This window comes from Oncorhynchus keta, chromosome 22 (genome assembly GCF_023373465.1).
Source record: "Oncorhynchus keta strain PuntledgeMale-10-30-2019 chromosome 22, Oket_V2, whole genome shotgun sequence".
Taxonomy (NCBI): domain Eukaryota; kingdom Metazoa; phylum Chordata; class Actinopteri; order Salmoniformes; family Salmonidae; genus Oncorhynchus; species Oncorhynchus keta.
The window spans coordinates 18,178,879-18,323,057 of NC_068442.1; the positions used below are offsets into that span (position 1 = coordinate 18,178,879).

General features: G+C 44.0%; 2 protein-coding genes across 4 annotated transcripts; one reads left to right on the forward strand and one right to left on the reverse strand.

Annotated features, from left to right (window-relative positions):
* Positions 1-19,016: 19,016 nt before the first annotated feature.
* On the reverse strand, positions 19,017-80,172 carry pamr1b (peptidase domain containing associated with muscle regeneration 1b). Of its 3 annotated transcripts, XM_035798411.2 has the most exons (14): positions 79,912-80,171; positions 57,250-57,426; positions 53,598-53,723; positions 50,000-50,114; positions 29,451-29,668; positions 28,749-28,856; positions 25,660-25,830; positions 24,710-24,901; positions 23,477-24,460; positions 23,112-23,288; positions 22,829-22,895; positions 21,922-22,154; positions 21,243-21,619; positions 19,017-20,418 (listed from the first exon to the last, which is right to left on the reverse strand). In XM_035798411.2, exons 1-14 carry the CDS (start codon positions 80,045-80,047, stop codon positions 19,849-19,851), a joined length of 3,651 nt encoding a protein of 1,216 aa, XP_035654304.1. In that variant the 5' UTR covers positions 80,048-80,171; the 3' UTR covers positions 19,017-19,848. The 3 variants fall into 3 exon arrangements, with proteins under 3 accessions (XP_035654304.1, XP_035654305.1, XP_052330799.1); XM_035798412.2 differs by lacking the exon at positions 57,250-57,426 and having other exon boundaries at positions 79,912-80,172; XM_052474839.1 differs by lacking the exons at positions 50,000-50,114; positions 53,598-53,723; positions 57,250-57,426; positions 79,912-80,171 and adding an exon at positions 31,041-32,473.
* A 48,348-nt stretch (positions 80,173-128,520) lies between these two features.
* LOC118401140 (four-jointed box protein 1-like) lies at positions 128,521-131,293 on the forward strand. Its single transcript, XM_035798413.2, has one exon. It carries the CDS (start codon positions 128,981-128,983, stop codon positions 130,262-130,264), a length of 1,284 nt encoding a protein of 427 aa, XP_035654306.1. The 5' UTR covers positions 128,521-128,980; the 3' UTR covers positions 130,265-131,293.
* The last annotated feature ends 12,886 nt before the right edge of the window (positions 131,294-144,179 follow it).

The window sequence follows — 144,179 nt, forward strand, 5'->3', positions numbered from 1 at the left end:
TTGGGTGAACCACATGAGATGTGTAACCTTGCCTGAAACCTGATGACTCGTGTTAGCTTACCTTGTTACTGCCTGAAAGCTTTAGCTCAGTGGATTCACTGTGTCACACTTGTCATTATCATAGCCATATAGTATAGCTAGTAACCGAAAGGTTGCAAGATTGAATCCCTGAGCTGACAAGGTAAAAATCTGCCGTTCTGCCTCTGAACAAGGCAGTTAACCCACTGATCCTAGGCCGTCTTTGAAAATAAGAATTTGTTTTCGTAACTGACAAAATAAATAAATAAATAGTATGACAGTTTGGTGGTTCCTCACACAGACATACAGTACTGATTCCTGACAGGTGGATTTCATTGGTACTTTACCATGTGGATTCAATTACAGTAGTAGCACGACAACATCCACATGGTCTATTGCGACATTGTTCTGGCACATCCTCCGTCTCTGACCCATGACCATAGAGGAAAACATAAGTGCAGGAACCACAGCATATTTACCAGACACACACAATGTGGCCTCATGTAGATTATGTGATAACTCATAGGTCCTACAAGGACTCTGGGGAGACAGTGATGTTTGGTGGTAATAAATATGGACAGAAAGAAGGAAAGGGTTGATGACAGTGGGATAGGCACAGACATGTTGAGTGCAGAAGAAACTTTATCAAAGTCGTTTTAGCTATGTGGAGTATGATGAAGGAAACATGATCAATTGTTGTGAGAGTGCTAGGGGCCCAATGGGGTGTTTGATCGCCCCTAGGTTATAGGTTGGCAGGTAGCCTAGAAGTTAGAGCGTTGGGCCAGTAACCGAAAGGTCGTAGCTGGCAGAAAATAGTAAAAATAAAGAAAAACCCTTGAATAACTAGGTGTGTCCAAACGTTTGACTGGTACTGTATGTTTGGTGCCATTCCATTCGCGCCGTTCCAGCATTATTACAAGCCATCCTCCCCCCAGCAGTCTCCTGTGGCCTACTGATTATTTCTCACTATCTATGTGTGAGCTACTCATTGACAGCCTGCCAGCTACGGAGCATGCAGTTTTCTGCTAAGGTGCATCCTTTGGTAGGCTGTAGTCTGCACTACAGCAAAGGGTAATCAGACCCGTGCTTATCATGGTTCTTAAAGACAAAAGACAATTTTCTTTTGCAGGTGCCTTTTCATTTTAAACACCAGTGGTACAACTAGTGCATTCTGACTGCAAGGAACAGTAACAGCAGCGCGCAGGAGCAAAGCAAAACCATTCATCTTGATGCAATCTGTTAATTATTATATCATCAATAAAATGGACAAATGGACAAGGCTGAAATTGCTGCAAAAGATGCTTCAACAAAGTACTGAGTAAAGGGTCTGAATACTTATGTAAATGTGATATCAGTTTTAAAAAACTGTTTTTGTTTTGTCATTATGGGGCATTGTGTGTAGATTGATGAAAAAAACGATTTAATCATGTCACGTTCGTTATAAGGATCGGACCAAGGTGCAGCGTGGTATGCGTACATTCTTATTTATTTAATGAATGAACACTGAACAAAATAACAAAACGAACCATGAAGCTATACATAGACAAGATCCCACAAACACCAAAGGGAAATGGCTACCTAAATATGATCCCCAATTAGAGACAACAATAAACAGCAGCCTCTGATTGGCAACCTTATCAGGCCACCATAGACATACAAATCACCTAGACCAACAAAAACCTAACCAGGTCAGGGCTTGACAGTACCCCCAAAAGTGCGGACTTCCGTCCACAAACCTGAACCTATAAGGGAGGGTACGGGTGGGCATCTACCCTCAGTGGCGGCTCCGGTTCTGGATGCAGCCCCCCCTCTTTACGCTGATCCCTCCGCCTTTGTAGAACTGGACCATCGCCGGAGGCTCTGGACTGGGAACCGTCACTGGAGACCCCAGAATGGGGACCGTCGCTGGAGACCCCAGAATGGGGACCGTCGCTGGAGACCCCGGACTGGGGACCGTCGCTGGAGGTTCCGGCCTGGGAACCGTCACTGGAGACCCCAGAATGGGGACCGTCGCTGGAGACCCCAGAATGGGGACCGTCGCTGGAGACCCCGGACTGGGGACCGTCGCTGGAGGTTCCGGCCTGTGGACCGTCGTTGGAGGTTCCGGACTGGGAACTGTCGCCGGAAGCTCTGGATTGTGGAGGCGCACTGGATGCCTTATGCGTGGGACCGGTACCGGTGGTACCGGGCTGATGACACGCACCTCAGGGCGAGTGCGAGGAGCAGGAACAGGACGTACTGGCCTGCGGAGGCGCACTAGAGGCCTGATGCGTAGGACCGGTACTGGTGGTGCCGAGCTGATGAAACGCACCTCAGGGCGAGTGCGGAGAGGAGGCACAGGATGTACTGGACTGTGGAGACGCACTGGAGGTCTGATGCGTGGGACCGGTACAGGTGGTACCGGGCTGATGACACGCACCTCAGGGCGAGTGCAGAGAGGAGGCACAGGATGTACTGGACTGTGGAGACGCACTGGAGGTCTGGAGCGTAGAGCTGGCACAACCCGTCCTGGCTGGATGTTTATTTTCGCCCTGCAAATGCGGGGCGCTGGCTCAGGACGCACTGGGCTGTGCAGACGCACCGGAGACACAGTGCATAGAACCGGCGTAGGATATCCTGGTCCAAGGAGGTGTACTGGAGACCAGGAGCCCTGAGCCGGCACCATCCTTCCTGGCTGGATGCCCATTCTAGCCCGGCCAATGCATGGAGCTGGAATAGAGCGCACTGGGCTATGAATGCACACTGGAGACACCTTGCGCATCACTGCATAACCTCTCAATGCTAGCACTTCTCTCCGGAATCTTGCGTTGAGCTCCTCACTCGACTCCCTGACTGGCTCTGGTTCAGCCCTCGGCTCCGCCGACCACTCCGTGTGCCGCTCCCCAAAACTTTTTTGGGGCTGAATCTCGTGCTTGTCTCGTTGGTACAACTCCTCGTAATATCGCTGTTCTGCTTTCGCTGCCTCTATCTCCTCCTTAGGACGGCGATACTCCCCAGCCTGCGTCCAGGGTCCTGCTCCATCCAGAATCTCCTCCCAGGTCCATTCCTCCTGAACAAGCTGCTTGGTCCTTTGTTGGTGGGATCTTCTGTCACATTCGTTATAAGGATCGGACCAAGGCGCAGCGTTGTATGTGTACATTCTTATTTATTTAAAGAATGAACACTGAACAAACAAAATAACAAAACGAAACGTGAAGCTATACAAATAAGTGCTGACAGGCAACTACACATAGACAAGATCCCACAAACACCAAAGGGAAATGGCTAACTAAATATGATCCCCAATCAGAGACAACGATAAACAGCTGCATCTGATTGGGAACCATATCAGGCCACCAGAAACATACAAATCACACAGACCTACAAAAACCCTAGACATTCAAAAAACCCTAGACAATACAAAAACGAGCGTACTCACCCTAGTCACACCCTGACTTAACCAAAATATAAAGAAAACAGAGATATCTCAGGTCAGGGCGTGACAAATCAATGTTAGAATAAGGCTGTAACATAACCAAATGTGTGAAAAGTTGAGGGGTCTGAATACTTTCTAAAATTACTGTATTTGCAGTAAAATCACTGTATTTGCAACTGAATTCAAACTGCACTTGCACAGCTCAACTTACTTTGTTGCAGGTGCAATGTATCCCTGTTCTTTATTAAGCTTTATGTACTGGCCTCAAGGCTGTTGTCAGAGCTTTTGTTGGGTATTTTTAATTTGCGCCCTTATGTAGACATTGCTCCACCCACAATCAAGGAAAAATGAACGTGTTATCAACTATAACAATGTGCATTTCATAAATATTTGAATAAAGTGTGTATATAAAACTTATCAAACACGTTTGTAAAACCACAATGAGGACTTCACCCTATCAAATCATTTGGTATAGAGTAGGCTGAAATGATTAATGACAAGACATTAGTTCATGTCCACATTTAGAACAGTACATGCATGGGCTTCATCATTAAGACCTTTTGGGAATAATGCCTGGAGGGTGAAAATCCCAAAATAATCTCTTTTGCTCAGTGTACTATTTATATCACCTCCCCTGTCTGATATCTTAACTTTCTCTATGCCACAAAATCTAAAGGTAGAAATGCCATGTTTTAGGTCATTAAAATCTACTGCGACATGACAATCCCTGTCATTTCTCCTAATTTAACTTTTATGTTCACTATTTCTCTGTTTGAGAGAACGAGAGTTTTTTCCTTTATAACACAGCCCACATGAACATTTAATCATGTCGATAACATGGTTGGACGTAATACTGCCATTTATTTGGAACCGTTTTCCTGTATGTGGGTGGCAGAAATATTCACACTTCATATTGTTGCACTATGCCTCTGCATTTATAGCTACTGTTTGGAAGAGGGCATTTTATTTTGTGGCTGGCGGTTAGCTTGGGCCAACGACGCGTAAATTGCGACCTCTCCTATATACTGTGAATTGTGGGTTCTTAAATTTAGCTGGCAAAGCTGCATCAGATGATAAAACACGCCAGTGATTCTTGACAGGATCTCCCTCCCACTTTGCTCGAGTTCAAAATATATGTGGTGTTGAACATTACTGAGTATTCATTAGCTCTAGTGGGTATCTTTTGTATGAGTTCATCTCGTGTTTTCCCTAGTGCCATATTAAGAGCTTCATCCAGCATTTTGTACGGTAGCCTCTTATTAGAAACCTATTGCGCATCTCCACTGTTTTTCTAGATAGACCTCTGTCGAGTGGCATAAATGGCGCAGCCTGAAAAACTGGCTCCTTTGAAGTCATCTTTTTAATGGCTCTGGGTGAAAGCTGTCCCCCTGTAATATAGTATTTCTCTCCGTTTCTTTTCGGTATAGAGTTTGGGTTCCATTTGATTTCTCAATCCACATAGCGAGGTAGTGAACACGCTTAGTGTCACATTAAGTAGTGAATTTGAGACTAGGGTCAATGTCATTGAGTAATGTAATAAAGTCTGACAGTTCTTCTACCATTCTTCCCCATATGGAAACAATGTGGTCAATATCGATACCACTTCAGGATTTTATTCAAGAATGGATTTCCATTTTCATTGTTAACCAAACGTTCTTCAAATAGACCCACATAAAGGTTAGCATAGCGCGGAGCGAATGTGGAGCCCATCAATGTTCCATTAGTTTGGAGGTAGTATTCATCATCAAACCTGAAATAGTTCAAAGGGAAAACATATTCAGCCAGCTCGAAAATAAAGTTTGTTGGTGGATATTCATTGGCATTTCCGTCTCTAAGCTAGTTGAGCTACGGCTGATACATATTTTGTCCCAAGCCATTGTGTGCAAGTGCTTTATGGGTGAGGTAGGTGGACTGTTCCTTGTGCTGCTTTTACTAATGTATAATAATTGTTGAATATCCTATATGTTTAATGTACTGTATGTCTAAGGGGAGGGGTGTTAAAGGCTACACAGCTGTATACACTGAGTATACCAAACATTGGGGACATCTTTCTGATATTGAGTTGGATCTTGCCAATTCACCCTCTGAATGGCACACACACACAATCCATGTCTCAATTGCCTGAATGCTTAAAACTCCTTTAGCCTGTCTCCTCCCCTTCATCTACACTGATTGAAGTGGATTTAACAAGTGACATCAATAAGGCATCATAGCTTTCACCTGCATTCACCTGGTCAGTCTATGTCATAGAAAGAGCTCTTTATGTATTGTATACTCAGTGTAACCTTAGCCTTAATGGGCTTTGGCGTGTGGCCTCCGAAGGGCAATCACGGTAGTGGTTAGGGAAGGAAGATATAGATATTGTGTTGTGGGTGTAGCACAAGACTGAACCATAAGCCTCATATTTGAATGGGTGATTTAAAACCAATAACAACATCAGGAGTACAGAGTGTATTACTGTTAACCAGTAGAAGGGTAGGCTCTAGGCTACCTCTGGTTTGTTGCTGTGTTTATATTCAAGGTCTCTCTCTGTCTGTCTGTCTGTCTGTCTGTCTGTCTGTCTGTCTGTCTGCCTGCCTGCCTGCCTGCCTGCCTGCCTGTCTGTCTGTCTGTCTGTGTGCAGCAGTTACCTGCTCCAGAATTCCTTACATGGTTTCTGCTGTGGTGGAAGCCAAATAAACTAAGGTATCTATTCAATCTGTAAAGCTGAAGCGTTACAGATTCAGCGATTGAAATATGAAGGTAATTTCCCATTGAGCCGACAAACGCAGCATTTACCGTGAATGCAGCCTCTGCTGAAGTGGGAACATTGCCTTTAAATTTCTATCACGATTTAAAGCTGACCTTCTGGGATTTGACTTGAATAGAGCCCTAAGTTACATTGTTGCCTCTGCCTGGGAACCTCCATCAGAGGCCTGCATATGGATGATGGTGAAATCACATCCTGGGCTTAAAACGCACAACAAAACGTGTGTGTGCAGTAATATGTGAATATACAGTACTTGTGCTTGTGTGTGCAAACATATTTGTCTGTGCATGTACAGTATTTGACTGAATAATATACTGCGTACAGTATGTGTTCTGTTTGGTACCTAAAGTCCCTCATTGCCAAGCAGAGGGTGAAGGTGAAGATGGAGAGGGGAGGGAGGTGTAGCAGGCAGGGGGAGTAGATCCGGAGCTAGGGTGGTGGTGGTTGAGTGTGTGTGTGTGTGTGAGAAGAGATTAAATGTAAATGCATGGTCTCCATGGACACAGCGAAACTCTGAGAACATCACAAGACTACTGCCACAGCTCTCCTGTGTTGACAGGAAAGAGAGCCATCTCTTTGTTGTGTAATTCCCTGTCCCTGGAGAGCCAATGACTGTGTTGCATGTTTGTATGTGTTGTATAGGTGCAAATTGGAACCAAATAAGGTTCTTGATAGCAATGCCGTAGGGGAACCATTTTAGGGTCTCTGAGGAACCATAAATGGGATGGTTCTGACAAAAATCCCAAACTAGATATTTTTCGGCCCTCCAGGACCGGAATTGAATAGCCATGCTGTAGGGTTTTAAGCCTTATTTGCATATTTCCCAGTGCATTTTGAGCTAGACTTAGAGTTACCAGTACCATCCATGACTGTGTTCACTGGTGACTGTCATGCCCTGATCCGTTTCACCTGTCCTTGTGCTTGTCTCAACCCCCTCCAGATGTCACCCATCTTCCCCATTATCACCTGTGTACTTATACCTGTGTTTTCTGTTTGTCTGTTGCCAGTTAGTCTTGTTTCTCAAGTTTACCAGCGTTCGTCCTGTCTGCTTCTGTCTTTTCCCTGCCTCTCTTTTTGTCATCCTCCTGCTTCTTTACCCTTGCCTGCCCTGACCTTGTACTTGCCCGCCTGACCACTCTGCCTGACCCTGAGCCTGCCTGCTGTCCTGTACCATTGTCCCACCTCTGGATTATTGACCTCTGCCTGACCCCGAGCCTGCCTGCCATCCTGTACCATTGTCCCACCTCTGGATTATTGACCTCTGCCTGACCCTGAGCCTGCCTGCCATCCTGTACCATTGTCCCACCTCTGGATTATTGACCTCTGCCTGACCCTGAGCCTGCCTGCCATCCGGTACCTTTGCTCCACCTCTGGATTATTGAACTCTGCCTCTAACTGACCCTGAGCCTGCCTTCCTTGACCTGTCGTTTGCCTGCCCCTGGCGTTACAATAAACATTGTTACTTCACACAGTCCAGACTTGGGTCTTACCTTGATTCCTGATAGTGACAGAGACATGCTTGTTGCATAAGTACATTCATATTCTGTCCTGTGGTCTTCACCAAATGAGGTCCTAAGTGAATATATTATAATTCAAATGGTATTATTTTAGTCAATACATATTTCATGCAGGCTTTTTTGCTGGCCTAGTTTACCCTAACACAGTGCCCTGAAACAAATGGTTTCCAGGCCATATCAGGCTTGCAATTCACATTATTGGAATTTGTCCTATTGGAATCCAGCCAGAGTGGAGATATCCAACTTTTGGAATTTTTATTCACCTGCAACTTGCATTCAGAAAGACTGCCAGGTTTGGGAAAACTAACAAATGAGACTACATTTGCGATACATCTACAGTTGCCATAACTCGGGGCGGCATCGTAGCCTAGTGGTTAGAGCATTGGACTAGTAACCGGAAGGTTGCAAGTTCAAACCCCCGAGCTGACAAGGTACAAATCTGTCATTCTGCCCCTGAACAGGCAGTTAACCCACTGTTCCCAGGCCGTCATTGAAAATAAGAATGTGTTCTTAACTGACTTGCCTGGTTAAATAAAGGTAAAAATAAAAAAAATAAAAAACTCCAAGTAACAGATAGGAATAGTTTAGAAAAATGCATGCTATTTATAATTGAATAGCATGAGATTAATAAAGCAATCAATGCAAAAACATACAGTTGAAGTCGGAAGTTTACATACACTTAGGTTGGAGTCATTAAAACTCATTTTTCAGGCACTCCACAAATGTCTTGTTAACAAACTATAGTTTTGGCAAGTTGGTTAGGACATCTACTTTGTGCATAACAGAGGTGTACTTGTAGATGTATTTCAAGGCCTACCTTCAAACTCAGTGCCTCTTTGCTTGACATCATGGGAAAATCAAAAGAAATCAGCCAAGACCTCAGAAAAACAATTGTAGACCTCCACAAGTCCGGTTAATCCTTGGGAACAATTTCCAAACGCCTGAAGGTACCACGTTCATCTGTACAAACAATAGTGGGAGCACGTACTTTGGTGCAAAAGTGAAAATCAATCCCAGAACAACAGCAAAGGACTTTGTGAAGATGCTGGAGGAAACCGGTACAAAGGTATCTATATCCACAGTAAAATGAGTCCTATATCAACATAACCTGAAAGGCCGCTCAGCAAGGAAGAAGCCACTGCTCCAAAACTGCACATGGGGACAAAGATTGTACATTTTGGAGAAATTTCCTCTGGTCTGATGAAACAAAAATAGGACTGTTTGGACATAATGACCATCGTTATGTTTGGAGGAAAAATGGGGAGGCTTGCAAGCCGAAGAACACCATCCCAACCCACGAAGCACGGGGTGGCAGCATCATGTTGTGGAGGTGCTTTGCTGTAGGAGGGACTGGTGCACCTTACAAAATAGATGGCATCATGAGGAAGGACAATTATATGGATATATTGAAGCAACATCTCAAGACATCAGTCAGGAAGTTGAAGCTTCCAAATAGACAATGACCTCAAACATACTTCCAAAGTTGTTGCAAAAGGTTGATTCTGCTACGACACAACAAAGTCAAGGAATTGGAGTGGCCATCACAAATCGCTGTCCTCAATCCTATAGAACATTTTTGGGCAGACCTGAAAAAGCATGTGTGAACAAGGAAGCCTAGAAAGCTGACTCAGTTACACCAGCTCTGTCAGGAGGAATGGGCCAAAATTCACCCAACGTATTGTGGGAAGGTTGTGGAAGGCTCCTGAAACGTTTGACCCAAGTTAAACAATTTAAAGGCAATGCTACCAAATACTAATTGACAGTATGTAAACTTCTGACCCGCTGGGAATGTGATGAAAGAAATCAAAACTGAAATAAATAATTTGCTCTACTATTATTCAACTGTTCTGCCTGCGACTATGGAATCCTGACCTGTTCACCAGACGTGCTACCTGTCCCAGACAAATTATTTGACCATGCTGGTCATTTATGAACATTTAAACATCTTGGCCATGTTCTGTTATAATCTCCACCCGGCATAGCCAGAAGAGGACTGGCCACCCCTCATATCCTGGTTCCTCTCTAGGTTTCTTCCTAGGTTTTGGGCTTTCTAGGGAGTTTTTCCTAGCCAACGTGCTTCAACACCTGCATAGCTTGCTCTTTGGGGTTTTAGGCTGGGTCTCTGTACAGAACTTTGCGATATCAGCTGATGTACGAAGGGCTATATAAATACATTTGATTTTTGATTTTTTTATTCTGACATTTCACATTCTTAAAATAAAGTGGTGATCCTAAAATAAAGTGTTGATCCTAAAATTCCCTGACCTAAGATGGAATTTTTGCTAGGATTAAATTTCAGGAATTGTGAAAAACTGAGTTTGAATGTATTTGGCTAAGGTGTTTGTAAACTTCTGACTTCAACTGTAGATATTAAAAATGACAATTCTACCTGCATCATGCTGGGAAATATGATAGTGATGGGTGTGGTTTTGGTTCAACTCTGGTCATTAACACGAACATTGGGGTTCTTTAACGCCACTGAATGTTAATTGTTAACTGAAAAATCAACGATTTGCTGTGTGCTTTGAAATGGACACATCTGCAGGAATCTTCCATACTTTTATTAAAGAACCTTTTAGAATTTTGAAGAACCTTAAGAGCTGAGGAAGAACCATTTAAGAACCTTTTCAGTGTAGCATAAGAGGCTGGTGAGAGGACCTACAGTATAAGAAGACAGGCTCATTGTAATGGCTGGAATGGAATCAATGGAATGGTACTAAACACATGAATACAATGTGTTTGACTCTGTTCTATTGATACCATTCCAGGCATTACAATGAGCCCATAGTCATATGGCTCACATGCTCTGCTGTGTAGAGCCATCAGAGCTGAGCTCTAAAGAACATGCAATGCTTGCGGGATCCATACTACAGCTGGGTTTGACTGGGAAACTGGACTGTGAACGGACATTTAGTGTATGTCAGGTGTCAAGCGCCTTGCCCCTCCGCCTCTTACTTGCAAACACACTATAGAGCCTTCATCGCATCCCTTTTGTTAGTATTGTCAAGTGCTTTCCACTGGTCTTAGGGTCATTCTCTAGTTCCCAGCAGATGAGTCAGGTTATGTTGAAGTGTTGGCCCACTCTACTGATGATGGCCAGTGAGCTAACTGGGGCCTGAGAACGAGTCTGCTTCCAGCCTGGGTAGAATAGATCTCTCCTCAGGGGAATTTGAGGCCTAAATGAGGCCCTTGTCCATTTCAGTAAACAGCCGGAGAAAAGAGACAAAAAAGCTTTCATAAATCTTGTTCCTGTGTACAAGAGAAAGTAAATTGTCTCTAGGTTGCCGTCCATCCGAAGGTTTTATTGAACTTCGATCTCCCTCCAAGTATTCTTTGTACAGGCTGTTCCTGCCAGGGCAGTGAGGGTCCAATGGAAGGTTATGGCCAGAATGTCATTGTTGCCAACATCAGGTTTTCTACAATATGATGCAGAGGAGGCAGGTGGGAAGAGCTATAGGAGGACAGGGTCATTGTAATGGCTGGAATGGAATCAATGGAATGGAGTCAAACATGTGGTTTCGATGTTTGATGTGTTTGAGAACTTTCCATTTATTCTATTCCAGCCATTACAATGAGCCCTTCCTCCTATAGCTTCTCCCATCAGCCTTCTCTGATGTGCCATCTCTCAGCATGCATATGCAATATTGTAGGTGTTGTCGATAGCACCTCCAAAGAGGCTTCCTATCATTTTCCTGTGCAATCAACGATCTCACTGACATTTCCATTTCACATTGTCATGAGGCCACAATTGTTTTTTTTAACTCAAACAGTATATGCTACCGGTCAAATGTTTTAGAACACCTACTCATTCAAGGGTTTTTCTTTATTTTTAATACTTTCTACATTGTAGAATAATAGTGAAGACATCAAAACTATGAAATAACATAAATGGAATCATTTAGTAACCAAATAAGTGTTTAACAAATCAAAATGTATTTTATATTTGAGATTCTTGAAATAGCCAACCGAGGCTATTGACGTCATTTCCGGTCACAACTTGCAGGCTTGTTTTCGAATTGCTGTGCGTTTTGTTGCCAACCTATTTTGCTACCTGACAACTTTACGGGTTTCACTTTTTAATTACCGTTCATATATTTATTTTTCCTCAACTTTTTCACTCCGGACGCTTTATCTGGACACGATTCGTCAGGACCTCCAACAGCCGAAGCTAAGTAGTAACATTAACATGATGCCTTCTAATTGCAGCCGCTGTGCTCGCCTTACGGCGAGGATAGCTGTACTGCAAGCCCAGCTTCAGACGCAATCGTTAGGCAAGGGTAATTTCAGTGTAGGAAAGGATGAAACAGCGTCTGTGCCACCAGTAAGTGCAGATAGTAGTATAAATCCCCTGGCACAGTCCCCCGCAGCCGGACAACTTTCTCACGGTTTCTGGAAGGAAATGCTGTAGGAACGCTCAACCGGTGTCGCTCATTCAGCAGACAGAAACTTTCAACCGGTTTTCCCCATTAAGCAGCGGGTCGGTGTCAGAGGCCGAGTCTTCTCTGGTCTCTACTCCTCCCGTTACGGGGTCTGAGACGCCGAAGCTTCCCACCATTAGCTCTGACAAATTGAAAACTCTAGTCATTGGCGACTCCATTACCCGCAGTATTAGACTTAAAGCGAATCATCCAGCGATCATACATTGTTTACCCGGGGCAGGGCTACCGACGTTAAGGCTAATCTGAAGATGGTGCTGGCTAAAGCTAAAACTGGCGAGTGTAGAGAGTATAGAGATATTGTTATCCACGTCGGCACCAACGATGTTAGGATGAAACAGTCAGAGATCACCAAGCGCAACATAGCTTCTGCGTGCATATCAGCTAGAAAGATGTGTCGGCATCGAGTAATTGTCTCTGGCCCCCTCCCAGTTAGGGGAGTGATGAGCTCTACAGCAGAGTCTCACAACTCAATCGCTGGTTGAAAACTGTTTTCTGCCCCTCCCAAAAGATAGAATTTGTAGATAATTGGCCCTCTTTCTGGGACTCACCCACAAACAGGACCAAGCCTGACCTGCTGAGGAGTGACGGACTCCATCCTAGCTGGAGGGGTGCTCTCATCTTATCTGCCAACATAGACAGGGCTCTAACTCCTCTAGCTCCACAATGAAATAGGGTGCAGGCCAGGCAGCAGGCTATTAGCCAGCCTGCCAGCATAGTGGAGTCTGCCACTAGCATAGTCAGTGTAGTCAGCTCAGCTATCACCATTGAGACCGTGTCTGTGCCTCGACCTAGGTTGGGCAAAACTAAACATGGCGGTGTTCACCTTAGCAATCTCACTAGGATAAAGACCACCTCCATTCCTGTCATTACTGAAAGAGCTCATGATACCTCACATCTCAAAATAGGGCTACTTAATGTTAGATCCCTTACTTCAAAGGCAATTATAGTCAATGAACTAATCACTGATCATAATCTTGATGTGATTGGCCTGACTGAAACATGGCTTAAGCCTGATGAATTTACTGTGTTAAATGAGGCCTCACCTCCTGGCTACACTAGTGACCATATCCCCGTGCATCCCGCAAAGGCGGAGGTGTTGCTAACATTTACGATAGCAAATTTCAATTTACAAAAAAAAAAATAGCGTTTTCGTCTTTTGAGCTTCTAGTCATGAAATCTATGCAGCCTACTCAATCACTTTTTATAGCTACTGTTTACAGGCCTCCTGGGCCATATACAGCGTTTCTCACTGAGTTCCCTGAATTCCTATCAGACCTTGTAGTCATTGCAGATAATATTCTAATCTTTGGTGACTTTAATATTCACATGGAAAAGTCCACAGACCCACTCCAAAAGGCTTTTGGAGCCATCATCGACTCAGTGGGTTTTGTCCAACATGTCTCTGGACCCACTCACTGTCACAGTCATACGCTGGACCTAGTTTTGTCCCATGGAATAAATGTTGTGGATCTTAATGTTTTCCTCATAATCCTGGACTATCGGACCACCATTTTATTACGTTTGCAATTGCAACAAATAATCTGCTCAGACCCCAACCAAGGAACATCAAAAGTCGTGCTATAAATTCACAGACAACACAAAGATTCCTTGATGCCCTTCCAGACTCCCTCTGCCTACCCAAGGACGCCAGAGGACAAAATCCGTTAACCACCTAACTGAGGATCTCAATTTAACCTTGCGCAATACCCTAGATGCAGTTGCACCCCTAAAAACTAAAAAAATGTCTCATAAGAAACTAGCTCCCTGGTACACAGAAAATACCCGAGCTCTGAAGCAAGCTTCAGAAAATTGGAACGGAAATGGCGCCACACCAAACTGGAAGTCTTCCGACTAGCTTGGAAGGACGGTACCGTGCAGTACCGAAGAGCCCTTACTGCTGCTCGATCGTCCTATTTTTCTAACTTAATTGAGGAAAATAAGAACAATCCGAAATTCCTTTTTGATACTGTGGCAAAGCTAACTAAAAAGCAGCATTCCCCAAGAGAGGATGACTTTCACTTTAGCAGTGATAAATTCATGAACTTCTTTGAGGAAAAGATTATGATTATTAGAAAGCAAATTACGGACTCCTCTTTAAACCTGCGTATTCCTCCAAACCTCAGTTGTCCTGAGTCTGCACAACTCTGCCAGGACCTAGGATCAAGAGAGACGCTCAAGTGTTTTAGTACTATATCTCTTGACACAATGATGAAAATAATCATGGCCTCTAAACCTTCAAGCTGTATACTGGACCCTATTCCAACTAAACTACTGAAAGAGCTGCTTCCTGTGCTTGGCCCTCCTATGTTGAACATAATAAACGGCTCTCTATCCACTGGATGTGTACCAAACTCACTAAAAGTGGCAGTAATAAAGCCTCTCTTGAAAAAGCCAAACCTTGACCCAGAAAATATAAAAAACTATCGGCCTATATCGAATCTTCCATTCCTCTCAAAGATTTTAGAGAAGGCTGTTGCGCAACAACTCACTGCCTTCCTGAAGACAAACAATGTATACGAAATGCTTCAGTCTGGTTTTAGACCCCATCATAGCACTGAGACGGCACTTGTGAAGGTGGTAAATGACATTTTAATGGCATCGGACCGAGCTCTGCATCTGTCCTCGTGCTCCTAGACCTTAGTGCTGCTTTTGATACCATCGATCACCACATTCTTTTGGAGAGATTGGAAACCCAAATTGGTCTACACGGACAAGTTCTGGCCTGGTTTAGATCTTATCTGTCGGAAAGATATCAGTTTGTCTCTGTGAATGGTTTGTCCTCTGACAAATCAACTGTACATTTCGGTGTTCCTCAAGGTTCTGTTTTAGGACCACTATTGTTTTCACTATATATTTTACCTCTTGGGGATGTTATTCGAAAACATAATGTAAACTTTCACTGCTATGCAGATGACACACAGCTGTACATTTCAATGAAACATGGTGAAGCCCCAAAATTGCCCTCGCTAGAAGCATGTGTTTCAGACATAAGGAAGTGGATGGCTGCAAACTTTCTACTATTAAACTCGGACAAAACAGAGATGCTTGTTCTAGGTCCCAAGAAACAAAGAGATCTTCTGTTGAATCTGACAATTAATCTTAATGGTTGTACAGTCGTCTCAAATAAAACTGTGAAGGACCTCGGCGTTACTCTGGACCCTGATCTCTCTTTTGAAGAACATATCAAGACCATTTCGAGGACAGCTTTTTTCCATCTACGTAACATTGCAAAAATCAGAAACTTTCTGTCCAAAAATGATGCAGAAAAATTAATCCATGCTTTTGTCACTTCTAGGTTAGACTACTGCAATGCTCTATTTTCCGGCTACCCGGATAAAGCACTAAATAAACTTCAGTTAGTGCTAAATACGGCTGCTAGAATCCTGACTAGAACCAAAAAATGTGATCATATTACTCCAGTGCTAGCCTCTCTACACTGGCTTCCTGTCAAAGCAAGGGCTGATTTCAAGGTTTTACTGCTAACCTACAAAGCATTACATGGGCTTGCTCCTACCTACCTCTCTGATTTGGTCCTGCCGTACATACCTACACGTACGCTACGGTCACAAGACGCAGGCCTCCTAATTGTCCCTAGAATTTCTAAGCAAACAGCTGGAGGCAGGGCTTTCTCCTATAGAGCTCCATTTTTATGGAACGGTCTGCCTACCCATGTCAGAGACGCAAACTCGGTCTCAACCTTTAAGTCTTTACTGAAGACTCATCTCTTCAGTGGGTCATATGATTGAGTGTAGTCTGGCCCAGGAGTGGGAAGGTGAACGGAAGGCTCTGGAGCAACGAACCGCCCTTGCTGTCTCTGCCTGGCCGGTTCCCCTCTTTCCACTGGGATTCTCTGCCTCTGACCCTGTTACGGGGCTGAGTCACTGGCTTGCTGGGGCTCTCTCGTGCCGTCCCTGGGGGGGGTGCGTCACCTGGGTGGGTTGATTCACTGTTGTGGTCGGCCTGTCTGGGTTGCCCCCCTTGGGTTGTACCGTGGCGGAGATCTTTGTGGGCTATACTCGGCCTTGTCTCAGGATGGTAAGTTGGTGGTTGAAGATATCCCTCTAGTGGTGTGGGGGATGTGCTTTGGCAAAGTGGGTGGGGTTATATCCTTCCTGTTTGGCCCTGTCCGGGGTGTCCTCGGATGGGGCCACAGTGTCTCCTGACCCCTCCTGTCTCAGCCTCCAGTATTTATGCTGCAGTAGTTTATGTGTCGGGGGGCTAGGGTCAGTTTGTTATATCTGGAGTACTTCTCCTGTCCTATTCGGTGTCCTGTGTGAATCTAAGTGTGCGTTCTCTAATTCTCTCCTTCTCTCTTTCTTTCTCTCTCTCGGAGGACCTGAGCCCTAGGACCATGTCCCAGGACTACCTGACATGAGGACTCCTTGCTGTCCCCAGTCCACCTGGCCATGCTCCTGCTCCAGTTTCAACTGACCTGAGCCCTAGGACCGTGCCCCAGGACTACCTGACATGAAGGCTCCTTGCTGTCCCCAGTCCACCTGACTGTGCTGCTGCTCCAGTTTCAACTGTTCTGCCTTATTATTATTCGACCATGCTGGTCATTTATGAACATTTGAACATCTTGGTCATGTTCTGTTATAATCTCTACCCGGCACAGCCAGAAGAGGACTGGCCACCCCACATAGCCCGGTTCCTCTCTAGGTTTCTTCCTAGGTTTTGGCCTTTCTAGGGAGTTTTTCCTAGCCACCGTGCTTTTACACCTGCATTGTTTGCTGTTTGGGGTTTTAGGCTGGGTTTCTGTACAGCACTTTGAGATATCAGCTGATGTACGAAGGGCTATATAAATAAATTTGATTTGATTTGATTTGCCTTGACAACAGCTTTGCAAACTCTTGGCATTCTCTCAACCAGCTTCACCTGGAATGCTTTTCCAACAGTCTTGAAGGAGTTCCCACATATGCTGAGCACTTGCTGGATGCTTTTCACTCTGTGGTCAGTCTCATCCCATACCATCTCAATTTGGTTGAGGTCGGGGGATTATGGAGGTCAGGTCATCTGATGCAGCACATAGCCCTTACACAGCCTGGACGTGTGTTGGGTCATTGTCCTGTAGAAAAACAAAAACAAGTCCCACTTGCAAACCAGATGGGATTGCTTATCTTTGCAGAATGCTGTGGAAGCTGGTTAAGTGTCAGCAGCAAAGCACCCCCACACCCTAGCACCTCCTCCTCCATGATTTACGGTGGAGAAAACACATGCAGAGATCATCTGTTCACCCCCCTGTTCATCTCACAAAGACACGGCGGTTGGAACCAAAAATCTCAAATCTGAACTCCAGACCTTAGGACAGATTTCCACCGGTCTAATGTCCATTGCTCATGTTTCTTGGCCCAAGCAAGTCTCTTCTTCTTATTAGTGCCCTTTAGTAGTGATTTCTTTGCAGCAATTTGAACATGAAGGCCCGATTCACACAGTCTCCTCTGAACAGTTGATGGTGAGATGTGTCTGTTACTTGAACTCTGTGAAGCATTTATTTGGCCTGGTAATTTCTGAGCCTGGTAATTATAATGAACTTATCCTCTGCAGCAGAGGTAACTCTGAGGTCTTCCTTTTCTGTTGCCGTCCTCATGACAGCCAGTTTCATCATAGCGCTTGATGGTTTTTGCGACGGCACTTGAAGAAACTTTCCAAGTTCTTGAAATGTTCCTTAATGACTGACCTGCATGTCTTAACGTAACGATGGACTGTCGTTTCTCTCTGCTTATTTGAGCTGCTCTTGGACTGCTCACACACACACACACCTTGTCACAACACAACTGACTCAAACACATTAAGAAGGAAATAAATTCCAGAAACTAACGTTTAAGAAGGCACACCTGACTCATGCCTATCAACCAACCACAGACACAGCAGCTCTCCCAAGTACATCTTCAGACTGTGTGTGTGTGTGTGTGTGTGTGTGTGTGTGTGTGTGTGTGTGTGTGTGTGTGTGTGTGTGTGTGTGTGTGTGTGTGTGTGTGTGTGTGTGTGTGTGTGTGTGTGTGTGTGTGTGTGTGTGTGTGTGTGTGTGTGCAAGAGAGTGAGACAGAGAGTGTGTGAGAGAAAGGGCAGGGTCGGGTAAGGTATATGTAATACAGAGAACAATGGACACACACATTATTTCCCCTTGGTGTGTGCTTTGATCTATGCGTGTATCTTTCCAGACAAGCTTGATCCCTCCGCCCACCTAGGAGGCTGTGGACTCGGTCTGATGTGGCTATGGCTGGTCCTCCTATAGACGACTCGACTGAGGAGTCACTCACTCAACATCTCATGGTTCATCAGTTATAACAGTGCGACAGCTCCTTTGTTTTCAGGAGGAGGAAAGCTCTCCACATGTGAATACTAAATGACACTCAATTCCTAGAGTGTACTAATTTTGACCAGATCACAATGGGCTCTGCTCAAAAGTAGTGCACTATGTAGGGAATAAGGTGACATTTTGGATGTAAGTTGGAACATATATTTTCTGGTTTCTATAGTGATATGTGTGGTTAGTCGTGATTGGGTAAATGTCCGGTTTAATGATCCAGGAGATTTCTATATCTATGTGTTTATTGTGTCCCATTATATGAAAATATATATTACAAAATCAATCATGAACGTAGTCATGATAGATGAGCATACAACATGTGTGCAGGACTTGTGAGCTTATTCTGTAGTTGTTTTCGTACATCTATTGTAAGTACACGGGTAATAGAGGAAGTGAAGTGAGCATAACTTTGGTGTGTGTGGATCCTCAGTTACTCTGGCCGTGAGCATCCCTCCATAGAAATTGATGTTTTGATGCATCCACCCTGTGGCTAAATGTTTCTCCGTCAATTACTTCCCTCATTTTCTCTTTAGATACTAGCAGAGGGGTCAACACTTAAGAGATTAACTTCATTATACATACTTTATTAGCTGGGTAGTCATGTAAGAGGGAGCTGTTCTAAACAATATCAGGTTGCTGCTGTTCGATTGAAGCCTTTCATTGTGGATATTTGACCTGGATTAATTCATAGGCTTTCGCTGGAGAATTGGCCCTGGCTGAACGGCTGGCTGATTTGCATAGCAAGCGCCAGGTTCTCTCTTTCATCTCTATTTATTACAATCATATGGGTCTCCTTGAATTAATACTGGATTAAAGCTCACAGAACCACTCTCCGTGATCAACGCCAATCAGACCACTGTGTCTTCACACACACCCACATATCGTTAATTAAAAACATGGCTTTGCCGTCCTTCTATACAATATGTACATCACTTGAGCCATGTGCAGAGCCATAATAATAATAATACATTACATTATATATATATATATATACATATCAAAGAATACAATGAAAACCAGGTTTTCCCAGAGGCCAGAGGGAACTGGTTTTCAAGTCGTTTTCAAGTCTGTAGCACCAAGTTGAAGGTAAAGCCTGAACACTGAAGTACTGTGAAGAGTGGAGGGTCTACCTGATCAGGCTGTGTTTGGGCACCCTAACATCAGTGCACCGCCCTGTGCAGTCCAGTATTGCTCTGCTCTTTACTGATCACACTCCCTGCCTGTGTTTGACAAGAAGGTGGACGGTGGGAGAAGAAAGGAGGGAAAGGCAGAATGGAGAAGACATTGGCAAATAAAAGGAACGGGGAATAATGATGAAGAGAGAGATTGGCAAAAAAAGCAGGTGTAGTTGGTTGGAGGGAGGAAAAGAGAGATACAGGGTGGGTCACATCCTGGTGATCTCACTTCATATGGCTCTCTATCCAGTCTTTGAAGTTAGCCACATGTGTGTACACAGTAAACAGGTCTGGGTCACACTCTCCCTGGTCATACCCGAAACTCACCAACCCCAGCAGCCGCCACTCCCCTTTGGACATGTCCCGCCCCCCTGGAGAGGCAAGAGAGGGGTCCTGGGTGGAGCCTGTCTGAGCGGGAAGGATCAGGATACCCCCTGTGTCCGCAGGACAGATGTTAGATGGGCCATAGTCGGGTCGCTGGCGGCCGCAGAGCATGTTGTCTGTAACGCTCACAGGCACGCCATTACGGGCATACTGCTGCTCGCAGGGCACCACGTCAGCCAGGTGCTGCACACCCACCCTGGCCCTCTCCTCTTCCCCAATCCGGGGGTCCGGCAGGGGGGCCCAGCCCATCACCAGCCCCTTTCTGGAGGTCGCCTCTTCCCCCTGGGTGTCAGGCAGACAGAGGGGCAGGACCTTCTCCCCGATACGAGCCTTGTCCAGCAGCTTGATCACGGCCAAGTCTGAGTCCAAGACCAGGGGGTCGTAGTTGTGGTGGACAGAGATAGAGGCCACCTGGAGGAGAAGAGGCGGGATGTTTAGAGAGACATAAAATAAATGATCACAAGGTAGACAGATAACATAAACTGGTCAGAGTAAGAAACAAGCAAGGAGGTATGGTCAGTGATACAAGGGATGGTCAGAATGAAGAGGGAATGATCAGAGAGAGAGTAGGGATGTTTCGAGAAAGAATAGAGAGAGAAAGGAGGTGTTACAAAAAGAAAAGCTGTAGAAAGAAGAGAGAGACTGTGCCAAACGTAACAGCAGGGTGACAGCTTGGCTCTCTGAGGGACGATGTTAGCTGGGCTTGTTACCTGGCAACTCACACTCCTCACTCATATGATCATACATTAATTAATTAATCCTTTATAAAGTGCAGTATGTACCATAAATCGACAAGTCATGTATCACAACCACATTGGTGTTTCCTTACAGTCAAAGTGGAACCTATTCAGTGTCTGAACATAAACAGACATGGGGCTGTATGGCTAGATGTGGTACACATGATGTCATGTTTGTAAAATGATGCATTATAATTGGACACAGGTTTAAAACCCCTGCCACCCAGCCATTGGTATTATATAGATCCCATAAGGCTGGTAAATGTAGAACCTCATGTGTGATGAACTGTACACCATAGTTGTATTTCAGTGTGATTAGTGCAGTGTGTGACTAACTGAGTACAGGTGGTCTCCCTAGCCTATATAGTTTAAACCCCTTTCATTCCTTACTTGCCACCCCCACCACCAACCCAGTTAGCCCTCTCCAAACCCTATCTCACTCCCTACTCCCCACCCCCCACCCCCAACCACCTCAGCCCTATCCAACCCCTCTCTTACCCTAAGATGCTGCAGGCCCTTGGTCTCCCGGAGGTCACTGCGGTAGTGTTTTCCCATCACCACCTTGACCTTGGCTGCATCAAGAGGGTACATCTTCCCCAGCTCAGTCACACAGTGGGCTGCCACCACCACACTCCGCTGGTTCACCAGGGCCCCGCTACACACCAGCTGCCAGCCTGAGGCATCGTCCTGCCCCTGGGACCCAGCCCCTGCTCCTGGTACAGCTCCAGGCCCCATATTTAGTGTCTTGTCCAGGCTGGCCTTCTTGTCTAGCTTGGTCCCTGCTATGTTGTTGGAGCGTCGGTAGATGGCGGCTAGCCAGGGCCAGTGGGACTCGGCTGGGCTCTGAGGGTCAAAGGTGGGATGCTTCCCACATACTGGGAAAAGAGAAGGATGGGGAGACAAGGGTGGAGAACAGGAAAGTGTGGCCAGGGAGGAGAAGAGAAAAGAAAGGGAAGGAAGATAATACACATTATACTTTCCAGAGTGATACAACACTTGATATTGTAATTTATGAAAAAATAATTCCATATCATACCCAACCTGGAATATTACTTTTTCAGCCCAATTTCCTTGATTGTTTAGTGTCTGGGTGTGGTTTGAAAGTGTCATTCTTGCATGCCTAAGTGGCAAGAAGAACCTTTATTTATATCAAGAAATGTGGCTCTGCTGTCCTCACCTGGCGAGCAGGAGACATGACGCCCGCTCCACTTGCCAGTCTTGAGGCAGGTGCGGCGAGCACTGCCTGAGTGGTGATAGAAGGGAGAGGCACACTCGTACGTTACGTGAGTGTAGAGGTGGTGGAAGCCCTGGGGCAGCTGGGATAGCACTGGAGGACCTTTGGTGGGACCGGCGGACTGGAAGAGCCTCCTGAACCCAGAGGAGGAGTAGAGCTTATGCACAGGGGTCTTCCTGAGAGGGAGAGAGGAGAGGGGTCAGTGGAGATGCCTTTACAGAAACAACTAGTGTATAATTAAGCAATAAGGCCCAAGGAGGTGCAACAAGGAGTGCCTGGATATAGCCCTTAGCCGTGGTATATTGACCTACCTGGTTAAATAAAGGTGAAATAAAAATATATATACCACAAACCCCCGATGTGCCTTATTGCTTGTGCCTTGAACTAGTTACCAACGTAATTAGAACAGTACAAATAAATGTTTTGGCTTTCCCGTGGTATGATATCCCACGGCCTTCAGCCTATCAGCATTCAGGGCTCGGACTACCCAGTTTATAATGTTCTTTAAGAGGCTAGCAGTGTGTTTAAGTAGCGTCCTTTAGGTTTTTAAATGGCAAACTTTGATGTGGGCTTCACATGGTAAAGTGCCTCAGTCATTAAAAGATAGAGTCATGTTTTCTGTTATGTTGTGTGCATTAATGAGGATCATACATAATATTCTCTTATGGTGTGTGTATGATGTTGCTATTATGATTATGCACATGTTTGTGGTTTTTAGATATAATGATCGCTAAGGTAAAGCAGATATCTGTAGTGTTGGAGAATGCTTTTGTCTGTCGTATTTATGTAGACTATATCTTGTGCATATTTTTGTCTGCTATGTAACATATGTTAATGTAAATCGACATACCTGAATGGAGCCTGTGGAGGCAGAACTCTCTGTCTGACCAGCTCGGAGACCTTGGGCTCTCTGCAGGCTGCAGAAAAACACACACAGGGTTCCCATTAAAACCTACTGTCAGGCAGGGAGCTGCTCTCATTCTCAATGTTGGGTTGATTAGAGGCTGCTAAAAGTAGCGCCTAACTTTCAGGTGCAACAGCGTATTCCTAGATGATAATCACAAAGTAGATGCACACGCATGCACACACGCTTGCCCGCAATCACACACAAACACACACATTCCAGTGCCTACCTCTCACACAAAGAGGTTGAGCGCCCCCCCAGGAGCTGCCAGGCTGGCAGGAGCGTCGGGCGTCACCACTAAGAGCGTATGAGTGGTTACAGAAGAACTCCACCGTCTCTGGCACCATCCCTGGCACCACCTGCTGGTACCCATGGTAGAGCTGCGGGAGAGGAGGACAGCGCTTCTCTGGAAGGAGGGAGTAAGGGAAGATAGAGGGTAAAGAGGGCAGGTGGTGAGAGCAGAAGGTGGAAAGGAGTGAGAAAGATGGAAAGGGAGTGAGAGAGTGTGAAATAAAACCTAAGATGTTGAGAGTCATTATAATATCGGTTTTAATGGTGCAGTGTATTTTACAACACGCACTTAAGATGTCTTACCGTTGATGATTTGGTTCTCTCTCTTCTCATCCTCAGACTCTTTAGTTGGCTTTTCTGAATCTTTTCCTGCATTTTCCCCTTCAGGTTTGCTTGTACTTGCCGCTGTGTCTTTGGCTCCTCTTGAATCTTTAGTTGATCCCATGTCTTTAGTCGATCCTATGTCTTTGCGTGGTTTTCCCACAGCCATTTTGGTTTCCTGACCTCCTGATGAATATGGGGTGAACTGTGTGTTGTTACTTCTAGTTGGAATAATACTCTTCACAACGTCTTTAGACACTGTTGTATTCAGACCCTGCTCGATGTCATTGGTGCCGAACACGTCTGTAACAGTGTAATCTATGGCAAATGTGTCTCCCCGTGGTTTTATCTCAGTGTAATCTATGGCAAATGTGTCTCCCCGTGGTTTTAAGTCGTTAGGATCAACTATGTTTGGACCACTGCTTGTATCTCCCGGTTGCTCTTTCTTCTCCTGTCCTTTATCTTCCACCACCACCACTATCTCAGGAATCTCTGTAGTCTTGCCTATCTCCTGCAGCACGTCTGTGTCTCCCCCCGTATCTGGACTGCCATCTGTGTCCTCTGTGGTTTTCCCCAAGTCATTTTCTCTGTCTCCCTCCACTGTGTTTAACATGTCATCTGTTTCTTTACTGTCCACTTTATCCTTGCTACCTCCAGTAGGTTTCTCTAGCCCCGTTTCTTTTTCTTTGTCACTCGTTGTATCCTTGCTTCCTTCTGGGATATTCACCCGAGTAATGTCTATGTTTTTCTCTTTACCATCTCTAATGTCCACTGTCGTGTTCCTCAGGCCTGTGTCTGGCTCTTTACCAGCCACGTCCTCCTTGATACCCGTAGTATTGTCTATCCCTTTGTCTTTGGGTTTTTCAATGTCTTTATTTGTGTCTGTGTCAGTGTCTTTGTCTTTCTCTGCATCCGTGTCTTTGTTCTTTTCTGTATCTTTGCCTGATTCAGCAAGTGTGTTATTCACTGTAAGAACAAGAATAGAATACAAAGTTAATTACTGGGTTTAAATGGCTGTAAATAAGTGTTATACAGTTGACTGACGATTCTAAATGGTTGTACACATTTTACTCGTGAAATATTGTCAATTTCACAGAGGCTTGGTCACCTAGTACATTAATTTACAATAATAATAGGTCACTGTTGATGTCTGTCAAAACCTGTTCCCACTGTCTCCAAACTCTGAATCCTGCCATGCCATGCTCTGACCCTAACCTTTGCCACAGGTGGGAGGTGTTCCGCTCCAGGTGTTGTTGGGAAGACAGGTTCTCTGGTGGGTTCCGCTCAGCTTGTAGGGCTGGTAGCACAGATACTGCAGGGCAAGGATGACGTCATTGGGACCGTACACCTTGAAGTGGTCTCCATGGATGGGCTTGGCTGGGATGGCACAGAACTTCACCATGGGCACTGCAGAGGAACAGAGAGGTCATGTAGGCTCAGTGAGATGGGACTGAGGTGGTCAGACACTATTGCTTTAGTGTTAATATGTCTCAAATGTTATTGTATAAAACAAACCTACAGCGTTAATGTCACTAAGGTGAATCAGGTTTGATTTTTCACAAAGCACCCCAATATACACTGACTGCACCAAACATTAGGAACACCTTCCTATATTGAGTTAGACCCCTTCTTCCCTCAGAACAGCGGCCCATCAACTCTACAAGGTATCAAAAGTGTTCCACAGGGATTCTGGCTCATGTTGACTCCAATTCTTCTCATAGTTGTGTCAAGTTAGCGGGATGTCCTTTGGGTGGTGGACCATTCTTGATACACACGGGAAACTGTTGAGTGTGAAAAACCCAGCAGCATTGCAATTTCTTGACACACTCAATTCGTTGCACCTGGTACCTACTACCATACACCATTCAAAGGCACTTAAATATTTTGTCTAGCCCATTCACACTCTGAATGGCACACACACACGATACAAGTGTCAATTGTCTCAATGCTTAAAAATCCTTCTTTAACCTGTCTCCTCCCCTTCATCTACACTGATTGAAGTGGATTTGACAAGTGACATCAATAAGAGATTATAACTTTCATCTGGATTCACCTGGTCAGTCTATGTCATGGAAAGAGCAGGTGTTCCTAATGTTTTTTACACTCAGCATACATTGTGCTTTGCCTCACTCTCTCTGTGCCCCTCTCTCTCATGGGCCTCTTACCACACTGGGGGGCAGGGGCGCTCCAGGTGCCATCCCGGAGGCATACGGCTGTGCGGACCCCCCTCAGCTCGAACCCAGGGTCACAGCTGAATATGACTTGTGCCCCTGAGTTATGGAATACCCCCTCTGTGGTGCCATGGACAGGTACCGGGGGCCTCCGACAACCTACAACTAGAGGGATACACACAAACCCATAAACACACATACACAATTACACACAACTCTTCTCATGCTTTCTGAGCACATTGTGTTTTGTCTTCTGAACACTATAATGTCACCAATCTTCTGCCATCCATAAACACCACTTCAGTGTGTTCACTGCTGTGTGATACAGTATTAGCATTGTGTTGTCTGGTATAACCACAACTCTTTCTGAATAGCCACCTACAGCCTAAGGGCTCTCAGAAACCCGTTCGTTATTTACAAACCATTTCTTCCTCCTCAGAATTACCTCTTTGACTAGCTAGAAGTTTATAAATACAGCCTCCACATCGTGCTGCCTTATTAATAGGTCATTTCAGCAGGCCTGGAAAAGTCTGAACAGCTCACAAGGCGACATACAGAGGAATAAATAGAACAGTCCTAGTAAAAAGAAGCTTTAGTTTCCAAAGCAGTAAAGTGTTTTTATGATGTGGGTTGGTAGCGTAGGGCTTGCGTTGGTAGTGTGGAATGGAATAGTGGGTGTAATTGTTCAGACAATTGTGGCTCCTTTGCGTTATTATTGCTGTCTCTACCTTCTTGCCCTTTCTGTGCCCAATAATGTCCGTACCCTGTTTTGTGCTGCTGTCATGTTGTGTTGCTACCATGCTGTATTGTCATGTGTTGCTACCATGCTATGTTGTTGTCTTAGGTCTCTCTTTATGTAGTGTTGTGTTGTCTCTCTCTTGTCGTGATATGTGCTTTGTCTAATATATTTTATTTTTATTTTTTATTTTTAATCCCAGCCCCCGTCCCAGCAGGAGCCCGTTTGTCTTTTTAATAGGCTGTCATTGTAAATAGGAATTTGCCATTAACTGACTTGCCTAGAGGTAAAGGTTAAAAAAAAAAGACAATGATTGACTTTGAAACAGAGAACTTGATTGACACAAATAGAACACGTCAATTTGTAATTCACTATCGGTTCCCCTGTCTCTCTGGCCAGGAACAAAGCAAAATACCAAGCACAAACATATCTGCACAAACACATGTACACCCCCCCCATCCACACACCACGTGAACATGGGGTGTGTATATGTAGGGCTGTTATTATGTGCATCATATCACTTTGTAATGGTGGATATACAAGCATTTCGCTACACCCGCAATAACATCTACTAAATATGTGCATGAGACCAATAACATTTGATTTGTTTGATTTTGATTTGATATCCCCTCTGTGTCATAGACCATACTGTGTCATAGGATCAGCCTCTCTCCCCCTCTCTGGCCGTGGTCGGACAGCGTTGTGATCCAAAACCATCAGAGGAACCCTCCCCATTACCACTATCTCCCTGCCTACCAACATTTCCATCCTCTAGTCGAGCTGCACGTGAGACGGGACAGGGAGCTTTCACTTGGCTTTCCGCATGTGGAGAAGGACAAGGTGCACCACCCTGTTAAGTCATTTTCTTTCTTAGAAAAACAGATAAAAGGTGTGTGTGTGGGGGGGGTTAAATGAGAGTCTATCATATCCTCTGTGTTTGCCCACACCCCTGTCCTCTAATCACAGTGTCTGTCTGTCTACCCCAGTATAGTCAATCTTCTACTGGGCTGTCTCTACTGGGATGAGTCATAGGCATTATTAAGGAATGCTAACAGAGGATGTTATGATTAATGAAGCCCCATTAATCACCCACTAACTCCTGTCAACGCCTCAGAAACTATGTTTCAATAATCATCTAAAATATAGACTGTTGCATCATCGGAAATATACAGAGTGTCAAGAAAGAGTCTTGAAAGCATGTTATCCTGAAGAAGGTTGTTTGGAATATTGTTTAATGATAGGTAACTTATTGCAGACCCAAAGTGCAGCTGCTGCCAAATCCACCATTTCAGTTTTTTTGTCTAACTAACTGCCTCTGGGATAAACTGGGAGTAATGTACACGTGTTTCCACAACATATACCACATTAGTGTTATCCTAAATCTACCTCACAAACGAGCAGGCCAGCTCTCCTCATGGGAATACCAGCTGAACAACGTGGACGGAATTCCATCCCTCCAATTCTTCCATGCGTTTTATGAGCGCCTCTCATCCAACGGAAAAGCTGGCTTAGATTATAGAGGCAGGTTTGTTTCACCATTAGTTTTATAGACTCAACTGTAGCCCTGAAAATAAAACCACCTGAAAAAATGAATAGGGTTCTTGGCCAACCTGTTTTCTCTGGGTCCGGGGGGAGGAAAGGGTAGTGGTGTGGTGGTGGGTATGGAAACCCAGGCCTGTGTCCAGACACCCATAAAGAAGCAGGGTTGTGGTGGAGATGTGAACAGAAGGAGCTCCAGAAATAGAGGGCCCTGTTGGACCTCTATTAGGATGAGGTAGGGGGCTGTCTGGCATTGTGTGGGTGGCAGCCAGGTGACTGCCCCAGATACAGATGGCCATAGGGAAGCCTAGCTATGTTTAGCCTTGCTTACTCATTCTCTGTCTGCCAATATCTATCATTATCTGTCTCTCTTCCTCACTGTCTCTCCCTCTCTCTCGTCATTCTCTCTCAGTCCCTCTTTCTCTCCAAGATGTTTTCATAAACTCAGATCGTGAGCTGTAATTTCATGAAGTTCTAATTCCGTCAAGTGGTTATAGCGGTTTATGGTCCATCTGTCGACACGTGACCGTTTTTACAAGCAGCTGATTGGCCTGGGCCAGATGACCAGTAGGGAAGGCAGCTGGTCTGGAAGCTCTCCACACCACAGAGCCCTTGTGATGGTGACTCACTCGCTGTTGTTAGCACTTATGGGACTCTGAGGATATGGTCAGGGGAGAAGTCCAACATAGATACTCTGCATGCTTGTTGTCTGTGGTCTTTGTTTTAACTGTACTACATCTGACGTACATCAGTAACATATGTCACATCACCTTTGTGACTAGGCTAACCCAACGTTTAGTGTACTCACCATTCTCACACCTCTGTCCAGTGTAGCCAGCCAGACAGCCACAGTGGTAGGTGTGGGACGTGTCCAGGATACAGGTTCCATCATGGAGACAGGGGGAGGAGCTGCATGCTGAAAACACACGGAGCAGGAAGGATGCTTAGACACATAAAATGGACTACATAACAGCAGTAATATATATAGACCAGGAGAGGAACTATTGCTGTGTCCTTAGTATTGCTTTGAACTGGTGGGAAAATTTGTAGTGGATAGCTTATGTTGGGGATATGGCCAAAAATGTAAAGACGGTATTAAAGTGTGAAAATTCATGCCTACTCTCCAACACCCTTCCCTAAAAATGTACCGTAACCTACTACAGTATGTATTTTTGGCATGAGTACAGCTGGCTTGCAGTACTGTGTTACAGTGTGTGTTCATAGTGATTGGGTATGAATGAGGAACTGAGTGACAGGTTAAATTGGTAAGTAATAAGGGGTTAGGCTGCCAAGCAAGTATCCCCAGGCAGGAGTTTGATAAGGGTGTGCCCTGCTTAGTTATCATAACAGTTAACATTCATGTAGCTTTTTCAACTTTCTAAACTAATTTCCATTTAAACCACAATTATAATAATATTGAATTAGCATACTTTTGCTACAAAATCCACAGTGATCTACTTAAGTCACCATTAGATACATAGATTTCCTCTCAGACATGTACTGTTCCTACCTGAGCTCTCCTGGAAGATGGCAAAGAAGCCGTCAAAGTTCTTATAGCCATCGGACACAAACAGGACATGTAGGGAGTTGCCGGAGCTCTGGATTGGAGTAGGCCTGTCGTTCCCACAGAACCGACCAATCACACGAGAGTTGATGCTGTCACCATCACGCACCTCTACATAGTCGTAGCGACAGGAGTGGTCGAACTCAAGGCTCAGCATCATGAACCTGTGGGTGGAGATGGAGGGAGGTGGTTAGAAGTGTCTAGGGAGAGTGCTCTAAATTATTGTACTGCACATGTAGCAGAGGTCAGCTGAGTTTATTTAGTGGTATTGACAGTTTACATCAATGTGATGTACTAATGGAAGTATGGGGTTTGGGGGCTTAGTTTGCTACATAAATTCACATCAAATAAAATTTTTATTGGTCACATACAAGTGATTAGCGAAATGCTTATCCTTCTAGCTCCGAGAGTGCAGTAATATCTAACAAGTAATATCAAACAAATTATTCAACATATACCCAATACACACAAATCTAAGGAGAAATTAATTAAGACTATATACATATGGGCGAGCAATGTCAGAGCGGAGTGACTAAGATACAGTAGAATAGTATAGAATACAGTATATACATATGAAATGAGTAATGCAATATATGTAAATATAATTAAGTGAATGAGATACCGTAGAATAGTATAGAATACAGTATATACATATGAGATGAGTAATGCCAAATATGTAAACATTAAAGTGACTTGTGCTACATTGCTTAAAGTGGCCAGTGATTTCTAGTCTATGTCTACAGGCAGCAGCCTCTAATGTGCTAGTGATGGCTGTTTAACAGTCTGATGGCCTTGAGATAGAAGCTGTTTTTCAGTCTCTCGGTCCCAGCTTTGATGCACCTGTACCTCGCCTTCTGGATGATAACAGGCTGAATAGGCAGTGGCTCGGGTGGTTGATGTCCTTGATGATCTTTTTTTGGCCTTCCTGTGACATTGGGTGCTGTAGGTGTCCTGGAGGGAGGGTAGTTTGCCACCGGTAATGCGATGGGCAGACCGCACCACCATCTGGAGAGCCTTGCAGTTGCCGTACCAGGCGGTGATACAGACAGGATGCTTTCAATTGTGCATCTATAAAAATTTGTGAGGGTTTTAGGTGACAAGCCAAATTTCTTTGAGGCTCTGTTGCGCCTTCTTCACCACACTGTCAGTGTATGTGGTCCATTTCAGTTTGACAGTGATGTGAACTCCAAGGAACTTGAAGCTTTCCACCTTCTCCACTGTGTTCCCGTCGATGTAGATAGGGGGTGCACCCTCTGCTGTTTCCTGAAGTCCACGATCATCATCTTTGTTTTGTTGAGTGAGGTTTTTTTCCAGGCACCACAATCCCAAGCTCTCACCGCCTCCGTGTAGGCTGTCTCGTCATCGTTGGTAATCATGCCTACTACTGTTGTGTCGTTTACAAACTTGATGATTGAGTTGGAGGAGTGCTTGGCCATGCAGTCATGGGTGAACAGGGAGTACAGGAGGGGGCTGAGCACACACTCTTCTGGGGCCCCAGTGTTGAGGATCAGCAGAGTGGAGAGTGATGTTTCCTACCTTCACCACCTGGGGGCGGACCATCAGGAAGTCCAGGACCCAGTTGCACAGGGTGGGGTTCAGACCCAGGGCCTCAAGCTTAATGATGGCGCTTGCATCATCTGTGGCTCTATTGGGGCAGTAAGAAAATTGAAGTGGGTTTAGGGTGTCAGGTAAGGTAGAGATATGATTCTTGACTGGTCTCTCAATGCACTTCATGATGACAGAGGTGAGTGCTATAGGGCAAAAGCCATTAAGCTCATTTAACCTTTGCCTTCATGGGTACAGGAACAATGGGGGCCATCTTGAAGCATGTGGGGACAGCAGACTGGGATAGGGAGAGATTGAATATGCCTGTAAACACACCAGCTAGCTGGTCTGCGCATGCTCTGAGGACGCGGCTAGGAATGCTGTCTGGGCCGGCAGCCTTGCAAAGCTTAACATGTTTAAATGTTTTACTCACGTCAGCCACGGAGAAGGAGAGCCAACAGTCCATGGTAGCGGCCATACCGGTGGCACTGTGTTATCCTCAAAGCGTGCAAGAATGTGTTTAGCCTGTCCGGAAGCAAGACGTCGGTCTCGGCGACGTAGCTGGTTTTCCTTTTGTAGTCAGTGATTGTCTGTAGCTGTTGAGTCATTGAATTATGACTCACCCTTATCTCTATACTGACGTTCAGCTTGTTTGATTGTCCGTGGCGGTAATGGAGGATAATTATCTTTGGAGATAATATGGCTGGAATTTAATTGTGAGGTATTCTACATCGGGTGAACAAAAGGACTTGAGTTCCGGTAGGTTTCTAGAATTACACCATGAGTCGTTAATCATTAAACAAACCCTTTCGCCCTTCTGCTTTCCGGAGAGATATTTATTCCTGTCTGCGCGATGTACTGAGAATCCTGCTGGCTTTACCGACTCCGGTAGAGTATCGAAAGAGTCATGTTTCCGTTAAATAAAGTATGTTGCAGGCCCCGATGTCTCTCTGGAAAGAAATCCTTGCTCTAAGCTCATCAACTTTGTTATCCAAAGACTGAACATTAGCGAGTAATATACTCGGAAGCGAAGGGTGGTGTGCGCGCCTCCTAAGTCGAACCAGCAGGTGCCTCTCCTCCGCCGGCGATATTTTGGGTCGGTCTCTGGAATAAGTTAAATTGCTCTGGAAGGATCTGTTCCAGGGAAGTCGTATTCCTGGTCATAATGCTGGTAGTTCTTGTGAGTTACCACAACTCTAATATCAATAGTTCTTCCCGGCTGTATGTAATGACACAAAACATTTCCTGATTTCCTCCTTTTCTATGTCTCTATTTTAGTATTGTCAGGGCGTGAGTTGGGGTGGGCATTCTATGCTTTGTTTTCTATGTTTTCCACTACTATGCTTTTGGCCTGGTATGGTTCCCAATCAGAGGCAGCTGTCAATCGTTGTCTCTGATTGAGAACCATACTTAGGTAGCCTGTGTTCCCACTATGATTTGTGGGTAGTTGTTTTCTGTCTCTGTGTCTGCACCAGACAGAACTGTTTAGTTTTCGTTCGTTCTCTTGTTATTTTGTGTTGTGTTCACTTTAAATAAATATTAACATGGATACGTACTGCACTTTGGTCCTCCTCTTCTTCCACCAACGGCCGTTACAGAACTACCCACCACCACCAAAGGACCAAGCAGCGTGGTGAAAGGGACTCCTGGAAAGGTGAGCAGCGCTATCTGGAGTATGAGACAACCTGGGAGGAGATTGAGAGGTGGTCGGTCGACCCAGGGAATGTGCCGGAGCCCACCTGGGATTCTCTAGAACAGTGCGAGGAGGGGTACCGGAGAATGGAGGTGGCGACACAAATAAGGCTGGCAAGGAAGCCCAAGAGGCAGCCCCCCCAAAACCATTTTTTGGGGGAACACGGGGAGTGTGGCAGAGTCAGGTTGGAGACTTGAGCCAACTCCCCGTGCTTACCGTGGCGGACGTCGTACTGGTCAGGCACCGTGTAATGCTGTCAAGCGCACGGTGTCTTCAGTACGCATCCTTAGCCCGGTGCGCTACATCCCTGCTCCCCGCATCTGCGGGCTAGGGTGAGGATCCAGCCAGGGCAAATGGTGCCAGCCCTGCTCTCCAGACAGCCAGTGCGTCTCCTCGAGCCAGGATATCCTGCGTCGGCTCTGCGCACTGTGTCTCCCGTGTGTCTGCACAGCCCAGTGCGTCCTGTGCCTGCGTCCCGCACATGCCGGGGTAAAATCACCATCCAGCCAGGACGGGTTGTGCAGGCCCTTAGTTCGAGACCTCCAGTGCACCTCCACGGCCCGGTCTATCCTGTGCCTCCTCTGAGGACAAGGCTGTCTCTCAGTCTCCTCCCTCCAGGTTCTCCCGCCTGTCCGACGCTTCCAGAGTCTCCCTCCAGTCAGGAGTCGCCCTTCAGTCAGGAGCTGCCAGAGCCGCCCGTCACTCCGGCGCTGCCAGAGCCGCCCGTCACTCAGGCGCTGCCAGAGTCGCCCTTCACTCCGGAGCTGCCAGAGTCTCCCGCCTGTCCGGCGCTGCCGGAGTCTCCCATCTATTCGGGGCCCGCTGCAAGGGTCCCCAGTCCGAGGTCGGCGGCGAGGGTCGCCGCTCCAAAGGCGCCACTTAAGTGGGCCAAGACTATGGTGGGGTGGGGTCCACGTCCCGCACCAGAGCCGCCACCGTGGACAGATGCCCACCCAGACCCTCCCCTGTGGGTTTAGGTTTGCGGCCGGAGTCTGCACCTTTGGGGGAGGGTACTGTCACGTCCTGACCTTAGTTCCTTTTTTATGTCTCTATTTTAGTTTGGTCAGGGCGTGAGTTGGGGTGGGCATTCTATGTTTTGTGTTCTATGTTTTCCATTTCTATGCTTTTGGCCTGGTATGGTTCCCAATCAGAGGCTTGTGTTCCCACTATGATTTGTGTGTAGTTGTTTTCTGTCTCTTGTGTCTGCACCAGACAGAAATGTTTCGTTTTTGTTCATTCTCTTGTTATGTTGTTTTGTGTTCAGTTTAAATAAATATTAACATGGACACGTACCACCCTGCACTTTAAAAAATGTATTATTTTTAAGGGGTGGATCAGCTAAATATTGCGGAAAGAATATTTGTTCCGTCAATGTAATTTTCTGCATCATTTCCAATCCCCCATATATTTTTGGGGTAAATATATGGATCCATACACATACCCAACTATTTTGCAATTTATATGGCACAGCTGTCAGTTTTTGTCCTTAAATGAAATTGGTATATGTTTTTATTTATCACACTTTTCTTTAACCATTTATGTTCTTTAATACATGGCCAACATACAGGTGCCTTACTTTTTTACCCTTCTACTTGCCTCTTCCATTTTTGTAGTAATGCTGCATTTAATTGGTTGTAATTTAATTGGTTGTAATAGACATTTCCATGTGTCTATGTTAGCTGCATGTGTGACATAACTCCACCAGTCCTATTTATGATATCATTCACAAAAATTATACCTTTTTTTTATTCTTCGAAAAATAGAGTTTTTTTCATCAATAAGTATATTTGAATTTAACCACAATATTTGTTGTATTATTTGTTCTGTCTTTTCAGGTGGATTAAACTGAAATTGCAACCAACTTTCTAAGGCCTGTTTAAAAAATAAAGATCTTTTGGAGATGATTTCCTTTTCAAACGATCGAAAGTGGGCCGGTGTAATCTGAATAAAGGGAAAAGGCCCTTCTTGAACATAGGATGAGACATTCGTACCAATTTACTAGAGAACCAGTTTGGATTTTTGTATGACTGATGCCTTTCATGAGAGGTCTAATCCTTTAATATTTAATAATTTCTGCCCCCCGAATTCATATTTGTTATATAAATAGACCCTTTTAATTTTGTCTGGCTATTTTATGTTCGTATAATTGAAAAGCAGGTCACTAGGTGTAGGCAAAACCATAAGCAAATAGGTCAACTGTGATATGACTAAATAGTTAATCAAGGTGATTTTTTTCACAAATAGATAGGGATTTTCCGTTCCATGGTAGCAAGATCTTATCTATTTTTGCTAACTATCTATAAAAATGTATTGGAGTGAGATCATTTCTTTCTTTTGGGATTTGTATGTCCACATCTCCGTCAGACCGTTTTATTGGTAAACTACATGGTAATGTAAAATTAGCATTTTTTTGTGATCCAATATGTAATATAGTACACTTATCATAATTTGGTTTTAATCCAGAGAGAATGGCAAAAGTATCTAGATCCTCTATGAGGCCGTGGAGAGACTCTAATTGGGGTTTTAAAATAAAACATGAATCACCAGCGTACAATGACACCTTAGTTTTTAAGCCACGGATTTCTAATCCCTTAATATTATTGTTTGATCTAATCTTAACAGCTAACATTTTGATGGCAATAATAAATAGATATGCCGATAGTGGACAACCTTGTTTTACTCTAGAGAGTTTAAAACTTTCTGAGATGTAACCATTATTTACTATTTTACACCTAGGGTTACTATACATAACTTTAACCCATTTTAAAAGAGATTCCCCAAAATTGAAATATTCTAGGCATTTATATATAAACTCCAGTCGTACTTTATCAATAGCCTTTTCAAAATCAGCAATGAACACCAGGCCTGGTGTCCCCGATATTTCATAGTATTCTATTGTTTCCAGTACTTGTCTTAAATTATCTCCATTGTATCGTCCATGTAAAAAACCTGTCTGATTAGGATGAATAATATCTGACAATACTTTTTTAATTCTATGCACCAAGCATTTTGCAGGGATTTTTGCATCACAACACTGAAGTGTAAGAGGTCTCCAATTTTTTTAATGGACTGGATCTTTATATATACACCACTTGGTTCCTGTTTCAGTAATAATGATATCAGACCTTCTTGTTGCGTGTCTGATAATCTACCATTTATATAGGAGTGGTTAAAACATGCTAATAATGGTCCTTTGAGTATATCAAATAAAGTTGTGTATACTTCCACTGGTATGCCATCCAGCCCTAGAGTTTTCCCATCCTTAAAGGCCCCAATTGCATCAAGCAGTTCCTCCTCTGTAATTTGGCCTTCACATGAGTCTCTGTACAGATGTTAATTTTACAATATTATTTGGAAAAAAATCCATACAATTAGTTTCAGTTAGTGGAGATGGAGGAGTCTGAAATGAAAACATATTCTTAAAGTACTTTACTTCCTCTTTCAAAATATCATTTGGTGAATCATGCGTGACTCCATCATTTGTAACAAGTTTAAATGTCACGCCCTGGTCTATGTATTTTGTGTTTTTCTTCATGTATTGGGTCAGGCCAGGGTGTGGCATGGAGATTTTGTATTGTGGTGTGTTTTGTCTTGGGGTTTTGGTGTGTATGTATTTGGGATTGTAGCTAGTGGGGTTATCTAGCAAAGTCTATGGCTGTCTGGAGTGGTTTTCAATCAGAGGCAGGTGCTTATCGTTGTCTCTGATTGGGAACCATATTTAGGCAGCCATATTCTTTGAGTTTGTCGTGGGTGATTGTCCTGAGTGTCTTGTTTGATGTCCTTGTTTGATGTCCTTGTTTGATGTCCTTGTTTGATGTCCTTGTTTGATGTCCTTGTTTGATGTCCTTGTTTGATGTCCTTGTTTGATGTCCTTGTTTGATGTCCTTGTTTGATGTCCTTGTTTGATGTCCTTGTTTGATGTCCTTGTTTGATGTCCTTGTTTGATGTCCTTGTTTGATGTCCTTGTTTGATGTCCTTGTTTGATGTCCTTGTTTGATGTTAGTTGACACATGTATAGGCTGTTTTCGGTTTTCGTTTCGTTTATTGTTTTGTAGTGTTCGTGTTTAGTCGTGTTTACGTTTGTTTAAATAAACATGGATCGCAATCGACACGCTGCAGTTTGGTCCGACTCTCCTTCACCATTAGAAAACCGTGACATTAAATACATTTCTTTTGGTAGCATTTCTATATTGAAGATTGAAAATAATTTGGTGCATTTTTCCCCATATTCCATCCAGTTCGCTTTATTTTTATAATCTATTACACTGTATCTTTCTTGAATAAGTTCCTCCATTTCTTTTTGTTTTTCCTCTAACTTATTCTGTGCCTCTATGGTACCGTTTGTATTGCTATCTAACTGTACTGTTAGTCCTTCAATTTCCTTTGTTAATGTGGACTCGTTTGATCTAAATTGCTTTTGTTTTATTGAAGAGTACTGAATTGCATGGCCTCTAAAAGGCACACTTAAGTGTCCCATACAATAACGGGATCTGCTGTACCTATGTTATGTCTGAAAAAGTCAGTTATAAATTCTTCTGTCCTAGATCTAAGCAATTTATCATCTAGTCGGCTTTGATTAAATTTCCAATATCCTCGCCCATGTGAAAATTCCGTAAGAGTAATATATATGCCAATTATGTGATCATCCGACCACATTCTGTCCCCTATCAACACTTTTAAAACTTTTGGTGCCAAAGAGAATGGCATAAGAAAGTAGTCAAGACGACTAGCTTGATAAAACTTCCGCCATGTATATTTCACTAGTTCAGGGTATTTAAATCTCCATATATCCATGACATTCATGATTTCCTTATTAAGTGCTTGAGGGTGATAGTTTGTAGTGTGATTTCCTTTCCGGTCCATAGAGGTATTTAAGACCGTATTAAAATCTCCCACCATAATAATACAGTCTAGTGTTGCTTGTAGAGTTGATAAATTCTGATATATATTTTCAAAGAAGCTTGGATCATCATTATTCAGACCGCATAGGTTTGAATAATGATCCATACCTGTAATCCATACATGTTTATTGTCCAATAACATATTCAAAATAATCCATCTACCACGCTGCACTTTGGTCCTCCTCTTCTTCCACCAATGGCCGTTACAAGTATTCAGACCCTTTGTTATGAGACTCGAAATTGGGCTCAGGTGCATCCTGTTTCCATTGATCATCCTTGAGATGTTTCGACAACTTGATTGGAGTCCACCTGTGGTAAATTCAACTGATCGGACATGATTTGGAAAGTCACACACCTTTCTAGATAAGGTCCCAGAGTTGACCATGAGAAACAAGATTATCTGGTCTGATGAAACCAAGATTGAACTCTTTGGCCTGAATTCCAAGTGCCTCGTCTGGAGGAAACCTGTCACCATCCCTACGGTGAAGCATGATGGTGGCAGTATCATCTTGTGAGGATGTTTTTCAGTGGCAGGCACTGGGAGACGAGTCAGGATCGAGGGAAAGATGAACGGAGCAAAGTACAGCGAGATCTTTAACGAAAACCAAGTCTCTGAATGTCCTTAAGTGGCCCAGAGTGGACTTGAACCAGATCTAACATCTCTTGAGAGACCTGAAAATAGCGGTTTCACAATGCTCCCCATCCAACCTGACAGAGCTTGGTAGGATCTGCAGAGAAGAATGGGAGAAACTCCCCAAATACAGGTGTGTCAAGCTTGTAGCATCATATCCAAGAAGTCTCCAGGCTGGAATCGCTGGCTACAAAGTACTGAGTAAAGGGTCTGAATACTTATGTAAATGTTATGTTTTTTAATACATTTGCAAGAATTTCTACTAACCTGTTTTTGCTTTGTTAAGTGTGTGTAGATTAATGTGGGACATACAAAAAAATACATTTTAGAATAAGGCTGTAACATAACAAAATGTGGAAAAAATCAAGGGGTCTGAATACTTTTTGAATGCACTGTATATTCTGTCGAACTCCACACCTTGAATAAACTTGGGAACAGATATGTGTCTACAGCCAAAGTATTGCTAGTGAAAAAATGTCTGTTGACAAAGTATCTTTTCACTTGCAATGCCATTTAAAAAGGTGGATATCTTCAGAAGCGAATTGTCACGGTTTGTTTCAGCTAGTCACTTATACCATTCAGTCATCCAGTTTTCTTCTGTTTAGTCCAGCCAGAAAGTTTTCATTGCAGTAGCCAGGCCTGGATTTTCCATATCAAACTAGTCAACAGGTTTCTCACTTGGCTCCACTCAAAAGTAATGGGAAGTAAATATATTGTAAATTGCTCATTACTGCACCCCCCGCTTTACTCTGTTTTCCTGCTAGAGCCTTTGTTTTCCTGGACCAGCCGTGAAAGGGAGTGCCTGCCTGGCTTTCCTGGCTCTGCTACCCTGGTTGGCACCATCTCACACCCCTGACTCTTTTACTACAGCCAGCAGGCGAGCAATCAGCCAGCAGGCGAGCAAAGAACAGCAATCAGAGCCATTGAAGATGTTAACGGCGCCAACGAGTGATTCCCTCACTTTGAACAACTCACTTCCTTTTAAATGAAGGTGAGAATTTAATGTTTAGTTTCCTCTGGTTGCGGTGGAGGTGAAATCTGTTATGATGTCTTTTCACCAAGGCAACAGTGATCAGCGCTTTTTCATACTGTCACGTTTTTCTTCTGCTTCCTCGCCTGCGAAAGAGATCAATGAAAAAAAGTAGACTCAGAGTCGTTATAAAAAATGTATCTGCAATGCTTTCAGCTGAGATCATGGCTGAGTCTAATGATGTCCAATTTGAGGCAACAACGCAACAATTGTTACTGCGTGGAACTAATGGGACATTTGAAGGAGCTAAGAGGAAACATGGAAAATATAATGCCACAAGCGTTAGTAACACAGGCTACGAAAACAGAACATATTTTAGCCTTCAATTTCAACAAGGACAGATGTTTGAGTTAACATATGTTGAGCTATAGAAAAACAGATGATATATTAATAGTCAACTATTAGAAATATTTTAAGGATATCTGTTCACCCCAACTTTAAGAGTCAATTTGCACTTAACACTCTCCCATTGCTTTCCATGAAGAAGATATACAAACAGTACTACCCATCCCGCATGCGGGAGCGTAATCATAGTCTCAAACTAATTAGCATAACGCAGCGGACATAAATCTTCCTAGAAAATGTTCCTATTCATGAAAATCACAAATGAAATATATTGAGACACAGCTTAGCCTTTTGTTAATCACACTGTCATCTCAGATTTTCAAAATATGCTTTACAGCCAACGCTAGACAAGCATTTGTGTAAGTTTATCATGGGATAATGCTATGCTAGGCTCTGCTACCAGCAAGCAACATTTTCACGAAAATAAGAAAAGCAATCAAATTAAATAATTTACCTTTGAAGAACTTTGGATGTTTTCACTCAGGAGACTCTCAGTTAGATAGCAAATGTTCCTTTTTTCCAAAAATATTTTTTTTGTAGGTGAAATAGCTCCGTTTGTTCTTCACGTTTGGCTGAGAAATCGACCGGAAAATGCTGTCACTACAACACCGAACTTTTTTCCAAATTAGCTCCATAATATCGACAGAAACATTGCAAACGTTGTTTAGAATCAATCCTCAAGGTGTTTTTCACATATCAATTCGATACAATATCCACCGGGACAATTGGTTTCTCATAAGAAGCGATTGGATAAATGGCTACTTGTGTACTTTACGCAAGATTTTCTGCGGGATCACTTGCTAAATGTGGTCCCTTACGGCTATTCTTCAACATAAATGCGTAAAAAGACGTCACAATGCTGTAGACACCTTGGGGAATACGTAGAAAGCGTAAGCTCATTAGTAGCTCATTCACAGCCATATAAGGAGTCATTGGCATGCAGGGCTTTCAAAAATGGGGCACTTCCTGGTTGGATTTTTATCTGGGTTTCGCCTGTTACATCAGTTCTGTTGCACTCACAGACAATATCTTTGCAGTTTTGGAAACGTCAGAGTGTTTTCTATCCAAAGCTGTCAATTATATGCATAGTCGAGCATCTTGTCGTGACAAAATATCTCGTTTAAAACAGGAACGTTTTTTATCCAAAAATGAAAATACTGCCCCCTAGTTACCTCATATATTTTGAACCCAGCGAGAAGCGTATGTATATATGGTACCATACAATATACTTTATACATCTATGTTGTGATGCCCGTAAACATCGTATAATAATAATAATAATAATAATAATATAATAATAATAACATCGTATCTCATTCTTTATAATCAGTGATCATCTGCAAACTTCCATGTGTGACTGACTGTATTAACACTGGTCTGATTGTAAGTGATTCACTGTAACTTGTTGATATGTCGTTGATGTATGATTACTTATTAACTCAAACAGTCACATTGCCAAGCTAAATAGTATGATTGGTGAATATACTACTGTCAACTCCCAGCGTTCCTTGTGAATTCTCAGTAAATTTACACTATAAGGTCTTCCAGAAACCAGAGGTCTGTGGCTTCAGGGCCTCTTTTACATTTACATTTACATTTAAGTCATTTAGCAGACGCTCTTATCCAGAGCGACTTACAAATTGGTGCATACACCTTATGACAACCAGTGGACCAGCCACTTGCATCTAAATCTTGTTGGGGGGGTGAGAAGGATTACTTACCCTTACTTACCCTAGCCTAGGTATTCCTTGAAGAGATGTTCGATCGAGTTCAGGCTCTGGCTGGGCCACTCAAGGACACGCAGATACTTGTCCTGAAACCACTCCTGCGCTGTGTGCTTAGGGTCATTGTGCTGTTGGATGTCGAAGCCCCCAGTCTGAGTCCTGAGCACTCTGGAGCAGGTTTTCATCAAGGATCTCTCTTTGCTCTGTTCATCTTTCCCTTGATCCTGAGTAGTTTCCTGGTCCCTGCCGCTGAAAAACATCCCCATGGTATGATGCTTCCTCATCACCACCTTAGGGATTGTGCCTGGTTTCCTCCAGACGTGACACTTGGCATTCAGGCCAAAGAATTCAATCTTAGTTTCATCAGATCAGAGAATCTTGTTTCTCATGGTCTGAGAGTCCTTTGGGTGCCTTTTGGCTAACCAAGCGGGCTGTCATGAGCCTTTTACTTTAGTTACTTCCATCTGGCCACTCTACCATAAAGGCCTGATTGGTGGAGTGCTGCAGAGATGGTTGTCCTTCTGTAAGTTTCTTGGTTGTTCCAAAACTTCTTCCATTTAAGAATGGCCACTGTGTTCTTGCGGACCTTCAATGCTGCAGAAATATTTTGGTACCCTTCCCCAGATCTGTGCCTCGACACAATCCTGTCTCGGGTTTCCATGGACAATTCCTTCAACCTCATGGCTTGGTTTTTGCTCTAACATACACTGTCAAATGTGGGACCTCATATAGACAGGTGTGTGCCTTTCCAAATAATGCCCAATCAATTGAATTTACCACAGGTGGACTCCAATCAAGTTGTATAAAAATCTCAAGGATGATCAATGGAAACAGGATGCACCTGAGCTCAATTTCGAGTCTCATAGCAAAGGGTCTGAATAATTAAGGAGAGGAGGAGGAGAGGAGTAAGGCCAAGTAAGCCCAAGTGCGCACTACCGGCAATCCGGATGGGACCCAAACTGGCTTAAAATTGACAGACTGAAGCCGTGGCTATAAAATACACCACATGGTTAGTCAACTTTCCTTTAATTAGACTAAGGGCTAAAAGAAAATAGTGCATATTTAGTCTGTACTAGTGTACAGCATTATGTGTTTATTTCTGAGCCAACTCCACCAGGACCTCGATGACCCAATGGGTTTGGGCACATTCAACATCAAGGAAAAGAGGGAGAGGCCAGGTGGAGAAGACCAAGACCAGGGAGCAGTTCTGGGGTTGGTTCAGAGAGGGAGGAGGAGGAGGAGAGGGAGAGGCCAGGTGGAGAAGACCAAGACCAGGGAGCAGTTCTGGGCTCGTGTTCAGAGAGGGAGGAGGAGGAGGAGAGGGAGAGGCCAGCTGGAGAATACCAAGACCAGGGAGCAGTTCTGGGCTCGGGTTCAGAGAGGGAGGAGGAGGAGGAGAGGGAGAGGCCAGGTGGAGAATACCAAGACCAGGGAGCAGTTCTGGGCTCGGGTTCAGAGAGGGAGGAGGAGGAGAGGGAGAGGCCAGGTGGAGAAGACCAAGACCAGGGAGCAGTTCTGGGCTCGGTTCAGAGAGGAGGTAAAAACATTGGTTTTCAAATGCTGTAATGAAACCAATGTTACATCATGTGCATTGGATAAACTAAAATAAACAGCTATTAATCACTTATTTTCTGTTTCGTGCTGTAATTAGGTAATGGATTCATATCTTGTTGGCCTCCAGGACAGCCTAGACCGGAGGTTCTAACACCTGGAGATTCTTAATGAGAGTTAAAGTGAATAGCATAATTGGTGAGACACACATTGGTATACAGTGCCTTCGGAAAGTATTTCCACATTTTGTTAGGTTACAGCCTTATTCTAAAATCGGTTAACTATTTTTTCCCCATACACACAATACCCCACAAGGTTTTTAGAAAATTGTGCTAATTTATAAAAATCATACTTTACTCAGTGCTTTGTTGATTCACCTTTGATAGCGATTACAGTCTTGAGTCTTCGTCGGTACGACGTCATACTTGACACACCTGTATTTGGGGAGTATTTCCCATTCTTCTCTGCAGATCCTATCATGCTCTGTCAGGTTGGAAGGGGAATATCGCTGCACAGCTTTTTTCAGTACTCTTCAGAAATGTTCGATCATGTTTAAGTCTGCGCCACTCAAGGACATTCAGAGACTTGTCCCGAAGCCGCTCCTCATTGTCTTGGCTGTGTGCTTCGGGTTGTTGTCCTGTTGGAAGGTAAACCTTCACCACCAGTCTGAGGTCCTAAGAGCTCTGGAGCAGGTTTTAATCAAGGATCTCTCTGTACTTTGCTCCTTTCATCTTTGCCTCGATCCGTATTAGTCTCCCAGTCTCTGCCGCTGAAAAGAGATGGTGCCAGGTTTCCTCCAGACGTGACGCTTGGCATTCAGGCCAAAGAGTTCAATCTTGGTTTCATCAGACCAGACTATCTTGTTTCTCATGGTCTGAGAGACTTTAGGTGCCTTTTGGCAAACTCGAATCGAGCTGTCATGTGCCATTTACTGAGGAATGTCTTCTGATGGCCACTCTACCATAAAGGCCTTATTGGTGGAGTGCTGCAGAGATCTGACATAGAGGAACTCTATGTCAGAGTGACCATCGGGTGACCATTGGGTTCTTGGTCACCTTCCTGACCAAAGTCCCCTAGATTGCTCAGATCTAGGAAGAGTCTTGGTGGTTCCAAACTTCTTCAAGAATGATGGAGGTCACTGTGTTCTTGGGGACCTTCAATGCTGCAGAAATGTTTTGGTACCCTTCCCCAGATCTGTGCAGACACAATCCTGTCTCGGAGCTCTACGGACAATTCCTTTGACCTCGTGGCTTCGTTTTTGCTCTGACATGCACTGTCAACTGTGGGACCTTACAGTATATAGACAGGTGTGTGCCTTTCCAATAATGTCCAATCAATTTAGTTTACCACAGGTGAACTCCAATCAAGTTGTAGAATCAGCTCAAGGCTGATCAATGGAAACATGATGCACCTGGGCTCTATTTCAAGTCTCATTGCAAAGGGTCTGAATACTTATGTATGTAAGGTATTTCTGTTTTTATGTATTTTTAATTTGCAAACATTTCTAAAAACCTGTCGTTGTGGGGTATTGTGTGTAGATTGTTGAGGAATTTGTTTTATTTAATTCATTTTAAAATAAGGCTGTAATGTCACAAAATGTGGGAAAAGACAAGGAGTTTGAATATTTTCCAAAGGCACTGTATATATCCGTTTAATGAATGAGCTGCTTGATTTAATGGTATGACAGCACTGTGACTGACTCCGGCTGGAACCAGGACAGGGAATGACAGAAAACAAGGGTTTCGATGGAGGAGTGTAAGTTAACATTCAGGTCTAACAGAACAAGATGGAAAAGAATGGGGAGTATCTCCTGGCTCTTCTCTATATTGGTAGATTTAACACTCATACTACCAACATATTTCATACACATGGATTACCATTGAGGTCATGTTGACCCTAAGAAGAAACTTTTGGAAAAAGCAACAATCAAAATATCAACTTGATTCTCATCAAAACATCATTAGACATGTTGTGTTATCAAAAAAATATTAAAAAGACCAAAACATAACATTCCTTCAAGAATGTGCAGCTTTTTCCTAAAGTACATTCCACATAAGTACTAAAAAGTTGATTTGCAATCATACTAATTGTCATATTTTATGTGGTAAAAATGTCTGCCATTTAAAGGGGCAGTACACCAACATTTGAAATATACTTTATTTCAGTGACAAAAAGTGATTCATCCATTTATCCTGAGAGACAATGGAGACAAATATGGCTTAGTTGTATTTATTTTCTTACCCCACAACCAGCAGTAGCATCGCTGCTAGTGAAACATTGGGAATGGTAGGGCTTGTATGGCAGGATGTGTAAGGTTCTGCTTTTCTTTTCTTAGTCAACTTTGTGTTCTTTTTCTTTGTGTTCTTGAAGCCCTGTCTTTCATTTTGGTTCATTGATTTCACCCGTGTTCATTTCTCACCTGGTCTCATCAGCTCCCTATTTAGTTCAGTCCTTTCTGTTTGTATGGTTGTGAGGTATTGTTTTGTTTTTGACTGCCTACCTGTGTTTGACCTTTGTCTGCGACCACAATTCCTGCCTTCTGCAAAGGCGTAATAAACATCTGACGCGCTGTGCGCAAGATTCTACACCTTTTTCTCCCTGAGTGTTCATTACAGAATACATCACCTAAAATCATAATGGATTCAGCGGAGCTACAGCAGCGCCCTACCCCAGCAAGAGGAGCTTATGGAGGAAATGTTCCATCTTCTCTGCCAGCCTATCCCTACTCCTCTGATGCCAGCTATCGTAACCCATAGCACTCCTTCGTTCACACCCATGTCTGGAACATATAACGGTTCTCCTGGGAAATGTCAGCGATTTCTGATCCAATGTAGCAAATACATTGGTCACAACCCCACTAACTTCGCCACCGACAAGAGCAGGGTGGATTTTGTTGTCTCTACCCACAGGCAAAGCCCTGGATTAGGCCACCGCCATATGGCCTGCCAACAGCACAGAACTCGGATCCGAGACCCATTTTCACACTTCAAAGATGTATTCGATCACTCTCCCTCCGGTCATCCTATAGGAGACCTCATAAAACTTCAACAAGGTCGCAATTCAGCTGCTGAGTATGCCCTCGAGTTCCCCACCATGGCTGCAGGGAGTTGATGGAAAGAGGCTGCTTTACTTACCGTCTACCGAAGAGGGCTCAACAGGGAACTTCAGGCCGTGCTTGCCTGTAGAGGTCATCTTCAGGATTTAAATCAATACATTCATATCTCCATCGACCACCTCACCGCCGAAGAACTCTACCATCCAGGAACCCGAAACCTTCTCTTTGTATGATTTCGTCATCCTGTCTGAGTCTTCAAGAGCCCATGCAGTTGGGCCATGCTCCTCTCCCGTGTATCGAACGTCAAAACCGGATCCAATAAGGGCTCTGCCTATACTGTGGCCATTGCCCTGTTCGCCCCCCACAGAGAGATGAGAAGGTTCCCTCCGCTGCCATGCAGGTAGGGGTGTCCTTATTTCTAAATATCTCCCAGAAGCAATTCTCCATCCCAGTATTGATAACCTTGAAGGGGGTTACCAAGTACGTAGAAGGCTTGACAGATTCAGGAGCAGCAAGAAAATGTTATCGATCACCAGCTAGTAAAAGAGCTTGACATTGTTCTAACACCTGTCACCCCTTCCTTAAGGATTAACACCTTGGGCGGGAAGCCATTGGGCATGCACATGACACAGAGCGTCACCCTCCAGTTTGGAGTCTTCCACCCTGAAACCATTCAACTCTCATCCTCGGACACCCTCATTGTCGTCACGACCCTGCAATGTCTTAAGCAAAATCAAGGCCTCCACTCTGCCACCGAATCGCCCAGAAGATTGTGCTATTGACTTACTCCCTGGAGTGTCCCCACAGGCCATGTTTACCCCCTATCTATCCTGGAAAATTAGGTAATGGAGAACTACATTGATGTTTCATTTGTCCTTCTTCCCCGGCTGCGTCCACCTTCTTCCTTTTTTGGAAAAAAGGACTGTGGTCTCCGTCCATGTATTGAATGACGTCACGGTCAAGAACCGTTTCCCTCTTCCTCTGATCCCAGCACCCCTTCAACATCTATACTAAACTCGACCTGTGAACTGTATATAACCTTGTCCATATACATGGAGGCGACGAATGGAAGACGGCCTTCATCACCACTCGAGGGCACTACGAATACCTGGTCATGCCTTACGAACGCCCCCGCCGTCTTCTAATCCTTTATGAAGGAGGTTTTACAGGATATGATCAACCCACTTTCTCATCATCTAGATTGATGACATTTACTCCTACTCCCTGACGGAGCACATACAGCATGTGCAAAAGGTTCTTCAACGGCTCCTTGACCAAAACCTTTTATGTGAAGACTGAAGAGCACCTCCATGTAACCTCGGTAAACTTCCTCGGCTTTGTACTGACACCTGGAGGGGTCATCATAGCTGAGAACAAAGTCACCGCCGTCAGTAACTGGCCCAAACCCACCACCATTAAGGGACTCCAATGTTTCATTGGGTTCTCCAACTTCTATTGCCAAACTTCAGTTCTATGGCCGCTCCCCTCACTGCCCTTACCAGCCAAAAGACCCTGACCCTTCAAATGGACTGATACCGCCCTGACTGCTTTTAACAACTTGAAACGCCTCTTCACCTCAGCTCCTGTCCTTCGCCAACCTGATACGACCCTTCCTTTCACCCTGGAGGTGTAGGAGCCATACTCTCTCAGTGGATAGGAACACCTCCCAAATCACATCCCTGTACCTTCTTTTCCAGGAAGTTATCCCCCGCTGAGAGGAATTATGATGTGGGGAACAGAGAACTCCTCACCATCAAGCTGGCCCTCGAGGAGTGGCGCCACAGGTTGGAGGGCGCACAACATCCCTTTCTCGTCCTAACAGATCATCATAATCTGAACTATATCAGAGAGGCCACGAGGTTAAACTCCAAACAAGCCAGCTGGGCTCTCTTCACACACTTCCATTTTCATGTTACTTACATCCCTGGAAAGATAAATGTAAACGCTTATCCTCTGTCCCGCCAGTTTGTCCATTCGAACAATAACTCAGACCCTACACCCATTCTTCTTTCCTCTTGCATTATGGGACCGGTACAGTGGAAGGTTCACTCTGCCATACAAGAAGCCCTAACCTCAGACCCGGCTTCTCCTGAGACACCAGCTGGGAAGAGTTACATACTGTTAGACCCCAACTGATGCAATGGTGTCACATGTCCTTGGGGTCAGGACATCTGGGTATTACACGAACCACTGAACTTCTAGCCCGAAAGCTCTGGTGGTCCTCACTGGCATCCGATGTTCAGGGATTACGCACTCTCCTGTCCAGTCTGCGCCCAAACCAAAATCCCTCTTCATCTCCCTTCCGGAAAGCTTCAACCTTTGCCAATCCCTCACAGACCCTGGTCCCACATAGCTGTTGACTTCTTCACAGACCTTCCTGAATCCTCTAACACCACCATCCTTGACATAGTAGACCGTTTTTCAAAAATTAGTTGTCTGGTTCCTCTTCCTCATCTACCTAACACTATGGAATTGGCAGAGTGTATGTTCCAGCAGGTGTTCCGTCTGTATGGATTCCGGAGGACATCGTCTCTGACCACGGGCCCCAGTTTGTCTCCCGGGTGTGGGGAGCCTTCTATGACCGACTATGGGTCACCCTCAGCCTCTCCTCCGGGTACCACCCCCAGACCAACGGGCAGACGGAACACCTGAACCAAGAAATGGGTTACCTCCGCCAAAAATGTTCTGCCTCTCCACATGGCCTATGCCGAATATGCTCAGAACGCACTCGTGCACTCACCCCTCCGCCTTACTCTGTTTGAGTGTGTCCTTGGTTTCCAACCTCCCATGTTTCCCTGGGAGGCAGAGCCTGGTACTGTCCCAGCTGTCGACAACTGGTTTCGGCGTGGTGAGCGGGTATGAGAGACCGCTCACCGGCATCTGCAGGAAGCCTTTATTACCCATAAACGCTTTGCCTACAGATGCCGCCAACCTACGCCACTCTTTCACCCCGGACAGCGTGTTTTTTTTGTTATTTGTGAAGAACAAATTCTAAATTCTAAATTCTATTCTACACATGTTGTCATGAAGCTGAGAGAAAATGTTGCAGTTTTAAAGTTACTTTCCTGAAATTCTACATCATGTGCAATCTGGGGCCCCCTGACGTGCACTGCATGCACGGTCGGTAATCTGGCCCTGTGAATAAACCACCTTTGGGTTATTATCCAAAATATGCCTCTGGGGTCAAAATGACCCCAGTCGGGAGATGAGTGTTAAGATATTTGACTTGACATACAATAGCAAGTTCCCCGGTTGTTATTATTGTCTCTTAGGGGCTGAACATCTCATGGCTCTAAAAGTATAGCTGTGCAGCGTGTGTTGCTGTGTAACTCGATCGGTGTGTTGTCCATGAGGAGTGTGAAGTGAGAGTCAACATTACTGGTATAAATTAGAGTGATGTAGCCAAGAGTAGTGAGTAATACATGCAAAATGGCTCTGCCAGTATGGTTTCGCTGGCTGATGCCAAAGCATATAACTTCAATAGTCCAACTATGAGCACAGCAACATGAAACAGAGAGGACCACTATTTAATGATGGTCTCTGTGGCTTGTATGTCATTATGGACACAAAACACCAGTATAAGGCCCTATTTCTTCACTTTAGAAGATGATTTATGAATCTCTATCTGTCGATAAACCATTGTGCAACTGTTTTTTCTGCCATCTGTCCCCAACCCAAAAAGGTAGAACCCTTTTGGGTTCCATGTAGAACCCTTTGTGAAAAGGATTCTCCTATGGGGACCCTTATAGGTTCTAGAGAGCACCTTTTTTTCTCAGTGTATTGATCTGTTTATTTCAACACCCAAAGCTATTGCTGTATGTACTACGTATTGTGCCAACAGACTGATTGCAGCTCAAAGTTCCATGTTGCATTTTTTATCGTTCATGTCAAGGGAAAATATGACAAAGTGAACATTATAACTAGCTGTCATTCAGTTACACCAGGCTTTGGCTCAGTGGACTAACTCTGTCTTGAGGTTAAGAGACAACTCAAGTCAGTTACACCGTTGGTCACACCCACCTGAAGTTGATGGTGAATCGTGGGTCCACCTGAACTGTCCATTCACAGCGAGCGTTGGTGGGGTAACTTTCCACGACTATGTGGCCCTGACGTTTACGGATCACTCCTCCACACTCTATAAACAGGAACAAAGCCATTTAGAGCTCACATTTTACATGATCGTGCAATCAGGGTTTTATTTATTAGTGTAATTATATGTTTCATTCTAATTAAATCATTGTGCTGTTGTGTCGCTCATACACAATATTTACTAAAGTATGTGCACACCCCTTCAAACTAGTGGATTCAGCTATTTCATCCACATCCGTTACCGACAGGTGTATAAAATCTAGCACACATCCATGCAACCTCCATAGACAAACATTGGCAGTAGAATGGCCTAATGGAAGAGCTCAGTGACTTTCAATGTGACACCGTCATAGGATGCCCCCTTCCTACCAAGTGAGTTCATCAAACGTCTGCTCTGCTGGCGCTTCCCTGGTCAACTGTAAGTGCTGTTATTGTGAAATGAATATGTTTCGGAGCAACGGCTCAGCTGCGAAGTGGTAGGCCACACAAGCTCACAGAACGGGACCGCTGAGTGCTGAAGCGTGGAGCGTGTAAAACAATCTGTCCTCGGTTGCTACACTTACTACCTAGTTCCAAACGGCCTCTGGAAGCAACATCAGCCCAATAACTGTTTGTCAAGAGCTTCATGAAATGGGTTTCCATGGCCAAGCAGCTGCACACACGCCTAGGATTACCGTGCGCAATGCAGGTGTTGGCTGGAGTGTTGTAAAGCTCGCTGCCATTGGACTCTGGAGCAGTGAAACACGTTTTCTGGAATGATGAATCACGCTTCACTATCTGGCAGTCCGACAGACTAATCTGGGTTTGGTGGATGCCAGGAGAATACTACTTGCCCCAATGCATAGTGCCAACTGTAAAGTTTGATGGAGGAGGAATAATAGTCTGGGGCTGTTTTCCATGGTACGTGCTAGGCCAATTAGTTCCAGTGAATGGAAATCTTAACGCTACAGCATATAATGACATTCTAGACGATTCTGTGCTTCCAGCTTTGTGGCAAGAGTTTGGGGAAGGCCTTTCCTGTTTCATCATCACAATGCCCCCGTGCACAAAGTGAGGTCCATACAGAATCTTTTTTTTTTTCAAGATCAGTGTGGAAGAACTTGACTAGCCTGCACAGAGACCTGACCTCAACCCCATTGAACACCTCTGGGATTAATTGGAACGCCGACTGTGAGCCAGGCCTAATTGCGCAACATCAGTGCCTGACCTCATGCTCTTGTGGCTGAATGGAAGCAAGTCCCAGCAGCAATGTTCCAACATCTAGTGGAAAGCTATCCCAGAAGAGTAGAGGCTGTTATAGCAGCAAATGGGGGACCAACTCCATATTAATGCCCAAGATTTTGGAATAAGATGTTCGACGAGCAGGTGTCCACTGTCCACATACTTGTGAACATGTAGTGTACAGTCGTGGCCAAAAGATTTTTGAAAGACACAAATATACATTTTCAGAAGTTTGCTGCTTCAGTGTGTTTAGATAGTAACATCTGACAAAACTATAGAATACTGAAGTATAATTACAGGCATTTCATAAGTGTCAATTACAATTACATGAAGTTGATGCAAAGAGTCAATATTTGCAGTGTTGACCCTTCTTTTTCAAGACCTCCAATATCCTCCCTGGCATGCTGTCAATTAACTTAACCACATCCTGAGTGATTCTTGCATAATCAATGCTTGGAGTTTGTCAGAATTTCTGGGTTTTTGTTTGCCCACCCGCCTCTTGAGGATTGACCACAAGTTCTCAATGGGATTAAGGTCTGGGGAGATTCCTGGCCATGGACCCAAAATATTGATGTTTTGTTCCCCGAGCCACTTAGTTATCACGCTTGCCTTATGGCAAGGTGCTCCATCATGCTGGAAAGGCAATGTTCGTCACCAAACTGTTCCTGGATGGTTGGGAGAAGTTGCTCTCGGAGGATGTGTTGGTACCATTCTTTATTCATGGCTGTGTTCTTAGGCAAACATGTGAGTGAGCCAGCTCCCTTGGCTGAGAAGCAACCCCACACATGAATGGCCTCAGGATGCTTTACTGTTGGCATGACACAGGACTGATGGTAGCGCTCACCTTGTCTTCTCTGGACAAACTTCTTTCCGGATGCCCCAAACAATCGGAAAGGGGATTCATCAGAGAAAATGACTTTACCCCAGTCCTCAGCAGTCCAATCGTTGTAGCTTTTGCAGAATATCAGTCTGTCCCTGATGTTTTTCCTGGAGAGAAGTGGCTTCTTTTCTTCTTTGCTGCCCCTCACTGTGTGTGTAGATGCACTCACACCTGCCTGTTGCCATTCCTGAGCAAGCTCTGTACTGGTGGTGCCCCGATCCTGAAGCTGGATCAACTTTAGGAGACGGTCCTGGCGCTTGCTGGACTTTCTTGGGCGCCCTGAAGCCTTCTTCACAACAATTGAATCGCTCTCCTTGAAGTTCTTGATGATCCGATAAATGGTTGATTTAGGTGCAATCTTACTGGCAGCAGTATCCTTGCCTGTGAAGCCCTTTTTGTGCAAAGCAATGATGACGGCACTTTTTTCCTTTCAGGTAACCATGATTGACAGAGGAAGAACAATGATTCTAAGCACCACCCTCCTTTTGAAGCTTCCAGTCTGTTATTCGAACTCAATTAGCATGACAGTGATCTCCAGCATTGTCTTCGTCAACACTCACACCTGTGTTAACGAGAGAATCACTGACATGATGTCAGCTGCCCTTTTGTGGCAGGGCTGAAATGCAGTGGAAATGATTTTTTGGGATTCAGTTAGTTCATTTGCATGGCAGGGGCAGGGACTTTGCAATTAATTGCAATTCATCTGATCACTCTTCACAACATTCTGGAGTATATGCAAATTGCCATCATACAAACTGAGGCAGCAAACATTGTGAAATTAATATTTGTGTCATTCTCAAAACTTTTGGCCATGACTGTATATGTAATTGCCATCTAAAGTTGAGTAATAGCATGATATTTACCAGTTACAGGGTTACATGGCATACATTAGGAAAAATACACTTCAAACGGGAGACAAATGAAGAATGCAGGCTGGTAAAAGTAAACAAAATGCACATTAACCACAGGCCTGCAGCCTAGAGCCACAAATACATGCCAAGTTTCTGCGGTTGATGAAAATACATCAGAATCCTATGCTTTCTCTAGAAATTATATTATGAGATTCCAGGATGTTGACTAACACCATTTTGACTTTTAAGCTCCGTGAATGGAAAATCTATGAGACAATTAGCTCTTATCCGTGCAAAATACTGTTGTGCCAGAATTGTCTCCTATAGTAATTGGTATATACTGCACTGTAGGTACAGTATGGTATATGCCTATATAGAGGCATGGAAAGGAAGCGTGTTGAAGTTACTTATAACCCTGATACAAGGTCAAATATTCTTTCATCCCCATAATGGTTTTGGCTGGAACTGGGGGAATAAAGTAATCTGATCCTAGATCTGTGGTTAAGGGCACATTTTACCCGTAGCGATGGTAGGAGGTAATGTGGGTAGAGGAATATGTGAGAATGAGTGTACTCACTCAAGCAGTCACCGCCTGACCAGCCGGGTCGACACTCAGCACAGTACTTCCCCTTGACAAAGAAATCATCTCTGGGGCCCCACGTCCCGTTGTTACACCGCTTACAGTTCTCAAATATGCTGCAACCTAAGAGAGAGAGAAGAAGAGAGGGGAAAATGGTGGAGTAAGAGAGACAAAGACTGAGAGGTTAGATAGAAAGAAAGATGGAGCCGGCACAGCATTAAGTAGAAAGTGCTGACTGAAAACTGAAACGTCTGAAACCTCTTCACCATACAGTACCTTCAGAAGGTATTCATACCCTTGAATTATTCCACATTTTTTTGTGTTACAGCCTGAATGTAAAATATATTAAATATTATATTTCTCACCCATCTACACACACTACCCCATAATGACAAAGTGAAAACATGTTTTTAGAAATATTTGCTAATTTATTGAAAATGAAATACAGACATATCTCATTTGCATAAGTATTCACACCGATTTGATATGACACTCCAAATTGAGCTCAGATGAATCCAATGATATGACACTCCAAATTGAGCTCAGATGAATCCAATGATATGACACTCCAAATTGAGCTCAGATGAATCCAATGATATGACACTCCAAATTGAGCTCAGATGAATCCAATGATATGACACTCCAAATTGAGCTCAGATGAATCCAATGATATGACACTCCAAATTGAGCTCAGATGAATCCAATTTCCTTTGATCGTCCTTGAGATGTCACTATGACTTGGAGTACGCCTGTGGCCAATTCAATTGTTTGGACATGATTTAGAAAGAAACACAGCTGTCTATATAAAGTCTCATATGTCAGAGCATAAACTATACCAGAGGAACTGTCCGTAGATCTCTGAGATAGTATTGGTGATGAGACATACGATATATAGGAAAAGGTATAAAACACTATATTGAATTTTGAAAGGTTCCAAGACTAAAGTGGTGTCCATAATTGGGAAATTGAAAAAAATATGGAATTACCCAGAATACCTAGTGCTGGCTGTCCGACCAAACTGAGCAACCGTGCAAGGAGGACCTTGGTCAGGGAGGTGACCAAAACCCCAGTGACCACTCTGATGGACCTACAGAGTTCCTTGGCTGAGATGGGATAAACCTGCCAGAAGGACAGCAGTCTCTACAGCACTTCATAAATCTGGGCTTCATGGGAGTGGCCAGACGGAAGCCATTCCTGAGATAAAGGCAAATGATAGCACGCCTGGAGTTTGCAAAAAGGCACGTGAAAAACTCAGAGCATGTAACTGAAAATGTTATGTTTGTGCTTTTCTAAAAAACAATTTCTGTTTTCATGCAAGTGACTGATTGAACTAATCTTTACTGTTATCTGCAATTTTTAAACGTTTACTGGTATCTGCAATTTGGCAGTACGCCAAGACCCTTGTTTTGAGAATGAAAGATATCTCAGTTTCAAGGTCTCAGCTTAGAGAGAAGAAGCCTCGTGATGTATTGGTCTGTCACATGCATGAACCAGTATTGGTCAGTCACATAAAGGAAGCGAACGTTAATGATGAATTAATTATGAATGATGGATAAGCTAAACCATGCAAATATAACTTGTCTGCAGTATACAAGAGAACTAACAGGACTGCCCTGGTATAACTCCTGAAAGATGTTTACGATGGTGCAAAAATAGAAAACAATAGAATAAAACCAATAAAACTGAACATAAAAAGAGAGGTTACCATAAGTCGTAACTCAAGTAATAGCACAAAGGGAATGTGATTGTGAGTTGCATGAGTGTAGTGAATGTGGATGTGAGAGTTGTGTGAGTGTGGAAATGATTAAGATTATTAAAAGTTCTATATATATTTTCATTTTTTTCTTTTGTTACTTCATCAGATCTTTAGTAACTCATTATACTCTTCTTTACCAATTCCTCCTTCAGACATGTGCTCTATTCATACAGGGGTTTAGATATTTACACTAGTTGTTGTGTTTAACAGCATATTCATGAATAGTACTTTCTCCTTTCATATATCTCACATACACAGATTCCCTATATAACTTTACGGATCATAAACACCTACAGACATCCACACCACTCATGTGCAACGACATCACCATATGTATCTTCAACTGTTCTTTTGCTGCTACTTTTGCACTACTATTGGTAGAGGCTGCAGACACACGTAGACACTTCTTAGGTATACGATTATGTGGTCTGAGCACTATGTCTGAAGAAAACCAGGCACAGCTCATCACCCGTCTAACACCATTCCTACCATGAAACATGGAGGGGGTAGCATCATGCTATGGGGATTCTTTTCAGTGGCAGGGACTGGGAGACTGGTAAGGATAGAGGAAACAATGAATTGAGCCAAACACAGGCAAATCCCTGATGAGAACCTGCTTCAGAGTGCAAACGACCTTAGACTGGTGGGCAAAGATTTACGTTCCAACAGGACAATGACCCCAGGCATACAGCCAAAGTAAGTGTGATGCATTCAGTCACAGTCTTGGTTTGCCCATTCCCAATTACTATGGACGGTTTCAATCGGCCCCATACACCTACTGCATTCCCCTTAGTGCTTGTTAGCTCTTTACATCAGACCTGCTAAACTCATCAGGCTCCTCTTGCACTGTAACAGGGTAACAGAACAGAAAAAACAGCTTCCTGAAATAGAAATGTCCAGAAAACCCCCAGAAGGACTGAGTTTCAGATAGGATATATTTTCACATTGGAGGTTCTATGGTGCTCTGTGTTGCAGACATCCTGAGGACAGGCAGGGCGTCAGGGAGAAGGACATCAGAGACACAGCAGCAGGACATATAAACACCAAGAGGTATCAGTGTAAACATCAAATGACTTTACCATGTCTCCTCCACCATCTACATGCAGTACACTCAGGATAGAGAGGAATGGAAAAGGGTTTACTGTATGAGATTTACAGGAAAAGTCCTTTATAAGTGCATACTTCAGCTTTTTACTATTTCAGTGAAATCTGGCCAATAGTTCAGGCAGAGGAGTATGTTGTGAAGATGAGCATATTCTGTAAACAAGTCTTGTGGTGAAATATAATAACTACGCATTGCACCTTTTGAGCAATGAGTTTTCTCTGAGGTTATATATGCTGCATTGACTTTGTTATTGCCAACACACCTCCCCCTCAGAGTAAATACACAACAGGAGAGCAACATAAAGGGATGCCCTCAATGAAAGCAACTGTAATGAATTGTACAATGTCTCCCAATAGATTGCTATTTTCTGGAAAATAATGAGGGTTAGGCATTTGTCTCTAATGTGGTTGGTCTAAACTTATTGCATTTCACTCTACGTGGCCCAACCTCACTGCTATTGTATGTCGGCTAGGCTTATAAGAGAGCCTTGAAGGCAGATGGCATACAGACTAAAACATCAGTAAAGACACAACACTGGATCTAATGGGTACTGTTTCAGAAATGTACTGGTAGAATAGCCTCCTCCACACTGTGTGTACTTGCAAATGAAACATGTATTAACAAATCCAACACTAAGGCATAATGGAATTCCATGTATCTGACCATGTTGTTGTTAATCAAATCGTGTGCAATCAACCAGTCCTCCACAGGTTTACCAGATAAGATAACCTAAATGGAGAAGTACTCCCCAAGTTTTGAGCCAGCATGGCGATCTTGGACAGGTTTACCTGGGTGGATTATGCAGGGGTCACACTCGTTGATTGCGTTGCGGCAGCAGGGCACAGCGTAGCCAACAGGGGTGCCCTGGAAAGGACACTTACAACGGATGACGTCATACTCACAGCAGCCCCGACACATGACGTTCCATTCTGGGCCCGGGCAGTGGTTATACAGGTACCTGTAATCTGGGAACAAACCAGCACACCTGGGTCAAATACATTTTTTTAAATTCACTTTTCTTTAAATCAGGGGAGCCCAATTGAGACCAGGGTCTCATTTGCAATGGTACCCCGAGACCATGAAGTAATATAATATAATATATATGCCATTTAGCAGACGCTTTTATCCAAAGCGACTTACAGTCATGTGTGCATACATTCTACGTATGGGTGGTCCCGGGGATCGAACCCACTACCCTGGCGTTACAAGCGCCATGCTCTACCAACTGAGCTACAGAAGGACCAGTAAAATAAAATTAAAATATGTAACAAGATACAATAACAAGTACATTACATTAGAACGTCACTAACATTCAGACATCATAAACAAGTTATTACATCAATCAATCAATAAATCAACACAATTGCACACCTCAGTGAACTAATTTATCATCAGAGTTTGAAAATGCCAGAGTGTCACCAGGGAATCCAAATGTAATACATGTTGTAAGTGATTCCAAAAATGTGGAGCGTGAAAACTAAAAGCCGATTTACCTAATTAATTCCGTGGAGACCCGAGGAATCTGAAGAGCGAACCAACACTGTGAACGGGTTTGATATCTCATTATGTTATACATTAGCAAAGACGTTAGATAAGTTGGAAGCTTGTGTAGTAGGGCTTTGCAAACAAAAAGGGAGTAATGAATTGATCTATGGGCCTTTAATGAGGACCAGCCAACCTGTTGATACAGGATGCAGTGGTGAGTACTAAAACTGTCCTCAATGATAAAACGAATGGCGCTATGGTGGACGGCATCCAAAGGTTTAAGAGTGGTGGCTGCTGCAATCTGGTAAATGGTGTCACCATAATGATCTGTCAGGAAGGTGGACTGTACAATCTGCTTCCTGATATTTAGGGAGAGGCAAGATATATTCCTTTTTTTTTTGCTTTTTTAACCAGGGATAGACATCTATTTCTCAAATGTCTGATGGACTGCCAATCAGACGTAGGATCAGTTTGTCTTGCAGTCAGACGTAGGATCAGCCCATCGAAATTTCTTTCCTGTCATTTCTTAGACAATTCATGTGTAAAACAAGGATTACAACAGTCTTTTACCCTTAGTCTTTTGTATTTATCTGCAACAGAGTTAACAGGGTAATAACACAATTAAGGGCCTGATCTGAGTCGGTGATAGATGACACAATCCCCCAGTCATTCAATCCCAGATCAGACAAAAAAAAAAGTGCTCATTAAAATTCTAAATAATTATCTTTGTAATAACGCATGAGCGAGATTTGGGTAGTTTAACATCTCTTATACAGGCAACGCGACAATGGTCACTGAACTCATTGGCACATATCCCAATGGCTGTAAACGTATGAAGGGCATTTGTTAGAATAATATCTAATTGAGCAGATTTTTCTGGGCAAACAAGCCACGGGTCTCCACTGTGAAATGCCTAGATGTTGAATCCAGCCATATGGATGCAGCCTCTCTATACACATGCTCCTCCTCTGCCTGCTCATCTGTGTGTGTTTTGTCATATTGTATTACATCAGACATTCATTTATTAATGGCAAATACATTAACAATCAAGTGTTGCAAGATGGCAAACACATTATTGAATCAAGTCATCAATCATAAACTATATTGAATTATGTGGCAGGCTGGCAGCACCAATGTTGACCCTCTCTCCATGTGTTAGGTTGGTACACAATAAATCTGAGGAACATTTAGTCGGATATTGATTTGATCTGAGGTCCTTTTAAACTGAACAGATTTCATTATGTAACTGTGGAGAAGTCTGAGCATAGACAAGTGGAAATTCATCTGAGATGAATGTGGAAAGAGAGAGAGGGGGGGAGAAAGAGGGGAGAGAGAGAGAGAGACAGAAAGACAGAGAGAGGGAGAAAGAAGGGAGAGAGACAGAGAGTGGCCTCAGACATGGCACCGTGTCATCATTACGGAACACTCTTCTCTTCGCAGCATTCTACACATTCCCTCCCACCACCAGTCCAATCATAATATCCTTCTTTCCTCTCCCTTCCTCCCTCCCTCTCTCTCTTTCTCTCTCACTCTCTCTTCCTAACTTATCTTTCTTCCCTGCATTTAAGACTTCTACATACATGTTCCCAGTTTTCATGAGGTGTAACTGCAGCCAACGAGGCCTGAACTGTTAATCTAAACTCACAAAAAAAAGAAACGTCCTCTCACTGTAAACTGTGTTAATTTTCAGCAAACTTAACATGTGTAAATATTTGTATGAACATAACAAGATTCAACAACTGAGACATAACTGAACAAGTTCCACAGACATGTGACTAACAGAAATTGAATAATGTGTCCCTGAACAAAGGGGGGGTCAAAATCAAAAGTAACAGTAAGTATCTGGTGTGGCCACCAGCTGCATTAAGTACTGCAGTGCATCTCCTCCTCATGGACCGCGCCAGATTTGCCAGTTCCTGCTGTGAGATGTTACCCCACTCTTCCACCAAGGCACCTGCACGTTCCCGGACATTTCTGGGGGGGATTGGCCCTAGCCCTCACCCGCCGATCCAACAGGTCGCAGACGTGCTCAATGGGATTGAGATCCGGGCTCTTCGCTGGCCATGGCAGAACACTGATAATCCTGTCTTGCAGGAAATCACGCACAGAATGAGCAGTATGGTTGGTGGCATTGTCATGCTGGAGGGTCATGTCAGGATGAGCCTGCAGGAAGGGTAGCAGATGAGGGAGGAGGATGTCTTCCCTGTAACTCACAGCGTTGAGATTGCCTGCAATGACAACAAGCTCAGTCCGATGATGCTGTGACACACCGCCCCTGACCATGACTGTCCCTCCACCTCCAAATCGATCCCGTTCCAGAGTACAAGCCTCGTGAATTCGACCATCACCCCTGGTGTGACAAAACCCAGACTCGTCAGTGAAGAGCACTTTTTGTCCTGTCTGGTCCAGCGACTGTGGGTTTGTGCCCATAGGTAACGTTGTTGCTGGTGATGTCTGGTGAAGATCTGCCTTACAACAGGCCCACAAACCCTCAGTCCAGCCTCTTGCGGACAGTCTGTGCACTGATGAAGGGATTGTGCGTTCCTGGTGTAACTCGGGCAGTTGTTGCTGCCATCCTGTACCTGTCCCGCTGTTGTGATGTTCGGATGTACCAATCCTGTTCAGGTGTTGTTACACGTGGTCTGCCACTGCGAGGAAGATCAGCTGTCCGTCCTGTCTCCCTATAGCACTGTCTTAGGCATCTCCCAGTACGGACATTGCAATTTCTTACCCTGGCCACATCTGCAGTCCTCATGCCTCCTTGCAGCATGCCTAAGGTGCGATCACGCAGATGAACAGGGACCCTGGGCATCTTTCTTTTGATGTTTTTCAGAGTCAGTAGAAAGGCACCCTCGGTGCCCTAAATTTTCATAACTGTGACCTTTATTGCCTACCTTCTGTAAGCTGTTAGTGTCTTAATGACCTTCTACAGGTGCATGTTCATTAATTGTTTATGGTTCATTGAACAAGCATGGGAAACAGTGTTTAAACCCTTTACAATGCCAAGTCATTTGGATGAAGACAGGGTCCTGAAAAAGGAACTGTTCTTTTTTTGTTTAGTTTATTTCGGAGCTCTGTGGCTCTTTCCTCTGACCCAAAGTCCTGTTGCTATGCAGAGCTGATTCTCCATGGTAACAACCTCAATAGTACATACACACAGTACACATACAGTAAATGCACACGCGCACACACACACACACACACACACACACACACACACACACACACACACACACACACACACACACACACACACACACACACACACACACACACACGCACGCACGCACACATGCATGCATACACACACAGGGGAGTATGTGAGTTAGTGTTGAGGCTTTGATTAATCTTTGAAAGGTTGTTTGTGGACAGTCAGCTGGACAGGAGATGTACAGGCGATGTCCTGGAATGCGGTTAGATATCCCTTCCTACAATCCCCCCATCTCTCTGGCCTTGTAACATTAATCAACTCATAAACGATATCCTACTCCAAGGGAGATCTGCGCTTCTCCTTAAGAATCTCATTCTCATCTCTGCCATCCAAGGACAGTTCAGGAATGGCATACTATTTTCATCACTAAGAGAATAGATTGTGAGAGGCCAGGTCAAATGTATTATCAGTGCGGAATTATAAGTGAAGACAGTCAATTCAACTGCACTGCTGTCATACTTTGTTTGGAAAGCTCTATGAGTGATTTCGCAATTCAGTTTGTTTTGGATCGGTTCTTCTTTTGCTGACATATTATTGCTGTGGTAACCCTGAAAAGAAGGGTTATGTTTCATGTAAAACAACAACCTATAGAAAATGTTTTACTCCAGGGACAACAGGGAAGTCTTTAACCTCTTGCTCCTACCTGACACGCAGGCGTCCCATCTAGACATCTGGAAATGCAAATGCGCTACGCTAAATGCTAATAGCACTCATTAAAACTCAAACGTTCATTAAAATACACATGCAGGGTATTGAATTAAATTTACACTCGTTGTGAATCCAGGCAACAAGTCAGATTTTTAAAATGCTTTTCGGCCAAAGCATGAGAAGCTATTATCTGATAGCATGTAACACCCCAAAAGACCCGCAGGCGACGTAAACAAAATAATTAGCATAGTCGGCGCTACACAAAACGCACAAATAAAATATAAAACATTCATTACCTTTGACCATCTTATTTGTTGGCACTCCTAGATGTCCCATAAACATCACTATTGGGTCTTTTTTTCTCGATTAAATCGGTCCATATATAGCCTAGATATCGATCTATGAAGACTGTGTGATCAATGAAAAAAATAGCGTTTTGTAACGTCATTTTTTAAAATTAAAAAAGTTGACGATAAACTTTCACAAAACACTTCGAAATACTTTTGTAATGCAACTTTAGGTATTTGTAAACGTTAATAAGCGATCAAATTGATTACGAGGCGATGTATATTCTATAGCTGTACGTCTGGAAATAATGTCCGGGTAAATCTCAACCAAAATATCCGGTCGGAGACCGGAAGAACTGCGCTGCCTTGTGTCTGTTTGACCAAGAAACAAATAGCAGGCAAATGACAAGACTGTTGACATTGTGTGGAAGCTGTAGGTAATTGCAACCTCGGCCCCATTTAATGTGGTTCACGTTTAACAATTGGTTGAAGTGGCGCATGGATATATTTTCCCATTTTCAGTGATCAGATTTTCCTGCACTTTTCGATGAAACGCACGTTCTGTTATAGTCACAGCCGTGATTTAACCAGTTTTATAAACGTCTGAGTGTTTTCTATCCACACATACTAATCATATGCATATACTATATTCCTGGCATGAGTAGCAGGGCGCTGAAATGTTGCGCGATTTTTAACAGAATGTTCGAAAAAGTAGGGGGTAGGAGTAACAGGTTAAAGGGAATCCACCATTGTCATAATGTGTATAACCTGAGGATTCCAGTATAATTCCAGTGTGATGCCATTGAGCTATTGCTTATGTAACCAGTTGCTCAACAAGCCTGTCCCTCCACCCCAGATGGTTTTATGTGTGTCACGCCCTGACCTTAGAGATCCTTTTTATTCTCTATTTTGGTTAGGCCAGGGTGTGACTAGGGTGGGTACTCTAGTTTTTGCATTTCTATGTTGGCCTGGTATGGTTCCAATCAGAGGCAGCTGTCTATCGTTGTCTCTGATTGGGGATCATATTTAGGCAGCCTTTTCCCACCTGTTGTTTGTGGGATCTTGTTTTTGTATAGTTGCCTTGAGCACTGCAATACTGCACGTTTGTTATATTCTTTGTTGTTTTGGTTGTAAGTTTCACTATTAAGTATAATGTGGAACTCTACGCACGCTGTGCCTTGGTCCACTCATTTCAAAAATCGTGACAATGTGTTCAAAGCACATTTGGCCCAGTGCTCTTGTTCTCATCCCTACTCATCTCTTTAGTATTGTATTGTGTCTTCTGCTTTGACTGTGTGTCTGCTTCTTCGGGGGCCACATAGAGAGAAACCGAGAGGGAGAGAGAGAGATGGAGAGTGCGGGCATAAGAGAGAGGTTTGGATAGTTGTTTACATAGAACATGCAGGGACATTTTTACAAAGCTCTACAATACACTTGGACAGCCTCACCAGCATTGTTACTTGGAGTTAATTACACATGCATTCAACCAGACAGCATCAGAGGCACGATCACTGTAAATGACCACAGAATGAACATAATAACCAACAAGCCCATGGGTTAGCCTCCGACCTGTTTATGTCCATTGTTAAAAGCCAACACTTAACAGCTTTACAGCATTACGTTTTAAGAATAAAGAAGCTTCCATTTTTCCTCCAGCAGTTGCTAAATACCTTCCACGTATCCAGTCTGTTTATCTATTCATGCACCTAAGTTGGACTGTGAGGTGGCAACAATAAACGCATACTTTTATAAAAAGTAGACAGTCTACTTTGTCCTTGTCTCATATTGTTTGTTCATAGCTCAGCACTAAGTAAACCACCAGCAGCAGTCTGGAGGGGAGCCATAGTTGAGGCGACAGTGACTTAGTGCATCCTGTTATTTGTATGGGATCTGTTAAGTGTCTGGGTAGACTAATCTAGCCCTCGTAGTTATTGGCTTGGACTCCATCTACCCAGACTCACGTCTGCTTACACTCACTGATATACTGTACATCAGTGTACAGACGCTAGGGCGGTAGAAACTGTCCAATAGTCATCCTCTTTCCTATAATTAGAGCACAAAGTGGATTGCATAAGAACAAGGCTTGGTGTTATCAAATAAGAGAGACAGTGTGTCATTAAATTGAAATCAATGTTGTCATTATTGCTTAATTGACCGCTGTTGCTGTAGATTCACTACACCATTTGTAAACCAAGTTCTGGTCCATATACAATACTAGACAAAAGTTTGGACACACATACTCATTCAAGGGTATTCCTTTATTTTTGCTACTTTCTGCTCTGTAGAATAATAGTGAACACATTTATATTTGAGATTGTTCAAATAGCCACCCTTTGCCTTGATAACAGCGTGAACAATTTGAAAAAAAGTGGCTAATCCTGAAGAGGTTAACCAGCATGGCTACCAAAGCATTCCAGGTGAAGCTGAATGAGAGATGACAAGAGTGGTCAAAGCTGTCATCAAGCCAAAGGGTGGCTACTTTGAATAATCCAAAATATAGTGTGATTTGTTTAGCACGTTTTTGGTTATGTGATTCCATACGTGTTATTTCATAGTTTTGATGTCTCTACTATTATTCTACAATGTTGAAAATAGTAAAAATAAAGAAAAACCCTTGAATGAGTAGATGTGTCCAAACTTCTGACTGGTACTGTACATCCAGGGGGGTTTACAGACGTGATTACCTTACTGAATTATCAGATTATGAGTGAACTGAGGATCCTCTTGGGATGTTGAGGTGTCGACGGTCTCCTTCTGCTTAGTGACAGTTTAACTGGCCTATAAATTAGGCTCGTATACCAGGCTGATTTGGCATGCTGTGGGGATTGATTTATATTGGCCTACAGGGAAACTACAAGAGAGGGTCAAAAGGTTTTTTGGCGCATCTGGCATTCATATCGTTTGAAACATCGTCTCCGGCCTCCAGAGATGCTTAAAGTCATGCTTTGTAATGTCCCAAATGGTATTGATGAGCTGCCCCAAGCACATTCCTGTCATATCATACACACTATAGAATATCATAATTGAACTTATTAATGTGATCTAAGGGGTACCAAGTGTGTGCAAAGCTGTCATCAAGGCAAAACATGGCTACTTTGAAGAATCTCAAATATAAAATGGATTTTGATTTGTGGTTAATACTGTACATGATTCCATATGTGTTATTTCATAGTTTTGATGTATTCAGTATTATTTTCGAATGTAGAAATTAGTAAAACTTTTTTTTAAACCTGGAATGAGTAGGTGTGTCAAACTTTTGACTGGTACTCTATATCAACCACATTTTGTTATGTTACAGCCTTATTCTAAAATTGATTAAATAGAACAAATTCCTCAGCAGTCTAAACAAAATACCTCACAATGACAAAGCAAAAACAGGTTTTTAGATATGTTTTGCAAATGTACTAAACTTAAAAAAACAGAAATACCTTATTTACATAAGTATTCAGACCCTTTATTATGAGGCTTGGAGTTGAGCTGATGTGCATCCTGTTTCCACTTATCACCCTTGAGATATTTCTAAAACTTGGAGTCAATTCTATTGATTGGACATGACTTGGAAAGGCACACACCTGTCTATGTAAGGTCGCATGGTTAACAGTGCATGTCGGGGGACAAAAATAAACCATGGGGTTGAAGGAACTTTCCGTATAGCGTATAGCTCCGAGACATGACTGCATAGAGGCGTAGATCTGGGGAAGGGTACCAAAACATTTGCAACATTGAAGGACTCCAAGAACACAGTGACTTCCATCATTCTTAAATGGTAGAATGTTGGGACCACCAAGACTCTTCCTAGAGCTGGCCGCCCGGCCAAACTGAGCAATCAAGGGAGAAGGGCTTTGGTCAGGGAGGTGACCAAGAACCCGATGGTCACTCTGACAGAGCGCCAGAGTTAGTTCCTCTGTGGAGATGGGAGAACCTTATAGAAGGACAACCATCTATGTAGCACTCCACCAATCAGGCCTTTAAAGTATTGTGGACAGATGGAAGCCACTCCTCAGGAAAAGGCAAATGACAGCCTGCTTGGAGTTTGCCAAAAGACACCTAAAGGACTCTCAGATCATGAGATACAAAATTGTCTGGTCTGATGAAGCCAAGATTGAACTCATTGGCCTGAATGCCAAGTGCCATATCTAGAGGAAATCTGGTGGTTTCAGCATCATGCTGTGGGGATGTTTTTCAGTGGCAGGAAGACTAGTCAAGATCGAGGGAAAGATGAATGGAGCAAAGTACAAAGAGATTCTTGATGAAAACCTGCTCCAGAGCGCTCAGAGGCTCAGACTGGGGCGAAGATTCACCTTCCAATACTACTACGACTTTAATCATCACAGCCAAGACAATGTAAAAGTGGCTTCGGGTAAAGTCTCTGAATGTCCTTGAGTGGCCCGGCCACGGACTTGAACCCGATCAAACATCTCGATCAAAACCCGAACAAACATGAGCCATGCATGAGAACACCAGCTGTTTTGGATGACTGTGTGTTCACGCTCTCCGTACCAGAATGCATACTCAGAGCATGTGCTGACCAGCTGCCAAGTGTCTTCACTGACATGTTCAACCTTTCCCTGACCCAGTCTGTAATACCTACAGTACATATTTTCAAGCAGTACACATAGTCCCTGTGCCCAAGAACGCCCCGTAGCATTCACATATGTAGCCATGAAATACTTTGAAAGTCTGGTCATGGGTCACATCAACACCATCATCCGAGACACCATGGATTCGCATACTGCCCCAACAGATTAACAGATGACGCAGTATATAGCACTCCACACGCCCTTTCTTAACTGGACAAAAGGAACACCTACGTGAGAATGCTGTTCATTGACAACAGCTCAGCATTCAACACCATAGTGCCCTCCATGTTCATTGCCAAGCTAAGGACCCTGGGACTGAACACCTTCCTCTGCAACTGGATCCTGGACTTCCTGACAGGCTGCCCCCTGGTGGTGAGGGCAGGCAACAACACATCTGCCACGCTGACCTTCAACACTGGGGCCCCTCAGGGGTGCGTGCTTAGTCCCCTCCTGTATTCCCTATTCACCCACGACTGTGTGGCCGTGAACAACTCTCACACCATCATTACATTTGCCAACGACATGACGGTGGTAGGCCTGATCAACGATGACTATTAGACAGTCTATAGGGAGGAGGTCAGAGACCTGGCAATTTGGTGCCAGGACCATAAACACTCCCTTAAAGTCAGCGAAACAAAACAAAGATCTACAGCTGCACAATTGAGAGCATCTTTACTGGCTGCATCACCTCTTGGTATGGAAAACTGCTTGGCATCTGATCATAAGGAGCTACAGAGGGTAGTGTGTACGGCCAAATGAAGCTGAGCTCCCTGCCATCCAGAACTGCTATACCAGGCAGTGTCAGAAGAAAGGGCCTAAAGACTCCAGCCACCCAAGTCATAGACTGTTTTCTCTGCTACCACACGACAATCGGTACCGGAGAGCCATGACTGGGACCAAAAGACTCCTGAACAGCTTTTAACCTCAAGCTTTGCGTTAAACCCCTTTTTTGTTGGGGGACTGAATCTCTTGAGCTGGCTCTATGCACACTCACTGGACTCTACCCACACACTGACACATCCTACACTAACATTCCAACACACAAACACTACATACACTCACACAACACACACACACACACACACATAGACATCACACACACACATTCACACTCTTCACATGCGATGCTGCTACTTTGTTGATAATCTATCCTGATTGCCTGGTCACTTTTACCCCTACATACAGTTGAAATCGGAAGTTTACATACAACTTATCCAAATTCTTTTGAACTCAGTTTTTTGTTCTTGACATTTAATCCTAGTAAAAACTCCCTGCCTTAGGTCAGTTAGGATCACCATTTTATTTTAAGAATGTGAAATATCAAAATAATAGTGGAGAGGTTTATTTCAGCTTTTATTTCTTTTATCACATTCCCAGTGGGTCAGAAGTTAACATACACTCAATTAGTATTTGGTAGCATTTCCTTGGGTAACCTTTCAGGTTATGTCGATACAGGACACGTTTTACTGTGGATATAGATATAGATATTTTTGTACCTGTTTCCTCCAGAATCTTCACAAGGTCCTTTGCTGTTGTTCTGGGATTGATTTGCACTTTTTGCACCAAAGTACGTTCATCTCTAGGAGACAGAACGCGTCTCCTTCCTGAGCGGTATGACTGCTGCGTGGTCCTATAGTGTTTATACTTGCATACTATTGTTTGTGCAGATGAACTTGGTACTTGGAAATTGCTCCCAAGGATTAACCAGGTTTGTGGAGGTCTACAATTTACAATTTGTTTTCTGAGGTCTTGGTTGATTTTTTAAAGATTTTCCCATGATGTCAAGCAAAGTGGCACTGAGTTTGAAGGTAGGTCTTGAAATACATGCTAATTACTCAAATGATGTCAATTAGCCTATCAGAAGCTTCTAAAGCCATGACATAATTTCCTGGAATTTTCCAAGCTGTTTAAATGGACAGTCAACTTAGTGTATGTAAACTTCTGACTTACTGGAATTGTGATACAGTGAATTATAAGTGAAATAATATGTCTGTGAACAATTGTTGGAAAAATTACTTGTGTCATGCACAATATAGATGTCCTAACCGACTTGCCAAAACTATAGTTTTCTAACAAGAAATTTGTGGAGTGGTTGAAAATCGAGTTTCAATGACTCCAACCTAAGTGTATGTAAACCTCTGACTTCAACTGTACATATACATATTACCTCAACTACGTACCTCGTACCCCTGCACATTGACTTGGTACCGGTACTCCTTGTACTGTATATAGTCTCGTTATTGTCATTTTATTGTGTTACTATTTCCTTTTTTTATTTAGATAATTCTTTGTATTTTGTACAGATCAGGGTTGGGCTCTAAAAGAATACCAGAAGTACAGATCAGGGTTGGGCTCTAAAAGAATACCAGAAGTACAGATCAGGGTTGGGCTCTAAAAGAATACCAGAAGTACAGATCAGGGTTGGGCTCTAAAAGAATACCAGAAGTACAGATCAGGGTTGGGCTCTAAAAGAATACCAGAAGTACAGATCAGGGTTGGGCTCTAAAAGAATACCAGAAGTACAGATCAGGGTTGGGCTCTAAAAGAATACCAGAAGTACAGATCAGGGTTGGGCTCTAAAAGAATACCAGAAGTACAGATCAGGGTTGGGCTCTAAAAGAATACCAGAAGTACAGATCAGGGTTGGGCTCTAAAAGAATACCAGAAGTACAGATCAGGGTTGGGCTCTAAAAGAATACCAGAAGTACAGATCAGGGTTGGGCTCTAAAAGAATACCAGAAATGTTAAACTTCCCACGGAGCACCAATAAATCCATGATTAAAAAATTGAAAGAAAATGCCCCACAACAAACCTGCCAAGAGAGGGCTGCCCACCAAAACTCACGGACCAGGCAAGGAGGACATTCATCAGAGAGGCAACAAAGAGACCAAAGACAACCCTGAAGGAGCGGCAAAGCTCCACAGCGGAGATGGAAGTATCTGTCCATAGGGCCACAATTAACCTTACACTCCACAGAGCTGGGCATTACGGAAGAATGGGCAGGAAAAAAGCCCCTGCTTAAAGCAAAAAATAGGAAAACACATTTGGTGTTCTCCAAAAGGCATGTGGGAGACTCCCCAAACATATGGAAGAAGGTACTCTGGTCAGATGAGATTAAAATGGAGCTTTTGGCCATCAAGGGAAATGCTATGTCTGGCGCAAACCCAACACCTCTCATAACCCTGAGAATACCATCCTCACAGTGAAGCATGGTGGTGGTAGCATCATGCTGTGGGGATGTTTTTCATCGGCAGGGACTGGGAAACTGGTCAGAATTGAAGGAATGATGGATGGCGCAAAATACAGGGAAATTCTTGAGGTAAACCTGTTTCAGTCTTCCAGAGATTTGAGACTGGGATGGAGGTTCACCTTCCAGCATGACAATGACCCTAAGCATAATGCTAAAGCAACACTCAGCTGGTTTAGGGAGAAACTTTTAAATATCTTGGAATGGCGTAGTCAAAGCCCTGACCTCAATCCAATTGAGAATCTGTGGTATGATTTAAAGATTGCTGTACACCAGTGGAACCCATCCAACTTAAAAGAGCTGGAGCAGTTCTGCCTTGAAGAATGGGCAGAATTCCCGGTGGCTAGATCTGCCAAGATTTTGAGAAATACCCCCAATAGACTTGTAGCTGTAATCGCTGCAAACGGCGGCTCTGCAAAGTATTGACTTTGGTGGTGGTGGTGGGGGGGGGTTAGTTAAGCACGCTCAAGTTTATAGGTTTTATTTCTTATTTGGTGTTTGTTTCTCAATAAAAAATATTTTGCATCTTCAAAGTGGTAGGCATGTTATGTACATCAAGTGATACAAACTCCCCAAAAATCTACTTTAATTCCAGGTTGTAAGGCAACGAAATAGGACAAAAGGGGCAGTGAATACCTTCGCAAACCACTGTAGGAGAATGGTTACATTAGAGACCCCACAAAAGTTAGACTTCTGTTGCATTTAAGGGAGACCCCCCCCCCATCCCACGCAATGGAAATGGCATCGTCCATGGATCTGTTGGAGCGGTAGGCAACTTGGAGTGTGTATGACGTGCTGGCCTTGATGAGGGCCATGACCAGTCTCTCAAAGCACTTCATGATGACTAGGGTGAGTGCGACAGGGCTATTGTCATTTAGGCATGTCACATGGTTTTCTTGGGCACTGGGACAATGGTGGTTTCCTTGAAACTACAGCCTGGTGGTCTTCTTGGTCTACAGCCTGGGACAGTAAACGACCCACGTAAGTAATTTTTCCAAGCTTATGGCTGGGCATTCGAAATTCAGTGTGGTTTGCGTGGTTTCTATGGTATTATGTAATTGGTATCTGTTTTTTCCACCCCTGATGTTACGCTGCCGTGAGATGTGTTCCAACATGAAACTAACGTGTATGGGGTTTAGGCACATGTTGTATATGCAGCTTTGATGTGGATCCAGAAGCTGACATCATTGTTTTTCAGGGCCGAACAGATCAGTCATGGGAGCTGGGAACTTCTCCTACAGAGGTGCTGGTATGACTATCTCTGACCCCTGTCCTATTGCCCTGCTACCCCATTGCCTTACTGCCCCCTCCATTCACAGGTCACACACAGTAACAAGACCTTAGAAGAGGTAATACACTACCTGTAAAGGACAAACAATATTGACTGATACCCCGCATCCAATGTGTGGCTGCTCTGTCTGATACACACTGGGCTCGGAATGTACTTATTGTGCAGAATATGGTTGGCCAAAAACCAAATATTAGCCATAAACCAGCATGCACGCCACCCCTGGCAGCATGCCATCCCATATCAATCCACTGGAGTCTCCCTATAGGTGTCCATTTTGGTTCAATCTCAAGGTTGCTTCGCAGCCTCTTTATTTGTTGTGTTTAAAACATCAATGTTGACAAGTTCCAGGCTCACATCTGTGGAGCCACACTGCCTTCCATACCTCTCAGCTCTGATTTCACATCCAAAAGCTTTCAGTGTGTGTGTGTGTGTGTGTGTGTGTGTGTGTGTGTGTGTGTGTGTGTGTGTGTGTGTGTGTGTGTGTGTGTGTGTGTGTGTGTGTGTGTGTGTGTGTGTCTGTCTGTGTCTGTGTCTGTGTCTGTGTCTTGTCGGAGGTCCGACTGCGTGCGTGTGTGTGTGAGCTGACTGTCTGCAGCAGCTGTCTGGTATTTTGGGGCCTGAGCAATTTAGGGCCGTGGAACAGGAAACTCCTCTGGGTGTTGTGGTGTATGTAGGGATGGTATGTGTTGGGGGTACTGTAAAAGACAGTGGAGGAGTTTCCTGTTCATGTATGGACTGTGATACAGTTGAAGTAGGAAGTTAACATACACCTTAGCCAAATACATTTAAACTCAGTTTTTCACAATACTTGACATTTTTTGCCCTGTCTTAGGTCAGTTAGGATTAGCACTTTATTTTAAGCATGTGAAATGTCAGAATAATAATAATATGAGAGAATGATTTATTTCAGCTTTTATTTCTTTCATCACACTCCCAGTGGGTCAGAAGTTCACATATACTCAATAAGTATTTGGTAGCATTGTCTTTAAATTGTTTAACTTGGGGCAAATGTTTCGGGTAGCCTTCCACATGCTTCCCACAATACGTTGGGTGAATTATGGCCCATTCCTCCACACAGAGCTGGTGTAACACACTTTTTCAGTTCTGCCCACAAATGTTCTGTAGGATTGAGGTCAGGGCTTTGTGATGGCCACTCCAATACCTTGACTGTGTTGTTCTTAAGCCATTTTGCCACAACTTTGGAAGTATGCTTGGGTTGCATTGCATTGTTCATTTGGAAGACCCATTTGCGACCAAGCTTTAAAACTTCTTATGGATCAAATCTCTTAGCGGGATCCATTTGACAACATCCGGTGAAATGGCAGAGCGCCAAATTCAAATTAAATTATTAGAAATATTTAACTTTCATACAATCACAAGTGCAATACACCAAATTAAAGCTGAACTTCTTGGTAATCCAGCCAAAAAGGCTTTACGGCAAAAGCAAACTATGCGATTATCTGAGGACAGCACCCCATCATACAAACACAATCATATTTCAACCTGGCAGGCTCGACACAAAACTCAGAGATCATGATATAATTCATACCTTGGAAGATCTTCTGTTGGCACTCCAATATGTCCCATAAACATCACAAATGGTCATTTTGTTCAATACATTCCGTCGTTATATCGCCTACTCAGAAAAACATTGGTTCCAACTCGCCCGACATGACTACACATTATCTAACAAGTTACCTGTAAACTTTGACCAAACATTTCGAACAACTTTCCTAATCCAACATTAGGTATTTTAAAACGTAAATAATCGATACAATTTGAGACTTGATAAATTGTGTTCAATAGAGAATAAAATTAAAGTGGAGCGAGCTTCAGGTCACGCGCTCCATACAAAAGAGGACACTTGGCTATACACTCAGAAAGGAAAGGGCTACTTCTTCACTACTCAAAGGAAAAACATCAACCAATTTCTAAAGACTGTTGACATCTGGTGGAAGCCACAGGAACTGCAAGCATATTTATATTAAAACGGGCTTGACATAGAAAACAGATTGACCTCAAAAACACATTTCCCTGGATGGATTGTGCTCGGGTTTTCACCGGCCAAATGAGTTATGTTACACTCACAGACATTATTCAAACAGTTTTAGAAACGTCAGAGTGATTCTATCCACATTACTAATAATATAATTCTCTCTTTCTCCCCTTACCCATCTGTCTATCGCCTCCTTTGAATTTCATGCTGTCACAGTTACCAGCCCTTTCAAGCTTAACATCCTTATCATTTATCGCCCTCCAGGTCCCCTCGGAGAGTTCATCAATGAGCTTGATGCCTTGATAAGCTCCTTTCCTGAGGACGGCTCACCTCTCACAGTTCTGGGCGACTTTAACCTCCCCACGTCTACCTTTGACTCATTCCTCTCTGCCTCCTTCTTTCCACTCCTCTCCTCTTTTGACCTCACCCTCTCACCTTCCCCCTACTCACAAGGCAGGCAATACGCTCGACCTCATCTTTACTAGGTGCTGTTCTTCCACTAACCTCATTGCAACTCCCCTCCAAGTCTCCGACCACTACCTTGTATCCTTTTCCCTCTCGCTCTCATCCAACACTTCCCACACTGCCCCTACTCGGATGGTATCGCGCCGTCCCAACCTTCGCTCTCTCTCCTCGCTACTCTCTCCTCTTCCATCCTATCATCTCTTCCCTCTGCTCAAACCTTCTCCAACCTATCTCCTGATTCTGCCTCCTCAACCCTCCTCTCCTGCCTTTCTGCATCCTTTGACTCTCTATGTCCCCTATCCTCCAGGCCGGCTCGGTCCTCCCCTCCCGCTCCGTGGCTCGACGACTCATTGCGAGCTCACAGAACAAGGCTCCGGGCAGCCGAGCGGAAATGGAGGAAAACTCGCCTCCCTGCGGACCTGGCATCCTTTCACTCCCTCCTCTCTACATTTTCCTCCTCTGTCTCTGCTGCTAAAGCCACTTTCTACCACTCTAAATTCCAAGCATCTGCCTCTAACCCTAGGAAGCTCTTTGCCACCTTCTCCTCCCTCCTGAATCCTCCTCCCCCCCCCTCCTCCCTCTCTGCAGATGACTTCGTCAACCATTTTGAAAAGAAGGTTGACGACATCCGATCCTCGTTTGCTAAGTCAAACGACACCGCTGGTTCTGCTCACACTGCCCTACCCTGTGCTCTGACCTCTTTCTCCCTCTCTCTCCAGATGAAATCTCGCGTCTTGTGACGGCCGGCCGCCCAACAACCTGCCCGCTTGACCCTATCCCCTCCTCTCTTCTCCAGACCATTTCCGGAGACCTTCTCCCTTACCTCACCTCGCTCATCAACTCATCCCTGACCGCTGGCTACGTCCCTTCCGTCTTCAAGAGAGCGAGAGTTGCACCCCTTCTGAAAAAACCTACACTCGATCCCTCCGATGTCAACAACTACAGACCAGTATCCCTTCTTTCTTTTCTCTCCAAAACTCTTGAACGTGCCGTCCTTGGCCAGCTCTCCCGCTATCTCTCTCAGAATGACCTTCTTGATCCAAATCAGTCAGGTTTCAAGACTAGTCATTCAACTGAGACTGCTCTTCTCTGTATCACGGAGGCGCTCCGCACTGCTAAAGCTAACTCTCTCTCCTCTGCTCTCATCCTTCTAGACCTATCGGCTGCCTTCGATACTGTGAACCATCAGATCCTTCTCTCCACCCTCTCCGAGTTGGGCATCTCCGGCGCGGCCCACGCTTGGATTGCGTCCTACCTGACAGGTCGCTCCTACCAGGTGGCGTGGCGAGAATCTGTCTCCTCACCACGCGCTCTCACCACTGGTGTCCCCCAGGGCTCTGTTCTAGGCCCTCTCCTATTCTCGCTATACACCAAGTCACTTGGCTCTGTCATAACCTCACATGGTCTCTCCTATCATTGCTATGCAGACGACACACAATTAATCTTCTCCTTTCCCCCTTCTGATGACCAGGTGGCGAATCACATCTCTGCATGTCTGGCAGACATATCAGTGTGGATGACGGATCACCACCTCAAGCTGAACCTCGGCAAGACGGAGCTGCTCTTCCTCCCGGGGAAGGACTGCCCGTTCCATGATCTCGCCATCACGGTTGACAACTCCATTGTGTCCTCCTCCCAGAGCGCTAAGAACCTTGGCGTGATCCTGGACAACACCCTGTCGTTCTCAACTAACATCAAGGCGGTGGCCCGTTCCTGTAGGTTCATGCTCTACAACATCCGCAGAGTACGACCCTGCCTCACAAAGGAAGCGGCGCAGGTCCTAATCCAGGCACTTGTCATCTCCCGTCTGGATTACTGCAACTCGCTGTTGGCTGGGCTCCCTGCCTGTGCCATTAAACCCCTACAACTCATCCAGAACGCCGCAGCCCGTCTGGTGTTCAACCTTCCCAAGTTCTCTCACGTCACCTTGCTCCTCCGCTCTCTCCACTGGCTTCCAGTTGAAGCTCGCATCCGCTACAAGACCATGGTGCTTGCCTACGGAGCTGTGAGGGGAACGGCACCTCAGTACCTCCAGGCTCTGATCAGGCCCTACACCCAAACAAGGGCACTGCGTTCATCCACCTCTGGCCTGCTCGCCTCCCTACCACTGAGGATGTACAGTTCCCGCTCAGCCCAGTCAAAACTGTTCGCTGCTCTGGCCCCCAATGGTGGAACAAACTCCCCACGACGCCAGGACAGCGGAGTCAATCACCACCTTCCGGAGACACCTGAAACCCCACCTCTTTAAGGAATACCTAGGATAGGATAAGTAATCCTTCTCACCCCCTTAAAAGATTTAGATGCACTATTGTAAAGTGGCTGTTCCACTGGATGTCATAAGGTGAATGCACCAATTTGTAAGTCGCTCTGGATAAGAGCGTCTGCTAAATGACTTAAATGTAAATGTAAAATGTAATATGCATATCTGAGTCTGAGTAGCATGCTGTTTACTTTGGGCACGCTTTTCATTCAGATGTGAAAATACCGCCCCCTATCACAGAGAGGTTTTTAACTTCCTGGCTGATGTCTTGAGATTTTGCTTCAATATATCCACATACTTTTCCTCCCTCATGAAGCCATCTATTTTGTGAATAGCAGCAAAGCACCCCCACAACATGATGCTGCTACCCCTGTGCTTCACGGTTGGGATGGTGTTCCTCGGCTTGCAAGCCTTTCCCTTTTTCCTCCAAACATAACGATGGTCATTATGGCCAAACAGTTCTATTTTTGTTTCATGACACCAGAGGATATTTCTCCAAAAAGTATGATTTTTGTCCCCATGCGCAGTTGCAAACCGTTGTCTGCCTTTTTTATGGTGGTTTTGGAGCAGTGGCTTCTTCCTTGCTGAGTGGCTTTTTAGGTTATGTTATGTTATAGGACATGTTTTCGTACCTGTTTCCTCCAGCATCTTCACAAGGTCCTTTGCTGTTGTTCTGGGATTGATTTGCACTTCTCGCACCAAAGTACGTTCATCTCTAGGAAACAGAACGCGTCTCCTTCCTGAGCAGTATGACGGCTGCGTGGTACCATGGTGTTTATGCTTGCGCACTATTGTTTGTACAGTTTAATGTGGTACCTTCAGGCATTTGGAAATTGCTCCCAAGGATGAACCAGACTTGTTTTTTTCTGAGGTCTTGGCGGATTTCTTTAGATTTTCCCAAGATGTCAAGCAACGAGGCATTGAGTTTGAAGGTAGGCCTTGAAATATATCCACAGGAACACCTCCAATTGACTCAAATAATGTCAGTTAGCCTATCATTAGCTTATAAAGTCATGGCATAATTTTATGGAATTTTAGAAGCTGTTAAAAGCCACAGTTTACTCAGTTTATGTAAACTTCTGGCCCACTGGAATTATGATACAATGAATTATAATTGAAATAATCTGTCTGTAAACAATTTTTGGATATATTACTTGTGTAATGCACAAAGTAGATGTCCTAACCAACTTGCCAAAACTATAGTTTGTTAACAAGAATTTTGTGGAGTGCTTGAAAAACGAGTTTTAAATACTCCAACCTAGGTGTATGTAAACTTCCGACTTCAACTGTAACAAACATAGATCTCAAAGGACAACCTCTGCCATGCTTTAAATAAACCTCAGTCCGATAGGAAATCACAAGTCCATTTCAATACATTCCCCCGTTTCTCTGTTATCCACTTTAGTTATATGGTGTGTGTAAACGTGTTCTGAAATCTTGGTCAAACAGGAGACTGAAATATGCACATTTGTTTGTAATATTTGGTCCGTTAACTTGAGATTTGGCCTGGACCCTTTCAGACAATATAATATTATATTTTCCAAACTCTCAATTTTTTTGTCAATGGCAAACTCTCCCTATCCTTTCTCCCATCATTCACTCTTCTCCTCTGCCCTCTTGCCTCTCCCACCTCCACTCTGCCCTTTCACCTCATCATCTCCTCCCCTCATGACTGCTAACTACTCATTAGCCTAAACCAGCCTCCTGGGGATTTTAGCCAAATAAGCTGTGAGGAGACACATCATTGACTGACTGTGTAGGAAGAGCAGAGGTCCTCGGGGAGCACAGTGGAGGGAGAACACCACATTCAACAGAAAATAAGGGATTATCTGTCTTTGTTTTTATCTTTGTTTCTCCATATGTATATCCCGCTCTCTCTCTCCCCCTATCTCTCTCTCTCTCCCTCTCTCTCTCCCCCATCTCTCTCTCTCTCTCTCTCCCTCTCTCTCTCTCTCTCTCTCCCCCTTTCTCTCTCTGTCTCTCTCCCCCTCTCTCTCTCCCCCCTCTCTCTCTCTCTCCTCTCTCTCCCCATCTCTCTCTCTCCCTCTCCCTCTCCCCCTCCTCCTCCTCTCTCTCTCTCTCTCTCTCTCTCTCTCTCTCTCTCTCTCTCTCTCTCTCTCTCTCTCTCTCTCTCTCTCTCTCTCTCTCTCTCTCTCTCTCTCTCTCTCTCTCTCTCTCTCTCTCTCTCTCTCTCTCTCTCTCTCTCTCCTCTCTCTCTCTCTCCCCCCCTCTCCCTCTCCCTCTCCCTCTCCCTCTCCCTCTCCCTCTCCCTCTCCCCCCCTCTCTCTCCCCTCCCCCCTCTCTCTCCCCCTCTCTCTCTCTCTCCCTCTCTCCCCCCCTCTCTCCCCTCTCTGTCTCTCCTCCCCACCCTCTCTCTCTCTCTCTCTCCCTCTCTCTCTCTCTCCCTAACCCTTTTCTCTCTCTCTCTCCCTGTCTCTCTCTCTCCCCCTCTCTCTCTCACTCTCCCTCTCTCTCTCTCTCCCCTCCCTCTCTCTCTCTCTCCCCCTCTCCCCCCCTCTCTCTCGCTCTCTCTCTCCCTCTCTCAGTGTTTATGAGACAAGAGCAGATCACAAATGGTTTGAACTATGAAAAGCTGAGACACTCACGAACACGTACATGTAATCTGTTTTGCTCTATGATGCTCACAAGAGACAAGAGTTGTTAGAAGGGGAGAGGTTCTTCTACATAGGAGATCATAGGAAATCCCAGGACATAGTGTCTATAATACCGTAATAAATTCATATAGTTGCTATCACAAACTACCAAATCCACACAGTTTTCACTGACTAGTTGGATATTCATTTCCCACTAAGCAAACCATTTTTGTACTTACAACCTTCATTTAAATTCATTTTGTATCATGTTTTTACTCATGAATGCAACTGTTTCGGGAAAAAACATTTGTGTTATACTTGTTGTCCTGAAAAGAACATGGTAAAACACTTAATTGTAAGGCTAAAGATAATGGCTGGACATGCAGATAAATAAAAATAGTGAAAAAACACATATTTATGCTGGGGTCCTCGGCTCTGATGAGGTTGAGGAAAAGCTCCAAAGCTACACTCTTCACTCTAGGCACAGTTGCATAGTGTTTGCTGTGTTGCTCAACCGATTTTGTCCTTCATCAACTAATTGTATAACGATTATAAAGTCACTGGTGCATAAATATTCTGAGTCAGCCTCGCTGACGAATTGCGGTTTAAGATCAGGTAAGTAGTCAACTCTGGTACAGCTCTCATTGCCGAAGGGAGGTGTTTTCATTACATTCATTTTAAACAGTTGTGGTCTACCTCATACTTTTTTTTCACCATTATGCTTTCTCTTACTGCTATAACACTTAATCAAGGTGTTAGTTATATTGTCTGTGTCTGTTCAGGAGGTGAGGATATGTTGTTGGACAGGTCTGGCAGACACTGTATGGTAGACACATCAACAGAGACTGCACAATTTACTCCCTGCAGCGCTTCAAATGGTCACCGAGGGCCAATGGACAGATGCTTCTGAGCAAACCTCATCAACAAGACTCTGTCAATAGACACCGACTGACACACTTTTAACAGGATGATTAGCAGGCTCAGAACAGCTCTGTCTATTTTCAAGGAATGTGTGTCTTTGTTTGGGATCCATATCTCAGATAAGAGATGATCAGTTGAAATAAAATAATGTAACACTCTCAGTAGATGTGAGATCATGTTGCACAACACGTAAAAAGGGTGGTGAAGAAAGAGAGTGCCAATAACAAGTTGAAAACACAGACAAACTCTCTTTCCTCCGTCTTCAAAACCTCACTCTGAAAGCTGTAAGAGTAGAGAGAGGGAGAGAGTGAGAGAGGGGGGGGGGCAGAGGAAATAAAGACTGGACGGAGAGTGCTGATGCTGGCTTTTTGAGAACAAAGAGCACAGACGGAGAGATTCAGAGAGCAGAAAGATAAAGACAGGGAGAGTGGATAGATAGATGTCTGGTATTCCCGGGGCTCTTACCGTAAGGCCATGCTGTCCCCTGGGGCAGTGAGATGAGGATGAGGAGGGTGTTGAAGAGGAGAGAGCCGGGGGTCCCGGTGGAGTGGTGGGTGCCGGTGTGAGGGCGCATAGGCAGTCCCTGTCCCGCTGAAAGCATGCTGCAGTCTGGAGCTCTGTTTACTTTCTGAGCTCAGCTGGTTTGACATCACCCTCTCTCTACTCCCCCTCCCTTCGTTGATTTCTCTTTCACCCCCCTCTCTTTCACCCTCCTCTCTTTCCTTCTCTCTCTCTCTTTCTCTCTCTCTGTCTCTCTCTGTCTCTCTCTCCCTCTCTCTCTGTTTCTCTCTCTCTCTGTTTCTCTCTCTCTGTCCCTCCCTCTCCCTTTGGCTTCAGGTTACAGCCCAGCCTGGTAAGGAGATTCCAACAAGCAGACGACGTCACCGCTCTTGAATGAAACCCAGCTCCGTTTTAACCCATTATTCTCTCGCCCAGCTGTAAAAACACACACACACACACACACACACACACACACACACACACACACACACACACACACACACACACACACACACACACACACACACACACACACACACACACACACACACACACACACACACACACACACACACACACACACACACACACACACACACACACACACACACACACACACACAGTCTTTGCAGAAACAGAACTAACTTACTCCAAGAGTTGTAAAAAAAGTTATATTGCAGGTATATTGCTATACAGTATATTGTCATTTTCCATGTAGTTATATTCATGAGTTCTCCTTGGTGTTTAATTGAGACTGAACACAGATTTGGAATAAATTAAATTAGGACACTTTCCCTGCATGGGACTTCGGACTGCATTCAATAGCTAACAGGCAACGCAGATCAAACGCCTCAAAATAAAGGCATCAAATATCAGTGGCTGGTTCCTAAAAGAACAAGAGAGAGAATGAGAGAGATTTTTTTCCCCCTTTATTTTACTAGGCAAGTCAGTTAAGAACAAATTCTTATTTTCAATGACGGCCTAGGAACAGTGGGTTAACTGCCTGTTCAGGGGCAGAAGGACAGATTTGTACCTTGTCAGCTCAGGGATTTGAACTTGCAACCTTTCGGTTACTAGTCCAACGCTCTAACCACTAGGCTACCCTGATAGAGAGTGAGAGCGAGAGAGAGAGAGTGAGAGAGTGAGTGAGAGAGAGAGAGTGAGAGAGCGAGAGAGAGAGAGAGAGAGCGAGCGAGAGAGAGAGAGGGGGAGAGAGCTTCCCTTCTCTGCACCTTCCACCACCTCCTGACTGTTTGTTCAGATGCCTAATGTTTTATTATGAGTAACCCTAGGCTTCAGGGGCTGGACCAACTCACCCCACACAGAGACCACATCTGCACACAGAGCCTACACCCCAAGAAGAGATGTACAACAGTACATTGCCCAGTGACAACAGAGGTTGGATTTAATATTTAGATTGTAGATTATGTCTATATCAGCAGTTTAAAGGGAAAATCCACTCAGAAGCTCTTATGGTACTTTTTCATTAGTCCATGCAGTGTTGATACAGTCAGAGATTTGGAAATAATGACGAGATACCTGTGTCTCCACCGTAATGGGATGTGTTGTCCACAGAGCGGAAAGGTGGGCTCTCAAGCTCGAGCCTATTCCTCTCTTTGGATTGGTGGATACATCACATTTTTTAAAGACTTTTTGGAATATTCAATGAGGGGTGTTGACGACAACCGCCTGTATTCAATGGAGAGTGAGATGCTATGCTAGCCTCATGAATATGCATAGAGCGTCTCAAATTTCAACAGGGACAACTCTGATATAAAGTGTTTTTTTCTCAACGTTGCCAGGATGTCAGGTGCATCACACATATACCAGTACACTCGTAACAACCTAAGCATTACAAAACATATATTAGATGAAATAAGGCTGACATATCAAAATAGCAATTCATGTTTCTCTTGACTAAATTCAACACTCTCCCTTTGCCCCCAGATAAAAACTCCTCACCTGCTTAATATTTAAAGATCTGCTTAACGTGGAAAGAGCTGGTGCAGAGATAAGGCTTTCACTGCAAACTGCAATCTTTTTTGTAAGGGTAGTCCCCATGATGATGTGGCCAGTGACATGTTGCTTCTTGAAAGTTGCAATATCCTTTTTTGGGATAGGGGGCAGCATTTCACTTTTGGATGAATAGCGTGCCCAGAGTGAACTGCCTCCTACTCTGTCCCAGATGCTAATATATGCATATTATTATTAGTATAGGATAGAAAAGACTCTGAAGTTTCTAAAACTGTTTGAATAATGTCTGTGTGTATAACAGAACTCACATGGCAGGCAAAAACCTGAGAAGAAATCCAAACAGGAAGTGAGAAATCTGAGGTTGGTCGATTTTCAACCCTGTCCCTATTCAAATCAAAATCAAATCAAATTTTATTTATATAGCCCTTCGTACATCAGCTGATATCTCAAAGTGCTGTACAGAAACCCAGCCTAAAACCCAAACAGCAAGCAATGCAGGTGTAGAAGCACGGTGGCTAGGAAAAACTCCCTAGAAAGGCCAAAACCTAGCAAGAAACCTAGAGAGGAACCAGGCTATGTGGGGTGGCCAGTCCTCTTCTGGCTGTGCCGGGTGGAGATTATAACAGAACATGGCCAAGATGTTCAAATGTTCATAAATGACCAGCATGGTCAAATAATAACAAGGCAGAACAGTTGAAACTGGAGCAGCAGCACAGTCAGATGGACTGGGGACAGCAAGTAGTCATCATGTCAGGTCGTCCTGGGGCACGGTCCTTGGGCTCAGGTCCTCCGAGAGAGAGAAAGAAAGAGAGAATTAGAGAGAGCATATGTGGGGTGGCCAGTCCTCTTCTGGCTGTGCCGGGTGGAGATTATAACAGAACATGGCCAAGATGTTCAAATGTTCATAAATGACCAGCATGGTCAAATAATAGTAAGGCAGAACAGTTGAAACTGGAGCAGCAGCATGGCCAGGTGGACTGGGGACAGCAAGGAGTCATCATGTCAGGTAGTCCTGGGGCATGGTCCTAGGGCTCAGGTCAGTTGAAACTGGAGCAGCAGCATGGCCAGGTGGACTGGGGACAGCAAGGAGCCATCATGTCAGGTAGTCCTGGGGCATGGTCCTAGGGCTCAGGTCCTCCGAGAGAGAGAAAGAAAGAAGGAGAGAATTAGAGAACGCACACTTAGATTCACACAGGACACCGAATAGGACAGGAGAAGTACTCCAGATATAACAAACTGACCCTAGCCCCCTGACACAAACTACTGCAGCATAAATACTGGAGGCTGAGACAGGAGGGGTCAGGAGACACTGTGGATGAAGTTGCACTTCCTGGGGCTTCCACTACACTAGATGTCAACCGTCTTTAGAAACTGGTTTGAGGATTCTACTATAAAGAAGGGGCTCAAGAGGCTTTGAGTCAGTGGTCTGGCAGGGTGTCTCATGCTTGTGACGCACGCTCCCGACAGAGTTTGCTCTCGTTCCAGTGCTTTTCTTCAGACAATGAAATTCTCAGGTTGGAACATTATTGATGATTTATGTTAAAAACATCCTGAAGATTGATTCCATACATCGTTTGGCTTGTTTTTACGACCTGTAACGGAACTTTTTGAGTTTTTGTCTGGACGAAGTGCTCGCGCCTCATGAAGATGGATTACTGGGCTGAACACGTTAACAACAAGTGGCTAAATGATGGACTTTATGGAACTTTATGGAACAAATCAGTCATGTATTGTCGAACTTGGATTCCTGGGAGTGCCTTCTGATGAAGATCATCAAAGGTAAGTGAATATTTAATGTTTTTTCTAACTTCGGTTGACTCCAAAATGGCGGATATTTCTCTGGCTGAATTGGGCTCTGAGCCCTGTTCTCAGATTATGCTTTTTCCGTAAAGTTTTCTTGAAATCTGACACAGCGGTTGCATTAACCTGTTGCTACAAGCAATCCCGTATCCGGGAGCGTAAATATAGCCTCAAGCTCATTACCAAAACGCAACGTTAACTATTCATGAAAATCGCAAATGAAATGAAATAAATATATTGGCTCACAAGCTTAGCCTTTTGTTAACAACACTGTCATCTCAGATTTTCAAAAAATGCTTTTCAACCATAGCTACACAAGCATTTGTGTAAGAGTATTGATAGCTAGCATAGCATTAAGCCTAGCATTCAGCAGGCAACATTTTCACAAAAACAAGAAAAGCATTCAAATAAAATAATTTACCTTTGAAGAACTTCGGATGTTTTCAATGAGGAGACTCTCAGTTAGATAGCAAATGTTCAGTTTTTCCAAAAATATTATTTGTGTAGGAGAAATCGCTCCGTTTTGTTCATCACGTTTGGCTAAGAAAACCGAAAACCCCCCGAAAATTCAGTCATTACAACGCAAACTTTTTTCCAAATTAACTCCATAATATCGACAGAAACATGCCAAACGTTGTTTAGAATCAATCCTCAAGGTGTTTTTCACATATCTATTCGATGATAAGTAACTCGTGGCAGTTTGGTTTCTCCTCTGTTCAAAATGGAACAATGCACGCACCTGGAGATTACGCAATAGTTTCGACGTATGACACAGAGCGGACACCTGGTAAATGTAGTCTCTTATGGTCAATTTTCCAATGATATACCTACAAATATGGCACAATGCTGCAAACACCTTGGGGAAAAGACAGAAAGTGTAGGCTCATTCCTTGCGCATTCACAGCCATATAAGGAGACATTGGAACACAGCGCCTCAAAAATCTGGCTCACTTCCTGTATGAAATTTCATCTTGGTTTCGCCTGTAGCATTAGTTCTGTGGCACTCACAGACAATATCTTTGTCGTTTTGGAAACGTCAGAGTGTTTTCTTTCCAAAGCTGTCAATTATATGCATAGTCGAGCATCTTTTTGTGACAAAATATCTTGTTTAAAACAAAAATGAAATACTGCCCCCAGAGGTTCAAGAGGTTAAGAAGAAGTCTATCTTTAATTCTGTGAATAACACTTGTATCTTTTATCAATGTTTATTATGAGTATTTCTGCAAAATCACTGGATGTTTTGGAATCAAAACATTACTACACGTAACGCGCCAATGTAAACTGAGATTTTTGGAAATAAATATTCACATTATCGAACAAAACATACATGTATTGTGTAACATGATGTCCTATGAGTGTCATCTGATGAAGATCTTCAAAGGTTAGTGATTAATTTTATCTATAGTTCTGCTTTTTGTGACTCCTATCTTTGGCTGGAAAAATGGCTGTGTTTTTTTTACTTGGCTATGACTTAACATAATCATATGTTGTGCTTTCACTGGGTAGATTAACAAGATGTCTATCTTTCATTTGCTGTATTGGACTTGTTAATCTTGAAAATTTGACTGCTGACATGAAAAACATTGTGGGTCTGTATTAATAGTGGACTACACTTACAAAAAAAGATAGCCGTTTTCAAACTGCAGTAACTGCAGTCAACTGTGGTATTTTGGACACAGTAATTGCAGAATAACTGCAGTTACACTGCAAAATTAATGCATAAAATAATGGTGTTATTTTGGACGCAGTATTTGTGTCACGAATACCGCCGAAGGTGGCTCCCTTTCCTGCTCGGGTGGCGCTCGGCGGTCGTCGTCGCCGATCTATTAGCTGCCACCGATCCCTTTTTCCTTTTCGTTTGTTTTTGTCTAATTGTTTTCACCTGTTCCTTGTTGGGGTTTTGGGATGGGTGTTATTTAAGTTTGTTTGGCCCGCTGGTGTTTGTGTGGGCTTGTTGGTTGTTTTGTTTGGTGATGTATCGTGTTTTGTTTTGGTTTTCGCTGTCCAGTGTGTGTATCTAGGTTTTGGGTTGGTTTAGCGCCAATGTTTTGGGCATTCACCCATGTTTTGAACCTGTTACGTTTTGAAGGACATTATTAAAGTGTTTTCCCGTTCATTCCGCTCTCTGCATCTGACTTCTCACTCATTTCACTCACCCTCCGTTACAATTTGCTGCATACTGCAGTTATACTGCACTCTAACTGCAGTTATACTGCATTATGATTGCAATATTTTTCCATAAGTGCAATGAAAAGAATACTCAAATATAGTTTGAGTAGATTTTCCCTTTAATACTAAAAGTGTTACTTCATATTTTCTAGATCCCTATTCATTGGTAGATGCAAGTTACCCAGTCTCTCGACTTAGTGCATCAGTGCTTTTACAGTTGTATTGTGTTTTGTGTCTAGGTGTCTTTCTTTCTGTTGTTTTCCTCACTGGCCAACATGGGGTTTGTGCTCTGTGCCCTGCCTCCCTCACACAGGCAGCGGGTGAGAAGCACGGTTAGAGGCTGATGGTAGCTCCAGCCATCAGCCATCCACCATGCTGATTCAGTTCATTACAGTTTTGTGAAGAAAACATTAGAATGGAGTTAGCTGAGGTCACTAGGGCATGTTGTTATGGTCGTGGTGCTAGCAAGCGCCATAGTGACTGTGGTCTGCCAAAGGTAAGTGGGATGCCGTAATGCGCCCAATCTCACTATGAAGTCTCATTACCAAGTTAGCAAAGGACTTTACAGCAGGGGTGCAGCAAACTAACAAAGTCATAAAAACTATGTGAGCTGTATAGTGTTTCATATTGTTTGGGATGTCAAATTAAAGTCAGTGATACTGGGGAATATCATGTGTTGAGGAGAGCGCTCCGGAGGCCTCATTAGTTGCTTTAATTTAGTCAGTTGCTTGGTTCAATGACCATCTTTAAGTGAACACAGGCTGAAAGTATAATTCAAACAATGTTTGCACAGTCTCCTTGGTGGCAGTAGTAGGTTTTCAGTACCCCAAGCACGTACAGCAATACTCATTTGATTGAATTAAGCCCATACACACATAAGGAACTGTAAGGAAGTTACGTCAAAAACCCATGGAAGCTGGAGAATATTATGGTCTGGGCAGAGAGCTCTTGAGGTTTAATTAGTAGCTGGGTTTTTTTCAGTAGCTTGGTTCAATGTCTGGGATTCGTCTAAGGGAGCACAGAATCAGAGGAGGCTAAATCAGGGATATAAGTGCCTGTTAATTGGCCGAAGAGACGCTTGAGAGGCCCAGTGCAGTTAAAATTATATTTTCTATGGGTTTTATGATATATATCATATTGTACAACATTTGATGAAACTATCACTGTCAAAGTGTGATATTGTTTTCTCAATGTTATGTCCTGATAGTTGCTGGTTGAAAATACAATCTACACAGGACTTTCTAATCAGCAGATTTGCATGAGTTTCGGCTTTCCATGTAGGAAATCAACATGTGGTAAAACAGGTAATAGACCAATGACAAATAGAGTTCCAAACCTCTCTGACAATAACAGTTTTTAGTTTTCCCCTCCTACTCAGATCACTCCCAGACAGTCCTTGTGAAATTCTTGCTTGAGGAATATTTTTTAGCTAAAAAGCTATTTTTGTCCATTTTAATGTCAGTTTATTACAGTAAGGTACTTAATTGTTACACATAAATTATTTGATATTGATACAAAGACAGCTGCATCGAGCTTTTAATGTTCAGGATCAAGTGAAACAGGGATGTGGAACCCATGTGATTTTAATATCAAGAAATCTAATCATAGAGTCATGTGACTAAGGGCTTGTCCTATTTCCATGGTTACAGGATATACATGAGGATGATGCATGACTCATCTGTGTCATACTGTCTCAAATCAATTCAAACTGTATTTGAAGTGAACTCAAACACCAATCAATATTACAGTGAACTAGACAATAAAATTCATTAAAATGAAGTATTGAAAACAGATAGAGCAACAATAGAACATGGCAGGTCACATGTGGCATGGAAACCTAGCGCTCTGCTCCACAGGTGAGATGATGCACTGACTGGGCCAGTCATTAGGCAACCTGGCCACAACTGTTGCCAAGGGGCCTTGTGCCATGACAAGGTGCAGACAGCCTCACAGAGACTAGTAACACTGTCAAAATGGACGCCAAGTCTGCACTCACTTAACCGCTGTGCCTGAAGGCGGAATGTTCCCCTTCTGAATGCTGCATTAGCTCATTTTATAGATGTTACAGTAACTACTTTCTTTCTTTCTGCCCAGCCACTGTATTTACACATAATCAGCTGTCCCGGGAGAGGGAAGAGAGGGAAGAGGGGGGGATTGTGTCTGTCTTTTTGTCTAGTTTGTCTATACAGCATTTTCTCTTTCTCACACATCTAGAGAGAGAAAGACAGAGGTGAGGGACACTGAGATAGAGGTCCTATTTACACAAAATGAAGTGAGAGAAGTGAGTCCAAAGCTATTAAGAATATTAAGCTCTCACTAGTATGAAATGTTTAATGGACTTGTGTTTTTCAGCATTATCACTGTTGACAGGTCATCTGATACATGTTGAGGTTAAGTCAGAGTTTGAAACATCACACATGTACACACAATCTAGAGAAATCAAAAAAGGGAAATGAACAACGTTGCCTGCTGACACCACATTTCTATAATACAATGTACAGTGTTATATATGGCCTGGTTTGAATGTATCCCTGTCAGAGTAACAGGTCAACTATTCCCACAGAGCCTTTGTATGGGGCTTTGTATCGTACGCCTTGCCACTCTACCCAAATCAGCTATGCAGCCATGGCTGAGGGTTGGGGACGACACACAATTCACCTCCCATTTCACAGACGGCAGCCACAGCAAAGGTCCATGTTTAGTGGATTGGGGCGGTACGGGAAATATTATTATAATACATCCAAGGGCATCTAAAGATAGGGGTTCTGAGGAATATAGGTACAACATAGCAGACAGACACACACACTACGGAGTGTGCCAAACGAGAACGTCCACCATGTAGTGTGAATTGTTCCATAAGAGGCTAATACAACAGGCAGTACTGTTCCGTTACAGCCTTGCTCTGTCTCCTGGAGACACAGTGGGAGCATGATAAAAACAGCGTGAACCATTCCAATCAAGATGCCCGATGCACACTTCCTTCCTTACTCCCCATTTGACAGACCATTTGACAACGATTCGTGATAGCCCAATTTAAGGTACTGAAGTCACACGGTGTACAATTCCATTCAACTGAAAATCAAATCAAATCAAATGTATTTATATAGCCCTTTGTAAATCAGCTGATATCTCAAAGTGCTGTACAGAAACCCAGCCTAAAACCCCAAACAGCAAGCAATGCAGGTGTAGAAGCACGGTGGCTAGGAAAAACTCCCTAGAAAGGCCAAAACCTAGGAAGAAACCTAGAGAGGAACCAGGCTATGTGGGGTGGCCAGTCCTCTTCTGGCTGTGCCGGGTGGAGATTATAACAGAACATGGCCAAGATGTTCAAATGTTCATAAATGACCAGCATGGTCAAATAATAATAATCACAGGCAGAACAGTTGAAACTGGAGCAGCAGCACTGCCAGGTGGACTGGGGACAGCAAGGAGTCATCATGTCAGGTAGTCCTGAGGCATGGTCCTAGAGCTCAGGTCCTCCGAGAGAGAGAAAGAAAGAGAGAAAGAGAGAATTAGAGAGAGCATACTTAAATTCACACAGGACACCGGATAGGACAGGAGAAGTACTCCAGATATAAAAAACTGACCCTAGCCCCCCAACACATAAACTACTGCAGCATAAATACTGGAGGCTGAGACAGGAGGGGTCAGGAGACCCTGTGGCCCCATCTGATGACACCCCCGGACAGGGCCAAACAGGAAGGATATAACCCCACCCACTTTGCCAAAGCACAGCCCCCACACCACTAGAGGGATATCTTCAACCACCAACTTACCATCCTGAGACAAGGCCGAGTATAGCCCACAAAGATCTCCGCCACGGCACAACCCAAGGGGGGGGGCGCCAACCCAGACAGGAAGATCACATCAGTGACTCAACCCACTCAAGTGAATGGGTGAATGGCGACTCTCTTCATGCCGTGTCCGGGAACTCACATTTGCCTTCTAAGCAGTAGGCATTTTGGGTATGCGAAAAAAACGTTTTATATCATGTGAAATTTTGAAAATGTAGTATGCTTTCAATGCCAGGATATCATACTCATTTTGTCTTTTCATCCTAGTAGTACTCGTTGCACACTGGTGAGGAAGAGAATCGTCTTTCAAGGCCCATGTATGTTTGACAGCAGCTGATAATTTTTATTTTTTTATTTTTTTATTTTTTTATTTCACCTTTATTTAACCAGGTAGGCTAGTTGAGAACAAGTTCTCATTTGCAACTGCGACCTGGCCAAGATACAGCATAGCAGTGTGAACAGACAACACAGAGTTACACATGGAGTAAACAATTAACAAGTCAATAACACAGTAGAAAAAAAAGGGGAGTCAATATACATTGTGTGCAAAAGGCATGAGGAGGTAGGCGAATAATTACAATTTTGCAGATTAACACTGGAGTGATAAATGATCAGATGGTCATGTACAGGTAGAGATATTGGTGTGCAAAAGAGCAGAAAAGTAAATAAATAAAAACAGTATGGAGAATGAGGTAGGTAAAAATGGGTGGGCTATTTAGATAGACAATGTACAGCTGCAGCAATCGGTAAGCTGCTCAGATAGCAGATGTTTGAAGTTGGTGAGGGAGATAAAAGTCTCCAACTTCAGCGATTTTTGCAATTCGTTCCAGTCACAGGTAGCAGAGAACTGGAAAGAAAGGCGGCCAAATGAGGTGTTGGCTTTAGGGATGATCAGTGAGACGCACCTGCTGGAGCGCGTGCTACGGATGGGTGTTGCCATCGTGACCAGTGAACTGAGATAAGGCGGAGCTTAACCTAGCATGGACTTGTAGATGACCTGGAGCCAGTGGGTCTGGCGACGAATATGTAGCGAGGGCCAACCGACTAGAGCATACAAGTCGCAGTGGGGGGTGGTATAAGGTGCTTTAGTGACAAAACGGATGGCACTGTGATAAACTGCATCCAGTTTGCTGAGTAGGGTGTTGGAAGCAATTTTGTAGATGACATCGCCAAAGTCGAGGATCGGTAGGATAGTCAGTTTTACTAGGGTAAGTTTGGTGGCGTGAGTGAAGGAGGCTTTGTTGCGGAATAGAAAGCCGACTCTTGATTTGATTTTCGATTGGAGATGTTTGATATGAGTCTGGAAGGAGAGTTTACAGTCAAGCCAGACACCTAGGTACTTATAGATGTCCACATATTCAAGGTCGGAACCATCCAGGGTGGTGATGCTGGTCAGGCGTGCGGGTGCAGGCAGCGAACGGTTAAAAAGCATCCATTTGGTTTTACTAGCGTTTAAGAGCAGTTGGAGGCCACGGAAGGAGTGCTGTATGGCATTGAAGCTCGTTTGGAGGTGAGATAGCACAGTGTCCAAGGACGGGCCGGAAGTATATAGAATGGTGTCGTCTGCCTAGAGGTGGATCAGGGAATCGCCCGCAGTAAGAGCAAAATCATTGATATACACAGAGAAAAGAGTCGGCCCGAGGATTGAACCCTGTGGCACCCCCATAGAGACTGCCATAGGACCGGACAGCATGCCCTCCAATTTGACACACTGAACTCTGTCTGCAAAGTAATTGGTGAACCAGGCAAGGCAGTCATCCGAAAAACCGAGGCTACTGAGTCTGCCGATAAGAATATGGTGATTGACAGAGTCGAAAGCCTTGGCAAGGTCGATGAAGACGGCTGCACAGTACTGTCTTTTATCGATGGCGGTTATGATATCGTTTAGTACCTTGAGCATGGCTGAGGTGCACCCGTGACCGGCTCGGAAACCAGATTGCACAGCGGAGAAGGTACGGTGGGATTCGAGATGGTCAGTGACCTGTTTGTTGACTTGGCTTTCGAAGACCTTAGATAGGCAGGGCAGGATGGATATAGGTCTGTAACAGTTTGGGTCCAGGGTGTCTCCCCCTTTGAAGAGGGGGATGACTGCGGCAGCTTTCCAATCCTTGGGGATCTCAGACGATATGAAAGAGAGGTTGAATAGGCTGGTAATAGGGGTTGCGACAATGGCGGCGGATAGTCTCAGAAATAGAGGGTCCAGATTGTCAAGCCCATCTGATTTTGGCCAAGGCTATCTGGAGTAGCCAGGCAGAAGGCATGGCCAGGTGTTGAGAAATGCTTGTTGAAGTTTTCGATAATCATGGATTTATCGGTGGTGACCATGTTACCTAGCCTCAGTGCAGTGGGCAGCTGGGAGGAGGTGCTCTTGTTCTCCATGGACTTCACAGTGTCCCAGAACTTTTTGGAGTTGGAGCTACAGGATGCAAACTTCTGCCTGAAGAAGATGGCCTTAGCTTTCCTGACTGACTGCGTGTATTGGTTCCTGACTTCCCTGAACAGTTGCATATCGCGGGTACTATTCAATGCTATTGCAGTCCGCCACAGGATGTATTTGTGCTGGTCGAGGGCAGTCAGGTCTGGAGTGAACCAAGGGCTATATCTGTTCTTAGTTCTGCATTTCCATATCTAAAATGGTGAGGAAGTTACTTTTAAAGAATGACCAGGCATCCTCAACTGACGGGATGAGGTCAATGTCCTTCCAGGATACCCGGGCCAGGTCGATTAGAAAGGCCTGCTCACAGAAGTGTTTTAGGGAGCGTTTGACAGTGATGAGGGGTGGTCATTTGACTGCGGCTCCGTAGCGGATACAGGCAATGAGGCAGTGATCGCTGAGATCCTGGTTGAAGACAGCGGAGGTGTATTTGGAGGGCCAGTTGGTCAGGATGACGTCTATGAGGGTGCCCTTGTTTACAGATTTAGGGTTGTACCTGGTGGGTTCCTTGATGATTTGTGTGAGATTGAGGGCATCTAGCTTAGATTGTAGGACTGCCGGGGTGTTAAGCATATCCCAGTTTAGGTCACCTAACAGAACAAACTCTGAAGCTAGATGGGGGGCAATCAATTCACAAATGGTGTCCAGGGCACAGCTGGGAGCTGAGGGGGGTCGGTTGCATGCGGCAACAGTGAGAGACTTATTTCTGGAGAGAGTAATTTTTAGTAATTAGTAGTTTGAACTGTTTGGGTATGGACCTGGAAAGTATGACATTACTCCTCCCCCTTTGGCAGTTCTATCTTGACGGAAAATGTTATAGTTGGGTATGGAAATCTAAGAATTTTTGGTGGCCTTCCTGAGCCAGGATTCAGACACGGCAAGGACATCAGGGTTAGCAGAGTGTGCTAAAGCAGTGAGTAAAACAAACTTAGGGAGGAGGCTTCTGATGTTGACATGCATGAAACCAAGGCTTTTTCGATCACAGAAGTCAACAAATGAGGGTGCTTGGGGACATGCAGGGCCTGGGTTTACCTCCACATCACCCGCGGAACAGAGGAGGAGTAGAATGAGGGCTCCATTGTAAACTAAAACAATTATAACTAACCTGAACAACAGTATACAAGGCATATTGACATTTGAGAGAGACATACAGTGAGGCATACAGTATTCACAGGTGTTGAATTGGGAGAGCTAGCTAAAACAGTAGCTAAAACAGTAGGTGAGAGCAGGTAAAATGGCGTTGACTAGGCAGGGAGGGTCGGATTAACTACACACAGAGCCTGAGTGCGGCTGGGGCCGACAGATAAAACATAAACAAGCAGAATGGAGTATCGTGATTAATGGACAGTCCAGCATGCATCAGCTATGTAGCCAAGTGATCAGTGTCCAGGGGGCAGCGGTGGATGGGGCAGGGAAGCTGGACTGGCGAGTATTATCCACGTTAAAAACTGTCTGGCTAGGCAGAAGGTAAAAGGTAAAAGCCGCTAGCAGTGACTAACAATGACTAAATAGCTTGTAGCTAGTTAGCTGGTTAGCTTCTGGAGGTTCTTGAGTGTGTTCTAAAAATTAAAAATAATAGCGATTCCGTATCACATTGGGTGAGGCAGGTTACCGGAAGGTATAAACAAATTAAAAATCGAAAAGAGATTGAAAGTAAATATGGGTCCAGTGAGTGTTTGGGCCGCGGCGATTCAGATGGTTAGCAGGCCTGTGCTAACAAGCTAACAGTCAGTAGGCCGGGGCTAAACAAGGTAGCAGTTAGCGGACCGGGGATAAACAAGCTAGCAGTTAGCAGGCCGAATTTGCAAGCAAGGAGATAGCAAGGGCTAGAAAGTTAGCCTTTGGGGGGGCGTCGCGATGGGGTGAGTCTGTTTATGCCTCTTCATGAGGTGACATCGATAGACGGGTCGTGGGTCCGGATATTGTAGCCCAGGAGTATGCTTCGGTGGTAGCACAGGAGCTCTGGCCGGGCTAGCTTCAAGCTAAGTGGGTGGAAACGCTAGCCAGGAGTAATCATCCGGCGTTGCGGTTAGCTAGTTAGCTAGTTGTGAAGATCCAGCTGAAAATGTTCCGTTTGCGGTGGGAATCCGGTGGGAATCCGGGGATAAAAAATAATAATAGGTCCGTTATGCTCTGGTTAGTGTCACGTTGTTCGAACTGGCGAGAGCTTTCTGAGCTAAAGGTTAGCTGATGACCGGTTAGCTGAAGACCGCTAGCAATGGTTTGCTGACTGATAGCTGGTAGTTAGCTGGCTAGCTTCAGTTGAGGGGATCCGGATCCGAAGTAATTATAAATACTTCAGAAAAAATAGCAACATTGGGTGAGGCGGGTTGCAGGAGAGTATTTAGAAGTTGATGTTTAGCAAAATGTGTTAAAAGATATGCGAAGAAAATATGTAAAAAATAAAATAAAACGATATATACGATATATACAAGGGACACGACACGACAAGACGTCCGACTGCTACGCCATCTTGGATCAACAAGAGAGAGAGAGAGAGAGAGAGAGAGAGAGAGAGAGAGAGAGAGAGAGAGAGAGAGAGAGAGAGAGAGAGAGAGAGAGAGAACTGACTTGTAACAGACTGACTTTAACTTTGACTCACTTCTTCAGACACTTAAATCAGGTGATGCACTGTACCAAAATGAACAAATGGAGCAATTCAAAGCAATTGCGCATTAGATGACACATTCTCAGTATGGATGAGCCAAGTATGTTAATATTTGTTGCTTACTGCATCCATTTTTACTAAACAGTGCATTCTAAACAGTATGTAGTTTTAGTAAGTAGTAGGCAGAACACCTCTATAGAGCTGAATGGAGCAGTGTGTACAGCACATCTGGATTAAGATCAAGACTGATTAGGTCAGAACTGACAGAAATGCTGATCTTTCCTTCTACATAGTAGGCAGTTAGTAGGTAGTTCCACTGACTTGTACTACAATAAACCTGTTCTGAGGTCAACCCCCAGGGAATACTGTATCTTTCTGGAATGAGAGAGGGGGACTTGGGAAGAGGCACAGGGAGGGGGACAGAGGTTACTTTGGCACTTCCTCCAGCCGTAGGTCTACTTCTAAACTTCCAAAGATCCAATCAACCCTGGACGAATGATATTATACCTTGCTTCTTGTTGAAAATATTGTGTCAGTTGGGCAAATCAGATGTCAGTGTAACCTATGTAAACCCAAGCTCACTCCGAATGTACTTTCACATGCAGCTTGTGTAAGAAAAGTTAGTTACTTTCAACTCTTGTGTTAGTTACTTTCAACTCAATGTTATTTAGGTAGTCTATGCAAATGAGTACGGAAGCTAATCAACATTTAAATGAGTTCATATGATAGCTCAGCTGAATTGAACACAGCTTGTTTCTCAAACTAAGAAGGGTGCGTAAAGGTAGGCAGCAGGATGGTAGACCTGCTCTTACTGATGTGCATTACCACTCACATACCAGTAGGAGGCACTGTTCAGGCAGAAATTGTTGGACAGGGCTTTACATTTGATTTCAACATACCTCTTTATTTAGGTTGATGGCATGATGTTGAAACAATGACGTTGATTGAAACATACCATTTGACTATCAACATCGAAACAATGTCAAATAGCATATATCTAAATAAATATGAAATTCAACATAATTTCAACCATCAAATATATATTGAATATTGGATGAAATGTTTCAACACAATTTCAACGTATGCATAGTTCTGATGATTATGTTGAAATTAGATTGATGTAACAACATGTTAGTCAGGTTAAGTTAATGTATAAAAGTTGAAGTTTTACACTCATTTCAATATTTACAATGCTGGTTGAAATGAGTTGAAAACCATATTGGTTGATGACTTTTTTCAAATCCACTGTATTCCACATCGCAATATGTTGACAAATTACATTGAAACAATATTGATTCAACCAGTGTGTGCCCAGTGGGTGCTGACCAAGCCTCTTTCCTGGAAGACAGGAGCACATTGGGATACACTGTTAGTCATGTAATAGAGAGCGCAGAGTAGCGAGGGATCAAGACACAGAGAGAAAGAGGTGGAGAAGGAGAATGGATACTTTCCGTCTGGCCCGGCCAAATGTTCCAACCAGGAGCCACAAGGTCTCTGACACACACCACTGCCTGCTCTGGTCCCTCGGTGCTCGTCAGTTGGGTGGTTTTTCCTGGTCAGTTCACATGGTCAGTGTCAACTCTTGACCTAACTCATCAGTCTCACACCAACCACTATGCACAGACGTCAATTCATTGTCTGTTCCACATTGGTTCAGCGCGATTTCATTGAAATAACGTGGAAACAACATTGATTCAACCAGTGTGTCCCCGGTGGCAGGCACTAATACATGCTCTCTGCTGTACACAAAAATGTAGTTTACTTTCTTTTCCCTGATCCTTGTTTTGATCTAGATTCCAAGAGGAACCTTGACCGTGTCTGTGTATTTTGAAGGCCTGTACTGGAAAACAGCCAGAGGCAATGGAGCAGACAGGTGGTTCACACTCAACAGTTGTTTTTGGTTTGCCATAGCAACAAAGTTTCCATGTTGTCGGTCCCCAAAAAATGTCAGTCTCTGCATCCAGTCGTGTATCAAGCCTGTGCCATTACTATGGAAAATTGGTCAGATGTATGGAAGTGTGGGACTGTGCATGTGCATGTGTGTGCGTCTACAGAGAAGTTGAATCAAAATGTTCATTTAAAATGTATAATGACGGGAATTACCACCAAAACAGACCATTAACAGAAACCCCAAGACGTTACAGCAGAGACATAATTTCTTGTTTCAGTTTAAAGTCTCTTTATTCTGTACTTTTACAGCAAATCTCCAGTCCTGATCTCACCACAGCTTGGTTTTGTTATTGGTTTCTATTGGTAAAAATGTCCTGTGAGTCTATGTAGGCAACGGGCAATGATCTCACCCTGTTGGTGGTGACACGCACAGTCAGTGGTATCTGTGTGGGTGAGGAACTGTTGGCAGGAAGGAACCTCGGTTTCACTGAAACAGTTAACGAGCCTTAACACACTGAACAAACAGAACTAAAACAAAAAGAGGAGGATCAGCCTCGTTGTGCTGGATGTTGGGACACCCTCTTTTTGTTTTTGTGTGTGTGTGTGTGTGTGTGTGTGTGTGTGTGTGTGTGTGTGTGTGTGTGTGTGTGTGTGTGTGTGTGTGTGTGTGTGTGTGTGTGTGTGTGTGTGTGTGTGTGTGTGTGTGTGTGTGTGTGTGTGTGTGTGTGTGTTTTTCCACATGCTTTAATTTAGGATCTTGTTTCAGGGTGAGTTATGCTCTAGAGACACCTTCACAATAAGAGTCGGGGTGTTGTCCCTGTAGCCTCATATTGCCAAACTGATTACCGCTGCGCAGAATGTAAGCTTGTGAGACTTCCAGATGGTTGTACGAGGTTAGTATCCCCGTGTAGTGGCCAACTATCAGAGGAAGGTTTACAGTATGCCTCAGTGCATTGCAAATGACATCATTCTTATCATTTACCTATGTTCAACGGCTTTATTGTTCACTATGGAATAGATGTGTGTTGTCTTCCATTTCCCAGCCTCAATCAAACATTTCATCACAATAACACAAAGTATACATTATCTAGCATGTACATCAGTATCGCTCTAGTTTTACCTTCTGCATCTCCTTGATTCTCATGGACGAGAAGAAGAAAAAAGCTAATTACCACTGCTCATTCCTCAGCCTGAGCCTCTAGCACCAGATTTCCCTCTGGTGGCCAATAGTGGGACATCGTGAACTGTTGCTTGTCTCAGTGTGTGAGCCAAGGTCCTGACCACAATGCAAGCTGTAGCTATGCCAGGACCAGCATGGTACTTCCAGTGTAGTCAGTCAGTTTAACACTCGCCTGTAGACAGCCAGGATTGGTACACCCAAAACCACTAGGGTCTGGTAACTTGCGTCAATTTGCCTATGGTGGTGCACTAGCAAGATGTGTGTACACCATCTATAATGAGGCATTTGAGACAGTTCTGCATTACTGAATCCCTCTTAACAACCTTTGGGTTTTGAAGGATCTTGGCTAAGCAAATGTCCGCTGTACTTATTCACTCTGTTAATTATGGGCAATGAGTCTCTATAGACTCATTCTGGCCACAGAGCTGTTTTCTGACATGCTGACCAGTATGATATGAATCTTACATAGACAAATGCTGGTAGGAGGCTTCAGTGTCTCTTTGTCAGACCTAGAGGGAATGAACATTTCCCAAATTAGTCCATAGAAGTCAATGTAGACCATTTATACAATTTATTTAATTTTATTGGACACTTGAAATATATAGGGGTATCTGGGGAGTTGGAGAAGACAGAGCAAAATAGTTATTTTGATATTCAATTTCAACTAAATTCAGTTGTTGGAGACATCTTTGTTACTTCTCCGCCAAGGCAATATTACTGTGTGGATATTTTTTTTTTGTAACAGTATTTTTATTGAAATTTCACAATTTTCACCCATATTAAGAGATACAACAGAGACAAAGCACACAGAACAAAAAGAAAAACAGCCCCATATCTACGTGCATATATATACACATACATACATACACATACATACACACATATACATATACCCATGCATATACACACACATATGCATACATACATACACGCACGCACGCACACACACACATATACACACCCATACATACGCACACCATCTTCCTCTTCCCGCTCTGTGCTTCTCTCACCCCATCACCATCATTGCGTCTCTCAATACATACATTTTAAACAAACTTACAAACAGAAATTAAACAAAAAAGCTCAGTTTAAACCAAGAGGTTAGGTTCCACACATGGAACGTACAGTGTAGTTCTGAAATACATAGATCCCCGCCATTCTAAGAGAATCCTTGCAGCATAATAGCTGATACCTCAGGTTCTAGATAATTTAGATAAGGTTCCCATACTTTGTAGAACTGGTCTGTTTTAGAATGCAATGTACATGTCAGATATTCCAGAGGCACCCATTCAAATAGTATCTTATGCCAGTCTTTAATAGAAGGAACCTTATCACTAATCCACTGTAAAAGGATGTTTTTCCTCGCTGCGAAGGTAAGGATGTTGTAAAGCCTCCTTTTACAGACAGAAGTAACATGCCTGCTAGGGAGACCTAACAGTAAAGAAACTGGGTCCAATTCTAGATCAACCCCTAGGATCTTTTCAATTTCTTGCAGGACACCAGACCAGCATCTTTGTATTTTGGTACATGACCATAAACAATGTGTTAGGGTGCCTGTATCAGTTTTGCATTTAAGACACTGAGGGGAAGAGGAAGTGGGGCTAAAAGCATGTCTGCGATTTGGGGATATATGCAATCTGTGTATTATTCTTAATTGGATTGCTCTAGTACGGTTATATATAGATATTGTTTTTGCATATCTCCAAATGTCCTCCCACATCTCTTCGTCAATAGTAACAGACCATTCTTTCTCCCACAGTTGTTTCACCCTCTGTGTGTTGACAGCAGAAAAGGACCTTAAAGTATCATAAAACAGACTTACAGACATTTTCCTTTGTGGGGAAAAAAAGCATTCTTTCAATGACAGCCACATCAGGGTTACCAATTAAGGTGGTGCTCTCCAGAATATAATGTCTTACTTGTAGGAAGCGGAAAAAGTCCTGCTTTGGGAGTCGATATTTCTCAACCATCTGCTCAGATGACAACAAAATCTTATCAGCGAATAAGTCGTTTAGCCTGCGTATGCCCTTATTAAGCCATAAGTTAAAGCCAGCATCCAGCAATCCTGGGCTGAAATCTGGGTTGTTAAGAATTGGGGTAAGAGCAGAGGTTAGTTTGGACCTTCCCAGGAAGCGTTGAACTGACCTCCATACTTTGAGTGTGTTAAGTGTAACTGGATTATTGCAGTGTTCTTCTACAGACTTGAAACTTCTGAAAAATAAAAGATCCTGTAAGGGGTATTTTGAAAGAGAAGTCTCAATGTCTAACCAAATAGAGGAGTCATCATTTGTGATCCAATCAGAAATATAACAAAGGTGGGCACACCATTGATAGAACCTGATATTGGGCAGGTCCAAGCCGCCCATAGAACTTGGCAGCTGCAATACTGCCATCTTAAGTCTTGGCTTGCGTTTACTCCATATAAAGGAACTTAGCCATCCATTTACATCCTTTATTACCTTATTGGAGAGTAATACTGGGATCATTTGGATTGGGTAAAGTAGTCTAGGTAAAACGTTCATTTTCAAGAGGGATATTCTACCCAACCAAGAAATGGGGAGAGAGTTCCAGCGCTCCAGATCCTGTCTTATTGTATCAAACAAAGGAACAAAATTGGCTTTGTACATTAGCTGGAATTTAGGAGTTACAAATATACCCAGATACATGAAACCTGAGGGAGACCATTTAAAAGGGAAGGGGGGAGAAGTATTAGGTACAGAATGCAGGCTACCAAGTGGCATAGCCTCTGACTTAGTAATCTTGTAGCCTGAGAATCCGCTGAATAATTCAATAATATTAATAAGAGATGTAATTGAAGTCTCGGGACTAGAGATGAATATCAGGACATCATCAGCATACAAGCTTATTTTATGGTGAACATCTCCAATGAGCAGCCCCTGTATAGCAGGCTGATGGCCTCGGCCAGTGGTTCCATAACGAGTGCAAAGAGGAGGGGGGATAAAGGACAGCCCTGTCTGGTACCTCTGTGTATAGAGAAGCTATTTGACCGTAGCCCATTAGTAAGGACAGCAGCCTGAGGATCATCATATAAAACTTTCACCCATTTTATAAAGTTGTCCCCTAGACCAAATTTATTTAGAGCAAATAATAGGTAGGACCACTCCACACGATCAAATGCTTTCTCAGCATCTAGGGAGAGCACAAGACCATCCACAGCACTTTGTTGGTAGGCTTGAATTACATTAAGAAGCCGCCTGACGTTGTTGCATGACTTACGGCCCCTAATGAAGCCAGTTTGGTCTCCTTTCACAATTAGTGTCAATGAGTCCTCTAATCTTGTGGCTAGAATTTTAGAAAGCAATTTTCTATCCACATTCAGAAGGGAAATTGGTCTGCACGAGGAACAAGACTCTGGACATTTTCCCTTTTTGAGAATAAGTGAGATGTTGGCTTCTCTCAGCGTTTGAGGGAGTTGGTCATTTGAAAATGACTGTGTGGATATTGAATGTGTAATGTGTAATGGTGGTCACTTGTGAAATCGGAAGAGCGTATATCCTATGTTGGGGTAGGTATTGGACTTATTTGCTGGGAGGGGACTGGTTAGGTGTCTGCTGTAGCTCATAGCTGAGACAGCAAAGCACTGCTCTGATCATCATCAACCCACAAGGAGTGAGCACATCATTATACTCTCCCCTGAGAGAGACAGAGAGAGAGAGAGAGAGAGAGGATGAGAGAGAGAGAGAGAGAGAGAGAGAGAGAGAGAGAGAGAGAGAGAGACTAGACTTCAATTCTTCAATTCTGCTCTGATTCAACCATGTTCAGTGATATATATGGAATTATATGCAATTAGGTTTATGACAATGGATGAGACTAATCCATGTATGACTGGAACTATTTCTAACTGTGGAAGTCAGATAGGAGGAAGATCGAGTTGATGAAAATCCATTGCAACATTGATTCATTGACCACGCTTCACCTTTTCAGAAATCATATAGGTCAACCGGTCAAAACAAGATCATGCTGAGACACGTAGCAGTTCTTTGCCTAAATTAGTGTGTTAGAAAGGCAAGTCATTATCAGTATAAATGTTCATTGTTATTTTTTAGGATGAGTTATCAGTAGTCAGGATTGATGTGCTATTTAAACAAAGGCTGGGAGAGGAGATTAATGTTGGTTCTGTCTGCTACTACTACCATCCTCTAGGGGGCACCATAACCTCAGAGTCTGCAAGGAGCTAAACAAGGAAGGCAGGAATCTGAAGGGGCTTCCTCTCCTCTCAGTCATCTCTGCAGAACTTAGATGCCAGGGGTGGATGTAATATAAGTTTGTAAGGTATTTGCTTTCAACCTGTCCATTTCCCTTGCATCAGTCCGGATGAAGGTTAGAAGAGTGTCTACACACATAGCTTTCTATGTGCATGAGTTCTTCCAATGTTGCATTTTAATCTACTGTATATTGATTTTCAATGTGCCAGCTAAGAGCAAGATGTCCTCTCCTGAGTAGGGGCAGTGGACTGGAGCAATGTGTGTGTGTGTGTGTGTGTGTGTGTGTGTGTGTGTGTGTGTGTGTGTGTGTGTGTGTGTGTGTGTGTGTGTGTGTGTGTGTGTGTGTGTGTGTGTGTGTGTGTGTGTGTGTGTGTGTGTGTGTGTGTGTGTGTGTGTGTGTGTGTGTGTGTGTGTGTGTGTCCTACCACCACACTAAATAATTCAATTGGTGCTCCTTTGTTGTTATTTTTGGTGACCATTCTAACTTAAACTGTGTAATGTATGTAATAACAGCCAACAACAGTGATACAAGCCAGTCCCGGGGGACACAAATCTATCAGTGGTGATAGACTATCCACCACTTTAGAGCTCACAGGCACAAGTAAAGCAGGGGGAGGCAAAAGAACGCACCCAACACCAAGGCCATGGGGATGCATGCTTTGGCAATGTCGATGTCATAAATTATCTGGCCTCCCATTTCATAGCAGACATGGAATGAAATACAGTCAATTATATCAGGCGCTGGTGTTGTGCATCCTCTTAGGCTCAAATAGATGGCTCCACTCTTTCATGTAGCCCTTTGTCATTGAAGTAGGATTTTAAAAAACAGGACTGCATGATTAATGCATAGCACAGTTCATTAAAATGGAAAGAGATTGTGAGACAAGAATAAGAGCTTACTCCCAGTTTGGGAGAAAAAAAATAGTTTCAATATGTTTCAAGTTTGGGTGCATTGTGCCAAGCATAAACAATAAACTCAAACAATGAAGTTATATATTTGTCCAAGCAAGCACTCTGGCTTCACTACATGGGCTGAACGCTAATTTAAGATCAAGCACTAAACATGTAAAAGTTCTTGAAAGCACTTCTCTCAGAACGTAGGGTGTGTGGAGGAAAATAGTAGCATCAAATGCTGTGTGGGGGATCAGCACTCAAAAAGAGATTTAAAGGTGTATTTCTTCTCATGAGAGTCATGACAAAAGCACCAAAAAACAAGAATGATTAAAGCATGTGGCATTGAAAAATGTTTGAATATCTTTTTGGAGTTTGAATCCCCCATACAGCATAGCTTTAAGCATAGCATGACATGAATATATGATTTACACAGATATTCCAGTCACAGGCAATTGAGCATGGACCTCAAGTTAAGAAGTGGCCCTACAGCATGTGTCTAGTTACATGTGGACCATTTGATCAGCCATGTCTGATCCAGTCCTCCATGGCTGTTTGGGTCCCTGCCTAGCTGGTTTGCATGCCTTACTGCCCCTGTGACCAGCATGTTTAACCCTCCCCCACCAAGGCGCTGTCAACAACCATGTCCCAGTACACAAAGGGGTCAACAGGTCAAGGGTGAGTCTTGTGTCCAGGCCCCTGACCCTTTAGCCCCTCCCCCAGTTCTGTTGTTGCAGTATAGCCAGGAGTCAATCCAGTGACTAGGAACACAGTGGGGCAGAGGTGGAGTTCCATTACTTTTAGAATATTGCCACAACCTTGCGGACCAACCGAGGTGAATAAATCAACACTAGGTGCCGAAACATAAGATTGTTCAACTTAATTCTTTATTTTTCTAAACAAACATGTCGAAGAGATTTTTAGTCACTCATGGTGGAAAATGGGAATAGGCCTACAAGTGTTATATTTAATTAAAAAAGGAATGTGTTTTGCATTAAATAATGGAAATCGTATACACACTGCAAGGCAAGTGAATATAAAACTATCCTTTAAAACGGTGTGGGACGGCTAACCTAGTTCTACAGCCCCCAAAATCTGAATGTACCTTACGAGTGTAGCCAGTTGGATAGCAGAGAGAGAGAGTATGAGATATGAGCTTGGTGAACCAGTAAAAAAAGAGGCAATATAAAACTGCCAGAACCCAGGGTCCAGTGGTAAACCCCGGTAAAGTCTGAACACACCGCTCACAGCACAGTTATCCTGGCAGAGGGAGGTGTGGGGGATAGAGAGAGAGAGAGGAGGGAGAGGATAGGATTAGTGAATCTGGAAGGCTTAGCAGATGAGTCTTTGCTCTAGAGAGATGCGATTTTCCCTTTAAAAAGAGCAAGGCCTTTGGAGGCAGGATATGCACAGCTGGACAAACGTCCCCAGTTAGAGACGCAGCTAAGTTCTGTCTGGTCTATGCTCATATGCCTCACAGTGCACATTTTTAATTAGAGGTTGGTTGACTTGGTTTGAAAGATCTGGGTTAGTTGGGTTGGCAGAGGAGGGTTGGAGTGTTCATGTGTATGTGTATGTACGTGTGTGTGTGTGTGTGTGTGTGTGTGTGTGTGTGTGTGTGTGTGTGTGTGTGTGTGTGTGTGTGTGTGTGTGTGTGTGTGTGTGTGTGTGTGTGTGTGTGTGTGTGTGTGTGTGTGTGTGTGTGTGTGTGTGTGTGAGTGTGTGCGCTGTGTGTGTGTGTGTGTGTGAGTGTGTGCGCTGTGTGTGTGTGTGTGTGTGTGTGTGTGTGTGTGTGTGTGTGTGTGTGTGTGTGTGTGTGTGTGTGTGTGTGTGTGTGTGTGTGTGTGTGTGTGTGTGTGTGTGTGTAAGAGCGGTTACGAAGGGGTATGTTAGCCACAGCCCCCTGTAAAACCAATGTGATGTGATGAGAACAAGCATTTCAGGCTGGCAAGCACGTGCCCATTAAACTCAGGCCTTTTATTGCTCTCGTTTAGCAGAGTAAATCTTCATATGAAACATGACGAGCCTACCGTTTGAGCCCCAACTCTAATCCTAACTGACCATGTGACCCATATAAGAGACCCGGACACGATCATAACCCATGGTGCATTTCACCAGAACAATACATTTGATTCTGTGGCTGAGTCTACTAACATCAATCAGATGCAGTTAAGCTCCTCTTTAGCCAATTGAACCCCTGGAAAAGTCTAAGCCCTTAGATCTCAATATCTACTAAGCTAACAGGAATAGTTTTAAGATGGTCACAAACTGTATAATTTGGCCATTTGATTTTAGTATCCCTGTAGGTATAACATCTGGTTTTAAGAAAATAATTTTTGGGCATTTCCTGCTATAGCCCATAGAAACACATTGAATAACATGTTTGTACATGGCAAAACACAGTCAAAAAATAAATCATAAAGGTTTTGAAGTGTCTGCCATGTTTTTGCCATTTTTCCAGCATGGTACTGGGTTACCTTCAGACAACTCCTCTGAAGCTTGTGTTCATGAGAGTCTCCTCTTTCAATATTATTGACATATTAGTTTTTAGGTCACAGAGTTCAGGTTTAACATATGATTTCTTGAAGATTTCCTTGTCCAGATCTTCTCGTGTAGAAAAAGGAAGTTTTCACAAGCCCCATCTTATGGAATAGGCACAAACGTTATATCGGCGAAAAGAGGGGATTGAGCTGCAGCCACTAGGCCAACAAGAAAGGGTCTCCAGCATAAACACACAGGGAGCTATTTAATATAAAAAAATGACATCACCGTGTGACGCACGTGTGCGTCAATGGACTTTACTTAAAGGCAGGGCTTCCCACAATGCACTAAGCAGGCCAGAGTCAATAAGCCAGTTCATGTTTTTCAATTGTTGAATTATTTAATAGGGGATTTGGTGTGGCAGGTCAGTGGGTGCAATCTGGGAGATTGGACACTGCTTCCTTAATGTAGTTGCTAGACAGTGCACCAGTCTTCCACCATCCCTCACATAGTGTAGTATAGCTCTGTATCCCAGTGCTCCTCCGTTTCTGTAAAAGAACAGTGAGGGAGGATCGGACAGCAGAGAACAACCTTTCTCTCTCACTGTGTATATTTTCTTTCTCTCTCCCCTTTTGTCCTTTTATCTCCTTTCCCCAGATGAAGATGAGTAAAGTACAGTACGTCAAATGGGCCAGTATTTCCTCCCAGTCTTTCCTTCATGGCTGTCAGAGCAATAACCCAGGGTGAGTAAGGAGGAGAGTAGAGGAGGGAAAGGGGGCCATGGTGCCATGCCAGGACTGAGCTGCATTAATCATCTCTGAAAACCATGGGCCCACTTATCGGCCACCACCAAGGGGGGCTCAGGAGATTGACAAATGCAAGCTAATAAATTTGTATTGGATATTAAAAAAGTCAGAGCTTTGGGAAGCTGTGTAGTAGTGTGCGGTGCTGTGAAGGTCCCAGGCCAGCAGCGGATTCCCAGCCTCGGCTTTATCTGCCGCTCGCTTCAGCAAAGGCTGGGTTTTATGCTTCATATACCTACTGGGCCAAGCCTGTGTTTAGACGGCAGAGGAGGAGAAAGGGCTCTCGCCTTTTATGGTGCATCGAGTTTGAATGGAAAATTGGCAAATAAGACCCATGCATGTGAGCTATTTTGCTAAGAGAGAAATGCGGCGTTCAAAGCAACTGTGTGATCCTCAGCCAAGATTAAAAGCATATCCTCTGTACCTTTCTGAAGTGAAGCAAGACGTGGCAGTACAGCACATCACCTGCCAGGCAGCCAGCACAATGTGGCGCATATATGTATCAAATAAAACTGTTTACAATGTCTGCCCTGTGTAATAAATGCATTATTCAAATGTTCAGTGGTGGTGAGATGACACAGTAGTGACAGCCTGTCATCTTTCCTCTCAGCGTCACCCCAAAAAAAAAAAAAAAGCTCCGCAGTGCCTTCAGAAAGTATTCATACCCCTTGACTTACTCCACATTTTGTTTTGTTATGGCCTGAATTCAAAATTCCTTAAAGGGTTTTTTTCCTAACCCATCTAATCACAATAATACCCCATAATGACAAAGTGAAAACATGTTTGTAGAAATATTTGCAAATTTATTGAAAATGAAATACATAAATATCTTATTTACATAAGTGTTCACACCCTTGAGTCAATGCTTTATAGAAGCACCCTTGGCAGTGATATTAGCTGTGAGTCGTTCTGGGTAAGTCTGTAAGTGCTTTCCACACCTGGATTGTGCCATATTTGCCCATTATTTTTTCAAAATTCTTCAAGCTCTGTCAAATTGGTTGTTGATCATTGCTAGACAACTATTTTCAGGTCTTGCCATAGATTTTCAAGTAGATTTAAGTCAAAACTGTATCTCGGCCACTCAGGAACATTCACTGTCTTCTTGATAAGCAACTCAGTGTGGATTGGGACTTGTGTTTTAGGTGAGTGTCCTGCTGAAAGGTGAATTCATCTCCCAGTGTCTGGTGGAAAGCAGACTGAACAAAAGTTTTCCTCTAGCATTTTGCCTCTGCTTAGTTTCATTCCGTTTATTTTTTATCCTGAAAAACTCCCATGCCCATAACATGATGCAGCCACCACAATGCTTGAAAATATTGAGAGTGTTGTATTGGATTTGCCCCAAACATAACACTTTGTATTCAGGACAAAAGGTGAACTGCTTTATCATATATTTTGCAGTATTACTTTAGTGCCTTGTTTATAAACAGGATGCATGTTTTGGAATATTTTTATTCTGTACCAGCTTCCTTCTTTTCACTCTGTCAATTAGGTTAGCTTTGTGGAGGAACTACAATGTTGTTGATCCATCCTCGGTTTCGTGTATGACCGCAGTTAAACTGTAACTGTTTTAAAGTCATCATTGGCTTCATGGTGAAATCTCTGAGTGGTTTCCTTCCTCTATGGCAACTGTGTTAGGAAGGATGCCTGTATCTTTGTAGTGATTGGGTGTATTGATTCACAACAAAATGTGGAAAAAGTCAAGGGATGTTAATACTTTCTGAAGGCATTGTACATGTCACTTTAATAATTCAGTCTGTGTAGCTGTTTGAGTGTATTTAAAGATGCATCCATGTCTCTACTGCCAGTAAGTTTGCCTCAGCCTAAATGATTTTATCATTCTCCGTTGAAGAAACAGAACCACTAAAGGAAGCAGGAACAGGTGCTAACAGTCTGATTCCCAGAATGCAGGGCAGATAGAATCACCTTGGAGAGAGTCTTTATTCACCATTAAAGTACTTAGTCCATCAAACTATGACATGACACCCCCTCCCCATCTGGCTAACATGTTCTAATCTTACTCTGTCCATTATCCTATCTCACATGTATGCAGTCGCACAGACAACCGTGCAGCATGTCATGTCTTGTCTGCATATCCCATGTAGAGTAATGTGTCAGGTAAAATAGTTCCTCTCTCCATGCTCTTAATCAATTTTTTTTGTCTTACTGTATCTGCATAATTTCTCTCAAACAAAGCCTACAGATAAATTCCTCCTTCTCATGCACACACCGACACTCACACTTAAACTAGAGGTATCATCACACCAGATACCAGCAGACCGAGCATTGAATTCCTTCCAGAGGATATGAACCCAGCATGTCCCCAACGCCCAGTGAAATGATAGCAGTTCTCAGTGGTAATGGAAGGCCTGTCCATATATTTTTCAGCCCTGCAACCAGACTCCTGGGCCATATCAGGGGGAGCACGAGTTATGGCTCAGCATGGGCTAACATTAAACAGGAAATGACAGCAGCCTGGTTGGTGTGCTTTCTCCTATTCTTGTTTGTTTGTCTCCCTCCCTCAGGCAGGCAGACACCACAGAGAACCTGAGCTCTCACAGCTGTGGTGTGGCCAGACAGGCGGGCAGGCCAGGCAGGGTGTACTGTGTCTCGGGAGTCACGCTGCGGACGGAATGATAGAAAGCATGGTCTCTCTTGTCACCGCAGCAGCCACCACCAAGGGAGGTGATTGGAGGAGAGTGGGCCGGGGCCGGTGTTATACAACACTCTTGGGGTTTGCCATTTTTTTTACGAGGAAGACTGTAGTCTTATGAGGAAAGAATGAAGAAAGAATGCAGTGGGGAGGCGGGGGCTCAGAGGTACTGTGAACCTGGAGATAACACATGGCAGGAAATGGATAGGCTTGATATTCTAACACGCAGGCCCGCACTTGTGCTTCTGGGAGAAAGGGACACTGCACACTGCTGCGGAATGGAGCAGGACCAGTCAACACAATAGGGTCAAACCAGACTCTTAAAAGCCTGCACAGCGCACACCCACTAGACGGAATGCCAATACTGCAGTTTAAACCGTCTTCATTTCCTATGTCTGAGCCTAGCCTTGTTGTCACTGATATGCCAGGGCTGGAGAGGTGAAAGTTATACGGGGCAACTAGCAGTCTGGCCCACACATCCTGTCCTCTCAGTATAACAGAGAGACAATCTCATCTCCATGTTAAAGTGGCCTCATTCTTATGACAGAAGGCCATTTCAGAACACTGTTGTTCATGAACCTCTGGCTATTTTAGTCCTAGTAAGTCTGGAGCTGTGTTATTCTGGACTCGGGAAATGTGGTATGTCAGCATGCTACTGTAAAAATGACCCAATTAATCTGATTAAGAATTTCAATACAGAGTTGACTGGCTGTGAGGGTCAGGGGCATCAGTTGGGTAAGGCACCCTAGCTCAAGACCAAAAATAAAGTAGTCACTTAAAAAGGAAATCACTCCAATCCTGATTAAAATGCAACAGCTGTTTAGCATACTAGAGTCTGGCTTTAGGACCATGTGGAGCATTGCTTGGAGAGCAGCTGCCAGCCTGCACGCCTTTTGTCTCACTTTTAGAAAGCAGAGAGCAGAGACCGTGCCAGTTTTCTTTGCCGGTCAGCCATTTAGGCAGTGCACAGATTACTTTGAATTTGATGTCAGCATTTGAACCCTGCCCTGTAGGCCTTGTTGTAATCTGATATCCAGGGGTTAATTACATTGGGAGTTGGGAGGTGGAGGAGCACTCCTTTCTGGTGACCATTTGACACCAAAAGCTATTTTTTTACTATTAAAATATTTGTTTTCATAGCTGTGTGCCTAATTGATATTTAAAGTTATTCGCCCAGTAAGCTCGTGCAATTTTGGATTCATGTATCGGTATGAAAATAAACAACTAAACAGCTTCTCCTGTTTTTGGCTTCAAAGTCAATAACAATTGCAGGCTATAAGAAATGTGCATTGTCATGCAGTGACAGAATGATATTTGAGATAAGGCAAATAATTAATGATTGCATAAAAAGGGCAAACATTTTTTTTTCCTTCTTGCTGTAAGCCTACTTCATCATCATCCTCTACCTGCATCCCTACCTGTAGCCTACCTGGCTCTGATAATGAATTCCCACCTCTCACTCTATCAGTCTTGCTTGTCCATCTTCCTGAATTAAAATGAGATATTCTAACAGATCAATCTGCCTCGTAAAACATCATTAAACATTGCTAAGTTATTTAGCTATAGTGTGGATGTTGGGATGTGTTTTTGTTGTTGCATATAATGAGCACCCAGATGCAGTGGAGGCAACACAATAAGACAGCGACAAGCTAAAAATGTGCACAAGCCACCTCCTGGTTGGCTACTATGATACAATTAATATTCTCAGAGCAGCCTTGAGATATACAAAATGTTTCAACATTCTCCGAGCTGCCTCGTTCATTGATACAATTTTTCAATATTCTCAGAGCCACCTTGTTGATACAATGTGTCAATATTTTGCAGAATGTTTCCCTTCCCTGGCAAATAATGCAGACAGGCAATGCAAAAATAAGCAGGAAGCGCACAGGACCATTTTGATTTGAAGCACACGAGACAATGACACTGTCTACAGTTTATGAGGTACAGTTTATGAGCCGTTCCACAAGGGCATCAGACACCTTTTTCCATGTGGAATGCAAATTTACAATTGATCCTACCATTTCTAAAGATCTGCGTGCCAGTTATGATTTTCATATACGCATTGTAGGCTACCTAACTGTGCCCAGAAAATATAAAACTGCCCACAAATGGAATAATTCTATACCTGGCTACAAGACAGAGGCGCTGTCCATTCAGCACCAGGCCACGGAGCTCCACTATGACTACCAGTATGTAGGCACTGTTCATTCAGCGGCGCTGAATCACGGGTGGGGCGTTAGCTCCCTTTAAAAAGGCATGTGTAGGTTTTCCTGTTTTATTTTGTGATTTTCATCATTCTCTGGTTGAGTTTGTTTGTCTCATGCATCCCTGTCAATTGTAGGCCTAAGTAAGTCCTTTGATGTGTGCATTTTATTTCAAAGCATGTGTCGTATTTATCTGACATACCTTAGTTTTTATTCGCTGTCAGCTGTTTTATGCACGGGTTACTTTCACATGATTGTCGGCATTATTAGTCGGCCTTGTTGTGACAAAATAGTGTGTATTATGCATCTATTTCATTTTCTGGACACTGTGATTAGTGTAGTGCCAACAACGCAGCTACTGCCAGCTAGCCTACTTCAGCAGTACTGTATCATTTTAATCATTTTAGTCAATAAGATTCTTGCTACGTAAGCTTAACTTTCTGAACATTCGAGACGTGTAGTCCATTTGTCATTCCAATTTCCTTGCATTAGCGTAGCCTCTTCTGTAGCCTGTAAACTATGTGTCTGTCTATCCCTGTTCTCTCCTCTCTGCACAGACCATACAAACGCTCCACACCGCGTGGCCGCGACCACCCTAACCTGGTGGTCCCAGCGCGTACGACCCACGTGGAGTTCCAGGTCTCCGGTAGCCTCTGGAACTGCCGATCTGCGGCCAACAAGGCAGAGTTCATCTCAGCCTATGCCTCCCTCCAGTCCCTTGACTTCTTGGCACTGACGGAAACATGGATCACCACAGATAACACTGCTACTCCTACTGCTCTCTCCTCGTCCGCCCACGTGTTCTCGCACACCCCGAGAGCTTCTGGTCAGCGGGGTGGTGGCACCGGGATCCTCATCTCTCCCAAGTGGTCTTTCTCTCTTTCTCCCCTTACCCATCTGTCTATTGCCTCCTTTGAATTCCATGCTGTCACAGTTACCAGCCCTTTCAAGCTTAACATCCTTATCATTTATCGCCCTCCAGGTTCCCTCGGAGAGTTCATCAATGAGCTTGATGCCTTGATAAGCTCCTTTCCTGAGGACGGCTCACCTCTCACAGTTCTGGGCGACTTTAACCTCCCCACGTCTACCTTTGACTCATTCCTCTCTGCCTCCTTCTTTCCACTCCTCTCCTCTTTTGACCTCACCCTCTCACCTTCCCCCTACTCACAAGGCAGGCAATACGCTTGACCTCATCTTTACTAGATGCTGTTCTTCCACTAACCTCATTGCAACTCCCCTCCAAGTCTCCGACCACTACCTTGTATCCTTTTCCCTCTCGCTCTCATCCAACACTTCCCACACTGCCCCTACTCGGATGGTATCGCGCCGTCCCAACCTTCGCTCTCTCTCCCCGCTACTCTCTCCTCTTCCATCCTATCATCTCTTCCCTCTGCTCAAACTTTCTCCAACCTATCTCCTGATTCTGCCTCCTCAACCCTCCTCTCCTCCCTTACTGCATCCTTTGACTCCCTATGTCCCCTATCCTCCAGGCCGGCTCGGTCCTCCCCTCCCGCTCCGTGGCTCGACGACTCATTGCGAGCTCACAGAACAGGGCTCCGGGCAGCCGAGCGGAAATGGAGGAAAACTCGCCTCCCTGCGGACCTGGCATCCTTTCACTCCCTCCTCTCTACATTTTCCTCCTCTGTCTCTGCTGCTAAAGCCACTTTCTACCATTCTAAATTCCAAGCATCTGCCTCTAACCCTAGGAAGCTCTTTGCCACCTTCTCCTCCCTCCTGAATCCTCCCCCCTCCCTCCTCCCTCTCTGCAGATGACTTCGTCAACCATTTTGAAAAGAAGGACGATGACATCCGATCCTCGTTTGCTAAGTCAAACGACACCGCTGGTTCTGCTCACACTGCCCTACCCTATGCTCTGACCTCTTTCTCCCCCTCTCTCTCCAGATGAAATCTCGCGTCTTGTGACGGCCGGCCGCCCAACAACCTGCCCGCTTGACCCTATCCCCTCCTCTCTTCTCCAGACCATTTCCGGAGACCTTCTCCCTTACCTCACCTCGCTCATCAACTCATCCCTGACCGCTGGCTACGTCCCTCCCGTCTTCAAGAGAGCGAGAGTTGCACCCCTTCTGAAAAAACCTACACTCGATCCCTCCGATGTCAACAACTACAGACCAGTATCCCTTCTCTCTTTTCTCTCCAAAACTCTTGAGCGTGCCGTCCTTGGCCAGCTCTACCGCTATCTCTCTCAGAATGACCTTCTTGATCCAAATCAGTCAGGTTTCAAGACTAGTCATTCAACTGAGACTGCTCTTCTCTGTATCACGGAGGCGCTCCGCACTGCTAAAGCTAACTCTCTCTCCTCTGCTCTCATCCTTCTAGACCTATCGGCTGCCTTCGATACTGTGAACCATCAGATCCTCCTCTCCACCCTCTCCGAGTTGGGCATCTCCGGCGCGGCCCACGCTTGGATTGCGTCCTACCTGACAGGTCGCTCCTACCAGGTGGCATGGCGAGAATCTGTCTCCTCACCACGCGCTCTCACCACTGGTGTCCCCCAGGGCTCTGTTCTAGGCCCTCTCTTATTCTCGCTATACACCAAGTCACTTGGCTCTGTCATAACCTCACATGGTCTCTCCTATCATTGCTATGCAGACGACACACAATTAATCTTCTACTTTCCCCTTCTGATGACCAGGTGGCGAATCGCATCTCTGCATGTCTGGCAGACATATCAGTGTGGATGACGGATCACCACCTCAAGCTGAACCTCAGCAAGACGGAGCTCCTCTTCCTCCCGGGGGAAGGACTGCCCGTTCCATGATCTCGCCATCACGGTTGACAACTCCATTGTGTCCTCCTCCCAGAGCGCTAAGAACCTTGGCGTGATCCTGGACAACACCCTGACGTTCTCAACTAACATCAAGGCGGTGTCCCGTTCCTGTAGGTTCATGCTCTACAACATCCGCAGAGTACGACCCTGCCTCACACAGGAAGCGGCGCAGGTCCTAATCCAGGCACTTGTCATCTCCCGTCTTGATTACTGCAACTCGCTGTTGGCTGGGCTCCCTGCCTGTGCCATTAAACCCCTACAACTCATCCAGAACGCCGCAGCCCGTCTGGTGTTCAACCTTCCCAAGTTCTCTCACGTCACCCCGCTCCTCCGCTCTCTCCACTGGCTTCCAGTTGAAGCTCGCATCCGCTACAAGACCATGGTGCTCGCCACGGAGCTGTGAGGGGAACGGCACCTCAGTACCTCCAGGCTCTGATCAGGCCCTACACCCAAACAAGGGCACTGCGTTCATCCACCTCTGGCCTGCTCGCCTCCCTACCACTGAGGAAGTACAGTTCCCGCTCAGCCCAGTCAAAACTGTTCGCTGCTCTGGCCCCCAATGGTGGAACAAACTCCCTCACGACGCCAGGACAGCGGAGTCAATCACCACCTTCCGGAGACACCTGAAACCCCACCTCTTCAAGGAATACCTAGGATAGGGTAAGTAAGGGTAAGTAATCCTTCTCACCCCCCTTCTCCCCCAACAAGATTTAGATGCAAGTGGCTGTTCCACTGGTTGTCATAAGGTGTATGCACCAATTTGTAAGTCGCTCTGGATAAGAGCGTCTGCTAAATGACTTAAATGTAAATGTAAATGTAACAAAGTCAGCCTAAATATTTTGGTTTCATTTTGCTAATAAGACACCGCAAGACTGGACTTGTCCAGAGCAGATTGTGGATAAACATTGTTTTATCTTTTATTTGTAAAATACTAAAGACATGTAGGCCTAAGTTAAATGTATTTTTGGCACATTTTTCCAAACAAAATGTTATCTAGAAGAAAAAAAATTAACAACATATCAACAACTCCCTCTGGGCAAGTCTGGAGAATATATGTAAGGGTAACCACCCGCTATTTGGTGAATGCAGATGCCTCTGAAGTGTGCAAAGATGTCATGAAGGCAAAGGGTGGCTACTTTGAAGAATATCAAATATCAAATATATTTTGATTTGTTTAACACTTTTTTGGTTACCACATGATTCCATACGTGTTATGTCATAGTTTTGATGTCTTCACTATTATTCTACAATGTAGAAAATAGTAAAATAAGGAAAAACCCTTGAATGAGTAGGTGTGTCCAAAGTTTTGACTGGTACTGTAGATGAAAACTCTCTTGATAAATAGTGTGGTCCAGCTGTTATTGACAAATAGACACAGGCCACCACCCCTTGTCTTACCGGAGGTAGCTGTTCTGTCTTGCCAATACACAGAAAACCCAGGCAACTGTATGTTATCCATGTCGTCGATCAGCCAGCAAGGGACCCGGATCTGTGTCCCGTCTATCGATGAATCCTCTTCATGCGAATGACGGGGATTTGGGACTTGTCAGGTAGCAGCAGTAAATCCTTTGCGTCCGAATCATTAAAGAAAAAAATCTTTGTCCAGTTTGAGATGAGTAATCACTGTTCTGATATCCAGAAGCTCTTTTTGGTCAAAAGAGACGGTGGCAGAAACATTGGCAACAAAATAAGTTACAAACAACGTGAAAAAATACACAAAATAGCGCAATTGGTTAGGAGCCACTAATAATACGGCAGCCATCCCCTCCGCGGTCATTCTACCTGTTAGGCCTAGTTAGCTAGGTAACATTAACTATGTTACCTCAGTTTTACTTATGAAACGCACATATTTGATACAGAAATTCAACATTTTTATGAAACATTTCATGTGACAATAACATTTTAATGGACATATATAGTCGAATAAAGCAGCGTTGAAATGTGCCTTTAACCCTAATATTGTGGTAATAATTTAAACATTTCCATATAGCTTAGTATGGATAAAGGCTGGGGTCATTTGTGTTATTTTTTGCTGTTCTCCAAATACCATTTCAGAGTTTTTAAACTGTGTACAAATGCAGTAAATGAGCTTCAACTTCTACACACCTTACTTTGCCATACCTTAGGTTTAGCTGAACTGACACCACTGATATTGGTACAGTATGTTAGAGGATTGTTAATTTCGGCAATAGCCCATGGATTCTAAAAATAAAGCATCGTGGGAACAGGCTCAAAGAGTAGAAATAAATCAAGTCCTTTTCGTTGTGTGGCCCTGTTAATCCTAATTAAGTATGGAAGATAGGCCTGCACTTCAGTGTTATCCCAGACAAGTAAATTCTTATCCACTCAAATGAGCTGCATTCAGCAGAAGAACTAATCATGCAGACGTAATGAAAATCGTACATGAACCGTATAACCCACAGTCATTGATAAATGATGAAATTAAGTGCAGTAATTATTTAAAATGACTTTAAGAGACTGGACACAGAAGTCAATGTTTATGTAATTATTTGAGTGCAATGAGTAGCCAAGGCCTAATACCAATCCACAATGTTGCAAAGCCATATTAGGAAAAAACTGTCTGAGAAGTTAGAGCATGGAGCTTTGGGACTTGGGGCATGGGGCTTTGGAGCTTTGGGCATAGGGCTTTGGGTGACAGGGTAGCCTAGGGGTTAGAGTGTTGGACTAGTAACCGGAAGGTTGCAAGTTCAAACCCCTGAGCTGACAAGGTACAAATCTGTTGTTCTGCCCCTGAACAAGCAGTCTGTTCCTAGGCCATCATTGAAAATATGAATTTGTTCTTAACTGACTTGCCTAGTTAAATAAATAAAAATTGATGTCACAGCAAGGACAGAACAATTTGGGTCTTAATCATAAATGAACTAAGGTCACAACTTGCAGGCTTGTTTTCGAGTTGCTGTGTGTTTTGTTGCCAACCTATTTTGCTACCTGACAACTTTACGGTTTTCACTTTTTAATTACCGTTCATATATTTATTTATTTTTTCCTCAACTTTTTCACTCCGGACGCTTTATCTGGACACGATTCGTCAGGACCTCCAACAGCCGAAGCTAAGTAGTAACATTAACATGATGCCTTCTAATTGTAGTCGCTGTACTCGCCTTACGGCGAGGATAGCTGTGCTACAAGCCCAGCTTCAGACGCAATCGTTAGGCTGGGGTAATTTCAGTGTAGGAAAGGATGAAACAGCGTCTGTGCCAACAGTAAGTACAGATAGTAGTATAAATCCCCTGGCACAGTCCCCGCAGCCGGACAACTTTCTCACGGTTTCTGTAAGGAAATGCTGTAGGAAAGCTCAACCGGTGTCGCTCATTCAACCGACAGAAACTTTCAACCGGTTTTCCCCATTAAGCAGTGGGTTGGAGTCAGAGGCCGAGTCTTCTCTGGTCTCTACTCCTCCCGTTACGGGGTCTGAGACGCCGAAGCTTCCCACCATTAGCTCTGACAAATTGAAAACTCCATTACCCGCAGTATTAGACTTCAAACGAATCATCCAGCGATCATACACTGTTTACCAGGGGGCAGGGCTACCGACGTTAAGGCTAATCTGAAGATGGTGCTGGCTAAAGCTAAAAATGGCGAGTGTAGAGAGTATAGAGATATTGTTATCCACGTCGGCACCAACGATGTTAGGATGAAACGGTCAGAGATCACCAAGCGCAACATAGCTTCTGCGTGCATATCAGCTAGAAAGATGTGTCGGCATCGAGTAATTGTCTCTGGCCCCCTCCCAGGTAGGGGGAGTGATGAGCTCTACAGCAGAGTCTCACAACTCAATCGCTGGTTGAAAACTGTTTTCTGCCCCTCCCAAAAGATAGAATTTGTAGATAACTGGCCCTCTTTCTGGGACTCGCCCACAAACAGGACCAAGCCTGACCTGCTGAGGAGTGATGGACTCCATCCTAGCTGGAGGGGTGCTCTCATCTTATCTACCAACATAGACAGGGCTCTAACTCCTCTAGCTCCACAATGAAATAGGGTGCAGGCCAGGCAGCAGGCTGTTAGCCAGCCTGCCAGCATAGTGGAGTCTGCCACTAGCATAGTCAGTGTAGTCAGCTCAGCTATCACCATTGAGACCGTGTCTGTGCCTCGACCTAGGTTGGGCAAAACTAAACATGGCGGTGTTCGCCTTAGCAATCTCACTAGGATAAAGACCACCTCCATTCCTGTCATTACTGAAAGAGATCATGATACCGCACATCTCAAAATAGGGCTACTTAATGTTAGATCCCTTACTTCAAAGGCAATTATAGTCAATGAACTAATCACTGATCATAATCTTGATGTGATTGGCCTGACTGAAACATGGCTTAAGCCTGATGAATTTACTGTTTTAAATGAGGCCTCACCTCCTGGCTACACTAGTGACCATATCCCCCGTGCATCCCGCAAAGGCGGAGGTGTTGCTAACATTTACGATAGCAAATTTCAATTTACAAAAAAAAAATGACGTTTTCGTCTTTTGAGCTTCTAGTCATGAAATCTAGGCAGCCGACTCAATCACTTTTTATAGCTACTGTTTACAGGCCTCCTGGGCCATATACAGTGTTTCTCACTGAGTTCCCTGAATTCCTATCGGACCTTGTAGTCATAGCAGATAATATTCTAATCTTTGGTGACTTTAATATTCACATGGAAAAGTCCACAGACCCACTCCAAAAGGCTTTCGGAGCCATCATCGACTCAGTGGGTTTTGTCCAAAATGTCTCTGGATCTACTCACTGTCGCAGTCATACTCTGGACCTAGTTTTGTCCCATGGAATAAATGTTGTTGATCTTAATGTTTTTCCTCATAATCCTGGACTATCGGACCACCATTTTATTACGTTTGCAATTGCAACAAATAATCTGCTCAGACCCCAACCAAGGACCATCAAAAGTCGTGCTATAAATTCACAGACAACACAAAGATTCCTTGATGCCCTTCCAGACTCCCTCTGCCTACCCAAGGACGCCAGAGGACAAAAATCAGTTAACCACCTAACTGAGGATCTCTATTTAACCTATTTAACAATAGCCTAGATGCAGTTGCACCCTCAAAACTAAAAACATTTCTCATAAGAAACTAGCTCCCTGGTACACAGAAAATACCCGAGCTCTGAAGCAGGCTTCCAGAAAATTGGAACGGAAATGGCGCCACACCAAACTGGAAGTCTTCCGACTAGCTTGGAAAGACGGTACCGTGCAGTACCGAAGAGCCCTTACTGCTGCTCGATCATCCTATTTTTCTAACTTAATTGAGGAAAATAAGAACAATCCGAAATTCCTTTTTGATACTGTCGCAAAGCTAACTAAAAAGCAGCATTCCCAAAAGAGGATGACTTTCACTTTAGCAGTGATAAATTCATGAACATCTTTGAGGAAAATATTATGATTATTAGAAAGCAAATTACGGACTCCTCTTTAAACCTGCGTATTCCTCCAAACCTCAGTTGTCCTGAGTCTGCACAACTCTGCCAGGACCAAGGATCAAGAGAGACGCTCAAGTGTTTTAGTACTATATCTCTTGACACAATGATGAAAATAATCATGGCCTCTAAACCTTCAAGCTGCATACTGGACCCTATTCCAACTAAACTACTGAAAGAGCTGCTTCCTGTGCTTGGCCCTCCTATGTTGAACATAATAAACGTCTCTCTATCCACTGGATGTGTACCAAACTCACTAAAAGTGGCAGTAATAAAGCCTCTCTTGAAAAAGCCAAACCTTGACCCAGAAAATATAAAAAAACTATCGGCCTATATCGAATCTTCCATTCCTCTCAAAAATTTTAGAAAAGGCTGTTGCGCAGCAACTCACTGCCTTCCTGAAGACAAACAATGTATACGAAATGCTTCAGTCTGGTTTTAGACCCCATCATAGCACTGAGACGGCACTTGTGAAGGTGGTAAATGACATTTTAATGGCATCGGACCGAGGCACTGCATCTGTCCTCGTGCTCCTAGACCTTAGTGCTGCTTTTGATACCATCAATCACCACATTCTTTTGGAGAGATTGGAAACCCAAATTGGTCTACACGGACATGTTCTGGCCTGGTTTAGATCTTATCTGTCGGAAAGATATCAGTTTGTCTCTGTGAATGGTTTGTCCTCTGACAAATAAACTGTAAATTTTGGTGTTCCACAAGGTTCTGTTTCAGGACCACTATTGTTTTCACTATACATTTTACCTCTTGGGGATGTTATTCGAAAACATAATGTTAACTTTCACTGCTATGCGGATGACACACAGCTGTACATTTCAATGAAACATGGTGAAGCCCCAAAATTGCCCTCGCTAGAAGCATGTGTTTCAGACATAAGGAAGTGGATGGCTGCAAACTTTCTACTATTAAACTCGGACAAAACAGAGATGCTTGTTCTAGGTCCCAAGAAACAAAGAGATCTTCTGTTGAATCTGACAATTAATCTTAATGGTTGTACAGTCGTCTCAAATAAAACTGTGAAGGACCTCGGCGTTACTCGGGACCCTGATCTCTCTTTTGAAGAACATATCAAGACCATTTCGAGGACAGCTTTTTTCCATCTACGTAATATTGCAAAAATCAGAAACTTTCTGTCCAAAAATGATGCAGAAAAATTTATCCATGCTTTTGTCACTTCTAGGTTAGACTACTGCAATGCTCTACTTTCCGGCTACCTGGATAAAGCACTAAATAAACTTCAGTTAGTGCTAAATACGGCTGCTAGAATCCTGACTAGAACCAAAAAATTGGATCATATTACTCCAGTGCTAGCCTCTCTACACTGGCGTCCTGTCAAAGCAAGGGCTGATTTCAAGGTTTTACTGCTAACCTACAAAGCATTACATGGGCTTGCTCCTACCTATCTCTCTGATTTGGTCCTGCCGTACATACCTACACGTACGCTACGGTCACAAGACGCAGGCCTCCTAATTGTCCCTAGAAATTCTAAGCAAACAGCTGGAGGCAGGGCTTTCTCCTATAGAGCTCCATTTTTATGGAACGGTCTGCCTACCCATGTCAGAGACGCAAACTCGGTCTCAACCTTTAAGTCTTTACTGAAGACTTATCTCTTCAGTGGGTCATATGATTGAGTGTAGTCTGGCCCAGGAGTGGGAAGGTGAACAGAAAGGCTCTGGAGCAACGAACCGCCCTTGCTGTCTCTGCCTGGCCAATTCCCCTCTTTCCACTGGGATTCTCTGCCTCTAACCCTATTACAGGGGCTGTGTCACTGGCTTACTGGGGCTCTCTCATGCCGTCCCTGCAGGGGGTGCGTCACCTGAGTGGGTTGATTCACTGTTGTGGTCATCCTGTCTGGGTTGGCGCCCCCCTTGGGTTGTGCTGTGGCGGAGATCTTTGTGGGCTATACTCAGCCTTGTCTCAGGATGGTAAGTTGGTGGTTGAAGATATCCCTCTAGTGGTGTGGGGGCTGTGCTTTGGCAAAGTGGGTGGGGTTATATCCTTCCTGTTTGGCCCTGTCCGGGGGTGTCCTCGGATGGGGCCACAGTGTCTCCTGACCCCTCCTGTCTCAGCCTCCAGTATTTATGCTGCAGTAGTTTGTGTCGGGGAGCTAGGGTCAGTTTGTTATATCTGGAGTACTTCTCCTGTCCTATTCGGTGTCCTGTGTGAATCTAAGTGTGCGTTCTCTAATTCTCTCCTTCTTTCTTTCTCTCTCTCGGAGGACCTGAGCCCTAGGACCATGCCCCAGGACTACCTGACATGATGGCTCCTTGCTGTCCCCAGTCCACCTGGCCATATCTGCTGCTCCAGTTTCAACTGACCTGAGCCCTAGGACCATGCCCCAGGACTACCTGACGTGATGACTCCTTGCTGTCCCCAGTCCACCTGGCCATGCTGCTGCTCCAGTTTCAACTGTTCTGCCTTACTATTATTTGACCATGCTGGTCATTTATGAACATTTGAACATCTTGGCCATGTTCTGTTATAATCTCCACCCGGCACAGCCAGAAGAGGACTGGCCACCCCACATATGCTCTCTCTAATTCTCTCTTTCTTTCTCTCTCTCGGAGGACCTGAGCCCAAGGACCGAGCCCCAGGACGACCTGACATGATGACTCCTTGCTGTCCCCAGTCCACCTGACTGTGCTGCTGCTCCAGTTTCAACTGTTCTGCCTTGTTATTATTCGACCATGTTGGTCATTTATGAACATTTGAACATCTTTGCCATGTTCTGTCATAATCTCCACCCGGCGCAGCCAGAAGAGGACTGGCCACCCCACATAGCCTGGTTCCTCTCTAGGTTTCTTCCTAGGTTTTGGCCTTTCTAGGGAGTTTTTCCTAGCCACCGTGCTTCTACACCTGCATTGCTTGCTGTTTGGGGTTTTAGGCTGGGTTTCTGTACAGCACTTTGAGATATCAGCTGATGTACGAAGGGCTATATAAATAAAATTTGATTGATTGATTGATTGATTGACTAAGGTAGATGTTACATGATGTTTAGGTTATTTAAGTGGACTCAGTGGATCAAATCTCTGAAACTGGTTTCAAGAGCACTCTCTTTCTCAATCATAAACTCTTAGAGAAAAGGGTTATTTGGGGTTTTATATAGAACCTTTTGGTTCTTTGGATGAGATTAAAGAACCCTAAAAAAAGTTTGACATACACTGAGTACACAAAACTTTAAAAGCATCTGCTCTTTCCATGACATAGACTGACCAGTTGACTCCAGGTGAAATGCATGATCACTTATTGATGTCACTTGTTAAATCCACTTCAATCAGTGTAGATGAAGGGGGAGGAGACAGGTACAATTTGGATTTTTAAACCTGGAGACAATTGAGACGTGGATTGTGTGTGTGTGCCATTCAGAGGGTCAATGGTCAAGACAAAAGATTTCAGTGCCTTTGAACAGGGTATAGTAGTTGGTGCCAGGCTCACCAGTTTGTGTCAAGAACTGCAACATTGCTGGGTTTTTCATGCTCAACAGTTTCCCATGTGTATAAAGAATGATCCACCACCCAAAGGACATCCAGACGACTTGACTGTGGAACTGTGGAAATCATTGGGCCAGCATCCCTGTGGAACGCTTTTGACACCTTGTAGAGTCCATGCCCTGATGAATTGAGGCTGTTCTAAGTGCAAAAGTGGGAAATTGAGGGCAACTCAATATTAGGAAGGTGTTCTTAATGTTTGGTATACTCAGTGTATATACCCGGTGAAGGCAATGAACCTTTAGGGTTCTATCCCTACTCGAGAGGTAACCATCCAGCCAGGACGGGTTGTGCAGGCTCTACGCTCGAGACCTCCAGTGCCCCTCCACGGCCCAGTGTATCCGGTGCCTACTCCAAGAACCAAGCCTCCAGTATGTCTCCCCAGCCTGGTGAGCCCTGTGCCTGATCCCAGAACCAGGCCTCCTGTATGTCTACCCCGCCTGGTGAGTCCGGTGCCTGCTCCAAGAACCAAGCCCCCAGTATTTCTCCCCAGCCTGGTGAGTCATGTGCCTTCTCCCAGAACCAGAACCACGAAGCCTCCAGTGATGATCCATGGCACGAAGCCTCCAGTGATGATTCATGGCACGAAGCCTCCAGTGATGATTCATGGCACGAAGCCTCCAATGATGATCCATGGCACGAAGCCTCCAGTGATGATCTATGGCACGAAGCCTCCAGTGATGATACATGGCACAAAGCCTCCAGTGATGATTCATGGCACGAAGCCTCCAGTGATGATTCATGGCACGAAGCCTCCAGTGATGATACATGGCACAAAGCCTCCAGTGATGATTCATGGCACGAAGCCTCCAGTGATGATTCATGGCACGAAGCCTCCAATGATGATTCATGGCACGAAGCCTCCAATGATGATCCATGGCACGAAGCCTCCGGTGATGATCCATGGCACAAAGCCTCCAGTGATGATTCATGGCACGAAACCTCCAATGATGATTCATGGCACGAAGCCTCCAATGATGATCCATGGCACGAAGCCTCCAGTGATGATCCATGGCACGAAGCCTCCAGTGATGATCTATGGCACGAAGCCTCCGGTGATAATCCATGGCACGAAGCCTCCAGTGATGATTCATGGAACGAAGCCTCCAGCGATGATCTATGGCACGAAGCCTCCGGTGATGATCCATGGCACGAAGCCTCCAGTGATGATTCATGGAACGAAGCCTCCAATCCGGATCCTGCAGCGACGGTCTCTATTCCGGAGCCTCCAGAGACGGTCCCCAGTCCAGAGCCACCAGCGACGACCCCCAGTCCGGGGCCTGCGGCGAGGGTCCCCAGTCCGGGGCCTGCGGCGTGGGTTCCCAGTCCGGGGCCTGTGGCGAGGTTCCCCAGTCCTGGGCCTGCGGCGAAGGTCCCCATTCCAGGGCCTGCGGAGAAGGTCTCCAGTCCGGGGTCGGCGACGAGGGTCCCCGCACCAGAGGCGCCAGTCTAGGACCAAGCCTGGCATGCTGAGGAGTGACGGACTCCATCCTAGCTGGAGGGGTGCTTTCATCTTATCTACCAACATAGACAGGGCTCTAACTCCTTTAGCTCTGCAATGAAATAGGTTGCAGGCCAGGCAGCAGGATGTTAGCGAGCCTGTCAGCTTAGTGGAGTCTGCCACTAGCACAGTCAGTGTAGTCAGCTCAGCTATCCACATTGAGACCGTCTGTGTCTGTGCCTTGACCTGGGTTGGGCAAAACTAAACATGGAGGTGTTCGCCTTAGCAATCTCACTGGGATAAAGAACTCCTCCATTCCTGTCATTATTGAAAGAGATCGTGATACCTCACAATCTCAAAATAGGGCTACTTAATGTTAGATCCCTTACTTCAAAGGCAATTATAGTCAATGAACTAATCACTGATCATAATCTTGATTAGATTGGCCTGACTGAAACATGGCTTAAGCCTGATGAATTTACTGTGTTAAATGAGGCCTCACCTCCTGGTTACACTAGTGACCATATCCCCTGTGTATCCCGCAAAGGCGGAGGTGTTGCTAAACTCTTGGATATCAACTTTGCCACTTCAGCATGCTTTTGTGGCACAGCCAATGCCACACAGGCATATAGGCCAGAAGGTTGAGGGTTCACCAACCACAGAAGGTTGAGGGTTCGCTGACCACTGATCAGCTAGGGGAATCAGATTTTCAACATTTTTATGCAATATTTATAATTATGTAAAATATATGCAACAAATGTTTCATCAACAGGTTTCTATGCCAATGCAACACACAACCAATAAAACAAAACATCCCGACTTCAGGCACCTCAATATCATGGTTTGAGTTTTCAACACCAAAATAAACAGACTATGTCAATCTGGACAAACAGAAAACACATCCCTCCCTACTTTAGGCTGACAGAGTATTGAAGGCTTGGCTTGGCAATCTCCGAATGTCATTAAAGGTTTTGGTGTTTTGTAACAGATGTCTCTTTCCATTCATCAAATTGCCGCTGCACAGTTTTGATGGTTTGATTGATTTCAGTAGATTTTTTTTTTTTGTAAAGATAATTGTATTTTTCCAGCTGTAGAGTTTTAAAACAGCATATCAGCTGAATATTGTTACATTAAATCAGAGTGCATGTGAGCACTCTGTCATAGTATTCTCTCTCTCCATCAATTCCATTCAAATTGAATTAAAAATAGATATTCCTGTTCAAAGTTGACATATTGTATATACAGTATCAGTCAAAAGTTTGGACACACCTACTCATTCAAGGGTTTATCTTTATTTCTACTATTTTCTACATTGTAGAAGACATCAAAACTATGAAATAACACATGGATGTACAGTATTAATGATTAACCATAAATCAAAATATATTTTATATTCTTCAAAGTAGCCACCCTCTGCCTTCATGACAGCTTTGCACATTCTTGGCATTCTCTCAGCCAGCTTCATGAGGAAGTCACCTGAAATGCATTTCAATTAACACATGCACCTTGTTAAAAGTAGATTTTTGGAATGTCTTTCTTTCTTAATGCGTTTGAGCCAATCAGTTGTGTTGTGAAAAGGTAGGGGTGGTATACAGAAGATAGCTCTATTTGGTAAAAGGCCAAGTCCACATTATGCCAAGAACAGGTCAAATCAGCAAAGAGAAACGACAGTCCATCGTTACCTTAAGACATGAAGGTCAGTCAACACAGAAAATGTCAAGAACTGAAAGTTTCTTTAAGTGCAGTCAAAAAAAACATCAAGCGCTATGATGAAACTGGCTCTCATGAGGACCGCCACAGGGAAGGAAGACCCAGAGTTACCTCTGCTGCAGAGGATTGTATTAGAGTTACCAGCCTCCAAAATTGCAGCCCAAAGTTCAAGTAAAGGACACATCTCAACATCAACTGTTCAGAGGAGACTGCGTGAATCAGACCTTCATGGTCGAATTGCTGCAAAGAAACCACCAATAAGAAGAAGAGACTTGCTTGGGCCAAGAAACACAAGCAATGGACATTAGACCGGTGGAAATCTGTCCTTTGGTCTGATGATTCTAAATTTGAGATTTTTGGTTCTAACCACCGTGTCTTTGTGAGACGCAGAGTAAGTGGACGGATTATCTCTGCATGTGTGGTTCCCAACGTGAAGCATGGAGAAGGAGGTGTGATGGTGCTTTCCTGGTGGCACTGTGATTTATTTAGAATTCAAAGCACACTTAACCAGCATGGCTACCACAGTATTCTGCAGCGATACGCCATCCCATCTGGTTTGCGCTTAGTGGGACTATAATTTGTTTTACAACAGGACAATGACTACTTTTGACCAAGAAGGAGAGTGATGGAGTGCTGCATTAAATGACCTGGCCTCCACAATCACCCAACCTCCACCCAATTGAAAAATATATTTTGATTTGTTTAACACTTTTTGGGATACTAGATGATTCCATATTAGTTATTTCATAGTTTTGATTTCTTCAGTGTTATTCTACAATGTAAAAAAAAAAGTTCAAATAAAGAAAAACCCTAGAATGAGTAGGTGTATCCAAACTTATGACTGGTACTGTAAATATATATATACATACATACATACATACATACATACATACATACATACATACATACATACATACATACATACATACATACATACATACATACATACATACATACATACATACATATACACCAAAGTATGTGAACGGTGAACACCCCTTCATACACCCGTTGCTGACAAGTGTATAAAATCGAGCATACAGGCCTGCATTGACTTACAAAAGAGAGCATAGCTACGTATATTTGCTTTTAAGTTTTTCTGTTGTGCTTAATGTGCGGTAGCCTGTCACATAGCTATGTATTGGTAAAAAATATAAATAATATGAAGATAATGGCACAATCATTTCAGCTTTGTTGGGCTTGGGCTCATAAAATGTCTTTACATGTATCTTTACTTTACTTTAATAGTCTATAAATTGACTCCTTCAAATAATTCCCTCTGGCGTTTGCCATCGGCACACTGCAGGAGGGAAGTAAAGCTAAGTCGAATCCATCACTTCAATTGTTTGGATGTGCCCATCGTAATGTAAAAACATGAGGTGGATAGGATACATAAAGTTGAAACAAAATAAATAGTAATTCATAGAATGGGTGTCTCCCTTCAACTCAATGATGACAAAATGGGTGGACTTAGCTAGTTAAACAGAAAAAGCTAGGCTACTTTGATTTTCTACTTTACAAGCTAGCTAGCTAACTCTTTCAAATAAACATGATTTGTTGTTATGGGATATACCAAATAGAGCTACAGACCCAGCCTGACATTGGTAATTAGCTAATTGTTACTTTTATTTCAGTATTTCAGTGTGGAGTCAATTGAGGGGACTATGTTTCATGAAGTCATTTGAAGGCTGCTGCTGACAGAGGTATGTATACATTATTTATAGTGTAATACATTATGTATAATAAGTCTTGGTGATTCAATAACCTAGTTAATTAATCGTTACATTACTTGTAAGATTATGTTTTGCTCAGTCTGGCAGTAACCAAAACCAACAGAGGCAGAGGATCTCTCTTTCGGCTGCTGCTGATGACAACTGAGAATGGAGCAGAAGATACATTTTTCATGCACTGTAACTAATGGACAAAGTTGTATTGAAAAAAGTCAGCCAGAGTTGACATGGGCTATCATTCAAACAAAGAGATGCCTCCCTGGCCACCAGTGCATGATTCAAAACTATGTTTGCATATAATTACAAATTCTAAAAAACTATGCAGGTATTTTGTCCATTATTTATTTGTTTATTAAATTATATTCTTAGCACAAAAAATATTGCTATTTAATAGTCATAATGAATTTATTACACCATGTAGGATTCTATATGGAACCATTTTGAGGGTTCCATATATGATGCATACATTGAACCATTTTTTAACCCTTTTGACTGGTACTGTATATATATATACCAGTCAAGTTTGTACACACCTACTCATTCAAGGGTTTTCTTTATTTTACTTTTTTGTTTTACATTGTAGAATAATAGTGAGGACATCAAAACTATGGAATAATCTAGTAGCCCAACAAGGGTTAGACAAATCAAAATGTATAGTCCAATGGTGTAAAAATGTATTTTTTACAAAACTGAAAAAATGGAATAAAGTACCGGTTTGATTCAGATAAAAGCGAGTCGCCGTTGCGTGCACTTGCTCTGGATGTGTAGCTCTCCAAAGTACGCTTCCATATGACCCACCACTTCCGACGATAAGCCTACCCAGCTCCCAGCCCGAGTCACGTGCCCCCCTTGTCTCTGTGGAGCAGAAACTACTACACAAATCAAACTCAACCACAAATCAAACTCAACCAGCACCCAATGGAGATCGGAGAGATGGAGACGCGTAGAGCGAGAGAAAAAGCACTTTGCTGTCCCGAACGAGAGACGCTGAAAAAAAAGATGATCCGTTAAAGAAAAGACTGCGTCATGGCTCATATCCTATCGACGGAGAAGGATTTTAGTTCCCCCAACGGGGACAGAGATGCGAACCTCGTTGCTTATTAACGGGCGGTTCCGTGATCCAAACTGTACAACTCCGCCCGTGAACGGGGAACGGGACGCAGCGCCTGTGCTAGGCATCGCACTCTGGCTAGGTGTGGTTTCACAACACTTGGATTAGCCTACCTAGTTCTTATTCCACACACTCGTTCATAATTGAAGTTGAAGCCGTCGGGGATGTGCTAGTCATCTCGTCGCAACAAAGGGAAGGGCGGCTTTCAGTAACCATGAGGGCTGTATCGGCGAATTTACTTGCACTTCTCTTTCTCTGCACTTGTGCCAGTGTATTCTACGTCTGGAGCAGATTGGAGACATACAACACAGGACTACAGTTAACGAGTAGGGGGTCCGCTGACATTGGGCCATCCCCGGACCTCTCTGCTAAAACTTTCCGGGCTTTGCTCGCCGTTCCAGTAGCACAGAGACTGCATTTGGGGGGCATACTGGATGCCCACAATCTCACTGGTGTTGCGGATCAAACTGGCTCTTTAGGAATCAGAGATTACCATACGAATGTAGATAACAAGGGGTCAGCACAGAGGGGGGTCCCGGACAAATTGGGCTCTCCGGTTGAGGGAATTTTTTGGAGTGAATGGCTTGAGGATAAGTTCCCCGTCAGCTTCAGTGAGGAACATGCCCGGGCATGGAGAGGGAGAGCCCGGGAACATCGGATTGTCAGACTGGAGCCGGGCTGTGGGAGAATATCCAATCAACTGGCCACTTTTTCTGACCGATCCAAAGCATGCGTGCGTTATGGAATAAACGCGGACCAGGTGCAGGGGGAAACGTTGACTTATTACCTGGCTAGTTTGCTGGGTATTACAAATCTGCCGCCTCTCATCCTCGCCCAGTTGAACGTTGACAGTGAACAATGGGCTTCTGTGAGAAGGAGAATAGGAGGTTTACAGTGGAGTGAGCGGGCGGTGGTCTCGCTCACCCAGTGGGTCGCCAACCTGACAGGGGTAATCACACCTGCGCCGCTGCGCCAAGAGAGCAAGGGGCTGCGTCCTCTACGGGGGGAGCTGGGGAACAAGACGACGGCGGAGCTGCTCGAGCTAATGCAGTGGACGGACCTGATAATATTGGACTACCTGTCTGCTAACTTCGACAGGCTCGTTAGCAACCTCTTTAGCCTGCAGTGGGACTCGCGCGTGATGGAGAGGGAGACCAACAACCTGCTCAGAACACCCCGTGGCGACCTGGTTTTCATCGACAACGAGGCAGGGCTTGTGCACGGTTACCGTGTACTGGATATGTGGGAGAAGTACCACAGCACCGTCTTGGACTCGGTGTGTGTGTTCAGAAAGAGGACAGTACAGCGTGTTATAGAACTGCACCGGCGCAGGGACACCAGGACTCGGCTGCTCGAGCTGTACAGAGACAGCGAACCATTGTCTCCGGAATTAGGGTTTCTCTCTGATGAACATGCGGGAGTACTACAGAGTCGAATAAACAGATTATACAAACACATATTGCATTGCAAGGTGAAGTACCACCAGCTGGGCATTTAGTTTTGATTCCTCTCATTTAGAGGTTCTGTATCTGGCATCTGCTCCACAGAATGACGTGTGCTGCAAATCAGTAACCACACACCTGTACTAGATTAATGCGCGTCAATTGAAACAGTTTTTTTAATATATTGATGAACTACCTCTTGTGAAAACAACGTTTTGCCTACTTTATATGTCTGCATAAATAGTCACATTGACGTTGATTTTTGGCTTCGTGCAGGATGGGTCATAATTTATTTTCAGCCAGCCTCAAAACATAGCTGCAGGAATAATGTGATATGAGCCAATGCATCTTTGTAGCTGTTTAGGAGCCAATGCATCTTTGTAGCTGTTTAGGAACCAATGCATCTTTGTAGCTATTTAGGTTTATTGGTCAGCCTTCAACCTCAGGAGTTTGATAGGCTACACAGCTGTGTTTATTAATAGGAATAAACGATTGTGGTGTAAGGAGGGATAATGAATAATCACTTCATATCATCTGTATTCACAAGGTGCATTGTGTTCAATAATCTCCATAGGAAACTGGATTGCTTGATAATGAGAGCCAGGCCTTAATAGGTTACTCCTAAAAAGTTTTGTATTTGTTGCCACAAAAATGTATAATGTAGACTTTGTCACCTGTCTCACTCCTTTTATAGAAGCTCTAGCCTACTGTACAATCAATTGTCATTGCAAACACTTTCATGTATTTGGTTGTCTTGTGATTGTATCTTCTGCCTTAATGTCAGTGGTGTAGTGGGGGATATATGCAGGTAGCAGATATATGCCATTTACCCCCGTGGGCATTGCGTATACTCACTACTTAATCCCCACTGATGCGCAACAAAGTAGTATAGTGAAGGTATATGCTATATAAATTGTGTAGTACAATAGATACTTTATTCACAAAGTAGCCTACACAATCGTAATAAAGTATGTGAAATATATGCACATGCGTGCCGCACACATAGCTACACTGAATATAAACGCAACATGTAAAGTGTTGGTCCCATGTTTCATGAGCTGAAATAAAAGATCCCAGAAATGTTCCATACGCATAACATTTTTTGTGCACAAATTTGTTTACATCCCTGTTTGTGAACATTTCTCCTTTTGCCAAGATAATCCATCCACCTGACAGGTGTGGCATATCAAGAAGCTGATTAAACAGCATGATCATTACACATGGCAACATTAAAAAGCCACTCTAAAATGTGCACAACACAATTCCACAGATGTCTCAAGTTTTGAGGGAGCGTGAAATTGGCATGCTGACTGCAGGAATGTCCACCAGAACTGTTGCCAGAGAATTCAATGTTCATTTCTCTACCGTAAGCCACTTCTAACATAATTTTAGGGAATTTGGCAGTGGATCGAACCGGCCTCACAACCGCAGACCACATGTAAGGCGTCGTGTGGACTAGCAGTTTGCTGATGTCAATGTGGTGAACCTACTGCCCCTTGGTGGTGGTGGGGTTATGGTATGGGCAGGCTACAGACAACGAACACAATTGCATTTTATTGATGGCAATCTGCATGCACAGAAATACCATGACGAGGTCCTGAGGCCCATTTTTTTTAAGGTATCTGTGACCAAAAGATGCATATCTGTATTCCCAGACGTGAAATCCGTAGATTAGGGCCTAATACATTTATTTCAGTTGACTGATTTCCTCAATTGAACAGTAACTTGGTAAAAATCTCTTAAATTGTTTCATGTTGCGTTTATATTTTTGTTCGGTATAGTTTCAGCGGAATATCAGACAGTCAAAGTGTGCAGCTCTCATGATTGTCGCAGGGAGAGGTTCATAGAATTTAGTGCTATTTGAATGAACATTTTTAAGGCTTTCCCCCAAAACTTCCCAATTAAATGTTGACTGCAACAACAAAAAAACTCCTAAAAATATTTTGACTGATTTTACAGAGGCCTCAAAAATGATCTCCTGGTGTGGTTTAAAGATGCACTATGCAGAAACCACTCTGCCATTTCTTGGTTGCTAAAATTCTAATAGTTCCCTAATTTCGGTTTATGTGACAAAACAAGCAAGTATAGTGTAAATAATCAGCGTACCATCTAAACCTAAGAAATATATTTTCAATAGCCAAACATTTTCAGCTGTTTGAACCTGGGGTACAAAACCATAAGTAAAAGATGCAAAAATAAAAACATAAGAACAGGATGCATAGATATACAGCACAAAGAACAGATCTACCGCCTCTTAGACTTGCTTTCAATGAGAATGACAGATCTATAACTCACCTTTCTATGTGAATTTGGTTGGGTCGTCCAAAAAGTTACATATTACAGCTTTAAGCATTGTTGTGGACTTAGAACATCCCATTTTTGTAGTTTTTCTATTAAAACAGTTCGATTTTGAGAGTGAGAACCTGAAAAAACTAGGGAAACCTAGCATTGTTCACACAAGGCGCCTTTCCTTCATTGGGCAGGCCGTTTTGAAATATATTTTTGCAAAATTTGAGTATACCCACTTTTCCAAGAACCACTACACCACTGCTTAATGTCATGACCCAGTCATATTTGTTGTACATGCTACACTGTGAATACTGTATATGTTACCCTGTTTTTGACATTCACAATTGCAATCCCCTTTCATCAATTCAATGTGCATTGTAACATTCCAATCTTCCTGTATTTTTTGCTAAGTATATTGTCATTTAAGTTGTCAAGACCACATGTTTGGTATTCAACCCTTCTTTAGCGGAGTACAATGGCAGGTCCAATATTTGCCTGTTCTGTGTGTTCAGTCCTCAGGTTTTCATATAAAGGGCTTTGTCCCATCCTTGTCCACTACAGTGTACCCATTGTGCTGTTGAAATGCAGTGCCCTCAGAGCCTGTTACCCTGGGACTCAGAGTTTTTTTTTTCTCTCTCTCTCTCTCTCTCTCTCTCTCTCTCTCTCTCTCTCTCTCTCTCTCTCTCTCTCTCTCTCTCTCTCTCTCTCTCTCTCTCATATATGGGTATTCGGACACAGCCACTGTCTGAGACAATTACAGGGCTCAGCTCTCTCCTGTCTACTGAGAACACTCACATTAACCAAACACAAGAGAGGGTAAAGTAGGGACCATTTCCTGTGGAAAGATACATTTGTTGCTTGCGTTTACACTCCACATAACTCTCACACTTCTACAAAAACTGTTAAAGAAAGGGAAACATGTCAATTGAACACTGTAGGTCCCATTAGCGGGAGAGGGAGGGATTGAAGAGATAGGGTCTCTGTCACTCCCTCTAATTCTCTCTATATCGGGCAGGGCCTAAATCAAATCTCTAACCCCCTGCCCCATATCCAAGCTCTTCTTAAAGGCACAATCTGGGACATTCATGGTTACGTTACAGCCTTTTTCTAAAATTGATTTTTTTTTAATCCTCATCAATCTACACACGATACCCCATAACGACATTGCGAAAACAGGTTTTTAAACATTTTAGCAGTGAGGCTGTAACGTAACAAATTGTGGAAAAAGTAAAGTCGTCTGAATACTTCCTGTAAATGTGTCATAAGCTTATTGTAACTATCTTACCATATCATAACATCATGTACAAATATCAATGGTTTGTGTTTGTGATGCTAATGCAAGAGTTCAGTTATTGACGGTAAATCTATTACATTGGAGCAAAACTAATAATAGTCCTGAATTCAGCCTCATGTAAAAGTTATTAAAAGGGTTGTTAAAGGCCCAGTGCAGTCAAAAATGTGATTTTTCTGTTTTATATATATGTCCACACTATGAGGTTGGAATAATACTGTGAAATTGTGAAAATTATGATATGCCATTTTAGTGTAAGAGCTGTTTGAAAAGACCACCTGAAATTTCATCCTGATGGGATGGAGTTTTAGCCTGCCGGGTGACATCACCACCAGGCGGTAAATTAGTTAATAGACAAATAAGAAAGAGAGTTCCAAACCTCTCTGCCAATAAGAGCTAGTTTTTAGTTTTCCCCTCCCCATTCAGACCACTCATTCAGACCACTCCCAGAGTGCAAAAATGCAAATTATTTGGCCACACTGTTCACAACCCATCTCTTTCCCTGAGGCCTTTTTGTTATTGTTCCCTAGACCGTTACATCATGGAGTTACAGCATTTATTTGAAAATTAAATAGCCTTCTTCTCATTAATTTATCTGAATAGTTCATTGTATTGTCAGACAAAGTCAAGGCATCGGGCCAAATCCATCTGCTAACCCGAGGCCCCTTTTTCTTATCGTTCTATTAATTGTCACATCTTGGAAGCACAGCATTTATTTGATTTCACAAACTAAATAAAGTCTCTTTCTCATTAGTTCCACAGCGACCTTTCCGGTGCCTGTGATCTCCAGTTCCCAGACCTGCTGGAGGCACATTGTAGGGATGTCAGTGATAAACATTTGAAGGCCTAATGGTTTCCAGCCCTTCCTCCATCCTGCTATCCCTCTATCCCCTCCCTCATCTCATCTGGTTCATTTTACACCTTTTGTTGATAGCTAGCTGCAGGGCACTCTAGTACTCTTAATCCTGTTCCAGGCAGAAGTGGGGTTGGGGAGGGAAGGGGGCCAGAGGAAAGAGCCTCACTTTAACAGTGAGAGGGGTTTAGGCACTATGAGGTGTCTTATCATGACTTCTATGAGAACACAACTCTGTGGTGTCCACTACACTTGTCAGTGTCATCTATCTGTGATTCTCAGGGAGCGATTAGCAGCCTAAGACTCGGCTGGAGTTTGAGCAGGTGGAGCTGGAAGCTTTAGCAGGGCTAGCAGCCTGCCTGGTTTCTGCCTTTCTGCCTGCTTGTCGGTCCTGTAATAGGGACTTGGGGATCAATACGTGCACTGACTGCTGTGGAGGGGGAAAGGAGGTCATTTTCTAAGTGGTCTGGGGAGGGGGAAGCAGAATGGTAAAAGGGAGAAAGGGGGGTTAGGGCTGTGTTTAGGGGGGTTGTTTGCAGCTGGGCGTCTTGCTCTAAGGCACGTCTGTCGAGGGCCAACCCTCCAAGAGATTTACGACGGCGGGCCACAGACACCAGGGATGCTAAGCCTAGGTCTGTATGCCTTAACCAGACTTGTACCACTCCCTCCATCCCTCTATCCCCCTCTCCCTTCCTCCAACCACATTCCTGCCCATAGCATCTGTCTGCAGTGGTTAGCTAAATGGAAAACAACATTTTTCTTTTCTTAAGTAGTTGTTTTATGTATTTTTTTGCACAAGAAACCCCTCTTGCTTTTTTACTGGAGCTCATGTCACTTCTGATTACGCTACCAGCGGACATCAAAGCCTTTAGTCACAACCGCTCCTAACAGATTGCAGGTGTTCACCCTCTTACTCTCTGTCTGGCTTATGTCGACTGACCACAAACCTCACAAAATCTACCGCCCCCTCCCCCCCATCCATCCCACCACCCTCCCACTGTCCACCCTGAGGCAGTAAACTCTCTAAGCCCCCTTATGTGACATGGCCTCCTTATGGCAACTCCTCATTGGCCACTGCTAAGGGCAGTGGTTTTTATTTAGTCCATCTGGACGTGTGAGCTAGTTAGCCATGCAGGGTGCAGGGGCCAGGCTTCTATGGCCGTCCTCTGGGCTTATTCATGCTCTGTTTGTTTTCAATGTCACAGGGTGGCCAGGGAGGCAGGCAGCTACAGGCAGCTATGTACTATGTAAGCAGGCAGAAAATCTCTGCAGGCCTGAGGCTCTGTCCAAAAACAACCCCTAGCCCCTACCTCCTACACTTGGATTTCAAAGTGTTGGATTGGTAGCTACCATAAGCAATATGGCAACAATTAATCCTAACCTATCAGAGGGCAAGCTTTTACACCTACCTACAGTATATCTAATATGTTCAGATCTACATGAAGTGCCTTGGGGATAGGGGCTAGGGTTGTATCTGGATAGTGTCTGAACCTACAGACCCTATAGGTAAAAACACAGATCCTCTCTCTATGGTCTGCAATCCAGAGGCACCTACATTGCAGACATTCCTGAGGAGGCAAGGGTGGATCTCCACACACACACACACACACACACACACACACACACACACACACACACACACACACACACACACACACACACACACACACACACACACACACACACACACACACACACACACACACACACACACACACACACACACACACACACACAGCCCAGATTCCTGCGAGCGGGGAGAAAGGCAGCTGTGTATTTAGGCTCAGCTGTCGGCGGTGAAGTTTTCACTTATTTCTTTAATGATCTATTGGTTCAAGGGCACTAGTTCAGATAATGTTCTTTGTTTTTCAACAGGTCAGGTTGTCTTAAGAAAATAAAAAAACTATGATACTCATTGCTTTGATATGTAATTAGAGTAGAAACTATTTTATATTCACTTAGTACACAAAGCAACTTCTTAAATAAAGAACATTGCTATGTATTAGCTTCAATAAAGATACAGTTGTGAATGTCAACTGAGTGTAAATAGCCTCCACAAAAATCAACAACTCAACAAAACAACACAGAGCAACAACTGGACCTGAGTTGCCAGATCCCACGGGACTATCCAGCCGGACTCATCTTTAAAAAGGTGGCCATGTGCACAGCGTGGGCCAGTGGATGGCCATAACTGGCATTCCTTCGTGGCTGTGCAGTGCAGGGTGCTTCCTGTCCATGTGCATGATTAAGTGACTTCATTATAATGCTGGGTGCATACTTGGGGAGAGGAGAGTCACTCGGTCACAGTTGACTGGATGCAGGGGAGTGGACGCAGGGGTCGTGAGGGGTTGGAGAGCACAGACTGGGGGGCAGGAGGGAGAGGGGACTGGGGTACATCAATGGACTCAAGGGGCTTGGACTGCAGTGCCAGAGGGAGGCGACTGGGATGGAGGACAGGGAATAAGGGCACAGATCAAGGCAGTGCTACTATAGGGGTTGAGGGGATGACACGTTGGAGGCCAGTGGTTGGGGAGCTAGAGAAGGGTAAAAGCTATTAGGGAACTGGTGGTCTAGAGGAGGGTTGAGATTGGGACTGGGCAGCACAGCCAGGGACAAGATAACTGAGGGGCAGGAAGTAGGGGGGTGGAGAGCAGGACCTGGGATGGCGCAGGCTGGCACGGGGGCTGCGTGGCGGCCGGAAAAGTTGCATGGTGGAGGGGAGTGGAGTGGAGTGGGGGAATTGGTTTGTGCAGGCTCTGTCAGAATAAATCATGCACTGGGGAACACTCATACATCTCTCCAGCTGCTGTCCATCCTCTCACTGCCTGGCCTGCCTGCTGTACTCTGTGATTATGGAAAAGATTACATCCGCCCTCTCCTCTTCCATCACACAGATCTGCTGCTCTCATTATACCCCAGCATGATCTCATTTAATCATTGCTGAAGCGACGAGGCTATATCCTCCTACAATTTAATGCAAGAGCATTCTTTCATTCAATTGTCCTGGACCAAGTGTCTCTTGAAAAAGAGATTGTATCTAATGAGAATAACATATATAGGAAATATACATTCAAGAGGGACTGATTTTGGTGGTGATATGTATAATGGAAAATGTGTCTACCGCTATTTTCTCACATGGCATATAACATGGGACCTATCCTGTTTTTAAACCAATGTTTTCCGTGTTTTTTCTTTATATTGCATATTGTACAGTAAAGAAGAGGAAACACATTAATGTAGGACATATTCCCTGCTATATATCACTGAGATAATGGGCCTATGTTACACATGAAACATCCATCCTTTCACAGGCAGATTCAAGTCTATTTGTTAAGTAATATGCTACAGGATAATTGTTTTGATGACATTAAGTCTCATACACAGCCTACAGACAGTAGTACAAGGCTACAGAGAAATGACAAAACAGTAAACAGCCTGCAGAAAGTTCTGACATTTACTTTGACTAATCATTCACAGTTGAATATCATTTGGCTATTATACATGATTTAGATAATAGGCAATACATTAAGTGGTTTTAATTGGACAGGTAGTGAGCTTTATAATGGTCTGTTGTCTATGTGTGAGAAGTAGTGTATAAAACATAAACATCTTCTGTTCCCCTCTGTAGGCTCTCTCTTCTTTAAGTGCTGTTGTTCTCTCTCTCTCACTCTCTCGCCCTCTCTCAAATTACCACTGGTTCCAATTGCTGGGTGGCTTTTGTGTACAAACTCCTTTCTCTCACTTAAAAGAGAAAGAAAGTTAGAGAAAGGCCACACATTAATTTCACATTTGCAAGTCTTGCAATTACAAATCTCTTGTGTATTAACATCCTGTCCCGTTTATCTGCTTCCCTGAGCTAGCCAAGCATGACATTAGCTCCTCCATGTCAGGACTAGGTGCTGTTCCAGCATTTCCTTGTTTCTTTTCTCTCCTTTTTTCTCTCCTTTTTCTTTGAGTGAAAACCCACCCGGCTCTTGATTGACGTGGCTGACAGATTTGTGTAACCTTCTGGGTGAAGCTTGTTGAAGCCTCCGTGCTGCAGCCTCTACGGAGGCCCGTTTCAAGCACACCGAGTTTGGCTCATTAGCATAAGTCTTCATCTCTATGTAAATGTGAATTAGTATGCTTATGGAAATGACAGTTTGTTGAAAGGGGGAAGAATAACTGATCGCATTCATAGAGATAATCTTTCATTTGGCTTTCGAGTGAGGCTCATTCAGACCCACCTGGGCCGTGATGTGGCCATGTGTTCTTAATGAAGATATTTCTATGCTAATGCAGTGCAGTGTGAGTTTAGGATTTGTATGGTTCAAGGCGAGGCAGCATGGGAGATGTGGCCGGTCTAAATGAGCTGGACGGGCCTACAGTATGGTTCCGCTTGCGTAACACCGGAGAGGCTGTGACCTTTCTAAATACAGCAGGCAGCGCATCTGCAGCCACAACTCCACGCTACAAACCTGGACTCTCCTCATCCCTGACGCATTCGAAATACATAAACACAAGCACATCAGCCACAGTCAGACCATGTATGTGGATGGCACTCAGAGTAAATAGCAATCGTTCATGTCAGGGACAATTGAGTATGATTGGAGAGGACTTGCGTGTATGTGTGCCATGACTTTGACATCAGAGCTTTGTCCACATCATCGCCAAGCACTGAGAGAATCGATACAGAGAAGAGAATATGTGGCACTTGATGACAAAATACCATCATATCTCTGATTCAGTTCTTTCACCGTCTTCCTTCCAAAGCTGACCATGGCCTTTCTGAATGTTAGTGTTAGCTCACGGGTTTTAGCGTATTAGAGGTGCATGTGTGGTTACTCTTTTCCAGTCACTTTGAACGATGGCACCATTTGCTAGTGCCTGTGCTTGGTAATTTGGCCATTTCTATGTAAATTGGGCTTTGTGCCGTAGGGGAGAGACATTTTTTTATATTCAGCATCACTACGTCAAGGGAAATATAGCATTCCTCCTAACAAAGATATCTACATATATTTCAGGATGTTATGTATTCCTGGAAATAATCAGAATTCATGCAAACACAACAGTTTTGAAAACATAGCTTGCCCCCCCAAAAATAGGTCTCTTGGCACAACTTATCCCGGGTATAAGGTAAATTGAGCATAGGGACAGGGTACTGTAAGTTTAGCTGCCTTGGGTACAGTAAGTAGGTGTTCGGTGCCAGGGGGTGATGGTGCTGGTAGGTCAAAGTTGAATTTCTGGTATTGTATATTTTAAATGTATTCTGGCCTATGTTGACTAAAATGCTTCCTCCAGTTGTGTCAAGTTGGCTGGATGTCCTTTGACCATTCTTGATGCACACAGGAAACTGTTGAGCATGAAAAATCCAGCAGCATTGCAGTTCTTCACACACTCAAACCAGTGGGCCTAGCATCTACTACCATACCCCATTCAAAGACACTTCAATCTTTTGTCTTGCCCGTTCACCCTCTGAATGGCACTCATGCGCAATCCATGTCTCAATTGTTTCCAGGCTTAAAAACCCTTCTTTAACCTGCCTCCTCCCCTTCATCTAGAGTGTTTGAAGTGGATTTAACAGGTGATATCAATAAGGGAATCATAGCATTTACCTGGGTTCACCTGGTCAGTATATGTCATGGAAAGAGCAGGTGTTCCTAATGTTTTGAACACTCAGTGTTCAATATCACTTAGCCTTCCGTTTCTTGACCAGTTGTCTGGAACATGGATGTTGTTTCGATGTGCCAATTTGTAGGCAAGTTCTCTGCATGCATTTGAGGCTACTAAGCCCATGAAACTGGTCCGTGAGATTCTTGATATGTTTAGCAAACTCAGACTCTATGTCATCAGATGAGAAAGACTCTCTTTCGAACAGGTACATGTTTGTTTTCTTTTTTTTGTCAGTGTACCTCTTCAGTGTCATTAAGTCTATTTTTTTCATCCATTGCTGCTGCTCAAATGGACATCTTCCCTTCTCTCACTTCCTTGGATGGTCTCTCAAGAACCTCAAGGGGGCTAGACCCCTGCTTGTTTTACGTTTGAATACACTGGGTATAAGGATGTCTGTTCTGTAACAATAAAAATGCACTATCTTGAGTTTAGATGCATGACACACTGCAAAAATACTATGCATACTGACCCTGACTGATGTAAAAAACTTTTTGAGTACTTTTTCCATGTGGTTTCTTCCTTCACAAACTCCATGAAATGATGACCTCTTCCTAAATATTTGGTCACATGATACATTTTTTGTATGGTTTCCTAGAAACAAGGGGTGGTTCAACTAACCATTTTGCTCAACTTACTCCACTCTCCCCTACAGGCTGTTGCAGCCAACACGTGCGCCATCCTGCCTTGGCCAGTAATGTTGCAGTGTTACATCTAAATGATTACAGCTCTGCGTAGCTGGCGTGTCAGTCTGGTTGAGATTCAGGTGCCTTTTGGAAGGGAACCAAGGGGATCAGCTTATTGTAGACAGACAGGAGTGAAGCATAATGGGCTGAGCCTGAATCAGTATCAGTGTCTTAGAGCAGAGCAAGTGAGAACATGTCATAGAGAAAAAGAGGTACATACATAAGCAGATATTGAAATAAAGGGAAAGAGCAAACCATAAAGGTGAGGGAAATAGGTTTGTATCCAGGAGGAACGATATGTTCTTCCATGGCTCCTAAACGGGGAATTGCCAGCAGCATACCACCCTGCATACCACTGCTGGCTTGCTTCTGAAGCTAAACAGGGTTGGTCCTGGTCAGTCTCTGGATGGGAGACCAGATTCTGCTGGAAGTGGTCTTGGAGGGCCAGTAGAAAGCACTCTTTCCTCTGGTCTAAATTAAAAAATAAAAAATAAAAATATCTGAGTGATTGGGGACACTGCGCTGTGTAGGGTGCTGTCTTTCGGATGGGACGTTAAACGGGTGTCCTGACTCTCTGAGGTCATTAAAGATCCCATGGCACTTATTGTAAGAGTAGGGGTGTTAACCCCGGTGTCCTGGATAAATTCCCAGTCTGGCACTCAAACCATCACGGTCACCTAATAATCCCCAGTTTACAATTGGCTCATTCATCCTCCTCCTCTCCCCTGTAACTATTCCCCAGGTCGTTGCTGTAAATGAGAATGTGTTCTCAGTCAATTTACCTGGAAAAAATAAACATTCACATATATTTCCATAGCTCTTCCATAATATCATTATTACCTCTTCAACAGAAGATCTCTTTAAATGGCTTTGGCGCTAGTCAATGTTTGGCCAGGTATGTACGGTAAACCCCCAACATCATCATGTTTCTCTCTGCATACATTCCAACCCCTGCACACCTGAGATCTACAATTAACCCTGATCCCTGACTCTGACTCACCTCAAATCACACATCTGACATCCAGGCTGAGCTCTCCCACACCTTGTGTAGAGCCATACCCATTGTTGCATCCCAAATAGTAAGTTTCTATGAGTATGCAAATATAATACAGTTTATTAACAGTATGCAACATTTAGAAAATCGAGTATACACTGCTTGCACAATTATTAGGCAAATTGTATTCCTCAGGATTCATTTTATTGTTGAACAAACACAATGCTCTCAGTCAATCCAAAATGTTATTATTAGGCAAATATTAGGCAACTAAATTACAAAAATAATCTCCCAACTCACTTGTCATGAGCCTTCCATCCATGGAGTCTGTAAGTTTTTTGATGTGTTCACGATCAACTTTCACTGAAGCAGCAACCACAGCCTCCCAAATGCTGTTCAAAGATGTATATTGTCTTCCCTCACTGTAAATCTCACGTTTCAGAAGGGCCCACAAGTTCTCAATAGGATTTAAAGCTGTGCTTTGGCAAAGTGGGTGGGGTTATATCCTTCCTGTTTGGCCCTGTCCGGGGGTCTCCTCGAATTGGGCCACAGTGTCTCCTGACCCCTCCTGTCTCAGCCTCCAGTATTTCTGCTACAGTAGTTTATGTGTCGGGGGGATAGGGTCAGTTTGTTATATCTGGAGTACTTCTCCTGTCCTATCCAGTGTCCTGTGTGAATTTAAGTATGCTCTCTTTCTTTCTCTCTCTCGGAGGACCTGAGCCCCAGGACCATGCCTCTGGACTACCTGACATGATGACTCCATGCTGTCCCCAGTCCATGCGTGGTCCCCAGTCCACCTGGCCTGAGCCCTAGGACCATGCCTCTGCTCCAGTGCTTAAACTCTTCTGCCTTCTATTATTATTGGACCATGCTGGTCATTTATGAACATTTGAACATCTTGACCATGTTCTGTTATAATCTCCACCCGGCACAGCCAGAAGAGGACTGGCCACCCCACATAGCCTGGTTCCTCTCTAGGTTTCTTCCTAGGTTTTGGCCTTTCTAGGGAGTTTTTCCTAGCCACCGTGCTTCTACACCTGCATTGCTTGCTGTTTGGAGTTTTAGGCTGGGTTTCTGTACAGCACTTTGAGATATCAGCTGATGTACGAAGGGCTATATAAATACATTTGATTTGATTTGATTTGAGTCAGGTGAGGAAGTGGGCCAGGTCATTATTCGGGCATATTTGAGGCCCTTGCTGGTTAGCCAAGCAGTGGAGTACTTGGATGCATGTGATGGAGCATTGTCCTGCATAAAGATCATGGCCTTCTTGAATGCTAAGGACTTCTTCCTGTACCACTGCTTGAAGAAAGATTCTTCCACCATAATTTGCAAATAAATTCATTACAAATCCTACAATGTGATTTTCTGGATTTATTTTCTCATTTTGTCTGTCATAGTTGAAGTGTACCTATGATGAAAATTACAGGCCTCTCTCATCTTTTTAAGTGGGAGAACTTGCACAATTGGTGTCTGACTAAATACTTTTTTGCCCCACTGTAAGTGATTTATTATATCGCTATTTCTGACTTTTGTGACACCTATGCTGGTGTGGAAAATGTTGTTAATGATTTTGTATTGCGGGGCGCTGTCCTCAGATAATCACATGGTATACTTACACCAGTAAAGCCTTTTTGAAATCTGACAAAGCTGTTGGATTAACAAGAAGTTAAGCTTTTAAACGATGTGAGGCACTTGTATTTTCATGAATTTTTAATATTACGATTTTTGTATGTTGAATTTTGCGCTCTGAAATTTCGCCGGATGTTGTCAAGGTGGGTCACTAGCAGCACGCCTAGCCTTGATAGCAGCCCATAACAGCACCCCTCCTCCACCTTGCTGGCGCCTGACTCGAAGTGGTGCCCTTTGTCCATTACTGATCCAGCCACTGGCCCATCCATCTGGTCCATCAAGAGTCAATCATTTCATCTGTCCACAAAATCTGTCTTCAGGTATTTCTTTGCCCAATCTTGACTCTTGACGCTCTTATTCAGTGGTGGTCGTGTTTCAGCCTTCTTGACCTTGGCCATGTCTCTGATTACTTGACACCTAGTACTTCTGAACACTCCAGGTAGGTTGCAGTTCTGGAACATGGTGGCACTGGGAGATAATGGGTTCCTGGTAGCTTGACGTTTAATTCTTCTCAAGTCTTTTCCAGTTAATTTGCACCTTTTCTTCTCTGTGCATTTTTTGCGCCCCAGTTGACTAT

Excerpts from the sequence above, each read along its gene's own strand:
- pamr1b (XM_035798411.2), bottom strand. The coding sequence starts at position 80,047 with ATGCTTTCAGCGGGACAGGGACTGCCTATGCGCCCTCACACCGGCACC. Across the intron at positions 57,427-79,911 it reads GGGGACAGCATGGCCTTACG|ATTACAGGTACCTGTATAAC; the intron begins GTAAGAGCCCCG and ends GTTTGTTCCCAG. Across the intron at positions 29,669-49,999 it reads CGATTCACCATCAACTTCAG|GTTCATGATGCTGAGCCTTG; the intron begins GTGGGTGTGACC and ends CTCCACCCACAG.
- LOC118401140 (XM_035798413.2), top strand. The coding sequence starts at position 128,981 with ATGAGGGCTGTATCGGCGAATTTACTTGCACTTCTCTTTCTCTGCACT.